Below are 121,896 nucleotides of genomic sequence, written 5' to 3' on the forward strand. Positions count from 1 at the left end.
GGTACAGCCTACTTCCACTACAACAAATGTGGAGGTTGCAAAAAACTGAAGCCATGCCATTACCACAGCGCCACACAAGGGAACACATGGCACTGCTGCTGCAAGTATTACAGCTGTTGCCAGTAGCCACCACCTCTGCCTTTAAGATACTTTGCATCATCTACAAAACCATCTAAAGGCAAGGCCCACAGCACCAACAAATTAAACTCCAATGATACTCCCAGAACAGGAGACTACAATCCAGATAAGAGCATCTGTCCGGTCCCTCACAGATGACAGCAACATGCTTCCGACATAGGTTCACAGCAAGTACAACACTCCTCCAACCAACCACTCCTCCGTGCAGCTATAGACTCGAAAATAGCTTTTGGTGCGCCACAGTGGGGGTATTAAGTGCTATATAAATGCAAGCACAATACAAGACCAGCTAGAAGGTGGATCCAAATTGTACTCTCACCTGTAGCTGCCCCCTCATACAATGCTACCAGATAATTGGTAGTCAAAGCAAGTTTATCATTCAGTGCACTGGGTGTTTTTAGGTGCAACTCTACTGGGGAGGCTACTTATGTCCCTTCTCTACCAAGTCTGACAGGCCACCATAACTGGCCTCTTTTTAGTTCCACATAGCGTGGTGTTTGCCTTCCATTGTGTATGTGTGGTGTATTATGTGTGGAGTGGCATGTGTTGCAAGTTTGTGGGACTAAGACACTATGTACACAATAACCTTTGTCCCGGCTCACAATAAAGGCTTTTCTTGCAGATGGCCTCCATTCTCTGTGACTATGTCAGCAGCAGGTATTTTGTTCCCTGTGGCCCTGACTTAAACTCTAGATGGCCATTTGGTTGCAATACCTTTTCCGCAATGTCCCTTAAATCACTCGGCGAATCTCAAGCAATCCACAAGCGCTACGAGGCCTTAGGGTAGAATGTGCTATACAAATACAATTTCATTTATTCATTCATTCAATAGAACGTGTTCACCTCACTCTGAAGAAAAACGCACTTCCCCATTCTTGCGTTGAGCAGGCTGCTGTGAAGGAACTTGGGAAATTGTGGCTGAGGATGTCTGACTTGAATCTTCAAACTACCTTGATCTGCTAGGCCACTAACACCTAGAGCTCGTTACTGAAGCTCCAGGAAGAAACAGACACATCCCAAGAATATACTTCCTCTTGATTGGAGGCGTGTTTAGAAGTGTGTAGGAAACTGTCCCTTTGGAGGCTATGATTTTCTGCCAGTACTATAAAAGTCGAATATATCCTGGCGACCAGCGACAATGTACATCACCTGGATGTCAGGAGACCATGCGCAGTACAGAGAGCATGCTTGCAGGAACAGGACCTTAAAGATGGCTACCTCCCCTGGGAGATGGGAACAAACCCAGGACTCTAAAGGACCTTGCTGATGACACCTGCCTAGGGCTAGGAGGAAACTACACTACCCACAAACCCTAGCTGACAGCTACCCTACAAGGAGAGCGAGTAGCCACAGAGCTGCAAGAACACCCCAGCTGCCCAAAATACTCAAGAAGCAACTACAGGTCATCTTATCCAGTTTAGCCCAATCCCAGTACTGACCATTACACCTGGAATTAAACAAAGAAGTAACTATGTGGTGTGACTAATTTAACTTTAAGTTTAGCTACATTTCTTAAAACATTTGGTTAGTGAGCATTGTTATTAAATTAACCTACATTGCTTACATTAGTCTGTTTAAGGAATCAGTTACTAATTGAGGGGCATATTACCAAGGGCATTATCGCCGCTTTAGCGGGAATTTTTCCCGCTAAAGCGGCGATAATTGTATTGCCCTATTACCTAGCTGTCGCTAACACCAGTTAGCGACAGCTAGTAGGAGATAGCGGGCATTTAGGTGCCCACTTTGCATGTCAGCGATAATTATCACTAATGACATGCAAAGTGGGCGTGCCAAGATGTTAGCGACTGGAAACAGTCGCTAACATCTTCATCTCCTATTACCAACTTTTGGAAATAATCGTGCTAAGCGCGATTATCTCCAAAAGCTAACGCCTGCCCAGAGCTGTTCTTAGCCATGTTATCCAATGGTAGGTGGATAACATGGCTAAGAGCATTTGCTCGGTAATGCATGAATATCGCTGACTTTACAGCGATATTCATGCATTTCGGCCGATTTTTATCGCTTAGGAGATAAACCTTGATAATATCAAGGCTCCTAAGCGATAAAAATAGGCGAAGCTCGGCGATATTATTTTACCCGCTAACCAAGCTTAGCGATAATTATCGCTATAGCTTGGTAATATGCCCCTGAGACTTTTCAGAGAAGGGTCATGCAATAATCCTGCTTCGCTGGATCCCATTAGTTTTCAGGCACATTCGATGTTGCAGATATTCTTTGCATGTTTTCTCGTTTTGGTTGTTTAAGTATTATGCCTAAGACCTGATGTTCTATGGTAGCCCAGCATCTATTGGTACAAGGTTTTTTTTTAGCAAAAGGTATATTGCATGCTGCCTTTTTACATCTCCTCATCCCTTCACCAAAAGGGACATATTGTGTATTTTCCAGATGTGTAGGCCAGCCAATGCCTTAAACGTTACACAAATGAGTAAAGGAACTACTTCCTCGAAGTGGCACTTTGGTCACAACGGAAAGGGAGTGAGAGTCAGAGAAATTCTGGACTTGTGTTCTCTGTGGGGTTTGATACTAAAGAGGTTGGAGTGGTACAGGAGGAATCACTGGCGGAGTATGCTACGCCACTGCAATGGCTGCAAGGGAGTGGGAGACCACAGAAAGGTATTGAATACAGCTGGACTTGGCCCTCTCGGTCATTTACAAACTTTTTGCCTTCACCCCTTCACCCTTCTGAACACATTTTTTTGTTGGCCTAAGGACTCTGCAGACTTTACCAGTGCTACCTAGTGCTAAAGAGCTTGTGCTCTCTCCCTAAAACATGGTAAGATTGGCTTATACCCAATTGGCACATTTCATTTACTTAAAAATCCCTAGATAAGTGGTACTACCTGTACCCAGGGCCTGTAAATTTAATGATACTAGTGGGCCTGCGGCACTGATTGTCCCACCCACTTAAGTAGCCCTATTAAACAACAAGGCCTGCCTTTGCAGCTTCTGTGTGCAGATTTAAACTGCCATTTCGACCTGGGAAAACAAAACATTTGCCATGCCTAAAATGGCCTTTGCAATATATATAGGTCACCCCTAGTGTAGGCTCTAAACACTCCATATGGAAGGGTGCAGTATTTAATAAAAGTTGGATATGTACTTTTAGCTTTTACATGTCCTGTTAGTGGAAAACTCGTAAGGTACTTTTTCACTTGTGCAAGACCCACCTCTCCCATTGAAAAACATTAAGTTACCTTATTACATTTAATAAGTGATCATTTTTAAGTGAGAACATGTAGGAATGTTGAGTTTAGTGTCTAAAGAATTGTAATTTAAAACATCCTTTAATGGTAAAGACAGATTTTAAGTCACACTTTTGAAAATGTCACTTTTAGAAAGTTGGCATTTTCATGTCCCAGCCATTTGATGCCTGCAGCCTGTCTCCTGGGGCACATGACTAGGTGTAGCTGGCAGTTGGGCTTTGTATATTACTCTAGGCAGTGAGACAAAGGGGGAATAAGCCTTTGCAGAATGGGTCATCTTTAACTTGATGAGGGGGTATAGCAGTCCCCTAGCACACTTGCACATCACAAAGCCTCTGCCTCAGCACACTCACAAAGGGTTTCAAACTAGTATTTTGTGCCCTTAGACAAACTGGGACCAGGGAAGGGATGCAGGAAATTCCAGACACCTATGTAGGCGGAGGACTCTAGAAGCTTTTCCCACTTCAAAGTGGGCACCAGGTATCAATAGTGGACTCACAGGCCCAATACTTCAGTACACATATGGACCTCGGGAAGACTCAGAAGAAGGGCTGTTGTGCTCCAGTGCTGCGAGAAGGACTGCTACACTGCTAATCTGCTGCCCTGCTGCACTGGTGCCTGAGTGGGAAGGACTGGACCTGCATCTTGAACCCAGCACCACCAGAGTGACTTCAAGGACAAGTTGCCTGGCCTCCTGATGAGAGCCTCAGGGACCCAAAAGGCTACAACCATCTTGCAATCTGCACCTAGACTCTGTCTGCTGTGATTGTCTCTAACTGGTGCCATCCCAGTCCTGTACCCTTGGAAGTAGGCCTGAAGGTGCTCTGAGAGCCCAGCTGTGGGCCTAGCAGAAGTGATGCAGTGCAATGCATCGCCCGGCAGCTCATTATAAGTGCCTCTGTGCAACAGATCTCAACACAGGACCTCGCATCACAGTCCCCAGTTTAATCAGAACCACTGGTGCACGATGCATCCTCGATGCAAGGCCTCACACCACAGTTCCCAGCTTCTCTGAACCACTGGTGCACAATGCAACCACGACCCAGAACCTCGCAATGCTCTGCAACCAGGATTTAGGGTACTTTGTTCCGTGGCCTAACTTATCCATGCTGCGTTCCATAACTGTAGGCCTGACTTGTGACTTTGTCCCTGTCTGGTACATCGAGATAACCACAGTTGGTGCTTTGTGCTTTTAAGCACTGTTTTTTTAATCTAAATCTTTAAAAGTGCATAGCTTTGGATCTATTAATTGGATTTTTGTTGGTTTGGTGTTAAAGAACTTATTAAATATTACTTTATTTTTCTAAATTGGTGTGGGGGTTTTTCTTGTGTTGTGTTTTCACTTTATTACTGTTTCAAGTGCTGCATCAATACTTCACACATTGCCTCTCAGTTAAGCCTGCCTGCTTTTGTGCCAAGCTACCAAAGAGTTGAACACAGGCTAATTTTGGGTTTGCTTATGTATCACCCTTGCAAGAATTGTAGTTGCTGCTTGTGTAGGATATCTCCCCCTAAACCAGTAACATTATGTCCTACAATCAATTATAAAGTGCATACAAGAATAATATAGCCAAGACTCTGGCTAATCAGTTTCAATTGTGAATGTTGGTGTGACGAAGCGACTCCAATCCAGGATACAAGGATGATATCCTTCTATGCCACTGCAAACCAATCTGCATAAGAGGAGAGTAAGCAAGCCAGAAAAAGACAAGATTTGAAGATACCAGGAAAATAATACAGCTAGAAGGGACAGGATATAGTAGGACCTGGGTCTTGAGGGAACTGAAATAGGACGAAAAAACAAAGGTGAGGGATGAATGAATATATTTGAACTAGTACGAATGGAAAGCCACAATAACTAATCACAGGTACCCAGGCATAGTCTAAAGCTAGTTCCTAAAATACTGACTCTACCATTTCAGTCTTGGAAGTGTCTTAAGACCAGGAAGTGAGTGTAATCTACATGTAAACATCAAGTCAGCAGTCTAGTGTTTAAGGTCCAGTTACCATAGCCACATTCTCCAGAGCTTCCAACCCGACTCGTCCTATATCTGATCCCATATGTCTGCTGTGACTGAACCTTGACATATGTAGACAGCTCAAGCAATGCAATCCTGCCCCATCTTCAGTCCTTGAGTGCAGATGCTGAAATTCAGATGGCTAGTGATTACACTAAATTTACTCCTTGCCGTCAACTATTAAATTCAAGGCAGATGGACTTTTATTTGCCTGCTAAAAGTGGTAGACTGGAGGAAAACAATTTACGATTAAACTTTTAAGTCTTTCAGTGGCCTTGGTTCCCAGATAGGCAAGACACGAAAGGTGTCCTCCCTTTTCGCCTTCCAGTCTTCTTCAAAGACATTCCAGGTATCTCCTTAAATCTAAGGATAACGAGGTCGAATTCCTGCACCTGCAGTAGGATGAGAACATACGGTTTCTGAGCACAAAAATGGATTCATTTAATTATCTCTTGAGCAACCAAGGAGAAACAAAACTCAAAACAACCTACAGTTTGGGCCTACAAATCAGGCAACTAAAACTAAACACAGTTACATTGCACAAGTATTATTTCATCCTGCACATTATACATACAGGAAATATAAGTTTCTCTAATACATACAAAGTTCTACTTAAATGTGCACACTACATTTCAATGCTAATATGGCTTGAATAAATGCATCTTAATAATCATGAAACACTGCACATGATAAAAATACATGTAGGTGCGTTTAAACCATGAGTATAATGCACCCATACAATTTAGAGTGCTGTAAGGGCTCTATCACTAGACTTATCTTATTGTAGCATCTGCCTCATATAGTGGACAAAAGGAGGCTGAGCACAGAGCCATGGCAGCGACACCATAGGGCGAAGTCACAAAAGCATTTTAGGGTAGTACTACAGGAGTACTCTAGCATTCCTTTGTGTATCAGCCTGGAAACAACGACCTCTCTCTTAGTAAAAGTGCAAAGAGAGCACAGTCTTTCTGTGCACTATCTGTAGATGAAGATGCCCTGAATATTCCCATTTTAGATGTTTTTCGCCAATTCAGAAAAAAGACATGCACACATATGTAAAAACAAAAGGTGCTACATGAGTACTTAACATACTCTAAATTTACTTTGGGACTAGTCCCCAGTGTTACACAATAAAACACACTTGCAGTGCACCTGCAACATAGGGTTAGGGTGTTTAGGCAGGACTGTGGAGTAGCACGCAGTTCAAGAGTAGCAGAGGTTATTAAAGGTCAGCATTGGGTTGCTCTGGCAGAGTTGTATAGGCTGCCAGTGTGGTAGCCTTGTGGGTGCCCACTTGTCATTTGTAAGACGCTCATTCCACAAGCCACTGAACACACAGCTGCAGCTTATTGCCTCTCTAAAGTTTGTCTTCTACCATCAGATATTTAGACAGAGAGCTGTGCTCCTGCTATGATTTCATAATAAGCCCATGTTGTGTAAACAACTCCTACTTATGTTTATGTAAATGTATCCATGTGAACTTTTTTTTTGTTGTTTTTTTTTGTTAGACCTTTATTGCACATTATACATATACACAGCGGTGTGCCTACAACCCACTGGTAGGGCCGGCCGCAATCAGTGAACCAGCCGAGGTAGCTGAGCTCAGAAATAGATATCATTAGCACAAGTGTACAGCATAGAAAGGCACAGCTCGTGAAGGCACCACAAATGATCAAAACGCAATGTGCAAAGTACACCATAAGACTGTGGCCGTATCGCCCTCATGGAATCTCGGTCTCATTTTACAGTTTTTGTGAACCAAACTCAGGCAACAACAAACCCCAACTCCCCCCCATTCACCCTGGTCCTGGTCCTTGTGAGTATTCCGAATCTGTTAGGTACAATGTCCAAGAGTCTCTCAACCCCCAAGTGGCAAGAAGGTTATCAAACAGGGTAGGCAGTCACTGACAGGTATTCCCATCATGTTACATAAAATAGCGGGTGTATATATGGCTGCCAGTCCACGCTAATCTCTCATGGTGCATGTGGACCCCTTAGATAGATCCGTGGCTCATTCACACTAAGCATGACATACGGTACTCATTTACGCAGGTAGCACTCGCTCAGGTTCACCGCCTCCGTCCGATAATTCGGTAATCACACTCCTCTCGCTATCAGTGTCAGCCAGGGAAAGCATATATAGCGTATATGGAGCCCATATATCCCGCAGTCGTGCCTTCGCTGGCAGTCCCTCATAGTAACAATTCAGTTGATCCCTGCAATAAGCCATGTCATTCAGCCACAGTTGTACATCAGGTGCTCTCCTCCCCCCCCATCCCATAGCAACTCTCCGTTTAGCCAATTGGAGCGCCAACACAATGAAACGTCTCGACTTTGCAGATATACCAGAAGCTATTCCCAGGAGGCATAGGCGCACATCCAACGCAACTTCGGTCGACGTCATGGCAGTGAGTGCCTCAGACACCGCCTTCCAGAAGTCATACACACGTGAACATCCCCAGGCTAGGTGCACAAAGTCAGCGTCATCTTCACCACACCGGACACATTGAGCAGTCGTTCGAAGGCCATACCGAACCAGCTGAATCGGTGTGTAGTACCACTGATGCACAAACTTATAATGAAGAAGACGAAAATTGCCATTAATCACGTACCCCCCAGTCATAGTACAGCATTCGGTCCACTCGTCATCACTCAGTGGTTCTGGGAGACTCCTATCCCATCGAGCCCTAGCCAGGACCGCGCCACCTCCCTCATCCTCCTGTGCAGCCCGATATAGTTTAGAAAGCAACTTAGCCCTGTCCGTAGCGGTGTAAAGCAATTGTAAGGCTCCGAGTGTCAACGGTTCCTCCGGGTATGTAGGATATAGAGCATGAACAGCAGCCCGAAGCCTAACGTATGTAAAGGTAGACATAGCGGCATTAGTTGAGCGGGCTGTCATAGCCTGTAAGGAGAGAAACGACGCCCCAGGGAAGAGGTCCCCCATAGTTTGTAGTCCAGCTTCCCTCAGAACCTGTAACCCTCTAATCTCGCCCGATACCGAAATTCCGGAGTGATAAAGAAGCGGCATAGCCGGCGCATATAATGGCAACCTGTCTGCCCGTCTGCCCAGTTCCTTCCAGGCAGTCGCCGTGGTTTGCACAGTGTCAATCTCTCCTTTATCAAACACCGAATGATCATTAACGATCATGGCCCTCAGGGGATGAGGCAGAACAGCACTGGCTTCGAGCGCTACATGCGGGGTATACGGAGGAGCACACATCCAGTAGGTCGCGAAATGCGCTTGCGCACATAGATAATATAGCTTCATGTCCGGCACAGCGAATCCCCCCAGTTCGTGAGGCTTGGTCAATACCTCCCACGTTACACGCGGTTTCTTACCAGCCCAGGTGAGAGTAATCAGTAGGGATCGTAGCCTGGCAAAGAAGTGCGACTTCAGCGGGACAGGTATGTTGACAAAGAGATAAAGAAATTTCGGTAGCACCACCATTTTAATCAAAGATACCCGATCCGCTAGAGTCAGAGGGAGACGAGTCCAACGCGCCACCTGATCCTCCAGCTTAGAGACGGCCACTCCATAATTAGCCCTTATAATTTCCCGGCAGTCCCTGTGCACCCAGACGCCTAGATACCAAACCGACTCTGTTGCCCATTCCAACGGGAATTCCAAGGGGATCTGGTGGGTAGCATCCGTGAGGGGTAGCACAACAGATTTGTCCCAGTTGATGGTCAGACCGGCGTGACGACCAAACTTAATGAACTCTCGGAGTATGTTTTCTAGGTGCAGTGCCGGGTCTCGAATATAAAGGACCATGTCGTCAGCATACATGGACACAGCCAAAGACCTAAGAGGGAACTTCAGCGCCGCTTCTGCATACCTCTGCCGCAATATACAGGCCAGTGGTTCCATCACAATAGCAAAAAGCAAGGGCGAGAGAGGGCAGCCCTGCCTCGTTCCTCTCTGAACCGGAAATGGGGAAGAGACATGACCATTGACCCTCACTCTTGCTATGGGTTCAGTATACAGGAGAGTGACCAGCGACGTAAAAAAAGGGCACCCCCATCCGGTGTAGGACGGCCATCATATATCTCCATGCCACCGAATCGAAGACCTTGGCAGCATCAAGCATGACTGCCACCGCAGCCAGCTCTGGATTAAGCAGATGTAACACAGCAAATAGAGCCCTCAGATTGTAAGTAGTGGACCGGAGAGGAACAAATCCCGATTGATCTGGCAGCACCATGACTGGGAGAAGTAAGCGCAATCTCGTGGCTAAAACTTTGGCTATTATTTTCACATCTGTATTCATGAGAGAGAGAGGGCGATACGAATCGCATTTGTTCGGGGGCTTCCCCGGCTTAGGCAATGCCACCAGTAGCGCCTCTCTCATTGTCGTTGGTAGCCGGCCGCATTCAAACGCCTCCTCCAGAACCATCGCCAAGTGCGGTATTAACAAATCTGCATATTCTTTATAGAATTCAGAGGGAAGACCATCCGTGCCAGCCGCCTTGCCATTCGGGAGAGTGGCAATTGCCTCTCTAAACTCCGCCTCAGTGACATGATGCATAAGGAACTCCTGTTGTCCCCTGGACAACCATACCACATCGATGTCCTCAAAGTACCTATTTATTTCCTCCTCATCCGCCGTGTCCCTGTGCTCATAGAGCTGTGTGTAGTGTTTCGTGAAGCAAGGTAGAATACCATCCGTGCTAGTCACTACGTCCCCTTGATCTTCAATCTCCTGCACAGGGCAGTGGCGCGCCCAGGGATCCCTGACCCGGTCCGCTAGCCCCTTTACCGGCCTACCCCCTTCGCCATAATATCTAGCTGTAGTGTGTTTGGATAGGAATTTCACCTCCTGCTCCGCCAGCTCGTTATATTCAGTGACTTTCGATCTGATGTCAGCCAACAATGTTACCTCCGTACATACCTCCAGGCGACGTTCCAGGACCAACAAGTCTTTTTCCAGCCTGGCCATGGAATCCCTAATGGACGTGAGCACCCCTGATCTTAGGGCAATACACGCCCCCCTCACAGTCACTTTAAAGGCCTCCCACACTGTACTCATAGTATCAACAGACCCCACATTTTTCGCAAAAAACTCCTCAATGATCTGACGTAATCGCTCACGCAGTACCTGATCAGATAATACACCAGGGGAGAGACGCCAAGTAAAAGGAGCCGGCGCATGCGTTGGTAACTGCAGCACCAGTCGAACAGGCGCGTGGTCAGAGATAGTGGGAGGTAGATGTTCAACATTCAGCTCCCAGCCACACACCTCACGAGTCACCAGCCAGTATTCCAATCTCGACCACGTATCATGCGCCGACGTGTAACATGTTCCCTCTCGCCTGCTCGGTGCCTCAATCTCCAGACATCCAACAGCTGTAGCCCACGCATACCCTCACAGACCGCATCCGCTGCTTTCTTTCTCACACAGGGCCTATCCTGTTTCTTGTCCAATTCAACATCCAACGTGACATTCAAATCACCTCCGCAGAGGACTGCCGACGGGGGAAGCATATACATTTTGTTCCAAAGTGTAACATAGAAGTCAGGATCATCGACATTTGGCCTGTATACATTAAGAAGGGTGACCAGCGTACCGCACAATTTACCCTGCACAATGATATACCTACCATCCTGGTCAATCTCCTCATGGATTATTTCAAATGGTACATTTCTCTTGATCAAAATCATCACCCCACGTGCATAGGAGGAATATGCCGTAGCCAGCCGTACCCCCGCCCACTGCTTACCCACAATTTCAGCCGCCTTACCCCGAAGGTGCGTTTCCTGAAGAAAAACAACCTGAGCACTATGCCTATTCAGAAACGCAAGCATCTGTCTTGTCTTTTGCGGCCGATTGAGTCCCCGCACATTCCAAGTGACACATGTGAGTTTACCCCCCCTATCCATATTGCCAAACCCTCAAGCAACCCAGCAGCCAACAGACACCTCCCAGCTCCCACTTGATAACCCAGCATCCGTTACCCAGCGACCCAGAAAGGTCATGAGCGTCCTTGCAAGGTATGCCGTACATATACCAACAATGCTTAACACATCTTACAATTATCTCAGATCCCCTACCACTGACCAGGAAAAACAACAACCCCACTTCAAACTCCAAGAACCCCTCCCCCATCCCTCCACCCACTTCAGCATCCCCAATCTGCCAAAGCCGTCCCTTACCCCCCCCTTACAACCCCCAACAATGCAAACAACTGTGTGTGGGGATCTCCCATACCCGGGGGCGCAGCGGCACACAACTCCCGCCAGAGAACTGACGAGAGTGCAGACCATTCTCAATAACGAGTAACCCCAACCTCTTCACCCCATCTGCATGGTCACAGGAAAAACAAACAGCAGCCAAACATCAATACATTGCTATAGGGCTCCCATTGACACACTCATGGTTCAGTAGAGGCGCCAACTTATGTGGACAGCGTCACAAGCAAACAGCGCAGCAGGCGCGTACGTCCCACTTCAGCCGCAGTCATCAAGCCGGGCCCCAACAATCCCTATAGGATGCATGGCCCAGACAATAGCACATATGGCTTAACAAAGGTGGATAACACGGGCCAGTTCGCACGCCCCACGACAGCATTTGCGGGGGTAGCACGTGCCAATCCAGATATTGGGGCATTTCAGGGACGGGCAATAGCTACAAACAGGATAGCAGTTAAGGAGTACCAGTGCAGGACATCGCATCTGTGCCCCTCCCTCGGTGGATTGTATGTAGCAAGTTAGGCAACCTCGTCCTGCCGATCATCCTCACCATCCCGAAGCCCATTCGGCTCTCTTTTACGTTTTTTCTGTTTTTTGGTGTAATCCATGGCCGCCTTAGGGGAGGAAAAGATCTTATTATCTGATGGAGGCCCTATCCAAAGGCGAGCAGGATACAACATGGCGTACTGGATGTCTTCAGCACGCAAGAGCTGTTTCACTGTGGCAAATTCCTTGCGTGCCGTTTGCACCGCCATGGTGAAGTCAGGATAGAACTCAAGTTTGTTACCCTGGTACTCAATGGAGCCCTTCTCCCTTGCAAGGCGTAGTATAGTATCCCGATCTCTATAATTCAAGACCCGGGCCACAATAGGACGCGGTTGCGCCCCAGGCGCTGGGCGTTTCGCCAGGGACGATGGGCACGCTCCACTATGAAGACACGAGACAACTGGTCCGCCCCAAAAATGTCTATCAGCATACGTTCCATGTAGTCCTCCATTCGGCCAACATTTGTGGACTCTGGCAGGCCCGTGACACGTATATTGTTCCTTCTGGACCTCCCTTCTAACTCCTCATTCTTCGCCTGTATGACCGCCAACACCCTCTCCATATTGAAAACCTTAGACGAGACCGTGGCGAGGCCATCCTCCGTGGCAGACACTCTCTGTTCCACTTCCCCCATCCGCTCGTTTTGGCGGTCAAATTGTGTCGCCATTTGGTCAAGGCGGTGATTAACAGATTCCATGGTGCCTTCGATGGATTGGAGGGTCTTTTGCATAGCCACCAACGTAGACTCTAAATTCGGGGCGCCCCCAACTGCCCCCCCCTGTTCAGAGTCAGGCGGTGCCTGGGAAGACATGAGCGCCGTTTTTTTGGCCTCAAACGTGATCTTCGGCTGGTTTCTCTCCGGCCTGCTCATGGCGGTGATCAATGCAGCTCCCTAGTCGAGGCTTCGTAAGCTCAGAGGAGATATATCAGGAAAGGTGCCCCAGGCAGACACAGAGCACACACCAGTTGCCCCGCACCAAAGAGTGGGCCCGGGTCTCCACAGCTATCCCCAGCCTGGGACAGACAGCGCTATGGCGCCCGGTGGCGAAAGAGCGCCAAAACTTCCATGAACCAGCCGCCAAGCTTACGTGGGTAATGTCAGTCCAACGGCCCCCAGAATCAAGACCGCGGCTATATCGCCAATGTTACAGACCGTGTACCAAGCAGAGCGTTCCCTCCAAGCAGCGCCTGTGCTAGAAACTAGGATCCCAATGCAGCGCCCACCTCATAGTAGTCGTTCATGAAAGGAGGTGCGGGGCCGGGGACCGCAGCGAGCGGCACTCGCAGTCCCAGAGCACAAAATGGCGGGTTTCACAGCAGGCTAGTGTTCAGCCGGTACAGAAGGCTCCCTCCGCTGCGCAGCAGCACCCTGCGCTCTCTCACAGCATAGTGGCCTGTAGCGAGGGTCCAGCCCCCACGAAGCGCAGTCCGACAAGCGGCGCAATTGGGGACCTCAGCGCCGCCACTCCACCGTTATGCAGGCCTCCCCCCGTGCCCCCGCCGGCCACAGCTCGCGCGGCCTAGTGCCGCGCGGCGCCACCTCCGCAGCCCTGGGCTCGCGCAGCACCCCGCCCCACTCACCGCAACCAGCAGGGCCGGGTCAGTCCGTTCGAGATCCTGGCACCGCTCTGCGGGGTCTTCACCGGCACCGTCACCTCAGGCACCGGACGCCGCGCTCTTCAGGCTCTCCCCGCAGGCGGCAGAGGGGGTCCCCAGCCCGGTCTGCAGCAGGGCGGGCCCTCAACGAGGGGTCGATGCTCCGCAAGCGTGATCCCAGCGCAGGGCAGCTCGGCTCCGGGGACGTTCTCAGCAGCCGCCGGCCAGGAGAAAAGCACCTCAGCAAACCCCCAGAGACAGAGGGTGGTGCGCAGCTCGGTTATGGGGTTCAGGACTCGGGTTGTGAAGGATAAATGAGCGAATTTTGGATGGTCTCGGCAGAGCCTCACTCACGTGCGACCATCTTGCTCGGCGCCCTCTAGCGCCCCCCATCCATGTGAACTTAATTAAAATCTGGCATGGGCTCTGCCCTTGAGGACACTCCATGTTCCTTCACCTACAAAAAGAGTGTCACATTAAGAACGTGCTGTGGTGGAAAGTGCCTCAAAAGTGATGAAAACATGACATAACATTACATCTCTGCTCTCCATGTACGCCTAAAATAGTAAAAATGGTATAGAAACAATGCACAGAAAACTTTCACTTGTGCAAGACCCACCTCTCCCATTGAAAAACATTAAGTTACCTTATTACATTTAATAAGTGATCATTTTTAAGTGAGAACATGTAGGAATGTTGAGTTTAGTGTCTAAAGAATTGTAATTTAAAACATCCTTTAATGGTAAAGACAGATTTTAAGTCACACTTTTGAAAATGTCACTTTTAGAAAGTTGGCATTTTCATGTCCCAGCCATTTGATGCCTGCAGCCTGTCTCCTGGGGCACATGACTAGGTGTAGCTGGCAGTTGGGCTTTGTATATTACTCTAGGCAGTGAGACAAAGGGGGAATAAGCCTTTGCAGAATGGGTCATCTTTAACTTGATGAGGGGGTATAGCAGTCCCCTAGCACACTTGCACATCACAAAGCCTCTGCCTCAGCACACTCACAAAGGGTTTCAAACTAGTATTTTGTGCCCTTAGACAAACTGGGACCAGGGAAGGGATGCAGGAAATTCCAGACACCTATGTAGGCGGAGGACTCTAGAAGCTTTTCCCACTTCAAAGTGGGCACCAGGTATCAATAGTGGACTCACAGGCCCAATACTTCAGTACACATATGGACCTCAGGAAGACTCAGAAGAAGGGCTGTTGTGCTCCAGTGCTGCGAGAAGGACTGCTACACTGCTAATCTGCTGCCCTGCTGCACTGGTGCCTGAGTGGGAAGGACTGGACCTGCATCTTGAACCCAGCACCACCAGAGTGACTTCAAGGACAAGTTGCCTGGCCTCCTGATGAGAGCCTCAGGGACCCAAAAGGCTACAACCATCTTGCAATCTGCACCTAGACTCTGTCTGCTGTGATTGTCTCTAACTGGTGCTATCCCAGTCCTGTACCCTTGGAAGTAGGCCTGAAGGTGCTCTGAGAGCCCAGCTGTGGGCCTAGCAGAAGTGATGCAGTGCAATGCATCGCCCGGCAGCTCATTATAAGTGCCAGATCTCAACACAGGACCTCGCATCACAGTCCCCAGTTTAATCAGAACCACTGGTGCACGATGCATCCTCGATGCAAGGCCTCACACCACAGTTCCCAGCTTCTCTGAACCACTGGTGCACAATGCAACCACGACCCAGAACCTCGCAATGCTCTGCAACCAGGATTTAGGGTACTTTGTTCCGTGGCCTAACTTATCCATGCTGCGTTCCATAACTGTAGGCCTGACTTGTGACTTTGTCCCTGTATGGTACATCGAGATAACCACAGTTGGTGCTTTGTGCTTTTAAGCACTGTTTTTTTAATCTAAATCTTTAAAAGTGCATAGCTTTGGATCTATTAATTGGATTTTTGTTGGTTTGGTGTTAAAGAACTTATTAAATATTACTTTATTTTTCTAAATTGGTGTGGGGGGTTTTCTTGTGTTGTGTTTTCACTTTATTACTGTTTCAAGTGCTGCATCAATACTTCACACATTGCCTCTCAGTTAAGCCTGCCTGCTTTTGTGCCAAGCTACCAAAGAGTTGAACACAGGCTAATTTTGGGTTTGCTTATGTATCACCCTTGCAAGAATTGTAGTTGCTGCTTGTGTAGGATATCTCCCCCTAAACCAGTAACATTATGTCCTACAATCAATTATAAAGTGCATACAAGAATAATATAGCCAAGACTCTGGCTAATCAGTTTCAATTGTGAATGTTGGTGTGACGAAGCGACTCCAATCCAGGATACAAGGATGATATCCTTCTATGCCACTGCAAACCAATCTGCATAAGAGGAGAGTAAGCAAGCCAGAAAAAGACAAGATTTGAAGATACCAGGAAAATAATACAGCTAGAAGGGACAGGATATAGTAGGACCTGGGTCTTGAGGGAACTGAAATAGGACGAAAAAACAAAGGTGAGGGATGAATGAATATATTTGAACTAGTACGAATGGAAAGCCACAATAACTAATCACAGGTACCCAGGCATAGTCTAAAGCTAGTTCCTAAAATACTGACTCCACCATTTCAGTCTTGGAAGTGTCTTAAGACCAGGAAGTGAGTGTAATCTACATGTAAACATCAAGTCAGCAGTCTAGTGTTTAAGGTCCAGTTACCATAGCCACATTCTCCAGAGCTTCCAACCCGACTCGTTCTATATCTGATCCCATATGTCTGCTGTGACTGAACCTTGACATATGTAGACAGCTCAAGCAATGCAATCCTGCCCCATCTTCAGTCCTTGAGTGCAGATGCTGAAATTCAGATGGCTAGTGATTACACTAAATTTACTCCTTGCCGTCAACTATTAAATTCAAGGCAGGTGGACTTTTATTTGCCTGCTAAAAGTGGTAGACTGGAGGAAAACAATTTACGATTATACTTTTAAGTCTTTCAGTGGCCTTGGTTCCCAGATAGGCAAGACACGAAAAGTGTCCTCCCTTTTCGCCTTCCAGTCTTCTTCAAAGACATTCCAGGTATCTCCTTAAATCTAAGGATAACGAGGTCGAATTCCTGCACCTGCAGTAGGATGAGAACATACGGTTTCTGAGCACAAAAAGGATTCATTTAATTATCTCTTGAGCAACCAAGGAGAAACAAAACTCAAAACAACCTACAGTTAAGGCCTACAAATCAGGCGACTAAAACTAAACACAGTTACATTGCACAAGTATTATTTCATCCTGCACATTATACATACAGGAAATATAAGTTTCTCTAATACATACAAAGTTCTACTTAAATGTGCACACTACATTTCAATGCTAATATGGCTTGAATAAATGCATCTTAATAATCATGAAACACTGCACATGATAAAAATACATGTAGGTGCGTTTAAACCATGAGTATAATGCACCCATACAATTTAGAGTGCTGTAAGGGCTCTATCACTAGACTTATCTTATTGTAGCATCTGCCTCATATAGTGGACAAAAGGAGGCTGAGCACAGAGCCATGGCAGCGACACCATAGGGCGAAGTCACAAAAGCATTTTAGGGTAGTACTACAGGAGTACTCTAGCATTCCTTTGTGTATCAGCCTGGAAACAACGACCTCTCTCTTAGTAAAAGTGCAAAGAGAGCACAGTCTTTTCTGTGCACTATCTGTAGATGAAGATGCCCTGAATATTCCCATTTTAGATGTTTTTCGCCAATTCAGAAAAAAGACATGCACACATATGTAAAAACAAAAGGTGCTACATGAGTACTTAACATACTCTAAATTTACTTTGGGACTAGTCCCCAGTGTTACACAATAAAACACACTTGCAGTGCACCTGCAACATAGGGTTAGGGTGTTTAGGCAGGACTGTGGAGTAGCACGCAGTTCAAGAGTAGCAGAGGTTATTAAAGGTCAGCATTGGGTTGCTCTGGCAGAGTTGTATAGGCTGCCAGTGTGGTAGCCTTGTGGGTGCCCACTTGTCATTTGTAAGACGCTCATTCCACAAGCCACTGAACACACAGCTGCAGCTTATTGCCTCTCTAAAGTTTGTCTTCTACCATCAGATATTTAGACAGAGAGCTGTGCTCCTGCTATGATTTCATAATAAGCCCATGTTGTGTAAACAACTCCTACTTATGTTTATGTAAATGTATCCATGTGAACTTTTTTGTTGTTGTTTTTTTTGTTAGACCTTTATTGCACATTATACATATACACAGCGGTGTGCCTACAACCCACTGGTAGGGCCGGCCGCAATCAGTGAACCAGCCGAGGTAGCTGAGCTCAGAAATAGATATCATTAGCACAAGTGTACAGCATAGAAAGGCACAGCTCGTGAAGGCACCACAAATGATCAAAACGCAATGTGCAAAGTACACCATAAGACTGTGGCCGTATCGCCCTCATGGAATCTCTGTCTCATTTTACAGTTTTTGTGAACCAAACTCAGGCAACAACAAACCCCAACTCCCCCCCATTCACCCTGGTCCTGGTCCTTGTGAGTATTCCGAATCTGTTAGGTACAATGTCCAAGAGTCTCTCAACCCCCAAGTGGCAAGAAGGTTATCAAACAGGGTAGGCAGTCACTGACAGGTATTCCCATCATGTTACATAAAATAGCGGGTGTATATATGGCTGCCAGTCCACGCTAATCTCTCATGGTGCATGTGGACCCCTTAGATAGTTCCGTTGCTCATTCACACTAAGCATGACATACGGTACTCATTTACGCAGGTAGCACTCGCTCAGGTTCACCGCCTCCGTCCGATAATTCGGAAATCACACTCCTCTCGCTATCAGTGTCAGCCAGGGAAAGCATATATAGCGTATATGGAGCCCATATATCCCGCGGTCGCGCCTTCGCTGGCAGTCCCTCATAGTAACAATTCAGTTGATCCCTGCAATAAGCCATGTCATTCAGCCACAGTTGTACATCAGGTGCTCTCCTCCCCCCCCATCCCATAGCAACTCTCCGTTTAGCCAATTGGAGCGCCAACACAATGAAACGTCTCGACTTTGCAGATATACCAGAAGCTATTCCCAGGAGGCATAGGCGCACATCCAACGCAACTTCGGTCGACGTCATGGCAGTGAGTGCCTCAGACACCGCCTTCCAGAAGTCATACACACGTGAACATCCCCAGGCTAGGTGCACAAAGTCAGCGTCATCTTCACCACACCGGACACATTGAGCGGTCGTTCGAAGGCCATACCGAACCAGCTGAATCGGTGTGTAGTACCACTGATGCACAAACTTATAATGAAGAAGACGAAAATTGCCATTAATCACGTACCCCCCAGTCATAGTACAGCATTCGGTCCACTCGTCATCACTCAGTGGTTCTGGGAGACTCCTATCCCATCGAGCCCTAGCCAGGACCGCGCCACCTCCCTCATCCTCCTGTGCAGCCCGATATAGTTTAGAAAGCAACTTAGCCCTGTCCGTAGCGGTGTAAAGCAATTGTAAGGCTCCGAGTGTCAACGGTTCCTCCGGGTATGTAGGATATAGAGCATGAACAGCAGCCCGAAGCCTAACGTATGTAAAGGTAGACATAGCGGCATTAGTTGAGCGGGCTGTCATAGCCTGTAAGGAGAGAAACGACGCCCCAGGGAAGAGGTCCCCCATAGTTTGTAGTCCAGCTTCCCTCAGAACCTGTAACCCTCTAATCTCGCCCGATACCGAAATTCCGGAGTGATAAAGAAGCGGCCTAGCCGGCGCATATAATGGCAACCTGGCTGCCCGTCTGCCCAGTTCCTTCCAGGCAGTCGCCGTGGTTTGCACAGTGTCAATCTCTCCTTTATCAAACACCGAATGATCATTAACGATCATGGCCCTCAGGGGATGAGGCAGAACAGCACTGGCTTCGAGCGATACATGCGGGGTATACGGAGGAGCACACATCCAGTAGGTCGCGAAATGCGCTTGCGCACATAGATAATATAGCTTCATGTCCGGCACAGCGAATCCCCCCAGTTCGTGAGGCTTGGTCAATACCTCCCACGTTACACGCGGTTTCTTACCAGCCCAGGTGAGAGTAATCAGTAGGGATCGTAGCCTGGCAAAGAAGTGCGACTTCAGCGGGACAGGTATGTTGACAAAGAGATAAAGAAATTTCGGTAGCACCACCATTTTAATCAAAGATACCCGATCCACTAGAGTCAGAGGGAGACAAGTCCAACGCGCCACCTGATCCTCCAGCTTAGAGACGGCCACTCCATAATTAGCCCTTATAATTTCCCGGCAGTCCCTGTGCACCCAGACGCCTAGATACCAAACCGACTCTGTTGCCCATTCCAACGGGAATTCCAAGGGGATCTGGTGGGTAGCATCCGTGAGGGGTAGCACAACAGATTTGTCCCAGTTGATGGTCAGACCGGCGTGACGACCAAACTTAATGAACTCTCGGAGTATGTTTTCTAGGTGCAGTGCCGGGTCTCGAATATAAAGGACCATGTCGTCAGCATACATGGACACAGCCAAAGACCTAAGAGGGAACTTCAGCGCCGCTTCTGCATACCTCTGCCGCAATATACAGGCCAGTGGTTCCATCACAATAGCAAAAAGCAAGGGCGAGAGAGGGCAGCCCTGCCTCGTTCCTCTCTGAACCGGAAATGGGGAAGAGACATGACCATTGACCCTCACTCTCGCTATGGGTTCAGTATACAGGAGAGTGACCAGCGACGTAAAAAAAAGGGCACCCCCATCCGGTGTAGGACGGCCATCATATATCTCCATGCCACCGAATCGAAGACCTTGGCAGCATCAAGCATGACTGCCACCGCAGCCAGCTCTGGTTTAAGCAGATGTAACACAGCAAATAGAGCCCTCAGATTGTGAGTAGTGGACCGGAGAGGAACAAATCCCGATTGATCTGGCAGCACCATGACTGGGAGGAGTAAGCGCAATCTTGTGGCTAAAACTTTGGCTATTATTTTCACATCTGTATTCATGAGAGAGAGAGGGCGATACGAATCGCATTTGTTCGGGGGCTTCCCCGGCTTAGGCAATGCCACCAGTAGCGCCTCTCTCATTGTCGTTGGTAGCCGGCCGCATTCAAACGCCTCCTCCAGAACCATCGCCAAGTGCGGTATTAACAAATCTGCATATTCTTTATAGAATTCAGAGGGAAGACCATCCGTGCCAGCCGCCTTGCCATTCGGGAGAGCGGCAATTGCCTCTCTAAACTCCGCCTCAGTGACATGATGCATAAGGAACTCCTGTTGTCCCCTGGACAACCATACCAAAGCGATGTCCTCAAAGTACCTATTTATTTCCTCCTCATCCGCTGTGTCCCTGTGCTCATAGAGCTGTGCGTAGTGTTTCGTGAAGCAAGCTAGAATACCATCCGTGCTAGTCACTACGTCCCCTTGATCTTCAATCTCCTGCACCGTGCAGTGGCGCGCCCAGGGATCCCTGACCCGGTCCGCTAGCCCCTTTACCGGCCTACCCCCTTCGCCATAATATCTAGCTGTAGTGTGTTTGGATAGGAATTTCACCTCCTGCTCCGCCAGCTCGTTATATTCAGTGACTTTCGATCTGATGTCAGCCAACAATGTTACCTCCGTACATACCTCCAGGCGACGTTCCAGGACCAACAAGTCTTTTTCCAGCCTGGCCATGGAATCCCTAATGGACGTGAGCACCCCTAATCTTAGGGCAATACACGCCCCCCTCACAGTCACTTTAAAGGCCTCCCACACTGTACTCATAGTATCAACAGACCCCACATTTTTCGCAAAAAACTCCTCAATGATCTGACGTAATCGCTCACGCAGTACCTGATCAGATAATACACCAGGGGAGAGACGCCAAGTAAAAGGAGCCGGCGCATGCGTTGGTAACTGCAGCACCAGTCGAACAGGCGCGTGGTCAGAGATAGTGGGAGGTAGATGTTCAACATTCAGCACCCAGCAACACACCTCACGAGTCACCAGCCAGTAATCCAATCTCGACCACGTATCATGCGCCGACGTGTAACATGTTCCCTCTCGCCTGCTCGGTGCCTCAATCTCCAGACATCCAACAGCTGTAGCCCACGCATACCCTCACAGACCGCATCCGCTGCTTTCTTTCTCACACAGGGCCTATCCTGTTTCTTGTCCAATTCAACATCCAACGTGACATTCAAATCACCTCCGCAGAGGACTGCCGACGGGGGAAGCATATAAATTTTGTTCCAAAGTGTAACATAGAAGTCAGGATCATCGACATTTGGCCCGTATACATTAAGAAGGGTGACCAGCGTACCGCACAATTTACCCTGCACAATGATATACCTACCATCCTGGTCAATCTCCTCATGGATTATTTCAAATGGTACATTTCTCTTGATCAAAATCATCACCCCACGTGCATAGGAGGAATATGCCGTAGCCAGCCGTACCCCCGCCCACTGCTTACCCACAATTTCAGCCGCCTTACCCCGAATTTGCGCTTCCTGAAGAAAAACAACCTGAGCACTATGCCTATTCAGAAACGCAAGCATCTGTCTTGTCTTTTGCGGCCGATTGAGTCCCCGCACATTCCAAGTGACACATGTGAGTTTACCCCCCCTATCCATATTGCCAAACCCTCAAGCAACCCAGCAGCCAACAGACACCTCCCAGCTCCCACTTGATAACCCAGATTCCGTTACCCAGCGACCCAGAAAGGTCATGAGCGTCCTTGCAAGGTATGCCGTACATATACCAACAATGCTTAACACATCTTACAATTATCTCAGATCCCCTACCACTGACCAGGAAAAACAACAACCCCACTTCAAACTCCAAGAACCCCTCCCCCATCCCTCCACCCACTTCAGCATCCCCAATCTGCCAAAGCCGTCCCTTACCCCCCCCTTACAACCCCCAACAATGCAAACAACTGTGTGTGGGGATCTCCCATACCCGGGGGCGCAGCGGCACACAACTCCCGCCAGAGAACTGACGAGAGTGCAGACCATTCTCAATACGAGTAACCCCAACCTCTTCACCCCATCTGCATGGTCACAGGAAAAACAAACAGCAGCCAAACATCAATACATTGCTATAGGGCTCCCATTGACACACTCATGGTTCAGTAGAGGTGCCAACTTATGTGGACAGCGTCACAAGCAAACAGCGCAGCAGGCGCGTACGTCCCACTTCAGCCGCAGTCATCAAGCCGGGCCCCAACAATCCCTATAGGATGCATGGCCCAGACAATAGCACATATGGCTTAACAAAGGTGGATAACACGGGCCAGTTCGCACGCCCCACGACAGCATTCGCGGGGGTAGCACGTGCCAATCCAGATATTGGGGCATTTCAGGGACGGGCAATAGCTACAAACAGGATAGCAGTTAAGGAGTACCAGTGCAGGACATCGCATCTGTGCCCCTCCCTCGGTGGATTGTATGTAGCAAGTTAGGCAACCTCGTCCTGCCGATCATCCTCACCATCCCGAAGCCCATTCGGCTCTCTTTTACGTTTTTCTGTTTTTTGGCGTAATCCATGGCCGCCTTAGGGGAGGAAAAGATCTTATTATCTGATGGAGGCCCTATCCAAAGGCGAGCAGGATACAACATGGCGTACTGGATGTCTTCAGCACGCAAGAGCTGTTTCACTGTGGCAAATTCCTTGCGCGCCGTTTGCACCGCCATGGTGAAGTCAGGATAGAACTCAAGTTTGTTACCCTGGTACTCAATCTTGACACCTGATCCTCCAGCTTAGAGACGGCCACTCCATAATTAGCCCTTATAATTTCCCGGCAGTCCCTGTGCACCCAGACGCCTAGATACCAAACCGACTCTGTTGCCCATTCCAACGGGAATTCCAAGGGGATCTGGTGGGTAGCATCCGTGAGGGGTAGCACAACAGATTTGTCCCAGTTGATGGTCAGACCGGCGTGACGACCAAACTTAATGAACTCTCGGAGTATGTTTTCTAGGTGCAGTGCCGGGTCTCGAATATAAAGGACCATGTCGTCAGCATACATGGACACAGCCAAAGACCTAAGAGGGAACTTCAGCGCCGCTTCTGCATACCTCTGCCGCAATATACAGGCCAGTGGTTCCATCACGATAGCAAAAAGCAAGGGCGAGAGAGGGCAGCCCTGCCTCGTTCCTCTCTGAACCGGAAATGGGGAAGAGACATGACCATTGACCCTCACTCTCGCTATGGGTTCAGTATACAGGAGAGTGACCAGCGACGTAAAAAAAAGGGCACCCCCATCCGGTGTAGGACGGCCATCATATATCTCCATGCCACCGAATCGAAGACCTTGGCAGCATCAAGCATGACTGCCACCGCAGCCAGCTCTGGTTTAAGCAGATGTAACACAGCAAATAGAGCCCTCAGATTGTGAGTAGTGGACCGGAGAGGAACAAATCCCGATTGATCTGGCAGCACCATGACTGGGAGGAGTAAGCGCAATCTCGTGGCTAAAACTTTGGCTATTATTTTCACATCTGTATTCATGAGAGAGAGAGGGCAATACGAATCGCATTTGTTCAGGGGCTTTCCCGGCTTAGGCAATGCCACCAGTAGCGCCTCTCTCATTGTCGTTGGTAGCCGGCCGCATTCAAACGCCTCCTCCAGAACCATCGCCAAGTGCGGTATTAACAAATCTGCATATTCTTTATAGAATTCAGAGGGAAGACCATCCGTGCCAGCCGCCTTGCCATTCGGGAGAGCGGCAATTGCCTCTCTAAACTCCGCCTCAGTGACATGATGCATAAGGAACTCCTGTTGTCCCCTGGACAACCATACCAAAGCGATGTCCTCAAAGTACCTATTTATTTCCTCCTCATCCGCCGTGTCCCTGTGCTCATAGAGCTGTGCGTAGTGTTTCGTGAAGCAAGCTAGAATACCATCCGTGCTAGTCACTACGTCCCCTTGATCTTCAATCTCCTGCACCGTGCAGTGGCGCGCCCAGGGATCCCTGACCCGGTCCGCTAGCCCCTTTACCGGCCTACCCCCTTCGCCATAATATCTAGCTGTAGTGTGTTTGGATAGGAATTTCACCTCCTGCTCCGCCAGCTCGTTATATTCAGTGACTTTCGATCTGATGTCAGCCAACAATGTTACCTCCGTACATACCTCCAGGCGACGTTCCAGGACCAACAAGTCTTTTTCCAGCCTGGCCATGGAATCCCTAATGGACGTGAGCACCCCTAATCTTAGGGCAATACACGCCCCCCTCACAGTCACTTTAAAGGCCTCCCACACTGTACTCATAGTATCAACAGACCCCACATTTTTCGCAAAAAACTCCTCAATGATCTGACGTAATCGCTCACGCAGTACCTGATCAGATAATACACCAGGAGAGAGACGCCAAGTAAAAGGAGCCGGCGCATGCGTTGGTAACTGCAGCACCAGTCGAACAGGCGTGTGGTCAGAGATAGTGGGAGGTAGATGTTCAACATTCAGCACCCAGCCACACACCTCACGAGTCACCAGCCAGTAATTCAATCTCGACCACGTATCATGCGCCGACGTGTAACATGTTCCCTCTCGCCTGCTCGGTGCCTCAATCTCCAGACATCCAACAGCTGTAGCCCACGCATACCCTCACAGACCGCATCCGCTGCTTTCTTTCTCACACAGGGCCTATCCTGTTTCTTGTCCAATTCAACATCCAACGTGACATTCAAATCACCTCCGCAGAGGACTGCCGACGGGGGAAGCATATAAATTTTGTTCCAAAGTGTAACATAGAAGTCAGGATCATCGACATTTGGCCCGTATACATTAAGAAGGGTGACCAGCGTACCGCACAATTTACCCTGCACAATGATATACCTACCATCCTGGTCAATCTCCTCATGGATTATTTCAAATGGTACATTTCTCTTGATCAAAATCATCACCCCACGTGCATAGGAGGAATATGCCGTAGCCAGCCGTACCCCCGCCCACTGCTTACCCACAATTTCAGCCGCCTTACCCCGAAGGTGCGCTTCCTGAAGAAAAACAACCTGAGCACTATGCCTATTCAGAAACGCAAGCATCTGTCTTGTCTTTTGCGGCCGATTGAGTCCCCGCACATTCCAAGTGACACATGTGAGTTTACCCCCCCTATCCATATTGCCAAACCCTCAAGCAACCCAGCAGCCAACAGACACCTCCCAGCTCCCACTTGATAACCCAGCATCCGTTACCCAGCGACCCAGAAAGGTCATGAGCGTCCTTGCAAGGTATGCCGTACATATACCAACAATGCTTAACACATCTTACAATTATCTCATATCCCCTACCACTGACCAGGAAAAACAACAACCCCACTTCAAACTCCAAGAACCCCTCCCCCATCCCTCCACCCACTTCAGCATCCCCAATCTGCCAAAGCCGTCCCTTACCCCCCCCTTACAACCCCCAACAATGCAAACAACTGTGTGTGGGGATCTCCCATACCCGGGGGCGCAGCGGCACACAACTCCCGCCAGAGAACTGACGAGAGTGCAGACCATTCTCAATAACGAGTAACCCCAACCTCTTCACCCCATCTGCATGGTCACAGGAAAAACAAACAGCAGCCAAACATCAATACATTGCTATAGGGCTCCCATTGACACACTCATGGTTCAGTAGAGGCGCCAACTTATGTGGACAGCGTCACAAGCAAACAGCGCAGCAGGCGCGTACGTCCCACTTCAGCCGCAGTCATCAAGCCGGGCCCCAACAATCCCTATAGGATGCATGGCCCAGACAATAGCACATATGGCTTAACAAAGGTGGATAACACGGGCCAGTTCGCACGCCCCACGACAGCATTCGCGGGGGTAGCACGTGCCAATCCAGATATTGGGGCATTTCAGGGACGGGCAATAGCTACAAACAGGATAGCAGTTAAGGAGTACCAGTGCAGGACATCGCATCTGTGCCCCTCCCTCGGTGGATTGTATGTAGCAAGTTAGGCAACCTCGTCCTGCCGATCATCCTCACCATCCCGAAGCCCATTCGGCTCTCTTTTACGTTTCTTCTGTTTTTTGGCGTAATCCATGGCCGCCTTAGGGGAGGAAAAGATCTTATTATCTGATGGAGGCCATATCCAAAGGCGAGCAGGATACAACATGGCGTACTGGATGTCTTCAGCACGCAAGAGCTGTTTCACTGTGGCAAAGTCCTTGCGCGCCGTTTGCACCGCCATGGTGAAGTCAGGATATAACTCAAGTTTGTTACCCTGGTACTCAATGGAGCCCTTCTCCCTTGCAAGGCGTAGTATAGTATCCCGATCTCTATAATTCAAGACCCGGGCCACAATAGGACGCGGTTGCGCCCCAGGCGCTGGGCGTTTCGCCAGGGATGATGGGCACGCTCCACTATGAAGACACGAGACAACTGGTCCGCCCCAAAAATGTCTATCAGCATACGTTCCATGTAGTCCTCCATTCGGCCAACATTTGTGGACTCTGGCAGGCCCGTGACGCGTATATTGTTCCTTCTGGACCTCCCTTCTAACTCCTCATTCTTCGCCTGTATGACCGCCAACACCCTCTCCATATTGAAAACCTTAGACGAGACCGTGGCGAGGCCATCCTCCGTGGCAGACACTCTCTGTTCCACTTCCCCCATCCGCTCGTTTTGGCGGTCAAATTGTGTCGCCATTTGGTCAAGGCGGTGATTAACAGATTCCATGGTGCCTTCGATGGATTGGAGGGTCTTTTGCATAGCCACCAACGTAGACTCTAAATTCGGGGCGCCCCCAACTGCCCCCCCCCTGTTCAGAGTCAGGCGGTGCCTGGGAAGACATGAGCGCCGTTTTTTTTGCCTCAAACGTGATCTTCGGCTGGTTTCTCTCCGGCCTGCTCATGGCGGTGATCAATGCAGCTCCCTAGTCGAGGCTTCGTAAGCTCAGAGGAGATATATCAGGAAAGGTGCCCCAGGCAGACACAGAGCACACACCAGTTGCCCCGCACCAAAGAGTGGGCCCGGGTCTCCACAGCTATCCCCAGCCTGGGACAGACAGCGCTATGGCGCCCGGTGGCGAAAGAGCGCCAAAACTTCCATGAACCAGCCGCCAAGCTTACGTGGGTAATGTCAGTCCAACGGCCCCCAGAATCAAGACCGCGGCTATATCGCCAATGTTACAGACCGTGTACCAAGCAGAGCGTTCCCTCCAGGCAGTGCCTGTGCTAGAAACTAGGATCCCAATGCAGCGCCCACCTCATAGTAGTCGTTTATGAAAGGAGGTGCGGGGCCGGGGACCGCAGCGAGCGGCACTCACAGTCCCAGAGCACAAAATGGCGGGTTTCACAGCAGGCTAGTGTTCAGCCGGTACAGAAGGCTCCCTCCGCTGCGCAGCAGCACCCTGCGCTCTCTCACAGCATAGTGGCCTGTAGCGAGGGTCCAGCCCCCACGAAGCGCAGTCCGACAAGCGGCGCAATTGGGGACCTCAGCGCCGCCACTCCACCGTTATGCAGGCCTCCCCCCGTGCCCCCGCCGGCCACAGCTCGCGCGGCCTAGTGCCGCGCGGCGCCACCTCCGCAGCCCCGGGCTCGCGCAGCACCCCGCCCCACTCACCGCAACCAGCAGGGCCGGGTCAGTCCGTTCGAGATCCTGGCGCCGCTCTGCGGGGTCTTCACCGGCACCGTCACCTCAGGCACCGGACGCCGCGCTCTTCAGGCTCTCCCCGCAGGCGGCAGAGGGGGTCCCCAGCCCGGTCTGCAGCAGGGCGGGCCCTCAACGAGGGGTCGATGCTCCGCAAGCGTGATCCCAGCGCAGGGCAGCTCGGCTCCGGGGAAGTTCTCAGCAGCCGCCGTCCAGGAGAAAAGCACCTCAGCAAACCCCCAGAGACAGAGGGTGGTGCGCAGCTCGGTTATGGGGTTCAGGACTCGGGTTGTGAAGGATAAATGAGCGAATGTTGGATGGTCTCGGCAGAGCCTCACTCACGTGCGGCCATCTTGCTCGGCGCCCTCTAGCGCCCCCCATCCATGTGAACTTAATTAAAATCTGGCATGGGCTCTGCCCTTGAGGACACTCCATGTTCCTTCACCTACAAAAAGAGTGTCACATTAAGAACGTGCTGTGGTGGAAAGTGCCTCACAAGTGATGAAAACATGACATAACATTACATCTCTGCTCTCCATGTACGCCTAAAATAGTAAAAATGGTATAGAAACAATGCACAGAATACTTTAAAAATGTCAAGCTCTGTTCTCATTGGGCAAGAGGACTGGGGCCTGAGTGGAGAATCCATTTAGACAAAAGGGGTTGAGCTGTTGAATTTGTAGTTATGGACACAGTAGGCTAGGTGAGGTCAATTGGAGCACCAGCAGCACCGGCTACTGGGCTCCACTTCAAAGCCGGGCGAGGGAATTACTTGCCCCAGGACTCTCTCCCTCCATATCCCTATAAAGCTGCTGTATCCACAGTCTCCTGCCTTCTACAGGATCTCTCTGTCCTCACCCAGTGCCTCTTGATCTGTTAGTCAAAGTTGAGTCATCTTACATTTGCCCACATCTCACCTGCTTTCCTCTTTGGTTTCTTTCGATCCTCTTGGCCAGACTTGCAAACGCGTTTGGTGGGGCCCTGGTCACAAATGTGATGCAGGGTCCTTCTCTGGATTTTAGGTGGCACCTATTGGTAACTACGGTTACCCACCTTCTTAGAATACATCCCAAAAGCAGGGTATGCCTGTTTTTGTGATACGTAAATAGATTTCGCATTGCCTGTGTGGGGCTCCTCAAAAGAGCAAGGCGTGGTTCAAATAGCCGGCTGTTCCCCTCTTGCGCTCCCTTTACTGTGTTTAATACCTTCCTCTTCACCTGTCAGCCAAACACCCAAACCGAAAAGTGCAAAAATGAAGTGACGGCTCCTCCGCTATGGCGGAGGAGCGTCCCCCCACTGCTTTCAAGCAGTGTTAGAAGCGAAATCTTAAAATGATAACTTTCAGTTATTATCATTTTATGTGTTTTGGTCTGCTTTGCGGGCTGGCGGTTGGGTGGTGCTGCTCCTCGAGCAGGACAGTGTAGGAGTGATTTGCCCAATCATGAGTGCACAATGACTGTTTGGTCGGTCTTCTTGGGCCACCCATAACTGTCATGCACACTTTCCCCTTCTCCATCCAGGCTGCATAACAGCCTGCATGGAGAACATGACGTCCCCTCCAGCCCCTGGCTGAGCGCCGTGTCACGGCGCTCAGACCAATCACAACAATGCATTGCAGCATTGTGATTGGCTTAGGGGAGGGAGCCGGCAGCGGCAAGGTTGGTGATTTTTTTCTACCTTCCCTCCACAATTACGACCTCCTGCACGAACACCCAACCCTGTGAGCCATGCTGTCCGCGACTGCAAACATGACTTTTTGCATGACATTCACATACACCTGTGCAATACAGTTCAGTTTAAGTATGCCTCCTGTTTTGGCACAGGATAACCCTTTGCAGAGTATAATACTCTAAAGTATTGGAATAGTACAGATAACTGCTCAAGAAAAAGTTCAACGTTTGTTTTTATCAACGTTACTTTTCCCAAATAATTTTTTGTATTGCCAAGATTCATCAGTATGACTGCTTAGAAGCCAACTGGTCTTGGCAAGGAACATCTGAAATCTATGGAGCAGGTGCTGTATGCAGCAACAAAGTATCACGATTCCCTAGCAAAGACGCTGTAAACAAGAGGGAAGTTGTACACGCAAATCCAAGATGGCTGCCACATTGCCTGCACCCTCTCCAAGAGTTCATGGCCTGCTTGGAAGTGTAGTTCCTTGTCAGCACACTGCCAGTAGCATGCTCTCCATCCGCGCACAGTCTCAGTCTGACCCTCCATTGTGCCGTTGTGATCGTGACCCTTTCTTGAAGTGAACAGAGCGCAAGCAGGTTTGGTGAACATCTTCCTAGCACTTGAGACATACTAAAAGGTAAGCACTGCTTCCTGACACCGGACTGCCCCAACTGCGGGTTTTTTTCACCTCCTGTCCGGGCCGGGGGGGGGGGGGGGGGGGGGGGGGGGGAGGCGCTTGCGGCGCCGCTGTGCTGGTGACAGGCTCAGCTCGTCATGAGGCACAGCGGAGCTGCACTCATGACAAGCTGAGCTCGTCATGGCCACACCCGTTTTTCGAACGTTCAGTACAGCGGGGAAATTATCCCCGCGTGCGAACGTTCCAATGGCCGTGACGAGCTCAGCTCGTCATGAGTGCAGCTCAACCGTGCCTCATGACGAGCTGAGTTCGTCTTTAGCACGCAACAGGTTAAGAAACATTTGAACATGTACCTCGATAACCAACATTGCACCACAATACAGTAGCAGTACACTTCTCCAGCAAGAACCCTACTACAAATACAGTAATATGTTGACTATACCTTTGCCTGTGACCCTGCCTAGCATTTTCTGCCTTTTGCCTTCGATTGCTCCGCAAGAATACCACAGACATCCATCCATTCAATCAACTCAGAACACAGCGGTCTCAAATTCTCCAATTCAATAAACTCAGGCTCCTCCGGTCAGTCACTCAGATCATAGCACATCCCCCGCCTGACAGGTTCCCATTACCTCACCAGTTCTTACATCAAGCTCCAGCCTTGAGACAGATGCATTGTATGATCCTGGACACACTTTGCTTTCTGGGCGCTCAGCATACAAGGCACCTGGTACACGTCCAGGTTTACCTGTGGGGAAGGTCTCCCTGCAATTAGACCACCTACACAATTAACTGGATCACATTATCAGGTGGGCTAGAATTTTTTTGAAGTTCTTCCGGAAAAAAAAGTATTGTCATATCCGGTTTAGTTCTGTTACATTTCTAAATCGTTGGTGGTGATTAACAGGTTTCCACAATTCATTTCAATCCCTCAATATTAGCTCTAAAATGTTACAATGCACACAAACTGTTTCCCAACACTGGTTCATAATTATGACACTTTAGGTCAGGGGTCTCCAAACCGGTCCTGGAGGGCCGGATCCATGCCAGATTTTTAAAATTACTACCTGTATCTCAATGGGGATATCCAAAAAATCTGGAATGGATCCGGCCCTCCAGGACCGGTTCGGAGACCCCTGCTTTAGGTCCTCTGACCACATAGATTTCCTGGCATAAGCAACAACTTTGTGAAAGTCATGATTGTTGTAATCTGGTATTAATGTGCATTTGAGTACATTCAGTTTCAGACAGTTTCTGCTGTCTGGGATCGCCATGTAACCATGGCAGCCTCAAACAGCAATGGCCTGCAAATGCACACATGCTTTGGGAGAAAAACCTCCTTTGCGTGGGTGAAATTATGTTTTTTTCCGCAAACGATCCCCATTTTGGGCGCATGTCATAAAAAAAACTCAGACCTGCTAACAGGTCCAGGATGCCAGCATGGAATGGCAGACAGGCGGGAACTGTTTTAGTTACTTCAACTACCTCCGGCCATGGTAGCAAGAGTGGCTGCAGTGCAAAAACAAGTTGGTGGCCATTTCTAGGTCAGGCAGGCTGGCCCTGGTTTATGGTTCCCCACCGTAAGAGATGCCAGCCTGTCTACCTGCACAAAGAAGCAGGCCGGGGAAGGTGTGATCATCATTTGCTTCACTGAGGCGTCACTGAGGCACTAGCATCTTTGAAGCTTCTCATCTGTGGCCACCGCCCTGTAGTCATCCTGCTGGAAGAGGTTACACCAGCTCCTTCCAGCAAATCCCTTTGTTCCCTGTTCAAGGGAGATCTTCACACTTCCTAGCATTGGGGCAGCATGTTGTCTCGGTGACAACTGTTGCAGGTATTCAGGAAAGAGTATTGGGCAACAAAGTGGTGATTTTCAAAAGTCACTTTTATCTTAAAAGTTACCATAAATCCAATCTCAGTAATGATTCAGGTGTAATGTAATGATTTATTTGATGCCTTGGAGTGATATCATTGGTAGTCCCAAATGGAAATGGAAATGGAAGTTAGCCTGGTGGCTAGTGAAATTCTATGTTACCAAATGGGACTACCGGCTTGACACACTGAAAAGAACCATTTTTGTGTTTTCACTGTCCGGGTATGTGAAACTCAAAAGGAACATGCCCTTCTTAATATTAAGCACCCTGCCTAGTGGATTACTGAGGCCTGCCCTTGGGGCAGCTTATTAATATTATAAAGGAAGGTTTTGACTAGGTGTAGGAAACTGGCTCTATATATACTACACCAAAATGAGGTATAGTGTGTATTGAGTCCAGGTGACCCCAGAGGTAGGCAGAGGTAAACATTAGATAGAACCTTGCTCCCTATTTGTGGTAGAGTGGTCGAGCAGTAAGGCAGTATCAGAGGACAGTGTTAAGCATTTGATGTACACTCTCAGTCAGCAGATGAATTCACACACTCAAGAACTGAACTCTAGGCCAATTGTTTTTGTATTAAAAATACACTGTTGTTTTATTTTAGAACTAAGCAAGCCTGGCACAGGTAAGCATTAAATATTTTACAGTAACAAGTTGCTGAATGTACAACAGTTTAAAAATGCAATAGGAATTGTACTTTGTTTGAGTTACAGGGGACACAGTAGGTTGCAATACTTAGCAAATACAGAACATTGAAATGAATAGGCTTTTTCAGTAAATTACAGGTAAGTTACTTTTTACGTTACTTTTCTAATTCAGTGCTGGATACCTAAATTCAGCACTGGGACATTTCCTGCAAACAGGTGAGTAAATATGTTTTGGTTATTCATGCGATTTTTAAAGAATATTTTTGGATTTCAAAACTCCACACATAGAAACTTTTTGGAAGAAAATTGTCAATGTTATCTATGGAGGGAAAACAGGTTATCGGTTCACAGGTAAGTTATTGACTGTGGGAGTTAAGGTTCTGGGGTTAGACTCAGGGGTCCTCCAGGGTCAGTGATGCACTCTTGTCACACCATCAGCGGCACTAGGGCAGCCGGGTGCAGACAGTTGAGGCCCAAGGATATCAATCAACAAAGGGAGAGATAGGGTTACAGGGCACTCTTAGACCCCAGTCAGTTATCAGATAAACAAAGGAAGAGTGTCCATCAGAGAAGCGTAATAGCACGTGAGATTTGAGGCCAGTTGTAAGTGGTCAGATAAACAGACCAATTTCAAGAAAAAATACAAGATTTTTTCAGGAAACCCTCACTCACCCTAGTGGTGATATGCTTCATCATCGGGTCCACTGGGAGAGATCGAATACCTCCCCGGTGTGCTGCGACGCCAGGAGACTGCGGAGCAGGTTCTTGTGAGGGCAAAGTGTGAAAAAAATGTTAAGTGAATTTAAAAATGTCCAAGGTTGTACCAAAAAATCATTTATTGACTGGTCAACCCGACATATTAAAAACTAGCTATGTGTAGGGAGAACTTACCAAATAGAATATACTGGTGTTTCCCTGTTAAAGAAAGGTCAACATGTTTCTGCCCGTGGTATGTGTGACTTTACAGGGCTTTCTTCAGGACCAGTTTGCGAGTGTCACCTTAACAGGTGTGGGCGCGCTAAGGCCCACCCTGCCAAAGGCGGTGAAAGTTAAAAATAGCACTATGTGTAAAAAAGGTGCATTAAAAGAAACAAACTAATAAGTCTGGGGAATTACCTCTGTTACGAGGAACCTAGAAGTCTGTGGACAAATGGTGAGACAAACAGACAAATAAACAAACAAAGAACATGAAATCAATCAATATTGATCATTTTGCATGGCATTTGATGCAACTTGGTGGCGTGATACGTGCTGGAATACCTATCAAAGGCCGTGGCCGAGATGCATGGGATGCAAAGAAATAGTTGTGCCACAAGCCGGAGTGGTGGGCCTCAACTAGCGCTGAGAAGTGTAGTCCAGCGCGATCTGTTGCACGTATAATAGGGCAACAGGATAATAAGTGGAGACTTACAGTGTTAAGTCCATCCGTGCGGGAAACCGGAAGTGGCTGCCCGTTATTACTTGGCTACCTATAGTAGGGCGGCAGGGAGGTAAACCCCGAAGTGTTAAGCGGTAAAGCAGAGCAGCAGTGTGAATAGCGATTACTCTGCTGGCCGTGACTAGTAGTTTTGATCAGGCACACAAATATATGAGCGTAAAAGATAAACACTCCTCCCTTGTACAAAAAGTGAACCACGCCCCATAGAACCCAGGAGGGGGGTGGGAGCGACAATGGCACACCCTATTTATGAAGGAAACAACAAACAAACACAGAGAATTTAGAGATCTGGCAGAATCTCGAGCACAGGACTTATCTGGTTAGAAGTGTCCAACGAAAGGTTCTTACGACCGCAACGCTCTGCACCCTCTCGGTACCTAGCTGTTCCCTCGCTGGATCTCGTGGATCCTGAGCGAAGGGCGAGCCCGGTATTATGAGGGAGGTGACAGAGCACGGGCCAATGGGAGCTGGTTATCCAAAGCGAGGCTTGGAATACAAGTCCCGTGATCCCGCGAGAGGTAGTTTCAAAGTGGGATTTCTTTACAAAATGAAAACGAGGCTTGGAAAGCAAGCTCCTGGCGACTTGACAATGAGGATTACGAGGCAAGTTTCAGTTATAATGACAATCACAGCCAAAGTAACCTGACCAGAGGAGTTACACATGGTAGTGACTTTTAAAAACGGTTTACTGGTACAGAAAATTAATTGTTGTGTTGAAATACATACTGGAATATTGGCACACAGTATAATGGGGTTTTGAACTATATGCTACAGCACTAGTTGCGGCAGGGTCAGTCAGGTATTAGCACACAGTATAATGGGGTTTTCAACTACATGCTACAGCACTAGTTGCGGCAGAGTTAATCAGGATTAAGATTAATTCAGATTACTGCAGAGTGCGTGCTCAGTGTACTCAGAGCCCTCTGATTACATGATTCAAGAAGCATGGATCTCATGGTATAAGAGTTCAGCCCAGACTCGGGGTGTTAACAAGAGTCAGACAAGCAGTACCCAAATAGAAAGTGACAAGTAGCAGACATGGCTCATGAAAAACCTAATGTTTTAAGACACTAGTCCAAGGTATTTGGTCATTCAGCCCATGAATGTGGGTACTGAGTCTATATACCCAGCGCTGTTCTTTCTCAAACAGGATGCTGTCTCTGTTCCTGGGGTTGTTGACCTGCTCAATAATTGTCCAGGTCATATCATTTGGGGTGTGATGTGCCTGCAAAAAATGTTCACTGAGTTTCGTTGTGACCTTTTTGCAACGAATGTTGCTGCGGTGTTCCCCAATGCGAGTTTTTACTTTTCGTGTTGTCATTCCAACATAGCGTTTCGCACATGGGCAAGTAATCAGATAGACAACATTAGCAGAATTACAATTGGTATGAGATTTTTGGATCCATATTTTGCCGGGTTCCAAGTTAAGTTGTTTGGTGTGGGTGGTAAGATGACAAACACTACAGTCAGTACAGGGAAAATGACTAGTAATGGGAGGCAGGTGCCAAGGTTCCTTAACAGACCTGATGAGTGTGGATGACGTGCCTGGTAAGGGTCTGGTATGTACCAAGGCATCTTTGAGGCTCCTGCCCTTTTGTACAAGACTCTGTCATACTGGTCACCATGGACATAGAGAGTCCAGCAACTTTTGCCTCCTCTATAGGCCTATGGAGGAGGTACATTGATGATATTCTCCTCCTGTGGACAGGGAATGAAGACAGTCCTACTCAGTTCCTGAGCTGGGTCAATACCCTTGACCCTTACTTGAGATTCACTCACAATCATAGTAAAGAATCGATTGTCTTTCTTGACGTAGTGATAAGGATAGAGGGTACAACTCTCACCACTGTGACCCATCACAAGCCTACAGCAAAAAAAAATCTCTTGGAGTTCAATAGCTTCCACCCAAGACCCCTGCGAGAGAATCCTCCCTATGGACAATTCCTTCGCTTGAGAAGGAATTGTAGTAACACTACTGACTACAAAATCCAGGCCAAAGAATTGACAGAAAAATTAAAACAAAGAGGATATCCGCAAAGAATCCTAAACAAAGGCCAGACCCGGGCACGCAATCAACCCCGCGATGCCCTCCTTGAGGAGAATGTGAAGACAAACACAGAGGCGCCACTTACATGTGTAACCACCTACAGCACCCTGTCAGACAACGTAAAGAAATCCATCAATAAAAATTGGAGAATAATCACAAGCAACATGAGTGTTTGGGAGAAACCCCTGTTCTCCTTCAAAAAGGGCAGGAGCCTCAAAGATGCCTTGGTACATACCAGACCCTTACCAGGCACGTCATCCACACTCATCAGGTCTGTTACAGAACCTTGGCACCTGCCTCCTATTACTGGTCATTTTCCCTGTACTGACTGTAGTGTTTGTCATCTTACCACCCACACCAAACAACTCAACTTGGAACCCGGCAAAATATGGATCCAAAAATCTCATACCAATTGTAATTCTGCTAATGTTGTCTATCTGATTACTTGCCCATGTGCGAAACGCTATGTTGGAATGACAACACGAAAAGTAAAAACTCGCATTGGGGAACACCGCAGCAACATTCGTTGCAAAAAGGTCACAACGAAACTCAGTGAACATTTTTTGCAGGCACATCACACCCCAAATGATATGACCTGGACAATTATTGAGCAGGTCAACAACCCCAGGAACAGAGACAGCATCCTGTTTGAGAAAGAACAGCGCTGGGTATATAGACTCAGTACCCACATTCATGGGCTGAATGACCAAATACCTTGGACTAGTGTCTTAAAACATTAGGTTTTTCATGAGCCATGTCTGCTACTTGTCACTTTCTATTTGGGTACTGCTTGTCTGACTCTTGTTAACACCCCGAGTCTGGGCTGAACTCTTATACCATGAGATCCATGCTTCTTGAATCATGTAATCAGAGGGCTCTGAGTACACTGAGCACGCACTCTGCAGTAATCTGAATTAATCTTAATCCTGATTAACTCTGCCGCAACTAGTGCTGTAGCATGTAGTTGAAAACCCCATTATACTGTGTGCTAATACCTGACTGACCCTGCCGCAACTAGTGCTGTAGCATATAGCTCAAAACCCCATTATACTGTGTGCCAATATTCCAGTATGTATTTCAACACAACAATTAATTTCCTGTACCAGTAAACCGTTTTTAAAAGTCACTACCATGTGTAACTCCTCTGGTCAGGTTACTTTGGCTGTGATTGTCATTATAACTGAAACTTGCCTCGTAATCCTCATTGTCAAGTCGCCAGGGGCTTGCTTTCCAAGCCTCGTTTTCATTTTGTAAAGAAATCCCGCTTTGAAACTACCTCTCGCGGGATCACGGGACTTGTATTCCAAGCCTCGCTTTGGATAACCAGCTCCCATTGGCCCGTGCTCTGTCACCTCCCTCATAATACCGGGCTCGCCCTTCGCTCAGGATCCACGAGATCCAGCAAGGGAACAGCTAGGTACCGAGAGGGTGCAGAGCGTTGCGGGCGTAAGAACCTTTCGTTGGACACTTCTAACCAGATAAGTCCTGTGCTCGAGATTCTGCCAGATCTCTAAATTCTCTGTGTTTGTTTGTTGTTTCCTTCCCAAATAGGGTGTGCCATTGTCGCTCCCACCCCCCTCCTGAGTTCTATTGGGCGTGGTTCACTTTTTGTACAAGTGAGGAGTGTTTATCTTTTACGCTCATATATTTGTGTGCCTGATAAAAACTACTAGTCACGGCCAGCAGAGTAATCGCTATTCACACTGCTGCTCTGCTTTACCGCTTAACACTTCGGGGATTACCTCCCCGCCGCCCTACTATAGGTAGCCAAGTAATAACGGGCAGCCACTTCCGGTTTCCCGCACGGATGGACTTAACACTGTAAGTCTCCACTTATTATCCTGTTGCCCTATTATACATGCAACAGATCGCGCTGGACTACACTTCTCAGCGCTAGTTGAGGCCCACCACTCCGGCTTGTGGCACAACTATTTCTTTGCATCCCATGCATCTCGGCCACGGCCTTTGATAGGTATGCCAGCACGTATCACGCCACCAAGTTGCATCAAATGCCATGCAAAATGATCAATATTGATTGATTTCATGTTCTTTGTTTGTTTATTTGTCTGTTTGTCTCACCATTTGTCCACAGACTTCTAGGTTCCTCGTAACAGAGGTAATTCCCCAGACTTATTAGTTTGTTTCTTTTAATGCACCTTTTTTACACATAGTGCTATTTTTAACTTTCACCGCCTTTGGCAGGGTGGGCCTTAGCGCGCCCACACCTGTTAAGGTGACACTCGCAAACTGGTCCTGAAGAAAGCCCTGTAAAGTCACACATACCACGGGCAGAAACATGTTGACCTTTCTTTAACAGGGAAACACCAGTATATTCTATTTGGTAAGTTCTCCCTACACATAGCTAGTTTTTAATATGTCTGGTTGACCAGTCAATAAATGATTTTTTGGTACAACCGTGGACATTTTTAAATTCACTTAACCTTTTTTTCACACTTTACCCTCACAAGAACCTGCTCCGCAGTCTCCTGGCGTCGCAGCACACCGGGGAGGCATTCGATCTCTCCCGGTGGACCCGATGATGAAGCATGTCACCACTAGGGTGAGTGAGGGTTTCCTGAAAAAATCTTGTATTTTTTCTTGAAATTCGTCTGTTTATCTGACCACTTACAACTGGCCTCAAATCTCACGTGCTATTACGCTTCTCTGACGGACACTCTTCCTTTGTTTATCTGAGGCCCAAGGATATCCATGGGGGATAGGGGCCTCCGGTCGGTGACTGCTAACGAGCAGGCCACTGTGTTGTGGGAGCAAAGCTCCTAGGGTTTAGGTCAGGGCAAATGGGAAAACAAAGTAGCACAAAAGGTGCACCCTCAGCGGCACTGAGCAGCTGGGTGCAGAGTGCTGTTTCGACGTCGGGCGCCTTGTGGTTTCCAATGGAGAACCTCCGTTTTGCAAAAGCACTGCAGTCAGGGAGACGAAGGACTTCTGGGTGCGACCACCACTTCGAGAGGTAAGTTGGGAAGTTAAGGGTTGGTTAGGCACCATTGGTTTGGGCATACATGGCCATGGGGCGTCGGGTTCAGGGGTGCCTCTTGGGGTCAGATCTTCTTACCAGCTCCTGGTCACAGTTAGGGGGCCCTTTTGAATTTAGACTGCAGCCGTTGGCTGGAGGCTTGAGACAAGTCAGTGGTCACCGGATCTCTGTTCAGGATCACCAGGGTGACCAACTTGTGGTATTTTTCCACTTAAGCTCGGACCGCATTTGGTAGGGTGCAGAGTGCTGTTTCAAAGTTGGGTGCCCTGTGGTTTCCAATGGAGAACCTTCGCTTTGCAAAAGTACTGCAGGCAGGGAGACGAAGGACTTCTGGGTTCGACCACCACTTCGAGAGGTAAGTTGGGAAGTTAGGGGCTGGTTAGGCACTGTTGGTTTGGGCACACCAGGGCGTGGAACGTCGGGTGCAGGGGTGCCTTTTGGAGTTGGATCTTCTTACCAGCTCCTTGTCACGATTAGGGGGGCCTTCTGGATTTTGACTGTAGGCGTCGGCTGGAGGCTTGAGGCAGATCAGTGGTTGCCGGATCTCGGTTCAGGATCGCCGGGGTGACCTTCTCATGGTGTTTTTCCACTTGAGCTCGGGCCGGGTTCAGTGGGTGCAGAGTGGGCAGGGTTTGGGTTTCCGGCTGCTGCCAGAGGTTGCAGTTTAACAAATCTGGTGTTCACAGGAGAAGCAGTCTTTGGAAGTGAAGGCAGGCAGTTCCTCTGGGGTTTTTGAGGTTGCTGGCTGCAGGACACACTGGGGTTTTGCAGGAGCAGGTTCGAGCGGAGACAGGCCTGTAGGGCTGGGGCCAAGTCAGAGGGCGTCATCACCTGCACGGCTCTTCGGTCCTTCTTCCTATCTTCCTTCTTGTCATTTCTGGATCCGTGGAAGCAAGGTTCAGGGTGCCGCCTAAATAATAGATTTAGGGGCATTACAGGTAGGCAGAGGGCAGGGACCAATGGGTCTCCTCCCTGGGGTGGGAATACCCCCTATTGTGCCACCCTCCAGTGGGAGGGGGGCATGAGCTTGTCACTGGTTGGTTGTGTCCCCCATCCTCAAGATGGCGGGGACTCTGAGTTGTGCTTCACCTTGCCCCCCCCCCACCTGAGGGGTGGAGTTGGCAGAGGTGGCACACCTCTCTCCCTCACTTGTTTTTCCCGCAGATTTTCCCACCCAAAGTGGGGGGTAGAACCAGTGGGGACCAGTTGGTAAAAGCAGCAGGTGGTCTGGGGAACCTCTCAAAGGCGGCATGCCTTTGAAGCTTCCCCTTCGTGAACCGTGCCCATCCTGGGGGAGGAGGCTTGGCACCTTGTCCCAGGATGTGCATTGTTTCAGGCCCCCAAGAGCAGCAGGCTCTCGACCCAGGGGTCCAGAAACATGTCTATTGATGGCAGCCTAAGCAGTCACTCATTCGGGAAACTAGAAGTTGGTCGAGTTTCAGGTGGCATCTCTAAGATGCCCTCTGTCATGCATTTTACATTAAATTCCACACTGGCATCAGTGTGGGTTTAATGTGCTGAGAAGTTTGATACCAAACTTCCCAGTTTTCAGTGTAGCCATTATGGTGCTGTGGAGTTCGTAATGACAAGCTCCCAGCACAATATACTCTTAATAGCAGCACTGCACTTATTTGGTCTAAGAATAGACTTAGACCCTATAGTGCACCCAGCGAGAGGGGTGGCTAACCTATGCCAGGGCAGTGGGTTGTAGGCATGACACACAGGTAGGTGTACCATGTCGACTCTTCACTTTGTTCTGCACCAAAACACACAGCCTGCAAAGGCAGTGTGTGTGTGAAGAGGTACAGGGCCTCTAAGGGTGGCACAATAGGTGCTGCAGCCCTTAGAGGTCTTCCCTGGTCACAGTGCCCTGGGTACCAGTGGTACCATTTAGCAGGGGCTGGCCTGTGGCCAGAGATGCCAATAGGACTAGTTGTCGGGAAAGAACACAGGCCCTGGGAACCTGATTGGCAGGGTCCCAGGGCACATCAAATCAAAGTGCATCAGTGGCCTGGAAAAATGGGGGGGGTTACTGCAACAGAAACCCACTTACCTACACGAAGCAAATGGGTTCCAGCTAGCCAATTTAAAGCTTTGTTACTAGCCAGCAGTAGCAGACTAAGAGTCACCTTGCCACTACAATGGTGGCACAATTAAGTGCTGCAGTCCACTAGTGAAATTTAATTTAGTAGCCGTGGGTACCTCTTGTACTATGTACTAGTGACTAATCGGACCCTCCAGGATATCGCGATTTCGCGATTTGCCGCGAAATCGGCACTTTTGGAAAATGCCGCGATTTTTACAAAAGTGCCCGCGAAATCGGCACTTCTGTAGAAATCGCAGCATTTTTACAAAAGATAATGTATGCCGCTATATCCTGGGGGTCTGCTTAATTTACCGCTAAGTGTTAAATGGCCTCTGGCAGTCGTGGGAAGTTTTGGGTGAGATATGGCGGCTTCAGCCAGGCGAGCGATGCATTGGGGCATGTGGCCCCCCCCTGTGATGGTCCATTGCCTGGAAGTTAAGGCCCAGCTCCCCCGCTGCTAATGGGCGCCGGTTTAAAGCGGCCTGCTTAATTCTCATTGTTATGATTACCCGCGCTAAAAGCCTGTTAAATACCACTTCACTTTATTCAGATGAGGATGGAGCGCGCCTCGCCAGGAGCTGTATATTTTAATCCCATTGTGGCTGCCAAGTTTTGCGAGCAAACCGTCCTCCAGCCAGGACCCTCTGATGGATTTATTGGGCCCTGGGACCTGTTACCTCCAATTTCATATTTCTCATTTTGCAAATAATTCAAGCCCTATGATGCCAAACAAGAAATGAAAGTGTCAGAACCGGAGGCTCATAATACATATAAGTTCTAACCCGAGCATGCTTTCTGTATCCAGTGGCTGTCAACAGGTCATCCACTGCAAAGGCGGCGAGGCTGGCCGGCAGTCAGAGCACTGTCCCAGTGTGGAATGGAGTAGTCTGGCTTCCAGGAGTGGCTGGGGCGGAGGCTAGACGCGCTTGAGATAGATAGCGCTGTGTACACGGCCTATATTCAGGGCCTGCTGCGGGAAGAGGAGAGCGACGAGGACAGGCTGGATGCATTGCAGAGCGTTCTGGGTGCCTTCTTGGAGGAAGTTTCCTTAGACGATGTTTGTCAAGAAATGTTCACAAAATGGTGTGAAGCAGAAAAATCATCACAATATCAGGAGAAGAAAGAAGATGAGATCAAAGCGATTGCAAGCATGATGGAGAAGCAGGCCCAGATTGTAGTGAAACCGAAGGACATTTCAGAGGAAGAGAAACAGAGGAAGGCTGCTGTCTTGGCACAGTACGCCAACATAACTGATGAAGAGGATGACTCGGATGAAGAGAAAGGAGCAGCTGCCACTGTGGCCATCCCTTTGGAAAAATCTCTCTTTAAAAATACAAATGTAGAAGACGTCCTCTGTGCAAGGAGGTTGGAAAAAGAATCCCTTCGAGAGGAATCCCAGAAGAAGAAGGAGCAGGACAAGCAACAGAGAGAGAAGGGACGCCTGTACTGCTGTTTTGCTGCCCTGGGCTGCTGACCGGCAGTCTTTTGCTTTTCGGGGGAAACAAAGTGTCTACATTGTAAGTAAAGCAAATATACATAGCTTCATGTTGTTAAATAACTAAAAAACGAAGATATCGGTGTTTGTTGTAGGAAAAATGGGCAAATAAAATGCCGCAAAATCGCGGCTAAATTTCCATATTTGTGCCGCTAAATTTCCATTTTTGTGCCGCTAAATTTGCTAATCCATGCCGCTATATCCTGGGGGGTCTGACTAATAAGAAAGTTAGAGGAGACAATCAGGTATTAAGCAATTGTACATATACTTGCGGGGGTGTCAGAGCACATGCAATGGGGCCTGGACAGCAGGGCCCAGTGCACTACAGAGTTGAAAAACCAGCAGCATCAGTCCAAAACCTTGGGTGATTATACAAAAGAGGCCCCTTCCTACACGCCCCCCTCAGGATGAAAGTTGATAAGCAACTAACCCGTATCCTGATAGTTACCATCATCTAAGTGGAAAAACTGGAAAGGGTACCTGCATATTGGCATGGTCACCCACAGGTCTATGTTCCGTTGTAAAGTCCATTCCCTGTAGGAAAATGGACCACTTCAACAGTTTGGGGGGTTTCTCCTCTCATCTGCAGGAGCCACCTGAGAGGTCAGTTGAAACTTTGAAGTGGGTCCAATATAAGTAGGGTCTCAACTTCTTTTGGATCAAACCAAAGCACAGGCTTCCCTCTCAATGGCACGCCAACGCTGCTCTCTGGGTAGGAGTCGCCTACTAAAGATGGTAACTGGTTGTTCCTGGCCCTCATCATTTACCTGTGACAACACTGCCCTAATTCCGTGTTCTGAAGCACCTGTCTGGACAATTAATTCTCTGCAGTAGTCACACGCATGTAGGACAGGTGTTATTCACACATTGCTTCCTTCAGGGTGTCAAAGGTCTTCTGACACTTTGCAGACAAAATGGCTTTTTAGACTGTTTCTTGTAGGTGAGTTCTGTTGGTGGGGGTGGGTATAATAGTGAGCCATATCCCTTCACAAACCCCCTGTAATACCCAGTCAAGCCCAGAAAGGCCCTGACTTGGGTTTGAGTCTTGGGAGGCTTCCAAGTCAGAATTGTCTGAATCTTGGGCTGGAGAGGCTGTACATGCCCTCTACGTACAAGCTGGTCCAGGTACACAACGGACCATGCAAAAAAACAACTAAAGAGTGACTTGTCGGTGCTGTGGTCTGGAGAATAAAGCCAAAGACACCAGGAAAACAACCTCACACCTTCAGTGACGAGGCGATATCAGAACTAAAGATAGGGAAAAGAGTGAAACACATAGACAAAGACCATAACTTATATTTTGTTAAGAAGAACCCTCACTCACCCTAGTGGTGACATGCTTCATCATGGCGTTCCCACTGGAGGAACCGAATGTCCCTCTAGTGTGCTTCAACGCTTGATTTACAGCGGAGCAGGTTGTTGTGAACATTTTTTTGTTTTTTTTTGTTTTTAGGTATGTGTTATGTGCAAGTGATTGTGAGGTTAAAAAATATCAGCTGTACCAAAAACGACTTTATTTAATGGTCAGCTAATATTGTTAAAAGCAGTGTGTTGGATATTAATAGTGGTAATATTCTTGACCACTTATATCCTTTGAGAATTAGGTCGACATGTTTCAACTGTCTGAAATTATTAATGCAGCTTTCTTCAGGACCAAAAAAGTGAATATCCCTGGTGGTCCGCGCTCGCTAAGGCGTGTCCAAATCAGTGGATATATAGTATGTGAAAAGATATATTGTTAAAAAATACCGGAATTTTTCCGTGTCTGCAACCCTAGTATTTCCAGGGGACAAAAATAGCACGATCCTATGGTGCTGTCGTCATAGGCTTAGCGGGGGAGGCCTTCTTCATGCTACGGCCATTTGCTCGTAATGGCTCGCCGCCATGAACCTACTCAATGCACTGCCGCCACCCTTAGAGGCCCTGTACATCTTCACAACAGACCATGCCCTATTTGGCATTTGCTTACCTCAGTAGTCAGGCCTGTCTGCTGCCTTCAGTTGGGTAAGGTATTCTTCCCAGGTGGAGCTGAATAAATCAACACCTTCTAGATATGATATCCCAAAAGTTTCCAACCCAAACAGGGGCGTGCTCACCAACCCATGGAAGGAAGCAGGTGCATTTTTTCAGGCCAAAAGGCATCACCAAAAGTGGCCCTCTTGGGTTTAAAAAAGCAAACTTCTCCTTTGCTCCCTAGGTGAGGGCCTTCTGCTAGTAACCTGAAGTCAAATGTTAAGTGCTTAGGTACGTGGCAGCCTCCTATTTGCCGATGAGCTCCGCAGCTCTTGTGATGTGGTGAGCATCAGTCTTGGTGACTGCATCAAGTCCTCTATAGTCTATACAGAATCTTATTTCTGGTTTCCCACTCTTTTGTTTGGACACTAGCACCTCCAGGCTGGCCCAAGGACAACTGTGGGATCATTCACCCCCAACTCTCGCATCTTTGCAAAATCAGCTTTGATTCTAGTCTTTACCTGGTCAGACAACCTGTGCATCTTGCTCTTGATAGGTAAACTGTCACCTGTATCAATATCACAGACTCGCCACAGATGGACAGAGGGTCTGGTAGAGGATCACTTTCTTTTTCCTCTCCACCATCTGTCACCATGAGCATAGTATGTCATCCCTATCATGGTGGGGTTTCAGCCAGTTAACATGGATCACCCTGTGGGGTGCATTGAAGTGCCTAGGTCTACCAAGTAGGCGACCTCCCCTTTCTTCTCCAGCACTGGGTAAGACCCAGCCCATTTGGCCTGAAGAGCCATGGTAGCCACAGGCTCCAACACCCACCCCTTATGGCCTGCTGATACTCAACCAGTGAGGACCACTGATCATGTCACTGTTTCGGAAGCTCCTGGTTGGCCTCTAGATTCTTATTTGCCTTCTACATATACTCTGCCATGCAAGCCCGCAGACCATGTACATAGTCTAGTCCATCTTGCTTGGACTCTTTGAGGGGGTTTCTCCTAACCCTCTCTAACCAATCCCAAGGGACCTCTCACAAGGTGCCCAAACAAAAGATTGAAAGGTCAGAAGCCCACCCACTTTTGTGGAAACTCACAATAGGCAAATAGCAGGCATGGTAGGAGAGCATCATATCTCCTCCAGAGTGTGACAGGTAAACCCACAATCTTGCCTTTCATGGTTTCATTGAATCTCTCAGGGGTGGTGAACTTGTAAGTAATGTATGTTTGACAAGGAGAGAGGTAGGGAGAGTAGATTGACACTCTTGTTCCCCGGTCAATAATCAATAATCAAAGGAAGAGTGTCTTCAAAGTAAGCTAGACCATGGTAGGGAGCACGAAAAACAACCACACTGGGATGTTAAGGAAAGCCCTCACTCACCACCTAGTGATGACATGCTTCATCATCGGGCCCCACCAAAGAGACCGAGTGTCTCTTTGGTGTGCTGCAATGCCAGTTTTACTGCGGAGCGGGATGGTGAGTTCAGGACGTGTTGAGTGCAATTAGAATAGTGAGTGGTGAAGGTAGTAAAATTGTCAGTAGTGTATCTGAGGTAATAATTTTATTCTATGACCACTAAAGACAGAGATTTAAAATATGTGTAAGGAAACAATCCACTATAATTGAGTGGTGGGTTCCTATACGTTTGTCAACATGTTTCTTGCCATCGAAACGGTGTTAATTTACCCGGCAATTCATCAGGACTGTATGTGATAAACCCTGGCGGTATGGGCGCGCTAAGGCCCACCCTTACCTAGGGGCGTGAAAGTGAAAATTAAATTAAAGGTGAAAAAGTGCAAAACAATTAGGAAGGAACAAACTCTTCCTAATTACTCCTGGTTTAGGAGGCTTCTACTTTTCGTTTTCTGCACCTAGAAGGTAAAAGGACGGAGACATACGAGTAGGACAGAACAAACACTTAGTACTGGTACTGGTTGCTACTGTAGATCTATAGTGCTCCAGAGGTGACAAAGTACTAGCTGTGGTTGAATAGTGCTATAGTTAACACCACCTCTTTACCCAGGGTTCATAAGAACTAGGTGAAGTGCGGTGCACTATTCGTGATAAGGACTGGGAGTGACTATGGATTAAAAGTGAAAATCTTCATAGAAAATCTTCAACTGAGCGATCAAAGTAAATATCATGGTAAGATCGCAAATATGAAAATTAAAATGTCTCACTTTATAGGATTTAGAATCAAACACCATGGGTCTCAGGAGGGGGGTGGAAGCGTATTCGGCACACCCTGTAACATGTCAATACGTAGGGAGAAAGAAAATGGCATCGAATCACTATGATACCCCTCGGTAAATGGAGCGCGATCGGTACTTAGCTTGGTAATGTTACAAGGTTTCCACTCACGCCCTTGACGCTTGGCACCCTCGGTCTGCCTACGTCGCCCTCGAACCGGACCCCGAAGATAGTGGAGCGGGCTCGGTATGCTGCTTAAAAACACAGCGGCGAGGCGGCGAATACTTCCGGGTGGGCGTGGTTACGTGTCAGTGCACGTCATCGGACGCGAGTGACCAATCAGAACGCCGGGGAGTGAGTGACGTTATGGTCACATGGGTTTTAGAGAAGGGTTGCTAAGAGATCTAGAGTAAACAATATTCGTGCTGAACACCGAAGTGTTCAATTCAGCAGGAGCGGCCGAATTATGATCTCGCTACTGGGTGACTAGTATCAGTTGGTAAATTAAGAGGGGAAGATACTAGTTCACAAATAGGGAATTGGTGGTATCCCTGTGGTAACATAAAAAGCGGCCAAAGGGTATTGGTGGAATGGTGATCGCGCTCCATTTACCGAGGGGTATCATAGTGATTCGATGCCATTTTCTTTCTCCCTACGTATTGACATGTTACAGGGTGTGCCGAATACGCTTCCACCCCCCTCCTGAGACCCATGGTGTTTGATTCTAAATCCTATAAAGTGAGACATTTTAATTTTCATATTTGCGATCTTACCATGATATTTACTTTGATCGCTCAGTTGAAGATTTTCTATGAAGATTTTCACTTTTAATCCATAGTCACTCCCAGTCCTTATCACGAATAGTGCACCGCACTTCACCTAGTTCTTATGAACCCTGGGTAAAGAGGTGGTGTTAACTATAGCACTATTCAACCACAGCTAGTACTTTGTCACCTCTGGAGCACTATAGATCTACAGTAGCAACCAGTACCAGTTCTGTCCTACTCGTATGTCTCTGTCCTTTTACCTTCTAGGTGCAGAAAACGAAAAGTAGAAGCCTCCTAAACCAGGAGAAATTAGGAAGAATTTGTTCCTTCCTAATTGTTTTGCACTTTTTCACCTTTAATTTATTTTTCACTTTCACGCCCCTAGCTAAGGGTGGGCCTTAGCGCGCCCATACCGCCAGGGTTTATCACATACAGTCCTGATGAATTGCCGGGTAAATTAACACCGTTTCGATGGCAAGAAACATGTTGACAAACGTATAGGAACCCACCACTCAATTATAGTGGACTGTTTCCTTACACATATTTTAAATCTCTGTCTTTAGTGGTCATAGAATAAAATGATTACCTCAGATACACTACTGACAATTTTACTACCTGCACCACTCACTATTCTAATTGCACTCAACACGTCCTGAACTCACCATCCCGCTCCGCAGTAAAACTGGCGTTGCAGCACACCAAAGAGACACTCGGTCTCTTTGGTGGGGCCCGATGATGAAGCATGTCATCACTAGGTGGTGAGTGAGGGCTTTCCTTAACATCCCAGTGTGGTTGTTTTTCGTGCTCCCTACCATGGTCTAGCTTACTTTGAAGACACTCTTCCTTTGATTATTGAACTTGTAAGTAACACCACATTCATTTCACATAGCTTTCACATATACAGGCATGACATTGGTTCCCTTATCAGAAATTACCTCCTTACGGGACTCTATCCTGGTGAAAATACCAAGCAGGACTCTAGCCCCGGCACGAGCAGTGGCTGTCCTGAGAAGAATGGTTTCTGGATGTCTCTTGGCATTGTCTATTACCACCATAATAAATCTATTTTAAGCATATTATGACAATATTTGGGCACATAGCAGCACTAGCATAAAGATGACTCTACTTGCTAGTATACACAGGGAGACGATGGACGGAGCGCTGAACCTTTTCAGACACTCACCCCCAGTTACAAATCTGGGTTTAATCCATCATCGTTCTCTGGCTCACTTCACCACCCCAGTTCAGGACCAGCCATATCCAAATAAGTCTTGACCCTGTTCCTCATTGGAACAGTCCAGCCTGAACTGCCAAGCCAGGACTTCCCTGGACCATAAACAAGAATCCTGGGACCAGGTTCGGGTAACACCCCCCATCAGCCAGGCTAGCTTGAGTCCAGTGTGTTTGCTTAACACTTGCTGGTATGACTGCAGTAGCTGTAGTAGGGCAAAATATGTCTGAAACTTGGTGTATAATGGTCATATTTTGGCACCTGCAAACATCAGGTCTATGATGACTAAACATAGGCATTTCATGGACTTCCTGGTCCATATTAAGGGCCGATTACGATCTCGTTTGGAAAGCAAACCGAAAGATCGTGTCCAGAACGCATTCCAGACGACTCGGGTTGGGAGAGTCTGACCGAGCAAGTACGATGCATGTGAATGCATCTGAATACGATTTGGTTGCTCTACCGTTGACTTCAATGGGAGCCTGTGTACCCAACGCATACACGGGATTCCATTGAAGAAAGGGGTAGTTGGGCGAAATTGTGCACCATGTGGCGGGCACTGCTTGGTGTCTGCCACACTGTGCATGGCCTGAAAGGGAGAACCTATTGGTACCCTCATGGCCTTGATTTGGAGTGACCTGGGTGAAGGGGGGGCCTGCTTCAGGCTCCCAAAGACTGATTCCAGCAGTCTTTTTGCTACCGGCAAACCGAATTGTAAAGGCTGTCCGAATCATTCATCGTACTTGCTTGCTTGGAAAACCTCATCCATAGAGCTGTACGAATCGGTTTCAATGGGCTCTATCTCTCCATATACCATACAGAACCGATTCGGTCAGCGCTAAGACTTTCCAGGCATCGTACTTGGTTGTTCGGAACAGGGAACTAATCAATCAGGAACAAGGGCTCCGGATCGGTTTAGGCAATTCCAAATCCGATTCCGAGCCCTTCCGAAATAGACCCGATTCGGCCCCTAAGTTGTCGATATTAAGCCTATGGTTGAAATAATTTGATATAAGATGGCCATATTTGGGCATATGATGGTACTTGTTAGTACGGTGGCATAGATATGCCATACTTGTTCCAAAACATGTCACACTTGAGAATATGTTGGAAGCTGTTTTGCACATGATAGACCTCTAGCCCAACTTGGCCATTTGGATGCCATTTGTGGGCATCTCGGAGCACCACTTGGTCATAAGGTCAGCTTTGGGCATCTCGTGATACACGGATATGGTATACTGTACTTGGGGAACCTTAAGGACATACTGTTATATAATGTTGCATTTATGTGTAAGATGTCGATACATAGGCATGTCAGGCCATACTTGGGCAAGTAATGGCCACACTTTAGCTTTCAATGACAGGACTTTGGAAAAGAGAACCATGCGTGGTCATATGATCACACTTTTGGAAATATAGGACCTTAAATAGAGTCCAGTGGATGGGTTACTCCGTCACAAACTTAACCTGTTGATTTACTCACCCCCCACTGTCCCCCATGTTGCTTCTGGCCTCCCCATCCACTTAAAAAAAATGCGTTTGCACATTTTATTTTATTTTCAGTTACTAATCCTACTCAGATCGGTAGCTATGAATGAAAATAAAACGCCCTCGTCGTTTTGTAGGCGCGAGTATACGTCAAAAGTTTTTACTTTATTTGTATTTCACTTTTTTTTCAATTTCAGTTCTTTTTTATTGAAGATTGAAAAACGAAAAGCAAAGACAATACAATAAGTCTTCCAATACATAGATTAATACAATCGTGGCAATAAATGACGCTTACAGAAAATCAAAGGAAGAGAAATAAAGAAGGATAATAAGAATAAGAAATAAGGACAGGTATATCAAGATATAAATGATACTCGGTCGGTGGAAGCATGAGCCATATTACAAGCAACAGTAAAATATACAGTAAAATATACAATCGTTGGAGCATATAGAGACATACAGAGCCAATGAAGCATATATGGATAGACCACATTTAGAAGGTATATCATGGGGATTTGTATTTCACTTTAACTACACTGCACGGATGCTGCGCGGCGTTCCAAAAAACCATTAGCAAAGCCACTGGGTCGCAAAGGAGACACCTATTGGCTTTGTCAGTATTTGTTTACTTTCCATCTTTCCTTCCCGCGAACTATTATCACCGTCATCTTTTTCTCCTCCTTCTCCCCTTCCTGCGCGCTCTCTCTCTCTGTAGACCCGTTTTTCTTATGTCACGCCTTTACTACCTTCATTCACTCACTTCTTCCCAGCTCCCTCCCGCCTCTTCTCTGCCAATCCTCTCCTCCTCGGTGCCCTCTGCCCTCCCTCGCGACTCTGCTCTCTCTCCCCCCTCCTCTTGGTACCGCAATGCTGTAATGCAGGGCTGACTGGATGGATGGAGCGAGGGAGGGTGGAGGAGGGAGGGAGGTGTCTGCATTGCGCCGGAGCGGGCCCCCCCCTGGCAGGGACATAAAGCGGCGGTTTCGGAGCTGACACCCCTGCTGTCTGCAGCCCTGCTCCAGGTGAGAGCTCAGCCCCGTCGGGGGAGGCAGGGGTCTGCGCGGGAGGGGGGTCGGCGTGGGGTGAGGTAGGTGCTGGTCGCGGGGGTCCCAGGGCAGCCGGACGAAGGTGACCCTGGCAAGGGGGAAGGAAAGGGACTCGGATGAGCAAAGTGGTGTGGGACGAGGGACCTCAGATGGAACGGGGGCTTAGCACCCCAAGGGAGAAGAGGACAGGTGACCTTACGGGGGAGTCTAGGATACCCCTTAGAGTAGAGAGAGCTGATGACGGTGCGAGTGACTCTAAAAACCTGAAAGTTCTTAGGGGGAGGTGGAATAATATATGGAGATGCTGCATGGGGCCCGGGGAGGGGAGATGGCACCTGCCCTAGTATGGGTGTTTTTTTTAGTTTGCTTTCAAAAAGTGCGACTTTTACGTCACAGTGACTGGCACGGTGCCTTGCATAGAGCTGAGGGGCGGCACCTGGCTGCCTCCACCGCTAAGTGCACACAGGAAAAAAGTAAACATGGCTGCATGGGGTGGGCGGTCGGCTGACGCAGTTTGCACCCTGGCAGTCACCTGCGTTTAATCCTGCGTCGCGTGAGCTCTGTCCTAGTAGCAGCAGGTAACACTTAGACCACTCGTTTCTCCCATCCCCATCACCTGCAGCACAATTGCCTTACTCCCCGATACCCCTCACATGCCAAGGGGACGGGTGATATGTGTGCGGGGCGAAGGTTAGAGAGAGCTTCTGCAAAACTGCCCGTTTGACGAGATGGCACACTTCTAGACACCCTCTTGCCCCTCCCATCGCCTGCTTTGCCCCCCCACCCCCTGTACGTAGGACCCCGCCCCATCCCAAAGGGAGTCTTCTGATGTCTACTAATGGAGGGCGAACACCCCCTGCTGGGCGGTGGGCACGGGCTGCGCCCCCGAGGGACACCAGTGGGTTTGCAGCTCTCTCCCGGCTGCCCTGGGGAGCTGAAACTGGCAGAAGATGCAGTTGTTTTCAGCAGAGTACAAGCCCCGCCCACTCCCTGGGCACTGCCATCACTCCGCTCCGGACACCTCAGCCCCCTAAAGAATATTGGTACTTGAATGACAGGACCATGTGATGGGGAGGGAGTTAATGTAAATGTTGCTACAATTTAGCCTTGGTGGTACACCCCCTCTACCCATCATCCCCGTGCCCACAGCTGACTGCTATGCTAAGGTCTGCCTGATAACGCAGGTTGGCAGCAGCTGTTGTTGACTTAACGGTGCCACCCTCCCTGGGCACCGCAGCCTGGCGAGGGTGATGCAGGAGTTAAGCCGAGGGACATCAGTGCACATTCTGATAAGTGAGTGAGCTCAGGTGCAACCTTGGCAGTAAACACCTACCCCCCCCCCCCCCGTTCCCGCTGTGCTTATGGTATGGCCCATGCGGGAGTTGGGAGGGGGAGACGAACTAGCCAGCAATAATTGGCTGAAACAGAAGTGTACAGGGGGAAGTAGACGAGGGACCATGTTTTGCGGAGATGCTGAGTTGGTTAGGTGAAAGGTTGTACCTCTCACCACCTCCCCTTAGCAGCCCCCTTATCTTCAGCCCCCCCCTCCCCCATCGTCCGCACTTAATTTCCCTACAAACATATAAAAATAAGCTGCCTTTGGGTGATGACTCAGCACTACTCCGCATGTTCTGAGATTGGGGCGCCCCACTTTACTCTTCCAAAATGAACATTTCCAATTTAACAACACCAGCATCCCACCTCACCCCAGACTCTCCTTCGCCTGGTGGCCATCATTGGCAGCGCTGGCAGGGACAATAAGTTGGGTGGTGCAAGCTGCAGTAACCTCCAGATAAGGGTCCTGGTACTCCCCCCCCCCCCCCCCCCCCCCCAATTAAGCACTGGAGCATGGGCCCTGAGTCTCCCATATCTCAGTTATTCATTGGTCTTTGGCAGAATGGAGTCCCCTGGAAGGGTTGAGGTGGCCCTGAAGGATTGCCCCCCCCCCCCCCCCGTGCAACAAGGGCTGCGGGTCTCTTTGTTAAGCCCTTAGGTGGGTCTGATGTCCAGCTTATTTCAATTAACTCTGATTGGGTCTGGCTGAAGGGAATTTGCCTTGATGTATTGACTAAAGCTATCGTTCCTTATCCGATTCAAAGATTAACGAACACTGTTTCACTGGGGTTGAATGTAAATATCCTTAAAAGGATGCATAGGTAAGGGCTAAGGGTCCTAGTCAGCCAACAAGGGAATAGCAATGTTGTCTTTGCAAATACAATGCCATATACTGACTTGAATGGAGAGCAATGTAGTTGCGAACATATGGGGCAAGATGAAGTAGCCGTACCATATCGCTCTGGGAAATGTATAGGGCATTTACATTTTAACAAGCAGCATACACTAAAGAGATAAGGTGTGGGCCGGCCCCCACCTTGTTTACCACTTGGTTGTGGTGGCAGACCAGTTCTGCTGAGCTGGTTAAATATATCCCTCTGCTTATCCTACAACTCTAACACTGTGCTCACAATTATGATAGTAGGACTGGTTCCATGCACACCTTGTGCTACACTTTTAAGTACAAATAATCAATGGACAAATTAATCAAAAATTTCAACTTGAAGTCCATTACTTCAAAACAATAATAAAACAATTATTTTTGTAAGCTAACACGTTTCGTCCATCGAAATGATAGGCCTTCTTCACAGCAAACAGTAAGTTTCTAAAAGGACTGATCATAAACTGCAATTCATGATGCCAGTTTGGTGGTGGTTTGTTTGCTTGATTAATATCTTGTTAAAATGACAGAGGTTTTCTGTTTGTTCAATTCTTTAGTTGCAGTTAGCATGCGCTGATCACAAATTTATGCAGCACACCATTCCGCTTGGTGTGTATGAACCATAACTTAACATGGGGGCCCAAAAAACCTAGATAGCATTGCACCAGCCAGAAAACTCATTTGTTTTTCTTTCAGTGACCTGGATACCTTCATTGGTGACAAACAATTCTCTACAAATCTACCTTACATTACAAGATATTGATTAAATAAACAAATCACAACCAAATGGGCATTATAATTTGGATTTAATGCCTTGCCTTTTTCAAAACTTACTCTTTGCCTTGAATAAGTTATATCATTTCAATGAATGAAACACATTGGCTGATACAAAGATAATCTTTCAATCTTGTCTATTCTGAAAACCTAATTGAAATATATAATTATGAATTGAGAAGAAACAACTATGAAATGACTCTGACAGTCAAGATCTTCAGGCAAAAATGTTTGATTCATGAATGCATTGAATATTTGTTATTAACTTAACCCGTTAAGCGCGCCGCAAATTCCGCCCCAGTGCGGACGTTCGATTGCGTTAACGGGATCCGGACGTCCAACGGTCGTGCGCAGCACTAGCGAGGTAGTGCACGCGACGACCGTTGGAGGTTCGCAGCACTGAACGGGTTAAGAGTGCCGCTCATTGTATGAATTTAATGTGTTGACGTTGCTGAACTTTTGTTAAGTAGTAATGTGAGGATCCTTAGCGCCTGTGTCCCTGAAGGAGGCTTGCGAGCAGCACAATGTTGAAATGGCACAATATAGATGTATTGTGATGATTGATACACCTGCAGATTGTAACATTGGCATTTAATACTTGTTATGTACTGGTAGGTTACGCTTGTTGCTTGCGAAGTGCATTTTGATGAGGCAGTCTCAAGGTGCACTAGGAAGGGGGGGATGTAAGTACCACTTTGCCCACATGCGCTGGTTATTTTCTGCTCTGCTGTAATCTCATAGACTCTAGCTTCCACCATGTGTGCCCTTGCTCTTATGTCATGATCATGCCATATAGACCTAATTACCGATACAAGTTTGGCATTGGTAAAACATTAAGGGCAGAGAAAGGCAGCATGGCTAAAAAAAACGCACCGCCCAGTCTAGTCACTCTTGTATCACAACACGTGTATTGCCAATCTCAAATGACCGTCTGCCACATGGTCATAAATTAAATACAGTTTTAACAGAAAGATGAGAGTCAATAACATCTTTATGGGACGTTCCAGTGTTCAAATAAAATTCCATTCACTGTGTTCTTGTGTACACAGAAAGATTCTTTATTTCCTTGACCTCAGTGACAAAGAGGCACAGCCAACGCGTTTCGCCCTGTAAAGAGCTTCTTCAGGGCAATGTACTGTGTAAGCACTATCTCAAAGTCCAATTAGGAACCACCAGCATTGTACTGCACTTAGACCGATCCTTGCTCCCTCATAGAATTTAGTAATTCATCATGTATTTCACAGAAATACCGTAGGTTAATAGTTTAAAAGACAAGTCAAATGTCGTTATTTATATAGTTCCAGCGTTTCCAAGTCCGAAGTTCGTCCCCACGTCCAGAAAGTCTTCATCCATTGGTAAAACATAAATGCTTAGAAGCCGACCAAGCCCACATCTCTGAATTGTTTTTCCCTTCCGCCCATTCAATATCTTACATAGCCCCCCCCCCCCCCCCACACAAACACACACAGACACACATAGCATACCTTTTATTATGAACCGGCCACTGACCGCAATGAAGTGTGTAAATACTAATCTAACTCCATGCGCGCTTTGATAGTAGGGAAGGTTATAAAGCGCATCGAGGCAAATCTACCAAAAAGTTTTTTGATACACTTGTTCGAAAGTACATCAACACACTACTGTGACCGGTCCTCACAACGCACAAGTCCTCACAAAGATAGTGTTTGTCAGGTTCTGCCAAGGTTGACCTTCAGTGTGGGCTATACATACACAAACACACACACCAACACGCACTCACGCACAGACAAACACAACTTCTTGCTCCCTCCCTGCATTTGTCATGTCGGTGGCACTACGCAAAGGATTATCTACAAATAAAGCGCGAGCTGATAGTTTTGGGGTTCCCCTTCTGCTGCAAATGGAAAGGGTTTAAATGATCTTTCTACTTTTACCCAGGCATTGTCAAGGTACCCACATGGATTTCAGTGTTTGCACGTGCAAAATAAAAAGACAATATTTTATTGGTAGTATTCAGCAACGTTTCCGTCATCATTATGCAATCAGTGGTATGCGAAATATTACTATTGCAATGTTGAATCCATTTATATTGGTGGCGGTGGGTTTCCCATGTTGGGATGTCAGCAACGTTTCCGTCATCATTATGCAATCAGTGGTATGCGAAATATTACTATTGCAATGTTGAATCCATTTATATTGGTGGCGGTGGGTTTCCCATGTTGGGATGCTTGCTGCTGCGACGGCCTGGCACGGTGCCCGCAGACATGGCGGGCACAGCTTGGGCTATCTCGCCCCTCCCCCCTCCGCGCAGCGACGGCCAGGCTGCGTGACACAGCAAGCTGATGGGTAGTTTGGGCGCAGGGCACATCGCGGTCCTCGGTGGGTGGGGCGGCTACAGTGCAGGCTGTGGGCAGAGAGGCCTATGGGACGCAGGTAGAAGAGGGGCACCCTGCTGTACATATTTTTCGGTCGACGTCATGTGTTGTTATCGTGTTGTGGCGCGTGATGCCGAGATAGGGAGGGATTATGTCTTCCATCGCCCCGCCCCCTGGTAATACATATGTGGAAGAGAGATAGGAGGGCAGAAGGGTGGGGGGAAGAGGGGATTACGTGACCGAGTTAGAAAGATGATCCTGGGGGAGAAATTGAGAAGGTGAGAGTGACCCAGTGGGAGGCGGCTTTAGAGTGACGTCACCGGGCTGCCACTGGGATATGCTCGCCATAGATACCTGTTCTCAAATTATATATGTGACATTACGAGTCTGCTGTGTGCTTTAAAAGAGCAGTAAAAGAGCAGTTCTAGGGCAGTCCTGGTGTGTGTGTGGGGGGGGGGAGGGTTTGGGGGGGTGGGGGGGTGGCAGGTGGGAGCACCTTGCAGACCCCTGTAGGCGCCTATCTCTGGTTAAGGCGCTGTATTAGTGCACCAACCAAGGAAAGCAGCCCAGACCTAGCAGGGCCCAGTCGGTAGCCCAACCCTGCAGGTACCCCCTAACAAGGGCCACTGGAATTATGCGGCAGGGTTTACTAAATTATGTGGAAAAAAAGGTAAACTATGCGACCTACTGTGGAACATTTTGTGATAGTATTACCTCATATTTTTTTTTCAGTGTTCACGTTAATCCTAGTTAATAGTTTCACCTGATTAGTACCGGTTTAACATCTAAATAAATTAGTAAGCAACTGAAAGATGACCAGTCAATATTTGCTTACGGCCTTTCACTGGGCGCACCACAGGTCTCTGTGATTTTAGTAACTTTTTGTTTATAACTCTGTTTATTAAGAATAAACATAAAACAAATATAAACAATACTGGTGCAGTCTCAAAACAAAATACAGTTCCTGAGGACAACATGAAATCTAAATGAAACAAAAGAATACATTGGGTCAAAGGAAAATGCAGTTATATCATCAATCCTTGCGGCAGCCAGCTCATGGTGTTACGTTGTCGTCGACAGCATCTAACGCATCACTAAATGGGGTGCAGATAAAACTTCTACTTTCGTTCCAGGGGCCCCATACCTTGGTCCATCTACCTGGGCAACCCCTGCTTTCAAACACCGCCCTCTCAGCTTGCATGCACCAGCCCATGTCTGATGCCCAATCAACGTGTCTGAGTGCAACCCCACCCTTCCAGGTTCTAGCAATATTGCGTTTGGCGACCATACAGGCCAGTGTGACCCAGAGACATTCGAACCTGGTTAGGTCTGTAGCAGATTTTGGTAACTTTTGATCCGTTTGAGGTAGAAACATTTAAAAAAAAAAACAAATCTTCAGATTATGTAGAAGATGGCGGGTTATGTGGCAAATGTGGCCAATCCAAAATTATAGGGAAAACAACACAGTCACAGAGTCACATAATTCCAGGGGGCCTGCCATTATCCCCATGGTAGGAGGGCTTCTTCTGCATCCCCATTCTTTCTTTGGCCGCTCTGCTGAAGCCGCTTCAACTAATATTTTATGACAAGACCTGCGCCAACGATGAAAGATAGAAAAAATACCAACCTGTATGATACTTCTTCAGGTTTATTTGCTGCTGAAGAGATATATGCACTCCTACAGGTTCTGTGTTTGTATCCCTATAAGGCTGGCTCAACCGTCATTGAATATATTAGCCATTTTAAGCTGAGTGGTCGAAACACCATTTACATCATCATTGGAATTAATTGGAGATGTATTAGCGTTTATATAAAGAAAAAACAAATCACAAATGAAGATACATAGTCAGTAAATAAACTGTGCAGCTCTCCTCTTACGTGAAATAAACAATGTGTACCTGCCACTTTCAGAAGAGTAGACATCCCTTCTGCAGTAGGTGCAGTGCACTGACCCAATTAAAGAATTGCTGGTAAGAAACTACTCTACTTTACTGCCTAGTTATTTCAAGCACAAGACCGGTTGAAACATAGATGTTAGTTTGTGTCATCAAAATCACAGTGAATATGGAAAACATGATAAAGGGAGTATCTCAGTGCCCCACCAATCAGAAGACAATGCTTCTAGCTTGAAACATCTCCCAGGTTAATGCAAAAGGAACAATTGATGGACGGAATGCTGAACAATGCAAACATTCACCCCCCAGACACAGATCTGGGTTTAATCCATTGTTCTTTTGCTCATCACGCCACCCCAGTTTAGACCAACCATATGCATATCAGTCTTGACACTGTTCCTCATGGGAACAGTCCAGCCCCAACTCCCAAGCCAGGTCCTCCCTGGACTAGAAAATGGTGGGCAACAGAACGATGGATTAAACACAAATCTTTGTGTCTGGGGGTGAATGTTTGCTTTATTCAGCATTCCGTCCATCATTTGTTCCTTTTTCCCACATCTTCCAGGTTATGCATACCTGTCAACCTCTTGACTTAAAAGTGCGGGTCATGTGAAGTCTTTAGGAAGGTGATCCAGTTACGCTGAATAGAGTATGAGCTCTTTTTTGGAGAGTGCTCAAGGTTTAAAAAGTTGGTGGCCCTATGAAAATATATGGTGTTTTTTTGCTTGCTAGGTGAGTGAATACCAATAAAGAGAGGGTAACGTCCATCATATTTGGTTGACTTAACAGATATGCAATTTGTCCCCATTGAAGTCCCAAGATTATTTATATTATCACTTGATTGACAATAGAAAATTGGGCACAGGTGTATCTTGTTGAATTACTCCAAGTCCACAAACCCATGGGAAGCTGTCACAAATATTGCATGCTCTGCAGTGATGATAACACTGTCATTTGATGTCATCATTGATGTCATCAATGATGTAATTTGAACTGTGATGAGGGATTTAATATTCAGGGGCGGTTGGTGACATTTTAAAGTGATGGGGCGCAAAGTGATTTGCATACTGCACCATAGCGAGCGAGCGCAGCGAGTGAGCCCGAACCCCATAAGGGGGTTTTGGGGGGATTACCCCCCCAAGAAAATTTTGAAAAAAAAGAAGAAAAATCGTGCAAATTTGAGAAAGCAGGAAGGTTAATAAAGCAATTGTGAAAGTGCAGTTATTACATTAATAGATGGCATAACATAGGTAGCTGCTTATAATAGATGGCATAACATAGGTAGCTGCTTATAATAGATGGCATAACATAGGTAGCTGCTTATTCAGAATAACCACAGAGCTTCATACATTCCGTCCTATTACTCAGGTGCTGAATTCAGTACAGTGCAATAATATCAAATTTCAGTATAAATACAGTATAAATACATATAAATACATATAAATATAAATACATATATCTTGTGCAGTATCGTAATACATCTCCAACATTCTCTTTTACCAGACCTCACATCATTACCAGACCTCACATCATTCTCTTTTTCTCTCTCTCATTTTTAAAAGTTTACAACGCATCAACTCAAATCACAAGCCACATATTCACATAATGTTCACTTATTCACTTATTAGGTTTAAGGATCATCGTGTATTTCTGTAGAAACTACTCTTAACTCTCCCAATTATTTAGTTGCTGTAATAAAGCTGTAAACGGTAATAGGAACTGCACCTCACTTCCATGGACTGAAGATAAATGCATCGTCACAAGTCCAGACAACAACAGCTTACTGGCTCTATAAAGCCAGGCCCGGATGCTCAAAGCAAATCTTACACTTTTGTGTAAGACTACTTTTAGGTGTTCACAGGCTACATCAGAAGTTTTACGTCTCTGCTACTAAGTATGTGGAAAGAAAGATCTGCCCAAAGAGCTCATCACGACAGAGATATAATTTCTCTTACTCACCAACAAAATCAAACAACCACAGACCCCAACATGGGTATTGGACATCAACTTTGAGAGCTTTCCTGCCAAGCTAACACTCAACTCTCCAGAAAGAACTCCTTTAAAAAGCACATCACCTAGAAAATGCATGGCATTAGTTTTCACTACTGAAAAAAACATGAAACTCTACCTCGCCAGAACAGGCTTTAGGGCATCAGTGCAAGTCTTAATACTCACCTGGATGCAGGCCATGATCTACTCAATGGTTCCCCTTTACCAGGGGAACCGTTAAGTAGATCATAGCCTGCAGGGTCATTTTGCAGAACTAATAACTACTAAAATTCGCCAAAGCCAGGTAAATTAAACCGCAGAAATAATTCTGGTGCTTATTTACAAGCTCCTTGTACCTCACTTTTTCCCAGTTTAAAAGTGACTCCCCAGCGGCTCAAGGGACTTGTAAATAAGCCCCTCTGTGTCGCTCAAAAATTGTGCTATTTGTTGTGACATGTTAGTGTATTTTACAACTAAAGATACACAATATGAGAGTATTGCTAAAAATATTAGTTGAAAAACGTAGGATTTTGGATTACTCAAACACAATTTAAGATTTGTGCTGTGAATTGCTGCACTGAAAGAGTCAAACATTTGGGTTCAAACTAGATAAATACATTCATAAGCTCAATTAAGAAGGAAAGTCCAATGGATCAAAGCAGGGTAGACAATGTAATATAATTAATTATTGATAACAAAAACCATATTATGTTTCTCCGTTAGCAATTATTTACTCTGCAATCTGTGGCTCTTGAAATATCGAATACAATTAAAAATACTAACAGTTATGTATGGCTCCTGGTGTGGCACTACCTACTTGAGATTTTTTCTACAGAATGTGCAGGGGTGTCGTTTCTGATGGTTTTCCAGGACATACAGCGGGTTTCCAAGGAGATTCTTCATTCCGTTGATGGGACCTAGTACTACATGCAGAATGCTTTTCAGGGGTGCCAGAATAGTATCACGGCAGGGGTATTTCTGTATAACTTAAGCAACCTGTCTTGTTAACTATACTCACTATTATACAAGAAGATAGATTCACGACGACGGGTCGATGAGTCAGAGTGAGACTCGAGGACTCGGAGTCGAGATTGAATGATGATGAAACCACTGGTTTTCAAACACGGTCACCACACAGGGCACAGACACAGAGGCAGGCTGGCTGATGCGCACAGGCAGGGCAGACACGAGACACCAAATAGGCAGGGCCATCTGGGGGTAGGGGGGTGTAGTATTGTAGTCTGGGAGGAGCATGAGTAGCGCTAGTGAAAACTACTCATAAAAAAAGAAATAGAAGCAGCAACAGGCGGAAAAAGCACTTGCGGGTAGAAAGCTACAATAACAAGACGTGTGGCCGCGAGACGGGGGGCAGGAGGTGAACCTGTGAGTGGTGTTTGCGGCAAAGGAAAGCCAGGGCGCTGAAAGCTGGTGAATGCCTTTAAAGTTATGCAAATGCTAATGTTTGAGCGAGCGCTTATATGTCTAGAAAAAAATGTGTGGTCTCTCATTAATGGTTGTGATACAAAGCAGTGAAATCATACGTGAGAGGCCGGCGTGCCTTTAATTTGCCAGAGTCTCTTGTACAAACGTCTTCCATTGTTTAAACCTTGTAAAAACAACCAACAGCATGACAGGCTCATGGTTGGGTTTTCTATCGTAAATAGCTTCTTAAATGATGCAAATGCTAATATTCAAAGGACGATTCCATAATGAAAAACAATTAACTGAGCACGGCGTCACACACACAGCCTAAGCCTGATCCAGCCCCAAGGCTTGTCTGATCACTCCCGCCCAAACTAAGGGCCCAACACAGATTGTGGCAAGAGGGTCGCCGCCACCTCCCGGCCTGTGCGTCACATGGGCTAGGCCCAAGCCGACCTCTGGGCCCTCACAACTGCGGACGCACAGGGAAAGCTCTCCAGTCAGCGCTCTGGTTCAGGAGGTATGCCGGCGGCACTCACCCTAGAGTACTTGTCCACTATCCAACTGCAGTGCAGCTCACCTCACACACCAGGTCCACGAGGCGACTAGAACTGGATCCTGCAGCCTGCCTGCCATCCGACGTCAGCAACCTGAGTAGCGCCGTGCACCGCGAAATGACCAATCACTGCATGACTACATTCAAGGCAAACACAGTGATTGGCCATTATGTAGTGCGGCTGAGCAGTAGTGCACCACCCACGCGGGGCATCCAATAATGGATTGCCCTGCCCTGCTGCCCGGTGACCGGCCAATCCTGGTGCTGCAGGGTCCATGTGGGCTAGTGGGGCTACGCCCCTACGCTCCAATGGACGCACCGCGGCTGTGAATATCTGATGTCATAAGACGTGCATGATGGAGTGGCATTTTTTAGTTAGTTCATTAAACTGTAACTTATGAAGTTTAGTTGTTTTTCGTATTTCAGACATTAGCTCTTATCTCATTTTAACCCCTAACTATAACATTATTTGAAGTTTTTCTTCTTCCAGTGAATTCTGGGGAAGTTGGAAATACAAATTTGGATTTGATTTGTACTTGTTGACCCGTAGTGACTGGATATTAGACAAATCGTTTAATGTAGGCTTGCTGATCACTATCAACTGGTGACTCAAACATCGAATTGGGGTTTAATAGTTTTTTTGACCAGTATTAAATGATAACTTTAAAACAACATTGAATTTTAAACAGATTTGCCGATTTGTGGCATCTGGTGACAGGGAAAACAAATGTAGGCAGTAACAATTCATTTTAGGACTGTGACAGGTTTTAACATCCCCAACTACATGTCCTGATTTTGAGAGAACAACTACGGTATTTATCAAATAATTCACCTGCTCCGCGGTACCTCGGATAGGACTCAATCATTTCACTAACCTCCCAGTACTCAAATTAGGGTTTAAAACACGAACAAAGAAAACATTCTATTTCTGTCTCTCAAGACACCATGGGCCCGATGTAGGTATTTTTATTTTACCACTTCTTAAATACCGAATGATACCGAATCGGTATTTAAGAAGTGGTAAAATAGAGGGGGGGATGTAGGTAATACAGAATCGGTAAATACAGAATCGTTAAGATTCGGTATTTACCGAATCTGTAAATACCGATTCGGTAATGCCCATTGATTCCAAATGGACATTGAAGCCCATAGGAATCAATGGGCATTACCGAATCGGTATTTACCGATTCGGTAAATACCGATTCCAGCAAGGGTGCAGGGGGTGTCACTTTGACACCCTCTAGCACCCCAAATGCAGGCATGTGTGCCATGTGGCACACAGACATGCCCTAAGGGCATGTCTGTCTGTCACATGGCATATGTGTGCATGCACACATGTGCATGCACACCTGGATTCTGTATTTTACCACCCAATTGGATTGGGTGGTAAAATACCGAATCTGAAAGGCCTGTAGCACTGGAAACAGTGCTACCTACATCAGGAATTTTCCGAATCGGTAAAATTACCGATTCAGTATTTTACAGAATCGGTAAATTTACCTAATCGGTAAATATACCGATTCTGTAAAATATAGCCCCCTACATCTCAATCACCAAATACCGGTCGGTAACGGCCGAATTCGGCCGTTACCGACCGGTATTTGGTGACCTACATCGGGCCCCAAATTAGTTAATTATCATGAGCCACAAACGACCACAATAAACTGGTAGACCTAGATTTAAGTGTTTGGAAGGTGAAATTTATGTGTCTTTGCATGGAAGCAGGGAATAAGATGTTGTTGGAACCCAGCTTACTGGCGATTTATTTGAGGCAAAGTGTTACTTGAATCCAGAAACCTGGAACGGGTTACTTAGAGACTATGGGATGAAAAATAAAATAAGAAACATGCTGGTAGTTCCATCTAACTTAATTCTGATGTTGTTCTCTCTTGCTGTGCATGTGTTTGTTGCAGGGCCGGACTGAGAACCAAAACCGGCCCTGGCAAAGTGCTCGTCCAGCCCCCTGATGGTGCGACCGAGCTCTTTGCCGGGGTCGGTTTTCGGCTGATTTTGTTACAGGGCTGATTTTGCAGCTAAAAACAGCCTGTAACCAAAAAAATACTCCAAAAAGCACCTTACTAAAGAAAAATTCTAAGTAGGTTGCGCTCATAGGGAAAAAAACGGCCTATGTATAAGGAGGGATTAAACACTATACCGCTAGGGATGTGTTTGATATGCTAACCATATCCGTGTGTATGGACAGGGGGCAACACTAGTTGTTTTTAGTTACCCTCACACACCCTAGTGGTGTCATGCTTCATCATCGGGTCACCCGACTCCTATAGGTCAGGGTGGGCTCAACCACAGTGTTGGGAAGCTCTTAAGATAATGAAGGAAAGGGGGGTATAAATAAAATACCTCAATCAGACCCCCGGTATCCCTTTATTCATGGGTCTGGTTGGGTTATTAAAAAAAGGAATAAAAGTAGGGTTGTTATAGGATTTTTATGGTCCTATGACCCTAGTGTAATGCCAACATGTTTCAGTCCTTGTGAGGCCATAAAGGTCCCGGACTTTCTTCAGGGCAAAATTCAGAGACCCCCTTATGTGTGGGGATACTAAAGTAGGGGAATTCCCTACTCTATTGGTATGGCGAGGGAAGAGTAGCTTCTCCTCGTATTCGTGTGGTAATGTTATTAACAATTGCCAGGCTCCATCCAAATTATGTTGGGCGTAGGCACCTCGGTGGGCGGGGCTTTGGGCATACTCTCTTGTTGCAGAGGATAAACCCTACCAAATTGTGGTCCGTACCGCTCGCCAGCTTGTGGCTGCCACAAGCCGGCGAGCGGGACGGACCACAATTTGGTAGGGTTTATCCTCTGCAACAAGAGAGTATGCCCAAAGCCCCACCCACCAAGGTGCCTACGCCCAACATAATTTGGATGGAGCCTGGCAATTGTTAATAACATTACCACACGAATACGAGGAGAAGCTACTCTTCCCTCGCCATACCAATAGAGTAGGGAATTCCCCTACTTTAGTATCCCCACACATAAGGGGGTCTCTGAATTTTGCCCTGAAGAAAGTCCGGGACCTTTATGGCCTCACAAGGACTGAAACATGTTGGCATTACACTAGGGTCATAGGACCATAAAAATCCTATAACAACCCTACTTTTATTCCTTTTTTTAATAACCCAACCAGACCCATGAATAAAGGGATACCGGGGGTCTGATTGAGGTATTTTATTTATACCCCCCTTTCCTTCATTATCTTAAGAGCTTCCCAACACTGTGGTTGAGCCCACCCTGACCTATAGGAGTCGGGGTGACCCGATGATGAAGCATGACACCACTAGGGTGTGTGAGGGTAACTAAAAACAACTAGTGTTGCCCCCTGTCCATACACACGGATATGGTTAGCATATCAAACACATCCCTAGCGGTATAGTGTTTAATCCCTCCTTATACATAGGCCTTTTTTTTCTCTATGAGCGCAACCTACTGAGAATTTTTCTTTAGTAAGGTGCTTTTTGTAGTATTTTTTTGGTTACAGAGTATTCACTGGGAGGACGTACTCCATATATCCTCTTAAATCCCTCCGGGGCCTCTAAAATAAATTGTAGGGGTCCTTTATCTTACAGCTAAAAACGGCCCCCACCCTTGCGGTGCACTGGGGGATTGCCCGGTGCCCGCAACGGACAGCCCGGGCCTGGTTTGTTGGCATGTGTCAGTGCTTAATTGGTGAAAAAATAAGTACCAGAGTCCTCGTCAGAAGGCCACTTCTCCTTGCACAACCCATTGCCCCTGCCACTGACAGTACCAATACAACTACTAACCCTCACACTCCTACAAGTGTGACAATTCTGACTATTCCAGGCTCCCAAAGCTACAAGAATGGCTTAGAAGACAGGCATTAGTCATTTTTAATGTATACTAAAGTAACAAGCAGCAGTTGTTTTGCTCATCTCTAAATTAGATAAACAGCACCACCATGTGGCAGGCTGTCACCAGCACCAGTGTTGACAGTTATGTGCCTGTGCCGAGCACTGGAAACCACCGCCTCAAATCAAGCACTGGTATGTGTCTGTTGGTGTCTGTCTTTGAATGCTCTGTGTCTGGATTTATATTCTGTGTTTGAAAGCAGGCTTCACTTAGAGAAATTGCATTTCCTACTATTGGTCCTTGGTAGCAGGAACTTAGGGACAGAAAAGGTGAAATCCTTCTTTTCTGGTCGTCTCATTTACATATCAATGTTTTACTAACATAGCCTGTTCTCCGGAGTAGGATTCTTAGTACCCGGCAAGAACATGACTTTTAGTTTAAACTCCAAAATACTAAGAGATAATGTGTAGGCTCTGCCTACACACCCACATTTTAAATAATTATTACTCATTCGTTAATGGAGCTAACTCCCAAACTTTATATATCTGGGACTTCCTGTTATTAGTTAACTATCATAGGTCCTGACTGCCACGGATGGCTCCCAAACACTCCAAAATGTGTGCTTTTTAATATTTTTAATACAGTTGTTGGTATACATGTTTAATTTGTCATTTCCCACAGGCTGTATCAATAGGAACATGGGATTCTAAAGTTTCTATGCCTGCTCTTCCTAAGGTGAGTTCGCTAGTTTCCCACTCAAGATGAACTTTTACCCGCAAGGAGCGGGTTTCCCCTGAATCTTTATGATTTCATTTAGATCTCCAGCCTTTTGCCTGAAGAAAAGGGAAGCAGAGCCCTTGCCATATTCTCTGGCATCTTTATTCTGTTGCAAACCAGGGGACAGTCTCATAGAAAACTAGTCATTAATTGTTTTAATCCCTTCTGGAAAGTTTGCTTTATGGTCACGAGCTACTGATTTGATTATTGGTCACCAGTTGATACCAATATCTAAGGATTTTTTTGCTCTGTTTGTTACTTGAAGCCAAGGTGTAACACATGCTCTAATTTGGCATGCAGCTAAGATTAAACCACAAAATTGCTTTTGCAATGAAGCCATGCATTCAGAGTTACCAAGAGTCACTTGTTATACTCGCTGCAAGGGGGGACACAGAATTTTAAGTTCCATTGTAAAGGATTAGGACGCCTTGTATATACGGTATTGATTGGATCACTGGAAAGGGTGCAAGCAAGGTATGAGAAAGTGGGGTAAATGACAAAAATGTTATGATCATGTAACTGGGGACGTTGTATTTTTTTTTTATGATTTGAACCTCGTCCTAGTTTTCAATAGGTACCAAATTCCCAACTTTCAGAAAACACTCTCTAACTTGTTTTGTGGTGTCACGTATGTCTCCGTGATTGGCTCTTCTGGCATCAGTTCACAGGCTCAAGTTGCAGGGAGTTCTCCATGACTCTAGTTGCATTGGAAAATGTCCAGTTGGATGTGGTACCTTGGATTCCGCTGTAGCAACACCAGCTCCCTAGAGCCACAAGGCCTTCTTAACGCCTTCGATGCTCATGACGAGCTCATCTCGTCATGAGGCACGGTTGAGCTGTGCTGATGACGAGCTGAGCTCACCATGAACAATGGGATTTACACATCAATCAGCACAGGAGGGGAAAACCATTAGCAGCGATGGTGTTAACTCCCCATTCATATGGGCGAAGTTTCACCGGTGTAGGCCAGCTTGATGTCAAATTATCAGTGGTCTACTGGTTTTCTCCAAGGATGACACAGCATTCTCAGTTAAAGCGAAATATGCTTTAGGGTTGCAACCTGGACTCCTATGTCCTGTGATGTTTGCAAGAAGCTTGTCTTTGGGGCAGCTATTCTGTCCCAGAGATCCAGTCCACAATGGAAGACACAGCCTTTCTCGTTCCCTGAGTCAGGCAGATAAGAATTATTCCAGAAACAAGCAAGCAGGTCTTTTTTTTCCCGTAGGCCAGTCAGGACTCTACAATGAGTTGGTCAAACAGGGAGACATTTTAATGTAAAGTGAAAAGATGGTTGGAGTCTGAGCCAGACTGCTTCAGCTCAACAAAGGCATGGCAAATGACATGGGCGAATGTGGTAGACTGTTGAGTTGAGTTCAGAAGAGAGTAAAAGAATTTCGGGCACTGTCGACACTGGAAATACTGGCGGGCTAGACACAACACTGACATTTCTGAGTATTGATTTAGATGCAATGGAAACAGACACAGGACTGACACTAGACAAAATACAGGTCCTGATGGAGCTGGTAGAGGAAGGCAAGCTGAAGGTGATATGGGGTAATAGCTTCCAGGCAACTTGAACCTTTCATACAAGGCAATGTTGTATGGTAATGGCAGTGCGAGGGGCTATATAACGTAAGAAGGAATGAGACGTTTTAGATGTGTAGGCCTTCCACTTCCCTGGTTCTGTATGCTAGATAGAAAAAATGAGAGGAGAAAATCCAGTTTTCATGGAGTGCGTGTCTGCTTTTTGTGTCCAAGATGAGTGAGCGATCACAGATACTAAAGAATTGGTGCACACAACACTGTCCCAATGGAAGAGGGAAGGTTTACTGAGCAAAAATGAACACAAATTCTTAAAAAATTATCATCCCATCACTCCGGTTTTTTATTTGATCCCCAAGATCCACAAAAATGAAACTCCGGTACCAGGTCGCCCGATAATTTCTGCCCAAAATAGTCTGCTAGAGGCGTCAAGTAAATATGTGGATTTCTTTTTACAAGAATTTGTTGAACTGTTATTCTCCTACATTGTTGAATGGTGGCGTTTTATAGACGACATCTGTATTATATGGCAAGGTTCTGCACAGTCAGTTGCTAGTTTTGTTGATACTAGAAATATCAATGATTCCAACCTCCATTTCACAGCACATATCAGTGATCAGAAGGTTCAGTTTTTAGATGTAGAAATTTAAATCAGGAATCAGACCATCCAAACTAAATTACACAGGAAGGCTACGGCAGGGAATTCCATATTACACGCTCACAGCAGTCACCCTCGGCATTTAATAAGGAGCATTCCCTATGGGGAGTTTCTTAGAATGAACAGAATTTGTAGCCTGGAGTCAGGTCGTGAAATCTGTCAGTCAGATGCCTTTCAGAGATTTTTACAACGAGACTACAACAGCAAGGATCTTTCAGTAGCACTTTCTAAGGCCAACACCAATGAGAGAGAAGAGACAACAACAAGTGGTACTGACCCTGTGTCCTTGGGCACTGATCCTACCCAATCCAACACGGTCAGATTAATCACCGCATACAGTGATCAGGAACATCAAGTCAGAAAGATAATAATTAACAACTGGCACATCATTAAAACTGACCTAACTCTCTCACAGATACTCACAGACACACCTTCTATCACATTTCGAAGGGCTCCCTCAATGCGCGATAGTTTGGTAAGAACTAGCCCTGAAGTGGCTGAGGCCTCTACAAACTGGCTATCCCTGAAGAATGGATTTTTTAAATGCAGTACCTGCAGGGCCTGCAAATTCGGTATTAATGAAACCAAAAACACAGAGCCACTGATGCATTCCATCCTCAACCCATTCAAATCAAGGGCAGATATACTTGTCGCACTGAATGTGCAGTCTCTGTGCTAGAGCGCACTTGTCATCTCAGGTACGTGGGAAGCACAAAGCTTCAAGTGTACAACCGCTTCTTTACTGTATTGTGTAAACATGGGTTAATTGTTTTGCCGATTCACAGCTGTAAAACGGTGTTGTTTATGCTACCATTTGGGTAATCTTGAATGCTGGTATGCTTTGTTTATGCAATAGTGAAAACTCCAAAATGGCGCTCATGAATTGCATTGGGGTAGGTGTCCCTCCTCGATTGCTACACCGATAAGAAACTTTATTAACATGTCTTACTTACGGTGTCATGAACACTGACGAAGGCTTGCAGCCGAAACGTGTTTGTTCGAGCAGTGCGAAAATAAAAAAGTCTGCTTAACGCCCCCAGTGAGTGCGGTTATTCTTCTAAAATATGAGGAATTCGAGCGTTTTATATATATACACTTTGAGACCACGATTTCAAATTGGCAGGCAAAACGCCAAAGGGCCAACAGGAAACGTAGCGAAAGACGCAAATGCTGTGCCTGGAAAAGCAAACAACGAAAAACCACAAAAAAAGCGTTGGAACAAGAAAAATGCAAAAACACAGGCTCCAGCTCCTGCTCAGTAATGAACCTCACCTCATTAGAACTTTCGGACAATGATAAAAAGATTCTAAGTCTTGGTTTAACATACTGCCCTCCATGCAATTTCAATTATGAAGATGTAAAAATGGACGCTTTTAGATTTATTAGGAAGCTAAAACTTAAGAAATGTTTCAAATTACAGCCCACAATGAAGAAAAATCTGGAAATTCCAAATAGTCCAATTCTTCTCAATGTTGAAGATCGTACTGATTTTGAAGACATTTGGGCTTTACAGGAGGAAATATGTGCATCCAGGCAGATCCCTCTGGTTACATCCAGAATTGACCTAGCGACTTGTGGACCCCTTTTAAACCCAAATCAGTTTTCCTTCCCACTTCAACACATGATAACATCGATGTGTATCAGGACCTCATCACGAAAGATCTAAAAAAACTATACATAATTACTAACAAAAAACATATAGCGGTCAACAAAATGAATCAGAGCTACAGTGCATTGATAAAAAAGCTGGAATCAAACCAAAACATTGTAGTCCGCCAAGCGGACAAAGGCGGCAACGTAGTTCTTTGGCCACGCCATATGTACATTGATGAGGCGGAATCCCAACTCAAGGATCAATCGTGTTACAGAAAAAGTAATCTTGGAGCAATTAAGTTGGCATGGCAGGATCAAAATGCCAAGTTGGTTGCGTGTAGAAGTGGGAATCTAATCACTAAAGAAGAATTTGGATTCTTAAAGAAGGAATTTCCTGTCATACCAACATTTTATTTACGTCCTAAAATCCATAAACGATTAGACAATCCACCAGGGCGTCCCATAATCTCCGCCATTAACAGTTCGACTGAGAATATGTCATCATATATTGACTAATTTTTACAGGACAGCGTAAAAAATTTGAGTTCTTATGTGCAGGATTCATCTGATTTCATACGAAAATTAAGCAATGTGTCATGGAATTCAGGATGTATACTTATCACCTTAGATGTTGCTTCATTGTATACATCGATACATCACAATGATGGTATTGGAGCTGTCAAATATTATGTAAACCAACGTGCTATTAATTTTTCTGCTTACAACACCATGTTAATTTCCATGATCAAAATTTGTTTAGAACAGAATTACTTCCTTTTTAACAATCAGGTATACCAACAAGTCAGAGGGGTAGCCATGGGGGCCTGTTTTTCACCCAGCCTTGCGTGCTTGCACATGGGCTGGTGGGAGGAGCAGGTCCTCATGGGTAAACATCGCACCACAATGGAGAATCATGTTCCTTTATATCTTAGGTACATTGATGACCTCTTTCTCATTTGGCAAGGTACTCTGGAGGAAGCAAGTTCTTTTGTGAATCAGTTGAATATCAATGACCTAAATCTTGAATTCACTTCTACAATGAGTACATCTTCACTTTGTTTTCTTGACATAGAAGTGTACATAAAGTCTGATAAATTGGCAACTAGGCTGCATAGAAAGCCAACTGCGGGCAATACTGTCCTACATGCGGCTAGCCAGCATCCCCTTCACTTGATACGCAGTATCCCCTTCGGGGAGATGCTGCGCATTAGGAGAATTTGTAGCTCAGAAACAGAATGTTCCAAAACTCAGGAGGCTAGTAAAGTACGCTTCCATGCCAGGGGCTACTCGGAAGGGGTAGTGCAGAAAGCAATAGATCGCTCGAATAACATAACTAGAGCTCAGGCATTAATTCCGAAGATAACATCTAATATTGCTAGCACAAAATCAGTATCAGACTCTTCAAGAGTCATTGTCACTTACAACCGACAGCACAAGGAAATTCGTAAAATTTTCTCCCGCAATTGGAACCTGGTGACTGGGGATCCGGTCATCGGAGATCTAGTGGGTAGAAAACCTGAATTTTCCTTTAGAAATTCCATCTCTATGGCCGATAGATTGGTGAAAAATCATTTGAATCAGCCGTCCTCAAAAACTTTTATGGCTCTTAGCAAGGGTTTCAAAAAATGCTCAATCTGTAAAGCATGCAAATACGGCTGTAGCAAAACACAATACTCGACACCTTTTAAAGCTGAACCTGTACTAATTTCCAAACAACTTACCTGTAAGACTGAGTTTGCGGTCTATGTACTGCAGTGCCCCTGTGAGCCTCGATATGTGGGGAGCACTCGTCTGACGGCTCACAGGCGGATATTGCAGCACATAAGAGCAATTAACACCAAAGACCAGTCATATCCCGTGGCACGCCATTTTGAGAGTACTCATAACAGTGACCCAAAACATCTCACATATTATGTCATCGATTGTGTTATGCCACTAAAAAGAGGTGGCAACAGAGATGCACTTTTAAGGGTCTTGGAAACTCGGTATATACTGGAGTTAGACAGTTGTACCCCAGGGGGTCTTAACGCCAGTGAGGATCTGTATACGTGTTTATGAAAATTCCCTGATAACAATTTTAAACATCTAAATTGTAGGATCCTAGATAACATGATGGTACTCTGTCTTGAATTAATATGTTTGTAAATGTAGATATCTTTATGGGATTCAATCTGTTTGCTTTGTTGAATTGCAATAGTTTAACATCTGTTATGAAATCTAAGATCCGTGGGAGGGGCTCCTCCCACTATATTTTGAAAAAGATCAATGAAATTTATGATTATGCACATATTAGCACATGCACTTTTAAGAATACTTATTGCACTATGCTGTTATTGCTGCTCTATGCCACTTTAATGGGTTTAAACGTAGAATATGTTTACATTGTATAATATGTTCATTTGCACAAGCACTTTTAATGGATCCCCACTTGGGGTGAATGAAATTTTGGAGGTTTTTCAATTAGGAAACATAGGACCGAATATACCAAAGCATTTACATATCGATTTTAATGGTTTTAAATATATATATATTTATTTATTTATGTAAATATTTATGAATATTTATTACTATTGCGATATGTTGCACACAAATATTTTGTTGTGTACTAAATGAAAGTACTCACTATGAGTTTCAATATTTGAGGTCAAAAACTACAAAATTGTACATAACCTTTTGTTTGTTTCCTTTATAGAGAACCATTTCAAATGATGTTGGGGGCGGGAATGATAAATCCACCCTTTGTGTTTGCTATTTATATCCCATTTGTGGCAATGCAACCTTACCATGTGATCAAGACTGTGGAGACAGTCGAAACGCGTAATGGCGGGCAAGCTGAGCAACATTATGCATAAATAAAGCACCTTTGTTTTGGCACCAGAAATGGGTTCAACTCTTCATCAATTTTTTCCAGTTGAAGTACTAATTGGAGGCGCAGGCTGCGCCTGGCGAGTTTTGTCTCATATATAAATATATATATATATATATATATATATATATATATATATATATATATATATATATATAAAAGGAAAACTCGCCAAATAATCCCCAGCACTGCCACGTTGTTTCAGGCTGAGAAAAGACGAAGAGAGGAACCCATAGTTGGTGCCAAACAAAGTGTGTTTATTTTAGCTCAATTTCGCTCAGCATGACCGCCATTACGCGTTTCGACAGTGTCCACTGTCTTGATCACATGATGTGATCGCAAAGCCAAAAGGGAAATTTATACAATTGACACAAAAGGTGGACTGATCGTAACCACCTACATATGTAAACAGGTTTCGAAATAAGGAAACAAAAAGGGGACTATAAATGTAATTGACAGTCTTCCTGGTCACAAATACAACCCACAGTGGGTATATGTACAGTCATGTAATGTCATATATGTACACATGTGCAACATTGAGCAAATAAATAAATACATATATAAATAAGTTAATAAATATATAAATATATAAAATATCATAACACAATGTTAATGTCATTACATCAAAGACCAAGTTTCCTGATTGAAAAACTGTGCAAAGTAAATCCCAAGTGGGAATCTACATTAAAGTGTCTTTTGCAACATGTAAACAATAATCTCAGTAAACATGAGCACATTTTCATATTATTCCCATTTTATTGCAAGGAGCAGATATTATAGCTAAGTGCAAAATAGATTCGTAAAGTGCAAAGTGCAACCAGTGAATACATTTTCATATATAATGTGAAGGGAGGAGCCCCTCCCTGTAAAATAAGTTATCTGACTGGTGTTATAAAACAGCTATGTGCCATGGCAAAAGATGGAAAAAGAAGGATGAGACACAGTTAGAAGATATTGTATGGCTGCCACTGAACATGAGATATACCTGATACAACCAACAATATAAATAGGGTAATGCCCCTACATGTTATAACAGATGTTGGTGATTCATAGACAGGTATATAGATCCTCGCTAGCGTTCAGCCCCCCAGGGGCACGACTGTCTAATTCTAGGATATAGCGAGTTTCTAGGACCCTCAAAAGTGCATCCCTGTTACCTCCTCTTTTTAGGGGCAATATGCAATCGATGACATAATAAGAGAGATGTCTGGGGTCACTCTCATGAGTGCTTTGGAAGTGGCGCGCCACAGGATAGGATTGATCCTTGTTGGTAATTGCTCTTATGTGCTGCAGTATCCTCCTGTGAACTGGTAGTCGGGTGCTCCCTACATACCGGAGATCACCGGGACACTGCAGCACATAGACTGCAAACTCAGTTTTGCAAGATAGCTGTTTGGTGATGGGTACAGGATCATCTTTGAATGGTGTGGAATACTGTGATTTATTACAACCATTCTTGCATGCTTTGCAACTCGAGCATTTAAAAAAACCTTTTCTCAAAGTCATAAATGTCTTGGAGATGGGTTGTTCCAAATGATTTTTGACAAGTCTGTCAGACATAGAGGAGGATTTCCTAAAGGAAAATTCCGGTCTTCTGCCGACTAGACCACCAATGACAGGGTCCCCCGTCGCCAGGTTCCAGTTCCGACTGAAAATCTTCCGGATCTCCTTGTGTTGTTGATTGACGGTGACTATGACTCTTGAGGAATCTGAGAAGGTGTCTGAACGAGTTGTTCCTGACACTGGTTTTGGGTCTAATGCCTGGGCTCTAGAAATAGTGTTAGAGCGCTCCATTGCCTTGGCTAATATATTCTCAGAATAACCTCGTGCCAGAAAGCGCAATTTACTTGCTTCCATGGCTTTGGAACACTCCATTTCATCACTACAGATTCTTTTGATACGAAGCATCTCCGCAAAGGGGATGCTCCGTATCAAATGATGGGGGTGCTGACTGGCCGCATGCAGGACGGTGTTGCCTGCAGTCAGCTTTCTATATAGTCTAGTCGCTAATGTTCCTGAATCAATGTAAACCTCTATGTCCAAAAAGCATACCTGCAATGTGCTCATGGTGGACGTAAATTCAAGATTTAAATTGTTAGTATTGAGCTGTTCTACAAATTCACATGCTTCCTGCATTGTACCTTGCCATATAAAGAAGAGGTCATCTATATACCTCAAATATAGGGGGACATGGTTCTCCATGCTGGCCTGATGTTGTACCATGAGGACCTGTTCCTCCCACCAGCCCATGTGCAAGCACGCTAGGCTGGGAGAGAAACAGCCCCCCATAGCTACCCCTCTGATTTGCTGGTAAGCCTGATTGTTGAACAGAAAATAATTCTGTTCTAAACAGATTTTAATCATGGCAATTAACATGGAATTATGTGCAGAAAAGTTAATTGCATGTCTATTCAGGTAGTAGTTAACAGCTCTAATACCATCATTGTGGCGTATTGACGTATACAATGATGTGACGTCCAGAATGATAAGTCCACCCTTTGTGTTTGCTATTTATATCCCATTTGTGGCAATGCAACCTTACCATGTGATCAAGACTGTGGAGACAGTCGAAACGCGTAATGGCGGGCAAGCTGAGCAACATTATGCATAAATAAAGCACCTTTCTTTTGGCACCAGAAAGCGTTTCGGCGATTGCCTTTATCAATGCTCATACAAATACAAAACAGGTTTCCTGCAGTCTCTCTTTTCTAGGTGTTCCATCACCATGTCTGTTCCGGTCTAGAAAGGGGAGTGTTATTTGATCCACTGTGCTGTTGCGTGCGCCATCTTAGGTGTATTTTCCGATATTGCCCTAAATGGGAATGTCCTCACAAGCGGTAAAATTACTTATACTTCTCTGCCCTTAATGGGTTGTCTCATCCTTAGAACTGCAGCTCCTCAATTTGGTATGTTATTCAACCAGTCCTTTACCCCTCGCCCAAACCACAAGACACGTTTCCTCAGCAAATCGCTAATCCGCAGGGGTTGGTCCAATGACCTTCCCCAGAGATTGAGATAATGTCTGAATTTCATAGACTGGGGCCTCAGTGCCTCCATGCACTCTTGCGGCGGTTCTGACAGTGTCCTATTACAAAACAGCACAGTGTGCAAATGTAAGGGATATACATAAAACACATTATGAAACATACACTTTACCTTGTGCAGATTTTATGAAAGAGTACCCAATGAAGAAGCATCTATCTGTGATAAAAGAACTTGAGGAAGGGCAGTGCATAAACAAGTTACTGATGCAGTGGCATAAGGTACATACTGCACAGGTGCAGTGGTGCAAGGAACATACTGCACTGTGCAGTGGTGTAAGGTACATGCTGCATTTATGTAGCGCCGTAAGGTACATAACTAGCACGTACAACGCTACAAACCAGCGGGCCATGCATGACAAAGGGTCACTTTACCATCAAAACAAAAGAAAGTCCCTCTTGTGTCACTTATTCTAATAATATATTCCACAGAATAAAGTCTTGCACTCTCGTTGACACTCTCAAATATATTCACTCCATTATCTACACACTGAACTTCATTATATGTAAAAATGTCTCATTTATTAGAGTATCAAACATATATTTAATAAAACCACTGTGATGCTATATTAAAATGATACATTTATTGCTCTATATTTGTCACAAGAAGTAACTTAAGACAAAATCCTAAACTTACTACCATTTACTCATTTGGTATTCACAGACGGCACTTACTCATTGATGAGTAAGTGCCTTCTGTGAAAACCAAAATGAGTAAGTGCCTTCTGTGAATATCAAAAGGAGTAAGTGCCTTCTGTGAATATCAAAATGGTAGTGAGTTTAGGATTTTGTCTAAAGTTAATTCTGTGAATCAGGCCCATAATTAAGTTTTGTAGTGTACTATGAGCTGGCGTCTGTTGATCTTTCAAGATCCTCTTTGTCAGGTGTGAGAACTACAACCAGGCACACCATTTAGCTGAACATTGCATATGCATTATGGTGTTAGTAGACGTTTAGAAGTAGGTGACGTCCATTATCCCCTTTTGTATCGGTCTGTAGCACGCTGGCATGCCAGCCAGGGCATTTTCACTATATGCTGAAGCCCAGTGCTTATTTTGAGCTGGTGATTTCCGGTGCTCGGCACCTGACACCTAATGCCAACATTGGGTCTTATGATTCCTGCCACATAGTGGCACTATTTTTCTTAGAAAAGAGCAGACCAACAGTTGCTTATTAATTTAATATACATTACAATGCCTAGCATCGGCCACCCAAGCCATTCTTATAGTTTGGGGGCCTGGAATAGTCAGAAATGCCACACTTGAAGTAGTGTGATGTTCAAGGTGTGTTTGTACTGTCTCCGGCAGCGCTGGCCGGGACAATGGGTGGTGCAAGCTGCAGAGGCCTCCAGACAACAGCCCTGACATTTAGGGCTCGATTAGGATCATGGGGGCCGATTCACAGAACTAACTTAAGACAAAATCCTAAACTTACTCCTTTTGGTATTCACAGAAGTTAGGATTTTGTCTTAAGTTTGTCTTAAGACAAACTTAAGACAGACTTAAGACAAAATCCTAACTTAAGTCTGTCTTAAGTCTGTCTTAAGACAAACTTAAGACAAAATCCTAACTTCTGTGAATACCAAAAGGAGTAAGTTTAGGATTTTGTCTTAAGTTAGTTCTGTGAATCGGGCCCATGGTTTTCCCGCATCCTCCGGGCCGGCGGAAGCCACCGCTGGCCCGGAGGATGTGGGAAAACCGCTGTGAAGGCACAAAAGACCCACCGCCAAATTAGGATGGCGGTGGGTCTCAAAATCCGTCCACAGCTTTTCCGCCGCGGTCGCCTTCCGACCGCGGCGGAAAAGCTCTGACATGGCTGGCGGTGTCTATCAGACACCGCCAGCCATATTAGGATAGTGGAAATCATATGCTTTCCCACGGCGGCTTTTCCGCCGTGGAAAAGCATACGGACATTGACTTCGGGGGCCCGTTGCGGGCCCCCTTGGTGACAGGGGGGTGGGGGGTGCACATGGGGGGTACCTATGGTACCCCCCTGCATGTGCGTGGACAAAGCGTCAGGCACCGCGCGGTGCCTGCTACTTTGTGCACGCAAATGCAGTGCATGCATTTTTAACATTGCAGCGGGTGCAGCTTGAAGCTGCACCCGCCGCAATGTTAAAGATTGAGGATGTGACCGCCACCCTGGCGGTCACATCCTAATCTGCACGGAGGGACCGCCGCAGCCTCTGCGGACGGTCCCTCCTACTCTATGGTGGCGGACGGACTCAGGTCCGTCCGCCATCATAATCGGCCCTTAGTTTTTTGTGTTTTTTTTTTACAAATGAAGCACTGTGAAGCATGCACTAAAATATACATCTCTTCCAACACCTTGAACCTTACTAAGTTTAGTTCACAATTATAGAAAGCTACAATGCGATTTCATATGTAAGAAAAGCATAGGCGGTGATGGTAAAAGAGGGCCCTTGTTGTTGCTGTCAGATAATACCCAAAGGCAATGGACCTTTGCCAAGAGAAGAGTGTAAACATCAGGCTCTCAAAGCTCCAACCATTTCCATCCAGTCAAGTTTATTGCATCAGATTAGTTAAAACCATCATCCACAACCATCAATCATTTCCATCAACTTTTCAAAGTTTGACTGCTTGCAACTTTTCTTCCAGACTTCCTGCCCTCTGACACTGCCCCAAAACAGATTGGGGTGTAAGTAAGTTGGGTACTGGAGGCACCTGAGAATGATTCCTGGATCTGTATGCATTTGGACCTCTGGCTGGAATGTATCACAGATGTTTACACTGGAAATGCCAGCTTGTAACAAGCTAATGGAATATACAGTGTACATGACAATGACATGGACACTTGCTTTATGAATTGCAACTTTTTAATTTTTCTTTTTTTCTTGCAACCTATTCAGTTCTGCATCTTTTTGATTTTGTGCATGGGAATACAAAACATTCTATGTACATATATATACAAACATGAAATACAAATAAACACACAATAAGGTATGTACAGTGAGTTCACAACTTACATGCAACACATTCGTGGCCATCCATTCATACAAGACATACACACTGGTCCCAGTGTCAAAATAAACTTTTTTGTACAACAAATGAATAGTCCGTTCTTTGACCTATCTGACATTCAATTATAATAGTTGTAAGGCCAGCAAAAAAGTCTTTCTACAGGTTCCTCAAGATTATTTCAAAAAAATCAGGGGAATGACCCGGGACCTGGTCGGTCGACACGTTTCGAACCCTGTGACTGGCAGGGTTCTCGTCAGGACCAAACAATAACTTTAGCGTTGGGTCATGGCTCCAACAGGTAATTGTATTCCACAAAATGCAAGGAGTGGTTTGGGGGGGAAGCTGCGCTGTAACAGAGTTATCGGGGAAAATCTCCCGAGGGTCTGGTTCTATGTTGGAATATCGTTTCGTTGGTGGAGCTCCGCGTTAATTCTCAAAGTTGAACTCTTCGCTACTGCGAACAGTACGATAAGCGGTCCATTTCTAGAACCAGCACGGAGCATGACTAACGTCTAACGACATTGGTTTAAGAACCGCATTCACGGGCGAAGCCTACCCGGCAGTAGCGAAGAGTTCAACTTTGGGAATTAACGCGGAGCTCCACCAACGAAACGATATTCCAACATAGAACCAGACCCTCGGAAGATTTTCCCCGATAACTCTGTTACAGCGCAGCTTCCCCCCCAAACCACTCCTTGCATTTTGTGGAATACAATTACCTGTTGGAGCCATGACCCAACGCTAAAGTTATTGTTTGGTCCTGAGGAGAACCCTGCCAGTCACAGGGTTCGAAACGCGTCGACCGACCAGGTCCCGGGTCATTCCCCTGATTTTTTTGAAATAATCTTGAGGAACCTGTAGAAAGACTTTTTTGCTTGCCGTACAACTATTATAATTGAATGTCAGATAGGTCAAAGAACGGACTATTCATTTGTTGTACAAAAAAGTTTATTTTGACACTGGGACCAGTGTGTATGTCTTGTATGAATGGATGGCCACAAATGTGTTGCATGTAAGTTGTGAACTCACTGTACATACCTTATTGTGTGTTTATTTGTATTTCATGTTTGTATATATATGTACATAGAATGTTTTGTATTCCCATGCACAAAATCAAAAAGATGCAGAACTGAATAGGTTGCAAGAAAAAAAGAAAAATTAAAAAGTTGCAATTCATAAAGCAAGTGTCCATGTCATTGTCATGTACACTGTATATTCCATTAGTTTGTGTAAATAACTTTCTCAGCACTGGCAATTGTGTTGTTTTGTTATAGTTTACATTGGCTCAGCCTTGCTGAGTTTATTAGCCAAGACCCTTTTTGTTTCCTAGCTTGTAACAAGGGCCCTGAAAGCACAAAGAGAGATGGGTCTTCTGAAGATGTATGGAACTGAAGAGCCTGCCAGAGGGGCTCCCACTCAAACCTAGAGAGCATAAGGGTATCGATTTGTTTTCACCAGAAAATTCTGTGACGTTCCCGGTTTTCTCCCTATGCACCGACTGCTTACTTTCCTGTGTACCTTCAACTTCACTTAAAGAAACTATTTTGCTGCACTCCCAGCTCATTGTTTAGTTCATTGCCAACTATAATCGAACCCTGGCCAGGCTGAAAATATTTGCAGACAAATTCTCACAAAGTTGACTTGTTCGGAACTTTTTATGAATAGTATCTTTGGACATAAAATAATGTTTACTTCAAAGCATATCTTTTACAGAACCATTTATTTAGTGTTAAATAAGTATGGGTATATTATTGCAGATGCCTTAATTTATATGCACAATTAGCAAAGCAAAAAGTGTGTATCCTCCACCAGGCGGCAAAATCTTTCTTAGGGCTTTCTGCTGCGGGTGAAGAAATGCTTCACTTCCTGTTGCAAGTGTAGTAGTAACACCCCGAAGACAATTGTGGTAGCATTCTACGGGCAGGAGACGAGCCTACAGGGAAACCACAAAGTCTGTTTCATGTAATTATGACTGCTTCCTCCAGACACTCTTCCAATTGAGTTGTATCCGCATTGTCGAATGCATGGATGAACAAAGGGGGTGGATGAATGTGTATATGGATGGAAGCAAAACCGAGATTGTGTTACTTGGGGCTCTATACAAAAGCTTTTAAGTTACCGTAGTGTAAGATGACTTAAGTAGCTATAGTAGATTTACAGCAGTTTGTGGCCAAAATAATGGAAGAACGGACTGTGCATTCTACAAAAATAAAAATAATGTATCACATGGCGGTTGACACAGATAAGGAGTGGTGACGCTGGTTGGTGGTGGTTGCCAGGAAGAGTGTGCGGGGGAAGCACCTTGGGGGCGGGGGGGTTAAAATTAAAGTAAAATAAATGCCTTACCTGGTGCTGCTGGCTGCCTCGCACTTCTTTGTTCCTGGTCCCAGCAGTCCCTGGGACAGCATCACAGACTCCCCATCCAATCCCTGCACTGCTCTCAAGCATGAGAACAACGTGGGAATTGGCCTGAGCGGCCTGGATTAACGCTCCCTTAGGAACAGGGACTCTGTGCTGTTTCTCCAACCTGGCTGTGGAATACATCTGGGTTGGAGAAACCTAAGTGCCCATGAGGCATCCGGCCAAGCTGACATGTGCACTTAAAATTTCACATCTACCACTCCTCCTCTCCTCTCCCCTCCCCATACCATGCTCTGGCTCCACCCCTCCCTGTACACGCTGGCTCAGCCAGCAGCTGACCAATAAAACAATACTATAACATAGTATTACTTTTCAGCTGCTTGCTCTGAGCCAGTGAGGCGACGCTCCTCCGCTATTGTGAAGGAGCCGCCGCTGAATAAAGTAGCACTTCCTAGTCCCTGCCACTCTGAAAAAGGGGAAGAGCTCAAAATGGACCATGTTTGTAGATAAAGTGCATTCAGAAATGCTACATCCTTTAATAGAAATGAATGTCATTTTTCAATGTCTTCCAAGGGCATCTGGTAGGAAAGTTAACCAACACCTTCCAAGGAGTAGGTTGGTCCCATCACAATCAACCTAGATTGGGAAACATTCTGCTCAGATGTTACCCCGTAATGAAAAATTAATTCTAAAAATCCTGGACATGTCTAACAACATTTGAGACAATGTCCTTCTTGAGTGACCTTGGCGGAGGTCACTTTCTTGATCAACGCACAGGCAGCTTGTGTCACAATTGCTCTTGCAATTTAGTGATGTGCCCTTGCTGATATAGGTTGTTTATTGTTAAACTTCCCTATTCTCCTGTCCCACCCCTTTTCTTTTCCCCCCATATACCCCGTTCGATTTATTTTGTGATACATGACTTATCAATCTGCGACTCTTAATTCTTTTCAAATGTGTTTTGGAGTTTTTATGCTCCTTGCTCCCTTATTTTTTTATATATGTTATGTCTTGCCTAGCCTGTATCACTCATTGCATTTACTACGTGTACTTTTCTTGTGTTTAAACTCCAATAAAATTATTTGAACACTAAACTTGTAAAACTACTCACTACACCAGCTTTTCCAGTTATGCTTCAGCTAAAACCTCTCGTTGTTACTTATGAGCTCTGTCCCATGGTCGTCAGCTGATAACAGTTATACATTGACTGTCACTTTAAAAGATTGATCCTCAGGCTGTTGTGTTTTGGGAATTTTTCTCTGGCTATCAACTGTTAAAATGTATGTTGACTTGTCACTTAAGGTACTTACTCTGGCTGTTCCTGTTTTTTAAAGCTATGCTTAGGCCACTGCTCTTTATGCTACCGATTTGTTGGTCCCTGGGCACGGCTGTGGTCCATGGATCCATTTGATAGGGTGCTTGATCATCCTCTCCCTTGATGGCATCTGCTTTTAGGGCTAGCAGTTCTCCTAGATTCATGACTTTGATTTTCATTGAAGATGTAAAAATGGCTACATTCCAAAATGGCTGACGCTCATGAGTAGGGTGTTTCCGATTGTGATCAATCTATTAAGTAATTCTCTTCAGCCGCCCATAAACCTGTACTTGTTCATGCATACCTAGATGTGGGTTATCCAATTGGTGCTGATGGGACAATACAGATGGAAAAATCATTCAGACGGGCCTCAAAGGCTGTTATCCTCAGCCCATACAACAAGACATGGAAGGTTGTGCCGCTTCTTTTACCAGAGCACTCAAATATCCCAGGCATTTCAGACTCAGTAAATTACAAGTCCCTGTTTCAAAATTGCATGGGGATCTATCTTTGGCTTGATGGAGATTTATTTCAACAGAAATGCTGGTACAATTAGTTTCCCTCCAATTGTTTTTAAATACAAGCCCAGATCAATGAAGAAATGTATTTAACTTTTCAATCACATCACATTGATTTTAACTATTCAATCCTAAAGTGGCCACCATATGTCTTCTGAATGGCCCACTGCAAATCTTGAGGCAGGGTAACACCCAACTACCTGTTTGTAATTGTAGTGGAGGTGGGTTGATATCCACCTTATAAGTTACACGGGGCAGTTTCAGGCAATGTTGCTGCAGCCTTAGCACCCCCATCAAGGCCTTGACAAGGCACATCTTTCCTGCCATCACGCGCATTACTATAGACTACTATAGATTTTAACCTGCACTCAGTTCGTTTGTTTTAATTTTGCGTCGCCGTATTTGCGCTGCTGCTCCTGTTGTGGTTTTGCTGGGTGCTTGCTACTGCTGTCACTTGGGGCATAGACAGGCTTACCTGCATATAAATTGTGCCCTCACCCGCTCTTTGTGGGACTTAGATAGTAGGGTCCCTGGTCCTGGTGATCCGTCCGCCATCTTGGGTAGGTACTGACGCTCTGGGATATTCTCAGGCGCCATATTGGTTGGGGTCAGAGGCTCTAGCAGCCAGAAGCCCGCGCGGTGTAATAGTATAACTGAGATGTGTAGGCAGACGCGCAGCGGAAGCGCCATAGATGCGCCGGAGGTGCACCAGAGGTAAGCCCGTTTGCGCCCGTTCGCGTCCCGGGCGCTTCTGGCGCACCTGCCCCTCCTTATCCGGCTGATTCCTGCCCTGCTTCTACTGAGGGTTTGGAGCCTAAGGCTGGTAGTGAGAATTGTTTGCCCATACCCACCCCGCACAAGACTTTGTCCTGCGGTCTGTTGAATGCTCGCTCTCTTATAAAGCACTATGCTGAGATTGCACTACTAATAGAAACGTCTCAGCTGGATATATTGTTCGTGACGGAAACTTGGGCCACGAAGGACTGTGGCATGGAATTGGGCTGGGCCTGCCCGCTTGGCTATCTGATAAGGCATATTCCCCGCACTTCGGGTTGGGGTGGTGGGGTAGGTTACATTTTTAGAGATTCGATCTCCTTGGCCGAATTGGCGGTTAAAGAGGTAGCAGGGTTTGAGCTTATGGGCTTCTCCATCGCGGCTCAGGGAGGTACTCTGGTAACAGGCCTTTTATGCTACAGACCGCCCTCTTTACCCACGACAGCCCTTCAAGCCCTGATCGATTTGGTCTACGACCTTTCTAACTCTCATACCAACTTCTTAGTATTGGGTGACTTTAACCTGTGACCTTCTGGTCCTCATGACTTGGCTTTTCGAGAACTTTGCCAAGCATGTAGCAATATTCAACTTGCTCAATTGGTCCTGGTACCCACCCATGACATGGGGCATACATTAGATTTGGTATTTGCTGATAAGAACTTAGTCGTGGTGGAAAAGGTCGTAGATCAGGGTTGGACTGATCATTCATTGATTGTTATGTCCTTTCTCATGCCTGCCCCGTGGAGACCTAACAAACCGGGCAGCAGGAAGCTGAATCGGCAATGGAACCGCCTCCTTAGGGAGCCGAGTCGAATCGCACTGCTACCGGGAATCTTTCAGGTGGAGGAGAATGTGGACAAGAGCTATGCATCTCTCTGCCGGCATATTGTATCATCTCTCGATGAACTGGCTCCTTTGCGTAAGGTGAGAGACAGGCCTAGAGGCTTAAATGCCTGGTTCAGTGAAGATCTTGGACAGTTTAAACTTCGCTGTAAACAGGCGGAGCATACATGGAGGAGAGGATATAGGGAGCAGGATAAGGCGGCTTATAAAGTAGCCCTGCATGAATACAAGGCCCAGTTAAGAATCGCAAAAGCTAAGTTCCTAGAAGACACTCTGGCGAAGGCCCCTAACAAATCCCAGACTCTGTTCAGGCTGGTTAAGACTTTGTCTGACCCGCCTTGTACTGCGTCTACTATTCCGGCCTCGCAGGAATTGTGCGACTCGCTGGCCCTTGCATTTGAGGAGAAAATCAGGACTATCCTGACTGGACTTAAAAGACCTGAACAGTCTGTGACACCTACAGTCTCTCTTTCGGATTCCTCTGACAACTTGGGATCCGAATGGGCGATTAGCAAGGAAGGTCTGCCTCAGCTGTCCGGTTTTCCTGTTCCCTCGCTAGAGGAATTTGTCATCCTGGCTAATAGCGTATCCTCAGGATCACCGCTTGATCCAATGCCTCATAAGATCTGGAAGGCATTTCAAGATGAGCTTTTCCCTCCTTTGCACTCCATTTGTTGTCAATCATTGACTACAGCGACAGTCCCAGACAGCTGATAGATGGCAATTGTAACACCTTTGTTGAAAAAGGCCTCTTTGGACCCTCTCTGTTCGGCTAATTACAGGCCGATTTCGCTACTACAATTCGCGATAAAAATTCTCGAGAGATGGGTCACAAGAGCTTTATCCAACTGCCTGGAAACAAATATCTGCCTGGATGCTGCACAATTTGGCTTTAGTCCAGCTCACGGCACCGAGACGGCCTTGGTCACCGTGCTGGATGATCTGCGAACGCGAGTCGACAAGGGCAAGTCTGCATTTTTGGTGCTACTTGACATGTCGGCCGCGTTCGACACGGTGGACCATGAGGTATTACTCGGCCGTCTTCGGAATGCGGGAGTGAGTGGTCTGGCCCTAGACTGGCTCACTTCTTACTTGGACAACAGACAACAAGCCGTGGCATTACCACCATTTCGATCAGCCACTCGGCAGGTAAAACAAGGAGTCCCTCAAGGATCGGCGATTAGTCCGATCCTATTTAATATATATCTCCGTCCCTTGGTAGCACTGATAAAGTAATTCGGCATATCAGTCATCAATTATGCTGATGACACTCAGTTGATTTTTTCATTCGAGGGATCGGAGATTATTTCAAGGGATGCCTTTCACCGTTGTATGTCGGCAACAGCAGCATGGTTGCGAGCCAACGCGTTGCAATTCAATGGGTCAAAAACGGAGGTACTTTACTGCTCCTTGGACCGAACTCCTCGTACATTACCGGCTGACTTCTGGCCAACGTCCATCCCGGGTTCGGTGGAGGCTGCAGAATCAGCTCGCAATTTGGGAGTTCTATTTGAACCCAATTTGCAGCTTGATGCTTCCGTAAATAAGACGGCAGCGACGTGTATGGGCTTGCTCCGTGCCCTACGGAAAATCTTGCCACTTCTTCCTCGGGGCTCCAGAGCAGAGGTAGTGCGTAGTTCCATCCTCAGTAGGTTAGACTACTGTAACACACTACTTCTGGGTGCCCCGAAGACTCTGGTCCTCAAGCTCCAAAGGATCCAGAATATGGCCGCTAAATTGGCCTTGTCTCGACCGCGGTCCGCCTCTTCATCGGCAGCTCTGGCCGATCTTCATTGGCTTCCAGTCCAGCAGAGAATTGCATTTAAAGCTCTATGTCTTGTTTTTAGGGCCCTGCATGGACTGGGACCAATACCTCTTCAGAATCTCTTCTCCTGGTATCAGGCAGCCAGACCTCTGAGATCCTCTTCGGCGTTCCTGGTAAGGGTCCCCAGGATAAATAGAGTGAGGATGGGTGGTCGTGCCTTTAGTTTTACGGCCGCCACGTTGTGGAATACTCTTCCTCTGGCACTGAGGAGTTGCCATGATCTGCCTACGTTTAAAAAGGACCTTAAGACCCACTTGTTCCCCAGAGTAATGTAGCTTATTTAACAGATGTATGGATAGGTCTCAGCGCCAGGATACCCTTTGGGTGACAGCTGCGCTCAATAAGCAATAAATACATACATACATACATACATACAACACACAGTGGTTTCAAAGCAGGGCACAAAGTCCAGTTGAATTTACTCTGGATTTGACGTTGCGTATGTGAGAATGGAATGCCCAGGGGCGTAGCTCAGTCAGTAAAATTAGGAGGGGGGGGGGTGAGCTTACATTTTTCTAACAATCACGCTGGCATTTCATGAAAAAATAAATTATCTGAGAAGCACAGCATGCGGGGGGATGTGGGAACCATTTTGAAGTCCTTCAAAACAGAGACAAGAGAGTGTGTGTGTGTTTTTGTCTGTGCATGTATGCAAAAATTCCCAAGTAAAATCCAACAAACAACTCACCATAGCCAACTTAAAGCACCTATACCCAACTATTTATGAACAAATACATTCATTAGGGGGGGTGTAACACCCCAAGCACCCCACTGAAGCTACAAAGCTGGGAAAGCCCAGCTAATATTCTTCTTTAATCACTCCAGTTGGCGTCACCATTGGTCTGTTAAATAGTGCATGGGAGGTGAGCTTCTATGCATGTTCTGACGTGTCTCGATCTGCTGCCGTAATGCATACTCATATTGATCTCTCCAATTGAATACATCTGTAATTGAATGAAACCTGGTTGTAATGCTTTGTTATTCTCCAGCTGGTCCCAAAGGTTGACACCTGAAGATACAGCAGACCGGTACAGCAGGAAAAAGGGGACAAGATGGGGAAGGAAAAGACCCACATTAACATCGTAGTCATCGGGCATGTGGATTCTGGCAAGTCCACCACCACCGGCCACCTCATCTATAAATGCGGGGGCATCGACAAGAGGACTATCGAGAAGTTTGAGAAGGAAGCTGCTGAGGTGAGGTTCCGTGGTCACAAATACCCCTGGGCTCTTGAGCGATTTCCCCTCTTTACGAAGTGCCACGGGCAGATCGCGACGTACCCTCTCAAGCGTCAGTGGTTGCTTATGAGTTGGAACTTGAGAGAAGCATTGAGATTATAGAAACAAAAGTTACAACCAAATGAATGGAAATTATCTCAGGTGATAGGAGGGGATTTCCACTCTAACAATCTGAGTCTGTTACAATGAGTGGTACGATGACCTTCATTCGAAGGAGTGGGAGTTTCCTGTATATTCCAGATTCTATGTGTTTCAAGCATGGAGTATTAGGGTACCTCCATGTTATAGATTATACTAGAAGGGATATTGTATATAGTTGTACTGGGGAATGGATTATTTTTCCAACTCTGTTTACAGTTCTGTTTTAATAATGGTAGTATTATGAGCTTGCCTTGTCTTTTTAAAGCATGCAGGTATTTCATAGTGAGGTGTTTTACAAGGAATTCCGAATATTTGCAGAATCACATCCATAATACCAGAAAATGAAACTAAGGGGCCTATTACGATTGAGGTTTTTCCGCATCCTCCGGGCCGGCGGAAGCCACCGCCGGCCCGGAGGATGCGGAAAAACTGCAGCGGACCCACCAAAGACCCACCGCCACATTAGGATGGCTGGTGGGTCCTGGTTTCCGTCCGCAGCTTTTCCGCCGCGGTTGGCTTATAACCGCGGCGGAAAAGCTCTAATATGGGGAGGGTGTGTCTCAGACACCGTCAGCCATATTTGGATGGGCTGTTTAAAATGCTTTTCCGCGGCAGGTTTTCCGCCGTGGAAAAGCATGTGTAACTTCACTGCGGGGGCCCGTAGAGGGCCCCCTGGGTGAAGGGGGGGTGGGGGGTGCACATGGGGGGTACCTATGGTACCCCCCTGCATTTGTATGCAGAAATCGGCAGGCACCGCACGGTGCCTGCCGCTTTCTGCATACAAATGCAATGTATGCATTTTTACCATTGCGGCGGATGCAGCTTGAAGCCGCACCCGCCGCAATGGTAAAAAAAGAGGATGTGACCGCCAGGGTGGCGGTCACATCCTAATTGCACAGGAAGGAACTCCGCAGGCCATGCGGAGGTTCCCTCCTACTCTATGGTGATGGACGGACTCAGGTCCGTCCGCCATCATAATCGGCCCTTATATCTGCTCTTTCTTTTCTTTCTTTGTTGAACTGTGTCTTTCTCATTGGCCTTCAGATGGGGAAAGGCTCCTTCAAGTACGCCTGGGTGCTGGACAAGCTGAAAGCCGAACGTGAAAGGGGCATCACCATTGACATCTCCTTATGGAAATTTGAGACCAACAAGTACTACATTACAATTATTGATGCCCCGGGCCATAGAGACTTCATCAAGAACATGATCACTGGCACCTCCCAGGTGAGATACTGAAGAGACCTCAGGAGGGTGTTACTATGAATGACACTGCCTGTCAAGGTGATTGGTGTTAAGTTATGTTATATTATATCTACATATATTTACTTTAACATTCCTAAATGTGAGTTGAGTTATTGTTAGAGCCATGGTTTGGTTACAGTGATACTTTCTGGAACTTGTTGGACTCCAGCAGCTGAGCTTGTGGTTGACTGGTTGGCTTATAAGTTCTTCTGCAGTGGTTATCAATGGAGTTGGGTTGTAGAGATGTCAGGTGCATCCAAGGTAGAATAAAATGTTTGCTAAGAAGTGGTGGAGATCAGCTTGGCTTAGTGGTAGTTTGAGCTATGATTGGATCTATGAGTATGGAGATGGAGCTCTATATGTTTTGGTAATGTTTTGGGTATCAGATGTTAGACTACAATGATACATATAGAACTTGGATTGTTCTACCATAATAAATAGTGGAGGGGGAGCTGTACAGACGTTGGCAGATGGTCGGCAGTGTTCATAGTAGAATGGTTACTAGTGGATTTGATTCTAGTTTACAATCATGATTTGCTGAGTTGGAGAGGTAACGTAGTGTAATTGGTAATATCTGAGCTTAGCAGGGGCGGCTCCTCCATGTGGGCGGAGGAGCGTCGCCCCACTGCTTTCCGAAGTCGAGAAGCAGAAACATAAAATGGTATTTTAAATACCATTTTATGTTTTGGCTTCTCGTACTGCGAGAAAGCAGAAGGCAGGGTTTGTTTGGGGCGGGCAAATGGTCGTGATTGCTGGAGGGCAGGGGAGGAATGGTTTGCCCACTGTTGTGGGAGCTGACTGCTTGGTTGGCCCCAGGGCCGACCAAACCAGTCATACACACTCTGCATTTTCTCTATGTAGGCTACATGCAGCCAACAAAGAGAACATGGTCTCCCCATAGACACCTGTGGGATTGGCGTCCCAGCCAATCACAACCCTTTCATTGCAGTATTGTGATTGGCTTAGGGGATGGGAGGGTGGCTGCCTTCGGCTGCTTCCTTTTGTCGGATGATGCAGACCGACGACTCGGGATGGGCCGGCAAAGGTATGTTTTTGTAACTTTAAAAAAAAATTAGTTAAACCTCCCACCCGCACGGACCGCTCCCCGTATGAACCCCTACCCGCGAGTCATACCGGCCGCGACTGGAGCTTAGTGTTGAGGGGGGTAAAGTTAAAGTTTAGGGTTGACTGTTGGCGTTAGAGTTGGATAGGAGAAGTGTTTTCATCAGCAGTTAGGTGGAGTTGATGTTCTGATTCATTAGCAGCGGCGGTTTCTACATGGGGGCGTTTGGGCGCCGCCCCACCTGATTTCTCGCCGTGCGAGAAGAAGGCAGAAACAAATGGTAGTTATTTATTTAGAACTACCATTTGTTTCTGCCTGCCCTTCTCGCATGGCGAGAAAGCAGCGAACTTCCTGGTTACTATCTCGAGCCTCAGGGCAGGGGGGAGTGGCTTAGGGGAGTGGCTTGCCCTCTGTTATTAATACTGACTGTTTGGACAGCCTGAGAGGCTGTCCAAACAGACAGTATTAGCAACAGTGGGCAAGCCGCTCCCCCAAGCCTCCTCCCATTCTTCGTTCTGCAGGATGCAGACTCGGAGAAATGACGCAGTTAAGGCAGCCGGCCGAACCAATCAGCGCTGGCTGCCATGGAGGGGAGGGAGGCTGCCTGCAGCCTCCAATGACGATGAGAGCCCACACGACCACGTCAGACGCAGCTGCGGCACGGGCATTCTAAATCCAGGAAGGCGGGAGTCTGCACTGCAGTATCGGGACGGGACTCGAGTCGGGAAGCCAAGGTAAGTTTTTTATATTTCTTTACCATTTGGGCTGACCTCTGACCTCCGCCGTGAGGGAATGAGAGTGAATGATCTTGGTGCCTCCTCCTGACCGCGCTTTTATTGGGATTGTCTCCTCACTTATGTTTCAATGCAGGCTGGTTACAGTATTGAGCATGCGTTTATTATGTGTATTGTACTGTGATTACGGAAGACAACACATATTTGTCAACCACCAATCCACTCAGAGAGTTCAAACTGCAGCGCCTCTTGCAGTCACCCCTTCCCGCACTCCTCACATGACACTACTATGCGTTGGGCGGTTGGACGGGTGTCTGCTCCTGTCCCGCCTGTGTCTCGAGTGTTTCTGTTTCCGTGATTCGCTCGACGCTCCCATCACTTGAACACAACAGCTGGTGCGAGTCCGCGCTGGTACCCCGTTCTCTTTCCTCACGCGGTCACCTCAATGTCTCACAATGTTTATGTTTCTTTAACCCCTTCCATGCTTGTCACCAGCACACATCAAACTGCATAATCCACATTTACATTATCCACAAGTCGTACTGAACAGGGAGTGTGGGGCTGGCGGGGAGGTGCGCCCAGGAGAGTGAGTGCTCTGGTACAACCACGAGGAGGGCAGAGGCGAAGACGGGCCAGAGAGGGAAGAACGAGGGTGTCTGAGAGCTGCACCTCTCTTTCAGCATCCGGCACCAATCATTGAGGATCAAACAGCGGGCAGAGGTGACCAGGGACCAGGTGAGGAGAGTTTCTTTACCCCTCAACACCCCTTTCTGGATAGCTGGCACCCTGTGCTCTGTGGCAGAATCTCCACCAACACTTATATGGCAATATATAAATGGGCGGGTTGAAGGTAAGGGGTTCTCAGCAGCCTTCCAAACACCCTTTCTGTTGGTCACCCTTGCGCAATTCGCACGCTCGCGATGTAAGACTCATACGCAACTTTTACGCCCTGCCACTTTCAAATGTCATCAGCCGCCACTGTTCATTAGTAAATAGCTTTAATGGGAATGTGCAGAAGTGGTTGATGCTTGGGCTGGAACCCTTTTACTGCTTGAAGCTGTAGCTCTGACCTCAGAAGCGGATCCAAGCATCCTTGGATGATGTGGACTGTCTACTGAGTGGCTGAACTTATTATAAGCAGCAATGATGATTAGTACATATTTTACCAAGCTGAAGATGTGACAAGAAGAGCAGAGGGTGGGCATTTTCCATGAATGGCTTAGCTGGGGAAGACTTGCAGTCATTTTTGGGGAGCCAGGGTCGGCTGCATTGGTGAATGAGAGTGTTGGAGGTTTTCTGTATTGGTAATTTGTGGAGTTAGGGAGAGTCACTGTGATGACACTCCGTTGTTGAGGTATCGCTCAGTCGGATTGGGATTATGTCAAATAGGTAATAGCATTGTTGAGGGTGTGATGCACTGTTCATCAGTGGAGCTAGTGTTGAGCTGCTGTGGTAATGAGCAGATGTAGAATGATAGTTTGTTGATTATTGATAGTCATTAAAACTTGCTGCAATGAGTTGGGTAGACTCCTTGAAACTGGATCATGGCTTAAATGAAAGAAAAGAGGTGGGCGGGGTTGGACTTGGGATATTGGACACATCCTGCCTACGTGTTTAGAAAGCTTGTGGTCATGTCAAGTGAGCTTTCTTTTTTCGCCTGGATACAGTTGTGCAAAAGCTCATGTGAATATGTTCTCTTTTAGGAACTGTGATTCTCTTGTAGTTTGGGGATCAGAGCATCCATGCATGGGTGCAGCCTTTTCCATGAGTAATGTTAATGTTCTGTTTGTCTCTGTTTTGTGCACCCAGGCAGACTGTGCTGTCTTGATAGTAGCTGCGGGCGTTGGTGAATTTGAAGCCGGCATCTCCAAGAACGGCCAGACCCGTGAGCACGCCCTCCTGGCCTACACCTTGGGAGTCAAGCAGCTCATTGTGGGCGTCAACAAGATGGACTCAACAGAGCCCCCATACAGCGAGAAACGCTATGATGAGATTGTCAAGGAAGTCAGCGCCTACATCAAGAAAATCGGCTATAACCCCGCCACCGTACCCTTTGTGCCAGTTTCTGGGTGGCATGGGGACAACATGCTGGAGCCCTCACCTAATGTGAGTGGTAAATTTATTGGTTCCTTGATTAATGTTTGTTTAATAAATGTGTTCGCTATTTGTTTATACAAGTCTATTCATTAATAATACCTTACTTTATGTACTCAAAATGGTGGATTGCTTTGGGACTAAATAAGTCATGATTTTTCCAAAAGAATCCCATGGGCCCCTGTCCTGACTAATTGTAGCAGAAATAATAGTATCTGTACATAAGAGGGAACTATAATGTTATACTTGTGATAGTTCATATCTTTAGATCACTCCTTAATCTAGGAACCCTTGTTGATAATGTAATTATTCTATCTTTGCTCTGTCAGTCCCAAACGTAGCACTTCGATAACATATAAATGTGCATATGCCAGTGGTGGCTGACACAAACAAAAAATTGTCTGGCGGGTGGAGGGGGATTGGGGGGGTACTACTGGAGGGAGAGTGCTTGGGGGTTGATAATAATAATTTAAAAAAAAGAAAAAAGACTTACCTGAAGCTGCCGGCTTCCTCGTGCTTCGGTGTCCCTCTGCTTCTGATCCCAACAGACACTGGGACAGCATCAGAGACTCCTTGTGCAGTTCCAGCACTGCTCTCATGTTATTAACAATCCTGTGGGAAGCATGAGGGCAGCGCAGGGATTAGTCTGAACGGGCTGGTTTAACACTCGCTCAGGCACAGGGACTCTATGCTGTTTCTACAACCCGGCTGTACAATACCGCTGGGTTGGAGAAAACTAACTGCGCCTGCCTGTTTGGACGGCCTAAGATGGCCGGCCAAACAGACATGTGCACTTAGAAGTGCAGATACCAATCCATCCCCCCCCCCCCCAAGGCCTGGCCCTGCCCCTCCCTACACACGCTGGCTCAGCCAGCAGCTTGAAAATGAAATGATAATAAAATATTGTTTTATTTTTCAGCTGCTGGCTCGTAACCAGTGGGGCGACGCTCCTCGCCATTGGGCAGGATCCGGCATATGGATTATCTATTTGGTTATTGGTGAACATTCTGAAGGTGTAAATAATTTAAAGCAAGTTTTCAGTTAATTTGAGCTATGCTTAATGTTAAAATTGGGTTAAAAAACACATAAAAGCAAGAGTAACTCAACATTTACCTTGTAGCTGTTGGCGTTAATAGCCGAGGAAGAAATCAACACTGACTTGCAGTCATCTGGGACTGGTGCTCGTTCACTCTAATTACACAAAATGTGTCCTACATTTTGGGTTTATCTAGACATAGGCAAATGGTAGAAAATGTCGCTCAATCTGTTTTAGAACGAAAACGATTTTTAGGCTTGCACAGCACAGCACATTTGTAGCTGATGATCATCGGACAAAAATGTCACATGAAGTACTCCACAAAGCCATTATGAGCACGCATAATGAGAAAGCTAATCAAATCTCCACTTCAGGAAATATCCGTAGACCTGGAACTGACCTCTACCAAATGTACATTCGCTCTGACTAATGTATATACAGACAAATATATCTATATATGTTCTGACAGCTGTACACTCACTCCAAGAAGTTTACTTTTGCAGCGTGAATCTTTCTGGATTCACTATGCTGTGCATTATTCCGCGGTCTAGTGGTTGGGTCCGGAATCGTAGTCTTTTCTTTCCTTTTTTTATTTTTTCGTAGCCCAGGTGGGCGTTGACGTCCCACCTTCTGGTGTACTTCCTGTGACGCCGGCACGCTTCCTGCGGAAGCTCCCACCTTTGGGCGCCATCTTCAGATTCTTTTTTCCGATATTGGGTCTGGATCGTCACTGAGAAGTTCCAAAGTTTTTGGAGAAAAGAAGAAGGAAAAAGCTGAAATCTACCGAAAAAGTTTGGAGAATACATCCAGGAACAAGACCACCGAGCCGGGACGACGAAGAAGGAGGAGAACTTCGAATACTTCGACGTCTAACGGAGAATGCCCACACAGGGGGCCCCCTGAGCGCAGGAATGGACAAGACTCCGTGCAAATTCTGCCGCAATTGCCACCACAAGTACGCGTAGAAGGACCAGCGCCCGGTTTGCAAACTCTGCCTGCCGGTCTACCACGAAAGCAAGGATTGCAACGCCTGCTCCGTCTTCACCCCGAAGACCCCCAGGATTTGAGAGAGGCAGATGATAGCCAACCACAGCATGCAAGGAAAAGGCCAACCTCATCGCTTCAGGACTTGAGCCTCTCCAGTGACGAAGAGGACAACATTGCCAAGGTACCAGATGATTTTACGGTTGTAGAGACCGATAAGAAAACTACAAAAGAGGTAGGAGAGACGTCGACCCCTAAAACCCAGACAGACTCTCGAAAGCCTGAGTCAGACTCTCAGAGTTTAAGTCCACGAAGGGAGCACTGGCACCGAAAAGTTTGATGGCAGCAGCTGCATCCAGGGACAAACAGCCCAGTGGATCCTTCGAAAAGGACTCCCAGGCGGCGAAAACACACGAAAAGCCTAGGCCGTCGAAGCTCGCCCACGAAAAAGGAGCACTCAACGGCAAAGGGAAAGGACCCGATGGCTTCTTCAAAGTCGATGTCTACATCGAAGAGATCGTCCGAAACACTCGACGACGAACAGGCCGCCGAGATGGAAAGGAAAAAGGGAAGGCTCGAGACCGAAATGAATAGCATCCTGCAAAGGAAAAGAGAATTCGACGAGCGGATGAAGAGGCTCACCATCCCGTCAAAGCCGGCGACGACTATCGTCAAAGTTGAGGAGGAGTTCGACGCTGAAGAGCCGCCGAACACTCCTGAGCCCCAGGAACACCAAGAGGAAGAGGGCCTATACTATTTGGAGTAAGGCGAAGAAGACCAGCGCACAAGTTTGGACTTGGCATCCTCGGTGGCACAGGTCCTGGATTGGCAGGACCTGGACGCCGAAAGCCCGAAAGAGGCCGTGGAGATGTACCCTTCGAGGCCTTCGCTGCCAGATGACATTGGGATTTACAACATGGTCATCAGAAACGCGGCAACAGCTTATGGAGTGAAACTGGAGGAAGAAAAACCAAAAGCCTGCTTCCTCCTAGAGACCCTGCTCCCCACTCAAACCAGGAGTCAATTCCTCCCCATGCTACCAAGTGTCCTGGACCAGGGGTGAGAGGCATTCAAAGAACCAGCAAGCTGCAGCAGGTCTGTCACACCCACGACAGAGAAAAAATACAAACAATCCTCTAAGGACCCTCCCTACATCCAGGATCCGTCACAGCTGACTCCATCATTGCAGCAACAGCCAGAAAAAGGGCCAACGTTCCCACAAACTCAGGCCCACAACCTGACAAAGAGAGTAAGAGGATATACCTCACTGGAAGGAAAATAGAGAGGAATGCAGCAGTACACTGGCGAATTGCCAACTCTAATGCCCTACTCAACAGGCATACGTACCAGCATTGGGACGAGGTCGGACAACTGCTCAAACACCTCCCTGAGCAATACCAACAGAGGGCAACACACCTGGTGGAGGAAGGCAAGAATATAGCCAACTCATGCCTGAAATCAGCCCTGGATGTGGCGAACACGTCCAGCAGGCTCATGATGATCGGGGTCACAGAGAGAAGGCATGCCTGGCTGAGAATATCAGGTTTGAAGCCGGAAGTACAGAATAACATCCTGAACACCCCCTTCAATGGTGAAACCCTGTTCGGAGCACCAGTGGATGATAAACTCACCCAACTCAAAAAGGAAAATGAAACTGCAAGGTCCATGGGGGCCTTGCAATTCAGAGGAATGAGGAGAGGCACACCAACACGGAGGCCAAACGGAAGAGGGGGAAACCAGAGGGAAACGTCACATCAGACTTTCCATCAGGGCTACCAGGGCGACAACCAAGCACAGCAGGGCCAGCAAAAACAAACCTGGCAATACCAGCCTTTAACGAGAGGGCGAATGGACGAGGACAAACAAGAAGGGGGGGCCAGCAACCCACTTCAAAGTGACTCCGCACCACCAACCGTGCCCACCCACATGACACCTCTAGGGGAGGGGCACAACAAAGTCAGCAAGAAAGGGTTACACGGACAAAATATCAACAAACATGTAACACCAGTAGGAGGCAGACTAAAACACTTCTTTCGGGAATGGAAGAAAATAACAACAGACAAATGGATACTGAACATCATACAGTTCGGATACTGCATAGAACTGGAAAAGAAACTACCAAACAGGAAACCAAAAAGAAAATCGCACTCAGCAAAAGAACTAGCGCTACTCACAGAGGAAGCACAAGAACTCCTCCACAAGGAAGCCATAGAAACAGTACCATTCAAAGAAAGAAACAAGGGAGTGTACTCAAACTACTTCCTCGTACCAAAGGTAGACGAAACCCTAAGACCCATCCTGGACCTACGGTACCTAAACCAATACATAAGAACACCAAAATTCAAGATGACATCTCTTTAAAATGTCATTCCTCAGATAAGGGACGGGGACTTTATGCCCACCATAGACCTAAAGGACGCCTACCTACACATTGTCATGAACAGACAGCACAAACATCTACCTAGATTTGCTATCAACAAAGCACACTACCAGTTCACGGCCCTGGCCTTCGGACTAAAATCCGCATCAAGGATCTTCACCAAGTGTCTCGCTGCTGTGGCAGCGCACCTAAGGAGGGAAGGGGTTCATTTATACCCCTACCTCAACGACTGGCTCAAAAAAGAAAGTTCCTACAAACAATGCAAGGAACATGCACAATGGGTCACAAAAATGCTAATGGAACTGGGATTCTCAATACACTGGGGAAAATCCTCAATGGAACCAGAACAAGTGAAGATCTTCCTAGGCACACAGATCAACACCATACAGAGCAAAGTGTTCCCCAGCGACAAGAGAACACTTGCCCTGCTGAAGGAGACACGTCAGTACCAGAAGGAGCGAGCTCTGACAGTGAGGACAGCGAGCAAGATCATGGGGATGATGGCGTCCTGCATACACCTAGTCCCCAATATACGGCTACACATGAGACCATTCCAGGAATAGCTGCAACAACAATGGTCACAAGCTACAGGGAGTTGGGAAGATCTAGTGGTTGTAACGCATGCAGTGCAAGAGGAGATAGCACGGTGGAACAAGGAGAACATAGCAAAGGGGAAGCCTTTGACACAACGAAACCCAACAGTGACCATCACCACAGACTCATCCCAGAAGGGATGGGGAGCACACATGAACCAACTCAAGGTGCGGGGCCTGTGGACTCCAACAGATGCGATCAGGCACATCAACTACCTGGAACTAAAGACCGCATTCCTCGCCCTGAAAGCCTTCCAGAAACAACTGTACGGGCAAAGAGTGTTGATACAGACCCACAACACCACAACGATGTTCTACATCAACAAACAGGGAGGAACACAATCAGTTGCACTATCCAACCTAGCGAATGACATATGGAGATGGACCATCCCACTCAAAATAGACCTCCTAGCTATACACCTACCAGGGAAGGACAACGTGGAGGCAGACTGGCTCAGCAGACAGACATCGGCATCCCACGAGTTGGAGCTCAATGCACAAGAAACACAAAGGCTATTCAAAAAGTGGGGGACTCGGACAATAGACCTATGTGCAACACACCAGATTGCAAAATGCCGATACGTCGCATCCAGGCAACCAAGGGAACAATCACAAGGGAATGCCCCATGGATAAGCTGGTCGAAAACATTTGCCTACGATTTTCCCCTGATACCACTGATACACAGGGTACTCAGCAAATGCAGAACCAGCAACATGACGCTGATCCTGGTGGCACCACAGTGGGCCAGGTAGTCATGGTTCCCACAAATAGTGGAGATGGCGCAGGGACCGACTCACAAATTCGGGAAAAGAAAGGACTTACTCTCCATGCAAAACGGAGAGGCACTCCACACAGAGCAAGAGAACATCCATCTAGTGGCATAGCTCATGAGAACATAGAGTTTGCACATCTGAAACTGCCGGAGAGCACACTGCGGGTGTTACGAGAGGCAATAAGACCTACCACACGGAAGTGCTAGGTGGCGAAATTGAAAAAATTCACACAATGGTGTATCAAGGAGAAACTGCACAAGAAGATGACAAGGGAATCAACAGTGCTAAAATATTTAACACACCTACTCAAATCAAACCTAAGCTCCACCTCACTGAGGGTACACCTAGCAGCAATAGTAGCCTACACAAGAGGAGAGACAGGAAAGAGCTTCTTTACATCACAAGTAGTAAAAAGATTCCTGGAAGGGGGTAAAAGAATAGTACCACCCAAAAGGATGCCACCACCTTAATTTAGTCCTAACAGAGCTTATGAAGGCGCCTTTCAAACCCATTCATAAGGCATCACTACAAATGCTCACAATGAAGACAGCCTTCCTAGTGACATTCACCTCGCTATGCAGGGTAAGCGAACTGCAAGTGCTAACACAGCAAGAACCCTACATTCAAATACACGATAGGGTGGTAATGAGAACTGACCCACACTTTATGTAAAAGGTGGTGTCAAGGTTTCACATGAACCAGACAATATAAATACCAAGCTTCTTTCAGAAACCATCCACAAGCGCAGAGAGAGCCCTGCACACACTGGACGCTAGAAGGGCAGTAATGCATTACATGGAAAGAACTGAAGAGCACAGGAAAACAAAGCAGTTCTTTGTGTCATTCACAAGCAGTTTCCTGGGTAGACCAGTAACAAAGGGCACCATTGCACGATGGATCTCACAAACAATACAAATCTGCCACAAGCAGGCAGGTCAAGAACTAACAGAGGGGGCACAAGCCAACTCTACCAGGAAAAAGGGAGCAACAATAGTCTTCCTGGCTAACACACCCATTCAAGACATATGCCTGGTGGCAACATGGGCTTCAGTGCATATGTGCACTAAGCACTACTGTGTGGATATACAGATAAACAAGGAAGCACAAGTAGGTCAGAAAGTGCTTCAACATATATTCAACAACCAATGTTCATCTTCCACCCAGCCGTCACAATCATAACAAACCGCTACAAATCTATGCACAGCATAGTGAATCCATACAGATTCACGCTGCAAAACAAATAGTTTCTTACCTGTCGGTGTAGTTTTGCAGCTTTAAGATCTTTCTGGATTCACTAGCGAACCAACCCACCTCCGCCAGAAAGATGAGGCAGGAGAAGAAGGTGGAAATACAAGAAATAAAATACAAACAGACACTTTAAGAGACAAAGTGAAAATTCATTTACTTTAAGAAAGAACTTGAAAACATTGCCATGGATTCACAAACAGAACACAAAAACAAGAAAAAAAGAATCCGAAGATGGCACCCAAAGGTGGGAGCTTCCGCAGGAAGCGTACCGGCGTCACAGGAAGTACACCAGAAGGTGGGACGTCGTCATCAGTGGCTAAAATTTCTATGGTGAGCAAATTAACGATGAATTAAACCCTGATCTGTGACTGGGGGTGAATGTTTTGCCAATGTGCAACATTCTGTCCATCATCTTGTGTGTTTTGCTATTCGCCCTATGTGGGAAGGGTATGCCCAGGTGTGGGTCCCGTGCTCACTAAGCCACTGGAGTCAAGCTATCCTGGCTGGTGACGGCTGATAGACAGAAACCGGTCCTAGGATGCTTGATTCCGGTCCAGGGAAGACATGGCTTGGCAGTTCGGGCTGGACTGTTCCCATGATGCACAGGGTCAAGACTGATTTGCATATGGCCATGTCTGAACTGGGATGGCGTGGTGAGCAAAATAACGATGGCTTAAACCCAGATCTGTGACTGGGGGTGAATGTTTTGCCAATGTGCAACATTCCGTCCATCATCTTGTGTGTTTTGCACTTTACATACATGGCATAGCTCAGATTGTTGCGTTCAGACCCTTTCTACTGTACCCTGGACCTGGGTGATATGTAAAGTACAGCATGTTGTGTGGGGGTAGGGATCACACTGAATTACAGGGACCAGGACATGATGAGGAATGAGCACATGTAACTTGACCATTATTAGATAGCACAGCATGGTGTACAGTTTTTGGATTTTCACAGTGCCCATATTTTCATTTGTAGCAGAGGAGATGTATATGGCCAGAATCACAACGTTTTTTGGTCAAATGCCAAAATTTGTTTGGAAGCTCAGATCTGCAGGTGCAAAGGTCTGCTATTAATCCACTAGACCAAACTGAGCACCGCCATCACTTTTCTGCGTGATTTAAGATGCAACAGGCTGACAGATATTTACTCAAATGTACAGAAAAGTCTGAAGGGGTGGCAAATGAGGCCTCAGCCAGTGTTCCGCTTCCTAGAAGAAGTAATCTCCAAAAAGTCCAATAGTGAATTCTACCTCATTGATAAAAATTTCTTGACCACAATTTCTGCAGCTAGTCTACACTAGCATAACAATCTAAATAATCCAGATTTTGCAACAATCAGACCCTTCTGTGTTTATGAAACAGGGCTATATCTTAGCACTATGACTTCTACCATTGTACGCACAGTCTAATGTAAATTGATACTTGTATAGCACACTACTCACCCGCAAGGGTCTCAAGGCGCTTGTGCGAATACCGCTGTGGAACCCATCCTGGCTTTCCCTGTGAGGCGCCCACTCCTGGGCACCCCCAAGGTGGAGGCCAGGCATACTTAGCATTGTGGGGGCCGTTGTGGAGATTAAGCAAGCTATTGCCCAGAGTTGCAGAGTGGGACTCATGATTAGAATAGGCACCAAGGCGAGAATTATCAGGTCCGTGGAATTTTGAGCCCAAGACCCGCCCAGGCGGGGAATTGAACCCTGGTCCCAGGCTAGACCTTTGCATCAGGGTCTGCTGCCCTAACCATTGAGCCACACTTCTCCACAGTCTACGTCATTCTACAAGCACATTAATTGCCATCAGATGTTTCCTAATGCTGTGCGGCAGGTGATACCATTTTACAACACAGTTCACTCGGACTGTTACCGTTTTATTTTGTTCTAAAAGTGGATCAGAACACGGGGGAAGTAGGGTAAATCCAGGCAGCTAACTGGGATGTTACCAGCTAGGAGGCAGAAGATTGCACCCACCTAATACCAACCCCCTGATATTACTCAGTTAAAATTGTTGTCCAGACATTTTCATTTTTGATTTGTGTTTTTGGTTCATTAGAGAAGTAATTTAGCTTGGGTAGAGGAAACTTATGGCCTCAAATCCTGTTTTACGTGCCATCACCTTGATGGGCGGGACATTTTCATTTTTGATTTGTGTTTTTGGTTCATTAGAGAAGTAATTTAGCTTGGGTAGAGGAAACTTATGGCCTCAAATCCTGTTTTACGTGCCATCACCTTGATGGGCGCAATACAGGATTACAAATCGAGTTAAAATTGTGCTTGATGTAGGTGTTTGCTCCCACAAAGTACACGAGGTAAAGCCACGAGAACAGCAATTGTTATTCGGACACACCAGATTGGGGAGTAACACCCCCAATCTAAAAATGCAAAAGTTGGAACTGAGATGACATTGCACCCACATTTTGCACCCCTGACACAAAGGCCCCTTAAATGGCTTCTTTGAAAGGGAACCAGCAGCACAATGCCACATTACTCAGGCACCCAAAAAAATTAGCACCAGCGATTATGTGGACACTCAGCTAAAACCGCTAAGGCAAGGAAGAAAGACGACAGCAGGAACAGACTGTGAAATGCAGCAGCCGCTTCATAGCAGAGAGAAAAGCACTCTGGCTGCAGAAACTGACAGAACACATTAGCAAGGAAGAGCGAGGGATTCCAAGGCACAGGCTGCTACAACACAGAGCTCAAGGATGAATGCACAAAGTGCTCCAGGCTTTTACTGCTGCCAGGCGGAAGGATGCCAGGCAATGTCACATGAGACAGCTGCACAAGGTCAGGCAAAAGTGCAGCAAGGACTCACCTTGACAGGCCTTTAGGAGGAGAAGCAGAGCAAGAGGGGGATTCCTCTCAAGATGAGTCTTTCAAAGCTGGGGGTGAATAAGGAAGACCTAATGGATTTGTGTGGTGCAAAGAGAGTGGAATTAAGATGCACAATGTTTACATTCTCTTTTTTAGAAAATCTTGTTAATAACATGACCCATTTGGCAACTAAATGTTCTGAAAAGGTAGATCCAATGTATGCAGGTACAGGATATAAAAGTAACTATAGATATTGGCAATGTAGCCTTTCGTACAGTGAATTTACGAATGCAACAATTTAAGATAGTAAATCTGAGGTACTATAGCCCTTGAAAGTTGCAAAAATATAGATGTGTAACTAATTCAGATGGCCATGGGTGTCGGCTAGAAGGTGCAGGTGATGTACACATGTTTGCTACCTGTTCCAAGTTGTTTCTGTCTAGACTGATGTAGAAAGAGTGAAATATACCTTTACTCAGTTTGACGTAGTAATCCCTGCTAGGAGTATTATATTCAGATGTGATGATAATATTGTGTACTAAATTGTGCCTTCTATTTTCACTCCTAAAACCACCACAAGGCTTTTTATTGCACAAGATTGAATCAAATCCTATAGTGCCAACTACTGAAAATAGTGGTACTCTTTGTGGCGCTTTTTTGAGTTTGAACTGGCAGTGCAGAGGGTCAAACGTCTTGTAGGCCGGAAACTATTTCTGAGAACCTGGGACCTGCAGTGGATAGACCAAGCTTAAGCTAGGCAGTGGTAAATTCTTAGAGGTAACTATGTATTTGCTTTACTATTCAAATTCTATGTATATCAGTCTGTATTAACGTTCTTAAATATGTACTTGTGCGTTGCCCCTCCATAAAAATTAAATAATGAAAAAAGTATTAGCAGAACATTATTAATTTGGACCGGCATTGTGCAAAGTCATTTATTTCCTATCTCCATCAATCGCTTTAAAAATCTATCACTTCCAAATATCATTACACAAACTTTGCCACATCCCAACTCTCACTCCTCAAGTAGCATTAACATAGGTTAGTCTCTTCCTTAATCCACCTTTCTTTGGAATAGCCCAACTCTTACCAACTGTTCCAACTATCACAACATACCCGCTATCCCTAAATCTACCAAACCAACCACAGCCAAACCACCACCAACACCAGCTCTATCCAATCATTAGAATGCAACAAATGCAAGAAAGAATTTTGGCACAGATGGCCCACTGTGAGATACCCCCGAATTACATCAGCGGTACAAAAGGGGGTGGTGATGGACGGAGCATCTGAATCAATCAAACACTCACACCCAGTCAAAAGATATGGGTTTAATCCATCACCGTTCTTTAGCCCACTCTGCACCCCAGTTCATACATGGCCGTATGCAAATCAGTCTGACCCTGTGCCTCATGGGAACAGTCCAGCCCGAACTGCCAAGCCATGCCTTCCCAGGACCGGAAACAAGCTTCCGAGGACCGGTTTCTGGCATTCCAGCCGTCTTCAGCCCGGCTTGCTTGAATCCAGCGGCAAAGTGAGCAAGGGACTCACGTCTGAGCATACCCTGCCACACTTATGGCGAACAAAAGCTGTACAAAATTACATCAGCCATTACGATATACCAAAGTTCTTAAAGAAGCACAGTCCCCTAACCCACTCCAAACTCTGCTGTGTCTGAACACCCACCATCTCCATACCATTATTTTTAGTATCTATCAAAGTTCAAGTTAGGACACACTGTACAGCATGTGTTACAGTCCTCAAGCAGCCTCGCTTTCCCTTTTGTCTGTGTTGTGCTTCCTCTGTCACTTATCACATAGCAGGTAATCTTCTGCTTAGCTTCAGTAACCACTACTGTCTCCAGCTCCACTGATTGCACTGACGTATTAGGTTTCCCTGGCTCCATCAGCCCAAACCACATATCCCTGTCTCTCCATCACCACCAATCATGTCTAGCTTCTATTGCAATCCTTACACTCATAAGTACAGCTCAAAAGCTCCACAAATAACTGCAGGCCAATCTCTCTTCAGCATCATTGATTATACATACAGATGGATCTATTTCTAATGATCCCAGCCTTTCCTCTAGCTAGCCAGAGAGAACCATGATTCTCCCTAAAAGCTCTCTTTACATAAGAAAGCTACATTGAGTCCAGGGGCGTAGCTTCAGGGGGGTGTTTGGTGTGCCATACCCCTCTAATAAATGTATTTTCTGATAAATAGCTTGATACAGGCACTTTCAGATGGGTATGGGGAGGTGTCTGCTGGATTTCACATGGGATTTTTGCATGCACACACTGACAAAAACACACACACTCTCTCATCTGTTTTGAAAGTACTAAAAATTGATATTATTTTTTAAATATTAGGTTTCTCTGACTTAGTACTCATACCAATTCGCATTCTTCCCCCTTTCCGCTGCCCCTTACGACCCTCTCATGGGCCCTGCTTGGCATATAATGTATTTTAACATTATATGTAAGCGTGGTTTTCGGAAAATGTGAAGCTCACCCCCACCCCCCAGTCATACTCACCAAGCGGCGCCCCTGATTGAGTCAACACAAGAACTGCTTGTAGTTGTTCTGCATATGGGTGGTCTCAACTGTGCAAGTGAAGGCTCATGTGTCATTCTGTTTACAGATGCCATGGTTCAAAGGTTGGAAGGTAGAGCGCAAGGAGGGTAATGCCAGTGGCGTGTCCCTGCTAGAGGCTCTGGACACCATCCTGCCGCCCACTCGCCCAACAGACAAGCCTCTGCGCCTCCCACTGCAGGATGTCTACAAGATTGGAGGTAGAGTGCCACTTAACTCCCTACGTGTTATATATATATATAATATATATATATATATATATATATATATATATATATATATATATATATATACACTTGTAATCACTTTCATATTCAGTAAGGCAAATATCAAATATATGCAATGAATGTATATTTTAGTATATTCATTCTGTCACGTGTTCCACAATATAACACATGATTCTGTAATCCCTGTATAAATGCCAGACTGTACTTTCTTTATATTCACTGAATATAAAGATAAGATGTCAGAACTGTTACAGTTGAGTTCTAACATCACAATGCCTGCTGCCAGAACCAGCAGCTGAGGGAAAGGCAGGTCATGTTATGGAGCAAAGTTGAAGCAGCTGTTTAAAGCAACAAACAGAACATTGCTTTTGTTCTACTCTATTTTAATAGCTGACAATGACAAGCTGCAAGAACATGTTTATTTTTTGCACTCCTAAGATAGAGAAAAACTTGAATCTTTCTGCATTGTTTTTACACAATCCGAGATACTGCAGCTTTTTTTTTTAATTGGACTCTTTCTAATATCTGTTTGCCACAAATGTCTAACAGGTGTTTGATATGTTTATTTTTGCCCTAAAAGTTTTATATTTATTCTTCATGTTTGCAAACATGCTGTCTCTTTCAAATTAAAGAGCTATGCACCAAGGTTTTAAGTAGTTTGTTGGAAATGTGATAATGTGACCATGTATTATATGGGATAAAGTACCCCCTAGCGTATATGATAAGGATATTACAAGTCACCTTGGAGTTCCATAACCTTATAAATAAGCTCAGCCTTTTGCCTTGTTCCTGTACATGGTTATGGGACTCCTCAGTGACTTGCAATATCCTTATAATTAGGGCTCTCGGTTTTATGGTATTAATTGTTTGAACATTTCCATCTGTATTCATCCATATTTATCTTTTGGCTAGCTTCTTGGTTTTTATCCCTATTTATTATGTGTTTTGTGAACAGATAAGGTGATAACTTGTGTATTTTTGCATTTATTTAACGGATTAACGTGCACTCAAACTACTTTGATGCGTGTCAGGTTTTAGCACATTACTCAGACAAAAAGAATACAATAATAAATCCACATCAAAAAATAATATAATAGCACATATACATGTTGAGAGATGCTGCAATTTAAGCACATCTCATTGAGCTTTGTAGCTCTCCATGCTGCCATTTTGTACAGCTATTGACCTGAAGGTCATTAATCTCAGCATGGTGAGTCACTCAAAAGAAGTCAAATTATATGTATTTTTATGACTTTAAAAATAAATACACTCATAACACCGTGTTTTCTGACTGTATTTATCTGTAAAAATCAGTAAAAATGGAAAACAGGGAGTCCTACTTAAAATGTACAGCAGGCAGTACATTATTCCATATATAAGCATCATCACATATCAATGCAGCAGCCCCCTCCTGTGCGATTTACAGGAATAGTACTGTGGACAGTCAGGAGGGAAAGGTTCACAGGGTCATTTTGTAATCGAAAAGTAAGGGTGAGAATGGGGATTTTGTGATGAAAAGTAGCATGAGAGCCCCAATTGTTAGATGGATGTCCTCCGAGGTCCAGCACGCCAAGAACCAATAGTTCTTGCGGGCATAATACGAAGTCGGCCGAGGCGCATGAGGGTTAGAGGTTGTTTGCAATTAGTGATTAGCACTTACTGCTTTCTTTTTTGAGTTTAAAAAGCTTTATTGAATGTGATGAACATAGTAAAACATCAATACAAGGAAAATATGGCATTAAAAGAAGTTTGGAATGATAATGAGAAAAACCATGTAAATAAAACTATCCCAAAAGGGAGATATAAAATGTACCTAAGACAAAAAGCTTTTAAGGGTTTTTGAGTTTAAAAAAAGGAAATCAAAGAGACGAAGAGGAGGAAGAAAAAGAAAAAAAGGAGAAAGAGAGAAAAAGAAAAGAGAGAAAAAAAGACATGGCAACTGATTAGAATAGAAAGGAGACTAGAAATTCAGACAGTATGTTTGGAGAGAGAAACAGTCAGAGGTAACCATAAAAGGTCCTTTTTGATTAATAAAGGTACAGAGGTGGCAAAAGCACGATCAAGTCTATGATGGTGACATAACAAGTTCCACCAGACAGTATAGGGAATATTTGAGGTGTCTTTCCAATTAGTTGTAATATTCTGAAAAGAAATAGCACTATACAAATCTATAAACTTGCATACATTACAAGAAACATTACAAAAAGGTGAAGAACCACCCATAAAAACATGTACAATTTCAAAAGGGAAATTAGTATTTAAGATATTATTAAGTTTGGACCAGATGTGAGACCCTAAGGATTTAACTGATGGACAATAAAAAAACATATGAAGGAGGTCACTATCAGTGTGCGGGCAGAACCAACATTTCTTGGAATCAAGCAATTTAAATTTATAGAGATCGAAGGGGTGAGAAAAAGTCTGTGATAAAAAAATGTAACGTCTGAGTAGTGCTTGCAGAACGGGAAGCAGTATGTATTTTTGACCATATAGAGTCCCAGACTTGAAAAGAGAACTCCTGAGCTAGGTCTTTTTCCCATAAGAGTTCTATTTTAGACTTAGACCTTTCAACTAACGGGTGGGATAATAATTTGTAAATAGCAGCAGCTTTGAGAGGAATGGAGAAGTCCGGTGGAGGGAAAAGGGATTGAGTGTTGGTGGATGAAGGGTTGTGTTGAGAAGAAATTGAGGCCAATGTGTCAGACAGGAGGGGGTATTGGGAGGAATGTGTGTCTGGAACCTGAAACGAGTGGCGAATGTCTGAGAAGTCCATCGGGGAGTTATCTTTAAGTAAATGGTCGTAAGTGATAATACCTTTATCAATCCATTCTTTCCAAAATAGTGCTTTATTATTGATTTTTACAAGTTTATTATACCATATCGGAGTTTGATGATAGGAGTCAATATGTGAGATAAAAGAACGAGACAATGAATGGGTAAGTGTTTTAGAAAATTTAAGTGTAGGAGTAATAAAGCGCTTTGGGGGTTGGGATAAGCGAGTAGCTGTAAGAAAGGAAAAGGGCAAAATTTATGCAAGCTCAATTGAGCTCTATGCTGTTGAAGGAGGGCAGGAAGAAATTGATAAGAAAGGCCAAATTTGTTTTAACGTAAAAGCAGAATGATAACGGATAAGATTTGGAAAGTTTACCCCACCAAGGTCTTTGGGTTGTTGAAGACGGGAGAGAGAAATCCTAGGTCTGCGATTATTCCATAAAATTTTTTATTAAAATACGGTTAATAGTTCTGAAGAAAAAGAGCGGGAGAGAGATGGGAAGCATTGAAAGATAAAAGTTGACTATGGGGAGAAGCATTATTTTAACAGAAGCAAGTCTTCCCCATCAGGAAAGGAAAAGAGGGGACCAACTTTCAATAAGTGTGGATAATTTTTTTACTATGTCTGCGTGGTTAACCTTGATAGTTTCTCTGATTGTGCTTGTGTAAAGAACACCAAGACATTTGATGTTGTTAGGGTTCCATTCGAAGCCAGAATCATGAAACATATGAGAGAGGCAAAATTTGTTTAAAGGTAAAACCTCAGATTTTTCTATATTTAATTTATAACCTGAAACAAGAGAATACTCTTGTAATAGGGAGAAAAGAGCAGGTAGAGAGGTGAAAGGATTGGAAATATGTAGTAAAATATCATCCTTGTAAGTAGTATACTTAATGTCAATGTTCTGAAATTTGAAGCCAGTATTAGATGGTGAACGCTTAATTTTTTCGAGGAAAGGTTCTAAAGCAAAGAATAAAGAGAAGAGGGGAAAAAGGACAACCTTGTCTGGTGCCCCTTTGGAGAGAAAAGTAATTAGATTGAGAACCATTTACTCAAAATGAAGTAGAAGGGGCAGAATATAACAGTTGGATATGTTGAAAAATGAGGGGACTAAAACCATGCCATCTCAATGCCCCAAACATAAAATTCCAGCTAACCCGATCAAAAGCTTTCTCTGCATCTAAAGTGATAGCCACAATTGGAAACTTCAACTTGGAAGCAAGGTGAATGATGTTAAGCAGAGTTCTCGAATTGTCAGTGATTGATCTGCACTTGACAAAACCCAGATTGATGGATATTGATGAGGTCAGGAATAACTTTATTAATGCGAGTAGCAAGAATTTTAGCATAGAGTTTACAATCAGTGTAGATTAAGGAGATAGGCCTATAATTTTTGCAGAGTGAGGAATCCTTATCTTTTTTAGGATTCAGGCATAACATTGCCTGAGTGAAAGTGCTGTCAGAGCGTTCCTTATTGAGAAAATAATTAATCAGTGAAAGTAAATGGGGTATTAAGATGTGTTTAAATTAAAGATGAAATCTAACAGTGAAGCCATCTAGATCAGGTTTTTATCTTTGGGTAGTTGAGTGATGGCATTAGTTATTTCTTCGTCAGTGATATGAGTATCTAGGTAAGTAAGATCTATAGAGTGTCCAGAAGTTTTGGGAATAGTTTGTAAGAAAGAATCAATCTGTGCTGAAGAAGGAATGGACTCTGGAGTATATAGAGAAGAGTAATAGTGGACGAAACACTCAAGAATTTTATCATCTGAGTAATGACAAATCCCCACGGTATCCAGGATGGATATGATTTTGGATTTCTGTTTCTTAATTTTAAGATAGTTAGCAAGAGATTTACTGGCTTTGTTCTGCCCGCCGTACATTTTTGTATTGAATTTGAGGAGAATATTAGTTGCAGAATCCCATGTGTGTTTATTGTATTGGATTTTCGCTTTGATAAGAGAAGATAATGTATCAGAGGAGTTTGTGGAGAAGTATTGATGTTCAAGGTCTAATTTGTTTAAGAATGAGGGAAGATTGTAAAAGAGTTTTTTCTTTTCCTGAGCTACAAAGTTGATAATAAAATCTCTAGTAGCGGCCTTAAAGGCATCCCAGGTGAAATGAAATTGTGGGGTGGAATGAAGATTATTGTGAAAAAAATCTTCAATAAAAGACGTAAACTGCTCAATAAATTGGGAATCTAAAAGGAGAGCGTCATTAAAACGCCATCTACGACAGGTAGGGGAAGGAGACGGGTAATCTAGATCTAAAATGACAGGGGCATGGTCTGAAATAAGGATAGAGCCTATTTCTGTGTTAGTCATAAATTGTAAGGTATGTTGAGTAAGAAAAATGTAATCAATGCGGGAATGGGTCCTATGAACAGGGGAAAAGAAGGAACATTCTATAGTGTCAGGGTGAGAGGTTCTCCAAGAGTCTATTAAACCTCTAAAGGAGATGGCTTTGTAAAAGGATTTCTGCATCTTGTTGGACACATATTTGGTTAGTGATTTCCGGTCTATAAATGGGTCCATAAGTTGGTTACAGTCGCCACCTACAATTAAATCTTCAACTGCATGCAATGAAAGAAGAGTAGAAACTTTGTTCCAAAAAACGAAATCAATGACATTAGGGCCATAAACATTGCAGACAGAAAATTGAGTATTATTAACAGTAGTATTTAAAAATAACCATCTACTATTATTATCACAAAACTCATTTTGTAACTGAACATTTAACACCTTATGAAACAAAATGATAACACCATTCTTGTTATTCACTGCCGGAGAACAAAAGATTTCTCCTACCCAATGCTTACGCAGTGAAGACAAATATTGCAGTCTGAGATGCGTTTCTTGCAACAAAGCAACTTGACATTTCAATCTTGCTAAATGAGATAAGATTAGCTGTTTTTTTAACAGGATTACGAATGCCTTTAAGATTCCAAGAGATAACACGAAGACCACTCATGCAAAGGTTTTAGGGAAGATTAAGCACAAGAGAAGAGAGAAGTTAGAGAAAGGAAAGAGTAGAGAATAAAGAGACAAGGAGGGGATGAAAAAATGGACCTCCAAAGGTAAAGTTATTGAAATAGATGGCCGCCACATGTGCGGGGACAAAAAACAACAAAGAATTATGAGTTGAAAAAGGAGGAAAAGGGAAAAAGCAAAAAGTGAAAAAGAAGAATGTTGCCAGAAAGACAATGAAGGGGGGAGAAGATGACTAGGAGAAGCTGGAAAAGAAGAGATGATGGACATCCAAATGACTTTAGCCATGACAGCAACAACAAACAAAAGAACAATAGTGTGAGGGGGGGGGGGCGGCAATAAGCAAGGCGACCACTCCACTGAGAAGAAACACAGAGAGAAAATGATACTGATATGGAAAACAGTAATGGAAGGAGGGAGGAGAAAAACCCCCTTCAAATTGAAAATAATAAACAAGAGAAACAAAGAAGGGAACTTACCAAACAGTAAGAACAGGACAACAGGGTAGATCAGATGAGGTAAACATGAGGTTAATGCAGGGACGAATCTTCAACAACGGGACAACACAAGGGAAACTTGAAAGCTATGGACAGGGTAAAAAAACAACCAGGATGGATGATACCACATATTACAAGCATTAAGCTTCAAGGAGAGAAACAAACAGATATGACATATAACTGGACATTCAAGGATTGCTAAGTTCCATGAGTTCTCCCCGGTGAGAATGGATGAATTTCCTAACGTCAGCTGGATCTTCGAAAGAAAATGTTCTGTCCTTATATGTCACTTTAAAGAAGCATGGGTGTGTGAGACCATAGCGAGCATTCATGGATTTCAGGGCTGGTCTGAGATCAAGAAATAATTTTTGTCTATTGGCTGTCGGTTTGGATACATCTTGACTGAAGAAGATTTTATGTTCAGACCATAACAGCTGTTTAAATTGTTTGGCAGCGTTATGTATCACCATGAGATCAGAATACAGCAGGAAATATGCGATGATGCCTTTTGGTTTTGTAGAAGAAGAAGAAGATTTAGGTCCTAATCTGTGTGCCCTTTGAATATTAAAGTCTATTGATTTAGGAAGGCCAACAATCTGTAAGACTTGAGTTTTCATGAAAGAGATCACGTCCAAAACTTCGGATCCCTCCGGAATGCCATAAATGCGTAGGTTATTACGCCAATTTCGATTTTCTAAGTCCTCTGCAGTCTTCTTAAGTTGAGTAACTTCTTTGGTGAGGGTGTCAACTTTAGCGATGATATCTTGCGCGCCACTTATCTTTTGTTCGACGTCAGACAGTCTCATGTTTAGGCCGATTCTTTGAAGAGTAGCGGTGGTGTCAAACATAAAGGGACGAATAAGGCGTAGTTCTTCCATAATATCTTCCAGCGTAAGCAGGGGGGAGGTGATTTAGGTGGAGAACATAGGTTCTTCCTAAGACACTTGCCAGAATTAACTGTTGTATCTTTACGACCTCCGGAGACAGCCCCAACAGCAGCCTGAAGCTTGGGAGACTGTAAAGGATCCATGGTACACAGCCAGAGGCAAACTCAGAGTTTAAATCGTGAAAAAACACCAAAAAAGACAACAAATTTATTTTAAGTATAATGAGCAGAGGGGGAAGGTATGCGAAGATGATAGTCCAAACAGGTATTGCAGAGAAAAAAAGGAAAACAGACGTCCGTCATAAAGAGCTCCACTGAATAACATATAATCAGATTAAAGCACACAGCAGACGTATATGTCCTGTAAGATAATGATACATCAATATTGCCACTTTTAAATTGATGGGCTATACTGCAGACTCCCCGAAAAATAGTATAATTCAGGCATGTGCAGAGCGCGTCAGAGCATGGTGACGTGATAAAGCAAAAATGCACCAAGTAATAGGAAATGCTGCGTAAAGGTAATAAATGCTGACATGGTGCTGAGGAAAAGTTTTTCCAAAATGCAGAAGAGAAAACAGGCCCTCCAGTCTGTTAAAAAAGAGCATTCATTGACAAGAAAACAACAAGCATTCGCATAAATGAGGTGGCAGGAGGCTCAAGGTCCAAACACATTAGCTAACAGTCATTGAATCACTGGTGCTGAGAAGAAATATCCCTGATGTGAGCAGGAGATAACAGGACCTTCAAGCAGCTAAGCAGCAACATCAATTAGGAAAAGAAAACATGAGTCTATGCACAGTTGAAGCAGCAGGAGGGTTAAACACCACTTTAGCATATGCAAATTTACCAGGTTAAATGCGCGATATACAGGAAGCGCATAAAATGGGCGACGCCAAACGTGAGGAGAGAACAATGCGGGAAACAAAAGAGAGTCATTTGGTGAAAAAAGCTGTCAGAAACTTGCCCGAGTGCTCCTGGCAGTCTCCGACGAGCTTGCAGCTGTCCGTGGACATCAGCGACACGGAAAAACGGCTCCTTCAAAAGAAAGCGAAGCTCAGTGAGTCGGAGCTCCTCAGTTTGCGGCCATCTTGTCGCTGCACGCCTCCTTACTGCTTTCTTACAAGAACTGCAATTGGGCTCAAACCCACTAATAGGATGGTCTGGCTGCTAGCCAAATGAATGTCTGCCCCCACATCCCTCCAGAGAAGTTACAAGGAATTTGAGGGTGCTATTCGACAGGCATCTTTCTTTTGAAGCCCACATTTCTTCTGTAGTGAATTCCTGTTTCTGGATTCTAAAAATGCTGAAAACGTTTCTATAGTTGCTTCAGTGGGAAGCTCATAAAACGGTGGTCCAAGCATTGATTCTTTCCGCGTTTGGACTACTCCAATGCTCTTTACTTGGGGTTACCAGAATATTTACTGCACCGGCTCCAAGTGGTACAGAATATCTGCCTTCAGTGCATACTCACAAGGCAGGGCCTCCATTTCTTGTTACCAAAAAACAGCTGTACTGGCAAATGAATCACCTTCAAAGCTCTAACAATTGCTTACTGAGCATTTCAGGGTGTGGGACGTAAATATCTTAATATCTTACAATATTACCCTAATAGAGCTTTGTGCTTGGGAGATGCTCGGCAGTTAGTGGTCCCACGCTTTGACAAAAAAAGACAGGGTGGTTCCTCCTTCTCGGTACAATTTGCCTGTACCTGGAATCAGTTCCCACCTCAACTCAGAATTATGCCCATTTAGACTTCCTTCCGGAAGTTGTCGAAACCCCATCTGTTCAGCTTATAAAAGGCTGCAGCTGACTTGTATTCTACCATAGCACTGGGACACTCTTGAGTAGCCGAGTGCTTTACAAATGTAGTTATTCATTCATTCATTCATTCCACCTGATCAGAGTACTCCCCCATTAAATGAGACGTTTGGGTGTGCTCTTTAAGTGGAACACTGGGTCGCCATATTATGCTTCAGATAAATTAAAAGTTACACTTCAGTCCAAAATTAATGTCCCAGAGAAGTCGGTGTGCATGAGAAGGGAACTGCAAACCTAAGCAAAAGTTATGGCTAGAGTTTCAAAAATACCCAACAGGTCTCAGCACCTTTTAAGTGGAAGAAATGAGGAAGGTGTGGCATAACACACACATATAGATAAAAATAAGAAATACAGTATCTAACCCACAAGTTTTCAGCAGTAGAGTACTGCTGGATATGGAGGTTTCAATCTAAAACAGGTTTGACGAGTGTGGGAATTTAAGAGTGGCATTAGAAAATATAATTATTCCAGACAGTGGATTAAAGCAATGGAACAGCTATCTAACAGATTTGAATTCTGCTGCCCCCAAACTCCATTCCTTAAGCATACTGTTTAACAAGGAAAGAATGAAGTGATTGGATGGTTCCTATGCCCTCTTGCTCAAAGAAGCTTGGAAAAATACCAGCTTTGCAGTTAAATCATACTTAGATCATGTGTGTTCCTGTTCTCCATCCAACAGGCATTGGTACGGTACCCGTGGGCCGCGTGGAGACTGGCATTCTAAAGCCAGGTATGGTGGTGACCTTTGCCCCTGTGAACATCACTACAGAGGTGAAGTCGGTGGAGATGCACCACGAGGCTCTGAGCGAAGCGCTTCCTGGTGACAACGTGGGCTTCAACGTAAAAAATGTGTCTGTGAAAGATATTCGCAGAGGAAACGTCTGCGGGGATAGCAAGTCTGACCCACCACAGGAAGCAGCCCAGTTCACTTCCCAGGTGAGTAATGGTAAGGCGATCAGGAAGTATGAGCGATGGAATGAGAGTAGAAGATAAACAGGAATTAGAGAGGAGAGCAGGATATAAAGAGGAAAGTTGAGGAGGGAAAAAATTCACATGGAGACACTAAGAATATGAAATATAGAGGAAGAGTACAGTGGTATATAGAAGAACAGAAAGAGGAAGAGAGTGGAATGAGGAGAAGAAGGAACATTGGATAAAAAGGTAGAGAAGAAATAGGATTATAGGTGAGAAGGAGATAAGGATATAGAAGACGAGGTAGAAACGAGCAAAAGAGGAACAGTGGATAAGAGGTACCGTTTGGAGGAGTAAAAGTGGAAGCAAAGTAGGTCGCTGTAGAAGAAAAGAGGGAAATGGGGAGTAAAGAGGAAGTGAAGAATTCAAAAAGGTAGTAAAGATGAAAGTAGATAGTAAGAAGAAATTAGTGAACAGTGAGCGATAAAGAGGAAGGAGCTGAGGATGGAGGGAACTGAGGACAAAAGGATGAAGCTAGTTGAGAGATGAAATAACCCTTTCTTTCCTCCTTGTGCAGGTGATCATTCTCAACCATCCTGGACAGATCAGCGCTGGGTATTCCCCAGTCATCGACTGCCACACGGCCCACATCGCTTGCAAGTTTGCGGAGCTGAAGGAGAAGATTGACCGCCGATCTGGCAAGAAGCTGGAGGACAACCCCAAGTCTCTGAAGTCTGGCGACGCGGCCATCGTGGAAATGATCCCCGGGAAACCCATGTGTGTGGAGAGCTTCTCCCAGTACCCTCCCCTAGGTGAGGAAAAGCTTCTCTCAGTACCCTCCATTTGATGAGGCAAAACTTCTCCCTGCACCCTCCGCTAGGTGAGGCAAAGCTTCTCTCAGTACCCTCCCCTAGGTGAGGCAAAGCTTCTCTCAGTACCCTCCGTTTGATGAGGCAAAGCTTCTCTCAGTACCCTCCCCTAGGTGAGGCAAAGCTTCTCTCAGTACCCTCCCCTAGGTGAGGGAACTTGAAGTGTTCAACCTTCCCTATCCTTCCCCTCTGTGGTGTATAACTGAATATATACCTTTAGTCCGCATGCTTTACATTGCTTGCAGTTGTTAAAATGACCGCGTTGTAACAACGCAAACCATTACATTGCAAGTCGTTACAATGACTTGCTGTAGGGGGGCACTGGACTTAGGAATATTATAATTTATTATTCCTACTCCAGTTTGTGCAACAGCAAGGAAGGTGTTGGATTGTAAACTCAACACCTTCTGGCCCCTACAGCAAGTCATTGGAACGACTTGCGATGTAATGCTTAAAGTTGTAACAACGCGGTCATTGTAACAACTACGTTGTAGTGGCATATGATGTAAAGCAGGCAATCGAAAGGCTGTTTCCCGTATAACCCTAGGGCAAGTCACCCATTGCTTAAGTGGGTCAGACTGTGGTACAACCCGAAGCCTCGGTGCTGTGCCCACAGTAATCAGGGTAAAACCAGCAACTGGTGACTGCTCCATAGTTATTTGTCACTATATCGAGGTTCCAAATATCAATCTACAATAATATTGTACTGACTACATGAACTTAACCACTACACCGCAGGGTAGGGTATTGTACATTGACTTACCACCTAGGGTGGATCGATGCAGTTGTGGCAATATTTTTGTCATGCAGCGTTACGCAAGCAATGTAATGAGAGTATACCCTTTGCCACCACAGTGGCCAAAACGTCCCATCTAAGGATTTTTATTACATTTATTTTCATGTAGAGCCATTACTAGCGAGTGGCGCCATCTTGCTGTTCAGCATGAAATCTTACAAACACAACATAAACCAAACTTTATGTTGTGTATATCACCTTTAGAGACTTTGGCTCCTGTTCTGTGAAAGGTAGCAGGTTAATAATACCAGGTGCTTACGCTCACCACTGCAGTGCATGTTCCTCCCCTTGCCCGTCCATGTGCACTGGTCTAGCCATGTCTGTTCATGTGCTTCGAGCTCCTGCACCATTTAGCCCTGAGACTGAGATTGTCTGTGTAAGAGCTTCTAACTTCTAGTGCAGCCTGTCAATGAGCCATAGGTCCTCTCAGTATTCATGGCCCTACACCTTCTCACACTGTCTGCAACCATGACATCAGCTCATTCGACTGTCTCACTTGTTTGTTCTTAGATCCTTACACAGTCTGTGTGCCCCAGGCTTCTTACACTGCTTGGCAGTGTTAACCAGGCTCCTCACACTGTCAATATGCCCCAAGCTACTCACTCTATCTGCTCTTGTTGTCCAAACTTCTCACACTGTCCATGTGCTCCAAGCTCCTTACACAGCCTTCAGGCTCGGACTGGTCTGTAAAAGAAAAAAAAACTGACTGTAATTTAAGTGAGAGTGGGACTCAATCTACACATTCAAGTAGACCTGGTGATCTTGCCTACTGCTAAACCCTCATGGTGGCAATGGCTGCAGCATCAACCCGCATGCACCACACTGTTAATGCGCTTCTCCTCCAGGAAATGTCTGCCCGCCGGCTCCATCAGCCCAGCCTTCCTATGTGAAATGAACAGGCTCCATAATTTTCTGATTGCGACTATTGGATGCAATATCTAATATATTGAATGTAACCTCATTGAGGTGACAGATAAAGGTGTCAAAGCACAATGAACTAGTCATTCTCTTGATTATTTTAGCTTCTCTAAACCCCAGATAGCCCTTTGCTTTATCTATATTCTGACTGTCCATTAAGAGATTCTTTGATGCTCTGTTTTTTGCAGTCCACCATAACTAGAGAAAAACTTCACACACTTCTAGCTGTCACTTCTTCCATTGCAAATATTTAGTTGGTGATCCCAGTGGTGTGCTCATCCTCAGCATTCTGCCCTATTAGCTGTGTAGGACAAACTCACTTCCTGCCATCTACTGTCTTATTTCCTCTCTTCTGCTGACGTCTACTGTCTTTTTCTGCTCTAAGTATTTTCTTGTCACTATTCCGTCTTCTACTTTTCTCACTAGCTATTTTTTACTGTCCTTATCCATTCTGCTGACCCATTGCCTGTATTCATATTTGCCTACTTTCTGTTTTCTCCAGTCTCAATATTTCCTCTCTGGCTGTCCTATCTTCCTGTGTTTTTCTGTCCCCTGTTTCTATTTTCTTTTGTCATTGCAACCCATCTCTGGTTGTCTCTGATACCCCAAAGCCCACCTTCTGATGTCTTCTATTCCCATGTCCGAATACGTATAATTTCTATCTACCGCAGGGACCACTTCCTGTCTTCTGATGCCCCATTGCCCCACTTACTGTTCTTTGATCCCTAAACTTCCTACCCACCTCTGACTTGTTTTCCTTCCTCTTATTCCCAACCTCCAGGACGCTTTGCAGTACGTGACATGAGGCAGACCGTCGCGGTTGGTGTCATCAAGAATGTTGAGAAGAAAATTGGTGGTGCTGGAAAAGTCACCAAGTCAGCCCAGAAGGCTCAGAAGGCCTCCAAATGAATCGCGGGGCACATGTGCGCAGTGCACCAAGCGTGCCCGCCCCCGGGACTCCACCCCCTCCCACCCGAGGCGCATGTGTGCCTGTCTGCTTGCAAGAGCTCACATGTCAACGATTGGTTGCTCACCATTAAAGTCCAGTGGAAGTTCTTCAAAAGGAAAAGCATGTTCCAGATTCTACTAGACCTCACAACCCCTACCAATAAATCTAGTGCAGTGTCAGCAGTGTGACACCAAAGCGTGCCTGTCTGTCTTTGTTTTGTCCAAAGTGTGAATGAATGGAAATATGCTGCCATAATGTGAAGATGTTTAACCTCTATTTCACAACAGAAACTAAAGCTGCCCATAATATCATCTTTTATTCTACTTTTTCTATGTGTGTAGCTGAAAGTTTACATTCATATTACACCAGTTGCCTACTTTTGGAGGTACAGTATACAACAAAGTGCATACCAAGGTACATGCCAAGGTAACCACACAACACCCTTGTTTAAAATACAATTAATGGATTTTGCTATTTTCACATTTTGAATTATCATAACAAACATGATTATAGGTAGTAAAGTATTAAAAAAATGTTTTATATTTAAACCCTTTTTCCAAGCCGAGTGCAGATTTGGAACATTTATGTCTGTGAGCTGTATTTTCCACTTAAAGGAGATTGGGTAATGATTTCAAAAGTAGTAGGGGAATAAAATGTGTATTTAATTAGAAGTAGGGATTTGACATAAACTACGTTTCTGTACATGGTGGCAATACCATTTTATACTATTGCCATGCAGAACAGATTATGATTAATTATGAATATAGAGTAATTCTGTTAGACAAATTGTCCTAGATTAAATCATTTTACGATTTTGTTTGAGTTATATTTTTATTTTGGACTGTTTGCCATATTGTACAATGTTATTTGGCAATTTTCTGTAAACATTCAAATTAATTTACGTCACTAACCATTATAATTGATATTGCATTTATATATTGCTTAGTAACTAACCCTGGGCAAAGCACTACGCTACGCTCGCGTAGCTTGCGAAGTTTGCGCTACTTCGCACCACGCGAATTGCAGGTAGCACAGTGCAAACACACATTTTTTGCTTGCTCGCAGTCCTCAACGTCAAGTTGGCGACTGCGAGCAAGCAAAATGACATCCCGGCGAGACTTTTTGCTCGGTCGCGATCAGCAACATAAAGTTCGCAAGTGTGGAAAATAAACCTCCCGGCGAGATTCTAAACGCGGGGAGGTCAGATTTCTCATTACAAGTTGTTGCGTATACTCGCGACCGCTTGCGATGAGAAACTACCAGTCCGCGTTGAGAAAGTTGCCGCTTGAGTAGAAATCTACTCGAGCGGCAGAAAACGACTCCTTGCACTGTGACAGATGCAGTTTGCACTGCTTGCACAGTGCGGACAAGCATCCAGCACTGTGCAATCAGTGCAAACAGCATTTTGCACAGTGCACTACGCAGT

General features: G+C 45.7%; 1 protein-coding gene and 1 pseudogene across 2 annotated transcripts; both read left to right on the forward strand.

Annotated features, from left to right (window-relative positions):
• Positions 1 to 42,442: 42,442 nt before the first annotated feature.
• LOC147706328 (coiled-coil domain-containing protein 43 pseudogene) lies at positions 42,443 to 43,075 on the forward strand (annotated as a pseudogene).
• An 8,533-nt stretch (positions 43,076 to 51,608) lies between these two features.
• On the forward strand, positions 51,609 to 121,285 carry EEF1A2 (eukaryotic translation elongation factor 1 alpha 2). Of its 2 annotated transcripts, none has more exons than XM_086932810.1 (8): positions 51,609 to 51,759; positions 88,895 to 89,101; positions 90,329 to 90,508; positions 94,133 to 94,429; positions 106,885 to 107,035; positions 116,706 to 116,962; positions 117,516 to 117,750; positions 120,303 to 121,285. In XM_086932810.1, exons 2-8 carry the CDS (start codon positions 88,958 to 88,960, stop codon positions 120,428 to 120,430), a joined length of 1,392 nt encoding a protein of 463 aa, XP_086788936.1. In that variant the 5' UTR covers positions 51,609 to 51,759; positions 88,895 to 88,957; the 3' UTR covers positions 120,431 to 121,285. The 2 variants fall into 2 exon arrangements, with proteins under 2 accessions (XP_086788936.1, XP_086788937.1); XM_086932811.1 differs by lacking the exon at positions 51,609 to 51,759 and adding an exon at positions 52,958 to 53,076.
• The last annotated feature ends 611 nt before the right edge of the window (positions 121,286 to 121,896 follow it).

The sequence above is a fragment of the Lissotriton vulgaris genome, chromosome 7 (genome assembly GCF_964263255.1).
Source record: "Lissotriton vulgaris chromosome 7, aLisVul1.2, whole genome shotgun sequence".
NCBI lineage: Eukaryota > Metazoa > Chordata > Amphibia > Caudata > Salamandridae > Lissotriton > Lissotriton vulgaris.

Bases quoted from the DNA above. Each gene is read 5' to 3' on its own strand.
- EEF1A2 (XM_086932810.1), top strand. From the start codon at position 88,958: ATGGGGAAGGAAAAGACCCACATTAACATCGTAGTCATCGGGCATGTG. The intron at 94,430-106,884 runs GTGAGTGGTAAA...TTCTGTTTACAG, and splicing joins TGCTGGAGCCCTCACCTAAT to ATGCCATGGTTCAAAGGTTG. The intron at 117,751-120,302 runs GTGAGGAAAAGC...CCCAACCTCCAG, and splicing joins CTCCCAGTACCCTCCCCTAG to GACGCTTTGCAGTACGTGAC.